Source organism: Passer domesticus, chromosome 2 (assembly GCF_036417665.1).
Source record: "Passer domesticus isolate bPasDom1 chromosome 2, bPasDom1.hap1, whole genome shotgun sequence".
Classification (NCBI taxonomy): Eukaryota; Metazoa; Chordata; class Aves; order Passeriformes; family Passeridae; genus Passer; species Passer domesticus.
Window position 1 is genome coordinate 47,485,031 of NC_087475.1, and position 144,179 is coordinate 47,629,209.

The following is a 144,179-nucleotide window of genomic DNA, read 5'->3' on the forward strand; positions in this document are numbered from 1 at the left end:
AAATTTAAAGCAAACTTGGACTTTATTCTGAAAATATATTTTATTTGGTGGAAAGTAGAAATTCTTATGTAAAAACTCCAGAATTTTTTCATATAATTTACATACTCATAACAGTCCACGTAAGATTTTTTTTCATTTATTAAGACTTATAATTTTGAACTACTAAACAAATTAGAGTACTAAATTATCTAAAAAGGCAAAATAAAATTTTATCAGAAAGACATGGCAAATAGTTTTCTCTGCTGATGTTTTTTTATGATGGCACATAGTTTGCAATGATATATGTCCTGAGTAAGTCTCTAGAGAGGTACCCTTGATTCTCTCGCTCACCAGTGAGTAGCAGCTCCATCTCTTTGGCCTGCCTTCAGGCCATTAACAACTCTGCAGCTCACTGGCCAAACTTCAGAATTAGGCAACCCTCTATCATGACAGATATCCCTTGCCCAGAGATAGCTTCTGCCATGGCGTCAGCTTCCAGATCCTAATGCTCATCCATCCCCATGGTACAGATACCTGATTAGTATAATGGCATTCCACTTCTGCTATCAACATTAGTTCTTGTGGTTTAATACCAAATTGACTGTGCAGGGAGTAAATGGACTTGAACACCAATGCACACTCCCTTACAGATATGTTTAATGTTGGCAAGTGATATATGACCTCCTTTTCCCATAGGGGAAAAAAAATGCAGTCTCAGGGAAAGCTCATGTTGACCAGTGCAGAAGTCCTGTCTGTGCCGTGTGTGATACAGGTCTCTCCCTGAGTTATTCCAGATCCTGTCAATTAAAGGGTTGGGCAGAGAATATCTATATCTGATGAGTCCATTTTGATTTTTGAAGCACCTGAACAGGTTGTCACCATTGCAGGTGCTCTCAGTCAGCTCTTCTTGAAGTCTTTGCATCTCTCACAGAGACTGGAGTGTCTATTGCCTTTAAATTACAATCTCACTCCAGTCTCAACCCTTATGATTGAATTTCAGCAACTCCCATCCTATGTCATTTGCCACAGGCCCCCATTAAATATGGGTAGAAGCTGAGACAATTGGGTTTGTTCAGTCTGAAGAAGAAAATTCTTCAGGGGACTTAACTGCTGTCTACACTGCCAAATGAGAGAGCATGGAGAAAATGGAGCCAAAACTCCTCCCTGGTGTGGAGAGCAGGGAGTGGAGGAAAGAATAAACAGATGGATTTTGTAGGTAACAAACAGAAAGGGAAAAAGATAGGACAACACATATGAAAGGTAAAGAGACAAAAATGAAGACAACAACACAATTTAGAAGCAATCAAAAAATCATAGTATTTTTTGCACCTTTTGTTTGCAAATCCAGTCTTTAAGGGCTGTTTGCATTTTCTTGTAGAGGAGTGAAGTTACATGTTTACATTTAACAATCTGCAGTGGGGTGCAGTGTTTTCACTTTTAAGATGATTTGGCTCTGTTGTTATCTTTAACCTGTGCGTTAACTGAAACTTATGCTTTTGAAAGAAGTGACTAAATTCTCTACAGGTGTCAAACATTGATGTGGTTATCTGAAGATTAGTTTATAAACATGAAGGCTTAAGGACCTGGTTCAGTTTTTGTGTGATCATAGTCTTAAGAAACAAATGCAATGTGTTGGGTAATTTTAAGTAAACATAAGTGGCATAGTTAATGTTTTTTAAAATTATAACACATTAAATATGGTAACAAATCAATTTAAGAAATTAAATGAGTGTAAAAAACATATTTATATAGAAACTAAACTGAGTTCTGCATTGAAAAATAGGAAAAGAGGTAGAAATATGTCTTACTTTCTTACCAGCTCTAATAAATTAATAAATTGCTGGATTCAAGTTTTGATTAAACCTAATTACAAGGAGTAAAAAAGCAATGATATAAAATTATATTTTAATTTAAATGAATAAAATTAAATGTAATTTAAATGAAGGTTCATGATGTAACTCTATCCACAGAGTCAGATGATTCAGACTCCTACTAGGTGTTATATTTTTCTCACTAGGAAAATACAGAATCAGTGTGTTAGAAATAATAATGTGCTTTCGTAAGGCTCAAAAAATTAATTGAAAAAAAAAAAATAAGAAAAAGTTTTTGGAAATACTGCAGCCTTTAAGGGAGTTATTCTATGTTTCTTTTTTGTTTGTTTCTCATTGAAATTCAACTTTCTATGTTAATCATGATTTTGAATGTAAAATGTTCAGGTACAGGAAGATGCTATTTAGAACTGCTGTTCATAACATACTTTGAGTTTCACAGAGGCTAATGGTGTCTTTCTCAGATGGCATGTAAGATTTATTTCAGAGAAATGTGTTTGGATCTGCGGGACTAAACATGGACTTTAGCTGTCCCTCACATGAAGTTACCATGAGCCCTCAATACAACTGGCATGTATGTGTACATATCAATAGTATAAGACGTAAATAGGTGTTAACATATGGCAAAACCAATATTTCTGAATAATCTGAAGACTAGGAAGATGTTGTGAATTTAGTTAAATTACATGGTCACTTCTGAGCAGGAATTATGTATTTGTATAGCTGTTTGCAGACTGCATGCCAATATTGTATTTTCTTTGTTCTTCTCTGATTATTTTCGGGTTTTGAAAGATTTGTGTTGAATTTCTTTGTAGCAAATCACAGGAGTAGCCTTATTAGGAGTTCTTAGTCAGTGTTTTATCTCTGGACATTTATGGATCTTCTGCAGACTGAGAACAAACAGCAAAAGAAAACAAATTATCTCATCCTTTTCCAGTAAGAAGCATGTTCTGGAGAAGTTATTGATAGAGAAGAAAATAATTATTACATTATTTGAGATGACTTATTGTAAGAAATAATGTTTAAATTAAATATCTACTATCTGCATAGTACTTCCCAGTTTTGAGGGATACCTGCCTTATCCAGACTTGTGAATGACCCATTAAATTATGGAAATATTTGTGCAAAAAGGTGATGTGAACATAAAGAATACAATCAGTTTTAAGAATTTTCAGACAAATTAATGGTTTATATAGTTATTAAGTAGCTTCTGTGATAGGAAATGTCTTCATAACTGACTGGAGGAAAATGAAAAGGAATAGGCCAAGAAGGATGGTGTTTAAGTCCCCTTGTTAACATCTGGCAGAAACTTTCAGTGAAGTAAAATTTGATTTTGTTCCATGGTTAACATCAGTGGTCACATGCTCTGTTTTATCATACTAGCAACTACTAGAAGAAGGTTTCTGTGCGAGAAAGAAGTTAACTGCTGAGAGCAATGATTTTCACTGCTCCAGCTGCTGTTAGTAATATGTTAAGAGTCTCACACCTATCACTTCTCTCCATATTGGCCTCAGAGTCAAGATTTACTATGAAAAGTCTGGAAATAGCTTCTGATCTTTAGAGGAAAATTTTAGAGTAGCATTAATCTCACTCTAGCCTTTACACTTTTATTAGTTTAGCTTACTAGGTCAAAGGACAAAAAATTGTCAAAAATAAGGATTTTTTTCTATTGCTTATTTTCTTTTTCTTTGCATTAGGAACTCTCTAGCTCTATGAGTAGGGTCACCAACTTTTTGAACATTGTTAGATCATTCAACCCCTTCCAGGTTTAAACTAGATTCTTCAGTTGCCCTGAAATATTAATCTTATTCATATAAATTCATGTAAATTAAGCATATTTCATTGTGGTTTTTTATATATCTCAATGTGACTCTGTCTGTTTAAAATAAAATTTCATTTCAATGTCTGTATAGCAAAATATTATAAACAGGAAGAGATAACTTTGTTTTATCTTCTGTATGGCTACTTTTTAAATTATAATTGAATGTGCAAGCTAATTAAATAATTATTTTCACATTCATTTGAAATTCTGCTGTATTACAGATCTATACTTAGTTCAAAGATGTGTGAATGTCTGTTTGAATGCCTGTATACAGTTTCCTAAAGTTAGTAAATGCACCACTTCTTACTGATCCCTATTTTTTGAATGTCTTGCCAGAGGTCTGAGATTACAATCCTAACTATAAGAGGAGATCTGACAGCCGTCAGGTGGGGTTAATTTGCATAACTCAATTGAACCCTATGGAGCTGATTTATGTTGACCGAGTATATGGTTTCACATTTGTAATTACATGTCTAATATTAATTTCTACTTAACATAAATTAGGCTTTTCTGAACACAAAATTATGGATTCTAATTTTGCTGTGTATTGGGTTTTCATGACCAGGTTTTGCTAGTGGGGCAAATTGTGGGAGTTTGCCAGAGTAGCTTCTGTAAAAGAAGCTTTCACCATGTCTGGCAGCCAATGCCAGGTGCTTTAAGACAGACCCAAAGCTTGCCAAGGCCAAGCCCATCAAAGATGGTAATAATGCCTCTGTGATAACATATTTAAGAAGGGGAAAAAAAGGATTATGGCACAGAAATGATAGAGGTCAGAGAAGAGAAGAATGAGAATATTTGCAAGCACAGTGCCAGGGAGAAAGGAAAGGAAAGAGGGGCTCCAGGTGCTGAGATTCCACTGCAGCCTGTGAAAAAAGATCATGATGAGGCAGCTGTTCCCATGCAGCCCATGAAGGACCATGACGGATGACTGCAAGTAGGCTGTGACTCTGTGGGAAGCCTACATTTTAGCAGGTTCCTGTCAAGATCAAGAGGCCTATGAAAAGAGAAGCCCACACTAGAGCAGGTGTCTTAGCATGACTTATGACTCCATGAGGGACCAATGCTGGAGCAGTTCATGAAGTACTGCAGTCTGTGGAAAGGCCTCACACTGGAGAAGTACATGAAGTACTAGACCCCACAATGGAATAGGGACTCCTCCCCTTGAGAAGGAGGCAGCAAAAGAAACATGGTCTGACTATAATGCCCATTCCCCATCTCCTGTGCCCCTCAGGAGGGTGGCCAGTAGAGCCAGTGAAGGACTGGGAAGTGTGGGAAGGATATTTTTATGATCTGTTTTATTTCTCATTACTCTTATTTGTTTGATTATTAATTAAATTAAATTCCAAATGTTGAGTTTGTTTTACCCATGACAGTAATGAGTGAGTGATCTCTCCCTGTCCTCATCTGAACTGTCAAGCCTTTCATTACATCTTTTCTCCCCTTTTCAGCTGCAGAGGGGAGTGATTGTGCAGGTTTGATGGACATATGGCACCCAGCCAGGGTCAACCCACTACACTTATTGATCTAAAACTAGAATAATGTGAATTACTTCAGTCCTTATGTAACTGAACAAAATCTACTCATATGCATTGAGCAGAATAACAAGACACATGAAATCATCCTCGGGAAATGATTATTAGTGTAATTTCTTTTTGTTTGTTTAAATAAAAGCTACCGACAGGATTGTATATTCTGCAGTGTGGGTTTATTCAGCTTTTAGCAAGCCAGCTGCGTGGAGTCAAGAGCTCCTTCAGAGAGCCCAAAGGGAAGAAAAAAGCAGCAACCTCTCAGTGAACATGAGTGCCCTTCGGCTAAAGTGTATATAAATTCTGTTAGCTGATATCTTTCCTTTTTAAAAAAATTAATTGAACATGGACATAAAACAAATATGAATTTATATATCTGGTATCTGGGAAATTTTCCTAAACATCTAAGTCTGCATATTTAGTTCATGATAGAAGAAGCATGCACTCTCCTTTTTGATGATAATGCCACAGGAAACAGAACCAAGCTGAGAACCAATATAAATGCACTGTTGGAGTCTTGTTCAACATTATGCGTTATTTTCTTAACTCAGAGTTGGAGGGTATGGAAATAAAAGCTTTCAGCAGAACAGCCCATATGGTGAATTCATAACGTGTGATCAGGACAAAACAATTACTATGACTAGTCCATGAGTGTACATTTCAGTGATTTTAGTTAGAGACAAGGATATTTTCATACCCTCAGATGCATGTCATGACTTTTGTCTTGCTGTCCCAATATCTCCCCTTCTATTTCTATCTAAGGGCAGCTGCAGAATCACTGAGTCACAGTTATGAAGAAGGGAGGACTAGTAAGGAGAGTAGAAAACTTCATGCTTTGCATATTCTTTCATTAACACTACCAGAGCTATTGCTCTTTGATGAAACTCATGAAGTGACACAATTATAGTCACAGGCTTCTATTAATATATGAAATATTTCCTGCAAAAGTCAGAAATAATTCCTTCAAGGTCTTTATTTGTGGTTCTCTGATGCTCTTGAACTTTTTATCTGCAGAGATGCTGCAAAACAACCCAAGGGTCTTGACCATTAATTGAGAATGTTAGGTGCCCGTTGCAGCCTGAGTTTCTCTTTTTAAGGAAACAAGGTAGGATACATGATAGTTTACATTCAGTCCTAACCAAGTTGTGAAGGTTAAAAATGGATAAGGCAGGAATAAATTTGAAAATGGATAAGGCTGGATTCAGAAGTGACAAAAACACTTGCATTCTGGAAATAAGGTTTAGACAGAAAACAGAATCTGCGTTATAGATAATGTTGTTGAAGGAGAGTTGTTGTTCAGGCCAGCCCATCATGAATAGTAATGAGATATAGACTGCTGAGACAGACAGTTGCTACTTATTGCCAGTGATATATAGAGAGATTACGTATCAAGTAAAACCCTGCAAGCTGTGTGTGTTGCTATATAAGTTCCAAGCCTGTACAGTATGCAAAGTCAGGGGTTTCTGACACTGCAAAATTCATTAAGCAGTCTGTGCAGAGTTGTAGCCACAGAGGGGCTCAGAAGATCATCATTACCAGGAAGCCACTTTGTAGGGAATAAAAACTGAAAAGACCCCCAACTCCAACAACCAAAAACCCCCACTTGTAGTAGAATATAAACAGTGTTTTCCTTGATGCACTGCTGTACTGACCAGATTTTAAGTAATGTATGGTGTGTGACTTCTAATAAAGTCATAGTCAGTTATAAATGTGCAGCAATTTTTCAATGAGCTCTTGATCATTTGTCTCAGATAATGCATTTTTAAAGGTACTTAGTGTGGGTAGAAAGGATTGTAAATGAACACTTCCCAATATAAATCTTGACTTACTATACAACAGCAATAAGAACTCAAGATGTCTGTACAAGATGGATATTAATAGCATGTTCCCAGTGCATATACTTAGCCCTGAAATAAAACATGAATTCATGTGTCTACTGATTGCTATATCTTTGTCTTCTATTTTCATGTTTCTTATTTTGTTCCATTTTTTTAAATTTTTTTCTCCTCTGATGACTCTTGCTATCACAAATTCCATATGCATATGATCTCATAATCTTTTTCTGTTTTTGAGAAAACTACTGTCCCCATCCCACACAAGAAATGAGTTTGCAAAGAAAGCAAACAAAATCAGGAAATACCTTTGTTCCTACTGATTATCTTTTTATGCATGGATCCCCATACCATTTATTTTGGAATGAGTGTGTTCTGAAGACCTGTAGAAAAACAGGGGGAAAATTGTTTACAGGGAAGTCAATGAGTTTTTCCATCTTAACTTCCTACTTGATATGTGTGCAATTTCAGAGCTAGATGAGGTTGCTCTGGGTGTTGTACACCAGCATTTTGAGTAGCCTGAGAAATGAAGATTCCACAGAAATTTAGTTCCACAATCATTTTGTGAAATGATATCTCCACTGGGCCAACATACTTATAACTTCTGTGGGAGTTATGTGTTGGAATTTTTTCTTTACAATCTACATGGTGTTGTGACCTGCACCTGAAGGCAAGGGTAACTGAAGTTCTTGCTAATAGATCACTTGGGGAAAAATAGAGTGAAACAACACTGACAGACCTGTGTTTTCATATATTTATATATGACACTTTTATTTCAGAACAATTTGATTGAAATGGAAAGCAGGTATGTAACTGTTTTAGTTATTAACTATAGAAATATAGCAACACAGAAGTATAAAAATATTGCTTAAGAAAATACATAGGGCAAAGAAAAAAAGAGAAAGAAAGGATAAAAGTAGATAGTGGAGAGGAAGATCACCACCCATGGATGCAGTGACGAGACTCAAATGTGACAATTTTGATGCCCATTGACTGAAGCAACGGGTACAATCTTTATCCATTGTGGGTAGGGGAATCCCATGAAACACAAAATTCAATGGTTTGACCGACATTCGGGTTTGTGTGGAAATGCTCAGGTACCTCCCCGAGCAGATAAATGTTTACACTGCCTTTTACAACCCTGTAGATTGTGCTAAATACTACAGTGGAAGGCCCCAGAAATGAGACTGGGTGTGCTTCAGGGGTCTCTGATGGTTTATAGCCCTTTTCAGTGACATGACTGCTATTTGGCTCTGCTTCTCTCACTTCAGTTGAGCCAGCAGTGCCTATCAGAGTCGAAATGGCATGATAGAAGCATCATGCCACCTCTGCAGGATCAGCATCTTATTGATATTTTTCCTTATCTGACCAGAAAACAGTTTGTTTAAGATATTAATCCCAGGCTATCAGGTACACAATAATTCTGGGATCAATAATTTTGTATATAAAAAATGAGTTCACCATGCTCATCCTCTGGTAGTGGGTGCTGACCCCCTTTGTTTCATGTGGATCAGAAATTTTTACCACCACACAGCCAAACCTCTCCTCCTCCCCTTCAGTTTGGGTGTGCAAACCTGGCCTCAGCAAAGTAGCTGCTGCTTTTGCAAATAGCCATTTTTTTTACATCATTAGCCTTTGATATTTCAGCCTCTCACATACAGTACGTAGTTGTGATTTTTAATATGACATAACTATATTTCACAGTTAAAATTTTTCACTCACTTTGATTGTATAAATTAGTTTCAAATTTAATTACTTTATACTAAAAACTTTTGAACACTGCAGAGATTTAACCTTTGCAATTTTGAAGATTTACTTAATTTGCCTCTATTCATGCCTATTTACTCTTTGCTCAGTAATAACCTTGAAAACAAAGAGGATAATGATATGAGAAATTTCTTGCATTTCATGACAAATTGTATGCAGTATACTCTAATTATTCTTTCAGCATGCCACCTACAAGGGAGTCAACACTCTGGAAAAGGTATGAGGCTCTCCCATTCCTCAGTTCCTTCAAAGATACTCCTTTTGTCAATTCTGCTAGAGCATACACGATCTGGAATGTTCTCCCGATCATACTGCTGGAGGAATTCCGTCACTTACAGAATCAATAGTCTGGGAAAATATTTTGGGTGTACTCTCTGGTTACTTTCTTCAGAAACTGGTCAAAGAAATCCTACAGTAGCAACAAATAGGTGCTCCGCCTCACCATAACACACATACAAATTGCAGATATAGTAGCACAACCTGTCTCCTGTGGGATAGCTTTACAAAATACAGTGTGTCAATTTAGCTCTACATCTATTAAAAAGATATCACTTTATCTTAGTTTAAGAAACTGTTGATCACATCTTCCTCATCCACAGAAAGAACGCTGAGGTCCAATGCATTTTCCTAGGTCCTGGTAATCTTCTTAGATGATGATTGGCCAGGACTGCACAGCTTGTTAATTTCTTCTCTGTATTCTCCTTCCACAGCAGTCATTCTTTATGTAACCTGTGAGGGGATGTGCAAAACTGGTTACTCTTTTCAATCAGAGATGTCTGGTTGTCCATTACAGATTGAAGTAATCTCTCACTTCACATTCCTTTTCACTTATGATAACTTTCATGACATACTAAATCTAGTTTAAGTTATTGTCAAACTGGGTTAGAGATAAACAGTGCATTGGTGGGTGAGGGATGAACTCTTCATCATTTCCTCCCTTTTAATTTTAACTGGCCAGATGGGATTACAAGACCCTCAACACTACTTGAGTTACAATACCTCCCACTGCTTCTGTAAAGTGTTTGTAATTCAACATGTGTTGCAAAATATCTTTGGGTCTCTTCCTGTACAATCAATGTCCTAGATACTAAGGAACCAGGCTCAAAAGTGACTCGAGAAATCTAAAAAAAAGTTTTACGTGGGCATTCAACCTAAATACAGATTCAGAATTAACCATATTTCACACAGCCCTAATTTCATATTTTAAAATAATTGCTTGATATTCATTTTTCCATTTCCTCTGCAAATTATCAGCTAACAATTTTGTGGTTTTTTTCTCTTCATCTTTGAATATACTCTAGCTGATGCAGTGTCTGTTTTCAAAAATCTGCCAAACTTCAAAAAATGCTGATGTTATTAAAAAACCCTGCATAGAAAATATTCCTTGTGCAAACATAAACCATAAAAGAAATACTAGATACATTCTTACTTGCTTGTCTCCATTCTGGAACTAATGTTGCCTTTTGTATTACAGCTTCCATTCTGTACAATTAAGCATGGCATGTCAGCTCTTTGTTCTTTGGTTGGGTTTTTGTTGTTTTTGTTGGCTTTTAAGTTTCATTTTCTAAAATCTGGTCATAAATTAAACTCCGTACATCATTCTTTCTGAGTCTCTTTTATTTAGAATAGGACATTTCTCTTTCCTGCACTATTTTCATTTGAAGTTGATACTACAATACTTAATACATGATCACAAAGATTATCCAGACAATGGAGAGTAATTTTTTTGAAAATTAAATCTGAAACTACATATTATGGACTTAAGTGCTTATTTTAATTAATTCTTTTATTTAGTAGTTTGCATTAAGCATTTCATCCCTCAAAATAAAATTTATTAAGAATTGAAATATCAAAAATATATCTCTCAGATTTCTTTCTATAATTTCCTATATTTATGTAATATATAAATTGATTATATTGTATTATAGTTGCAAAAAGCTGAAAAAGCTGCTAAACCTCTTAATATTTGGAGCAGGATTTGTTACAAGATAAAATTTCAGCAGTGGAGCAGTTGCACCATTTAACATTTTCAGGAAGACAAAACATATTTGCAGAAAGGGATTAGTAACAACACAAGTAGAATCAGGAAACCAGAAATGACTGAAGAGTGTCAGATTCCACAAGCCGAAGATACAAAAGGTAGTAGGACAGAGGTAAATTGTAGATGAACAGAAATGAGAATGGGAACATTTAACAAATCTCTAACCTGCTCAAGATTGCAGCTAAGAAATTAGTAAAAGGAAAAGTAAAGATTGGTGAAATGGCAGAATAACAGCAAACAAGCAAACATAGGTGGTACTGTTCTTCTTTCCTTGCAGCACTGGACCAAAGAAATACAAAAAATACAGTAATACTTGTTATTGTAAAAGACAATAAAAGCCCTTCTGCAATATAGGAGCTATATCTGGGGTTGATAAGATGCATTCATAGAACTTAGAATTACATAACTCTTTGCTTCTCAGAATCTCCTGGATGAGAATACGAGGTACTTTGAAGGAAAATAGAGAAACTCAAAAGCACAGCTTATTCTAGCAAATTTTCTTCTGATATTTCCATTGGTACTATAGTCTTGTTCTAGTATTGTCTCTTGTTCTCACAGTAGTAAATGCAATTCGTGATGAGGAATAGCAGGGAAAACACTGTAGTTTTAATAAACTACAAACACAGAGAACAGCTTTCCTTCCATCTCATTTTGTCAATAATACAAGTATCTGGTATAAATTTTTATTTTCCAATACATGCTGTAGAACTGAAGTTTTGAACACTGTCAGAGCAAATTTAGTTTAATTCCTTTCTGTTTAGGATTGCACGACAATTTTTTTTAAAGCATCAACAAAAAAGATCTACATTATACTTGATAAATTTGGGCATCCAATAGGTAGATATATACATGCTAAATAGGTGATTTAAGTGTGAACTTATTTCTCCATACTTATAAAATTTATCCTTACCATTGCTACTTCATATGCATATTTTTGACAATTATAATTTGAAATTACAGTGAGTTTACAAGAATGAATAATATATGAAGGCATAAATACCTTGTAAAGAATCCACTTTGAAAGAACTTAAAAAATTAATAAGTATGTGCTGCACATTTCCTGATAGAAAAGAACTGAAAAAAGAAAAGCAACACCTGAAAACAAAACTATTTTCTCTCAAGAACTTTTATTCTTGGTTGTAAATGCTACAATAAAATATATAAAATGTAAATGTATCTTACATAAAATAAGATACAGGTCTCTCAAGATGGACTTTTTCCTGAGATTCAGATTCTAGTGAATTGTGTCTACACACAATTAATTGTGTCTACAATATAGCTGTTAGTAACATTTTGTGAACTCTGCACTTTTGTCTTTGGATTACAAATTGAACTTTTATTTAATCTTACTTTTAAATGGGATTGGTCATGACCTTCAAAATGTCAATTGATGTTTGCACTGCAGTTTTAACAAAGGCCATTTGAGGACTAAGTTGAACACATTTATCATTATTGTAGGTGGTGATGGAAGTGAATTGCACTGAGTACAAACACAGAGAAATCACTTAAAGATGAGAAAATATAAATGGAAAAGAAAAAGAAGTCTCTGACCAAGAATATATTTTGATGTCTATACATGATCATGTAGTTATGATCCTACACATCATGGTCCTACATACAAATTCTGAGACAGCATGCCTTTTCAAACATATACTTACACTATCCTGCTGCCTCATAGCTACCCATATTACTCTTATTTTAAGGACCACAGTTCAAGATAAAACATAGACATAAATATATTGAGCTTGAAATTATATTCTTTGAAACGCATTACATGTCAGGATGATTTTCACAGAAAAATGACAATTTATCAGATATTGAGTGCCCTGGTACAGATCGAGAGAATGCTGAAATACTTTGTTTCAGCTGAGATCCTCATATGTGTTTGATAATTTTGCACAGGTCTAAGGCTGAATTACTTAGTATAAATTAGCCTAAATTAGCATAAGAATTTAAGTTAGATTTAGAAGTAATGCTATAAGGAAAGCACATGAAAAGGAAATAATGATGAGAACACTTAAGAGGTGCTGAATGTTCCCCAGCTGACATTTAGATGTATTTAAACACAGAATGATCAGATTGGACTGGTTAACACTAGTTTGACTTCATATTATCAGAATGAAGAGCATTTTCTTGAAATGTTTATATTCAGATAGCTTCACATTAGTGATTTTATGATAACAATACGTCTGGCATAGAACAGTGAGATTTGGTATTCACATCTCAGAACACAAAGCTGATCAGATCTAGGTTTTGCAAATAATACTTATATGTAATTTCACCAAGGTTTTTTTACTGAACGTCAATATTAAACAAACTTTTAATAGTTTACTTTTTTTTTTAATTGTTAAGCAGCTCACAAACTGATTTCTTTTCACATTCCAGTTTTTGAAATAAGTTCATCTGTTATTGTTCAAACTTCTGGTTATCTTCTCACCCCTGCATGACCAAATTCCTTCCTTGTCTCACCTTCATCTCTTCTAGCACTCAATTTTCTGTTGTCAGATTTGTTGTTATTGTTCACTGAGATTTAACAGGGAACTTAATGTCTCCAGTAGTTTATCTTTTGCAACTGTTTTTTTCTAATAAAATCATCAGAATTTATATATTATAATTCTCTTCTACATGGCTGATGACTTGAAACAGAATAACACTGTGTATAACATTACTGAGCAGACACCAAAAAGATAACATGGCCTACAAATTCAGTAACAGAAGGGGTTGAGTGGGAAGATGTAACTAGAAATATTGTGAGTATTGTGTCTGAAATGAGCTGTAGACAAGATGTCTAATCAAGAGAGAAATCAACAGAGCACTAACCTGAATTCAGAGTTCTTACTACAAAAATGGTCTTTGCATCCATGCTTGGTTAAAACACTTTAAAGGTGTCATGTAACTACAGTCTTGATCCTGTTCTAGAAAATCTAATTCTAATCTTATGTCAGTTCTCATTAATATCTTCCTCAAATATCCTTTAGATCAGAGCAGACAATAGAAAAAAATGGGAATTAATTAGGTATTTTTTCTTGGCAGTAGGAATAGAAGGCTAAAAATCCAAATTACACCTGAACCTCTTTTAAGTCTAGAGTTGCTGAATTTTTTTTTTCCTCAGCAATTTAGGGAAAGTAGAGGGTAATAAAAGGACACAGTGAAGATTTCATGACAATTTTACATGGGAAGAGCCAGAGGAAGAAGATCTGACGTTGACTTCTGGAAGCCGGTAAACTTGGTGAATTTTGAATTTGTACCATTCAGCCATGAGAGAGAGTGTAATAAACAGTTAGTTTGCATTGGGAGTAGGAATCTCTAACAGTATGAAATTCACTTCACCCTGCACTCTTCACACTTTTAACTGTGTCTGAATCTGAGGTATAAGTAGCCTTCAAGACCAGTTCTTTATTAACTTATGAAAAATATATTGTAAAGGAACAGAGCATCTTCAGGGGTGGCAGAAGAAGGTGTCTACAGCAGTAATTCTGGTAATTATTCAAGTTGACTGCTGATTTTGTCTGCCTTTCAACATCAAATAGATAAATCTATTTGATGTTGAAAGGCAGAACTATTAGTCCTAACCCATGCTGGGAACAACAGAATAGGGAAGTGTAGGTGGGAAATTTATGGGTGAAATTCAGGTTGCTAGGGTTCTGACCAGAAGGGAGTCCAAGTCGCTTATGTAATACTGCTGGCTGCACATGCAAAACCTGAAGAAACTGTAAGGGATGGATGTATTTCCCATTAACTAGAAGACAACCAATCTGAATAGAAATATCATGCAGGATTATTTTCTGTAAAAATGGAAGGGAAAAAAACAACAGGCATGGAAGATTACTTGGACTTGATGTAGACAAAATATTTTTACATGGAGAAAGGAGGCATATATACAGATAAACAACTCTATTACTCCAGGTACAGAACCCTGCCTGTGTCCCTGGGGCTTTTGGGCCAACAACACCTGACCCTTCAGTGAAAGATGTGGGTGCTGTCCCTGAGCATACAGGGGGATGACAGTCAGACTTACCAGAAGAATTAATTAAGGAATTGAAAAAAAGTATTATTTTATGGGGATTTTTCATAACAGAGAAAGATCAAAAGAAATAAAAGAATGACTGGTATAATAATTTTTTTTTTTCAGTATGTTCATTATTAGCCTGGAAAAAGCTAAGGGTTGCATCTATGAGCTTGGAAAATATTTTAAGTTATTTAAATATAATAGTGATGGCTAGAAGTTCTTAGAGGACCTTACAAAACTGTGCCTGGGGTTGAAAAAAGAGTTTCTGTGCCAAAAAGTAAGGTAAATTCTAGGTAAGTAGGTTGACATTAGGAACATGGTTCAGTGGTGCACTTGGTAAAGTTAGGTTTACATTTGGAATTGATTATATTAAAAATCTTTTCAAAACAAAATGATTCTCTAATTACATGATACTATGATCAGAAAAAAATAAGGATTGGGAAGTTTTTGGTCCAGAGGCAGTGATGTTCCACAAGCAAGTAAACTTGTGGCAGAAAATATAGAAAAGGTCAAGGTACTCAATGCCTCCTTTACCTTGGTCTTCACAGAATCATATAATCCCATTTTGAAAACTGAAACTGCATTTGGCAACTACCATCTGGCTGGGATTTCTCCGGACTCCCAAACCCATTGTAAAATAGTGGAGAGAGATCCTGTAATAACACCAGGCAGCTCTTTTAGTACCCTGAAATGAATCCTATCAGGCCCCGTAGACATACATATATCATTCACAATGCAGCTGGAGAAGCAGTTATTGAAAAAAATCTGGGGCAGCTGGGAGTTTATCACCCTCCAGGAATGGTCTTCCAGTATAGGACTCAGAAGACCCCTGATTACTTTTAAAAAGTCATGTTGATTTGAAGAGGTTTCTGAAGACTGAAAGAAGGCAAGTGTCATTACTATCTCCAGGGGGAGAAAGAATGAAGAACTCAAGTACTTCACTTGCAGAATTTCACCTTGGTTCCAAGGATAAGAAGGACAAGAACAAAATGGGAATTAACAGCAAGAATTTATGGGCTAGAAATCATGCTTAGCCTATGACATAGTATCGTAGGTTAAGAATAAAGTGAGTTTTTTGGAAGTTGTGGTCAAACCAATTAGTGCTTAGATTTGAATACTGGCACCTGGTTTGGCCACTGAAGGTATGGACTGCCTCTGAGAACACAGGGAGTTAAAAGCAAGAACTCCCAGAGGAACTCTCTCTTGGTCCCAGTCTGTGAAGGATCTCAGAGCTCCCCTGCCCAGCCAGGGCTGGGTGGAGAGGGGAAGCCATTGGCCGGGTGAGATAGGCCGGAGCCTTGGGCAGAGGAGGGGGGTGAAGGCCTCGCAAGATGGAAGGGAGGAGGAGCCCTGAGAAGCATCGGGGCCCCCGCCCTCCTACCTCCCGGGAGATAGAGAGAGAGAGAGAGAGAGCCAGTGCCTGTGCTGCCTTGAAATTCGATATCATGGACTGGCAGCATGGCCGGCCAGAAGGAGAAGTGGAGGATGCAGCGTGAGAAGCTGCTTGGCCGTTGTGGGAGTTCTGGGCAGACAGAGGTGAAGATTTTAACACCTTTCTAGAATAATGGAAACCTTACAAATACTGATCCTCCTGAATCAGAATGAGGAAAGAGAGATGAAGCAGGAGAAAATGAGCAAGTGTGATGAAAGTTGATACATGTGAGAAACGTCAGAAGAAGTGAGAAGAATCCTAGGTGGGAGGAGATGATGGAGTGGCCTTGAGCTGGACTCTTTTCTTGTATGGCCATAGAAAGACCCATGTCTTTCCTGTAACACAGAGTCTGCATTTAGGGGGAGGCAATGCCTTGAAGCCAAGAAGATTGCAGTGAAGCAGTGGTGTGAACAGAGACGGCTGAGGAGGGAGTGGGATGCCCTCTCTCTTCAATGAAGAGGAAGATCTCTGTTCATGAGGCCCCTTGGCGCCAGGGGGTGAAATCTGGGGGGACTGGTGCCCCGAAGTTGAGAGACTGCTGCTTTTGGAACTGAGTAGAGCATCCTTAAATGGAGAAGCCTAAAAGCAGTCCTGGTCAATGTGCAGTGGTGAGAGCACAGGACATGCAGGGAAGAAGTCACGAGGGCCGATGTTCTCTGGGCGGTGCCACGAGTGACATGGAAACACAAGCGGTTTCAATTGTGTTTCTGGGAGAAGCCTGTTGTGCAAGGGGGGACTCCTCTCTCCCTAATAAACTTGAGAGTTGATTATTTGAGGGGTGATGATGGACTAAAAGTTGATTATCTGAGAGATGTTGATGGGGTGGAAATCTACGATGTCATTTCATGCTGTAGAGGAAATGGTGGGGGGAGGAGGAGGAATGTATTTGGAGGGTTTTCATTCTTAGTTCTTTGTCTGTTCCTTTTCAGATGTTGTAGTTGATAAAGTTTGTTTCCCCTATTCCTAAGTTGGAGCCTGCTTTGTTCTGTTCCTGATCACATCTCACAGGAACCACTAGAGAAAGTGTATTTTCATGGGGGCACTGGCATTGTGCCAGCATCAAACCATGACACATTGCTTTCTATGATGAGTTGATTGGTTCTGTATGTGATGGGAAAGCACTGAATGCTATTGATATTTTATTAAGACTTGTAATAAAGTAATACTAAAGTTATCTGATGAAGGAAGTACAGATTTGATAAGTAGAGAGTGAGGGAGATTGAAAATTTAATTGACTAATCCTGGGTTATGTGGGTTGGACTATACAGTCTCCAGAGGAATCCTGACTTCAACAATTCTGTTAAATAATGACTAAGATACTGTCAAGATAATGTCAATTCTGTTGACATAATGACTAAGATTATGAAGATATTATGGTGTTTTCTGTTGACACAAGGCAATATAGAGTGAGGTAACCTCAAAAAGAGATCTAGGCTGCTCTGTGACATAAAAACTGAGGTGTGAGTGAGATGGGAACAGCAGGTTGTTAATGATTTCTCTATCCCACTCATTTACACATGGTCTGTAAATACACACGTGGCAGTACAGCTGTTAGCACCAGGGTCAGTTAGCACCAAAATGAGATCATTCACTCCGGCTTGTTGATTTCTCCAAATACTGAGAGATGTGCAACTGTTTAAATGCCATCTTGGCCCTTTGGCATGATCGCAGCTGTGCATGGAGGTGTGTGGGCTGTGTGAATGCATGGAGACTTATTCTAACTATTCATTGCTTCTCAAGTTTAATAGCTGGCATGAGGTACCAATGATGACTTAAAAAAAGATTTTGTTTAGATTTTCTATTTTTTTTTTTAGTTTATACTCAGGTGAGGTCTAAATATGATCAAAGACTAGGACAGGGTCCATATGAGCTGCTACCTTAGGGAAGTATCTTCCTTTATTTCATTTCCAATGAACTTGACAAGCACTTGTCTAATGGTCGTGTCCTCATGTGTAATTCACACATATTGCAAAAACACTTCTGAGGCAGTAACTTCAATAGAATTGCTTTGAATATGTTTGAAGTTCAGTATGATTAGGCTGGAAAATTACAGCATCATCAGTCTTGGGACTGCAAAATTACTGCTGTTAATATACTAATTCAAACTAGGAATGAAAAAGGTCATTTCCGACTTTGTGGAGCAGCATCCATAGAACTAACATATTAGGAGAACTTGAAAAAAAAAACCAAAACAAACAAAATCCTTCAGTCAAAGGATTATTTATTTATATATATTTATTTGATGCATCTAGGAATCTGGAAATGGATTATAGCCTTCAATTGTGGGATAATTAGGCATATATTGTACAGGACTTCTAATTATTTGTGTTACTTGTTGTTTGTCACATGATGGCAGAAATAGTGTAATATTTTCAATAATATTTTTTTCCCCCCAAACAATGAAAACACTGTCTTTAGCCATTTATGCTGAGCTTTTGTAACAGACACGTACCCAGAGGGACAACCTGACTCTTATAAAACTAGAAAAATTAAAGAAAAAAGCAACAGGATTCTTGTCTTAGTGTCATTGTCTCTGACATGAAAGTGCATATCCAGGTGATGATTGTAAGCTTATGATCATGGTCAAAGGAAAAATAAAATATTAACTATAATAAATCAGAGACAGTATTACATGATAATAAAAATAAATATTTTTGGCTCAAAAATCAGTCCTGGATTTCTTATATATATTGCTCTTGTTTTACCTGTGAGATTTACAAAACATATGCTGAATGCAGAGGAGACATACAAAATATCCTTTCATTACAAAACTTTTCTCCCATTTTAAGCCTGTCATGATGAAAATTAACTAAGCAAAACATCTCAAATTTAGCTATGAAACTTATACATTTTGAAGAGTGACTGCCAGAGCCTTGGGAATGGTCAGACTGGGAAGTTTCCGAAGTTTCCTTAACACTTGAGAAAACTAAGGGTTTCTCTAACTTTAGAAGATCAGGGGGCCATTTTTTCATTTTTTCATTTTTTTTATTTTTTCATTTTTTATTTTTTCAGCTGCCTAATAGAACATCATAGTGGTGACAAGCAGACTTTTCTCCAAGGTGGACAGCAGAAGGATGAGAGACAAAGAACATAAATCTAAAATTCCTGGGAAATTTGGTCTGGATAGAAAATGTGTCTCACTATGGAAGTGATCAAGTGTTAGAGGAAGTTTTTAGAGAAAGTGTGTAATTTGTGTCATTGGAGATTGTTAAATGTCAATTGAAGGTCTCAATGCTATTGGAGAATATTAAGGAAGGCTTTGGTACTATTACAAGAATAAAGTGATATTTAATGAGTATTGCATCGTGTGAAAGTACTGAATGAATACATGGATAAAACTATAGAATTTTATTCTTATATTCTTATTTTCCTCCTGGTGTTTATTTTTTTTTTAATCGGGTAATTATCTGGGGGTTATTGGTTTTACATGCTACAAAAAAAAAAAATCCACACTGTTCCTTTAAAGCAACATCTTGTGTTAGTGCTTCATTAAATACTACAACTCATATTTAGATTTTTCAAAAAATATTTCAGAGAGAAAGGAGTTTTTATGGATAAAGTTCAGGTTTACCTTACCTATGTTTAACTTGGCAGATTAATTACTTTAAAAAACAAATTACTTGGAATTTATACTTAAAATACCAGAGAACAAAAAAACCCCCAAACAAACAAAAAAAAAAGTAAAAACATTTTTAAGGGTATGTAAGAAAATGAAAAATATAGAAAAGAAAAACTGGTTTTTTTCCCTTATGAAAGTTTCAGGTGGTCATGGCAACAAGAATATAAAACAAAAAACAAACAGAAGAATAAAACTCTATGCAGCTAGGGAAGTTGAAACACATTCAGGATTTAATATCAAGAGAGTATGTAAAAATTAGTCCACACTTACTGGAAAATCTGGCAAAGTATCCTAAAACACTTAATTTCCTGTTATAAAAGCCCTTGTATCTCACTCATGAATAAACAAATGGCATCAGCATTTCTAGGACGGGAATATTTGTGAGTATTTAAACTCAATAGCAATTGAACCTTGCCTTATTTTGGTCAATTAATGGTAGTGATGAGACAACTTTTATGGAAGCAGTTGCTTGCAACAGCAACAGTAGAGTTCAATGTAATACTAGACTGAGTATGTTACCCCACTAAGTCACATTTTATACTCTAATTTGAAATGGGAAATGCAATATATCTCTGGGAATATGGAAGAAGGAAAGAAGTCTTTGCTATTTCTACCATGAATGAGAAGTCTTCCTAAGTTTCATCAACTGTATCAGTTAATTACTAATAACTGATAAAGAACAGACTATATTTTTATATCTTAATGCTTAAACTTGTCCTGTGCAGCTCACAATGAGAATTGAAAAAACAAAAATGTTTTAGGTTGCGTTTTTGGTTGTATCTATAATCCCACTCTCTGACTATATGCAAATAATACAAAAAAGTTATTCATATTTTGAGCTATTTTATCAAGGAATTGAAGATTGTAGGAATCCATAGAAAATGTGTTATTAAAAGCAAAAAAAATTGGAAACTCTGAATTTTACCATGTGTGAAAATAACACTATGTGGAACACTGTGTGGAATACCAGACACTGATGACAGTCAGTCTATATTAACCATCCCCCAGTTCCAAAATGTGTTTACAACCTGTAAGTAAATGTTAATTATTTCAGTAACATGGCACATGGCACCGGCAATTTCTAGCCTTAAGAAATATGTCTAAGTCAAGATACGAAGGCAGAAAGAGGGTTTACACGTCAATAAACTTCACCTGTCTTATGTAAAACACATTATCTGTAGTACTCCAGAATATCTTCCCTTTTCTGTCTAGCTTGTGCAGTATGCTGAAACAGACACATAAATGAATACAGTCACACACACACAAGGAAAAATGTTTCAAGAAAAACTAGAAATGCTTTTCAAACCCATTCCCTGCCATTATGTGGTTACTCAGGTTAATATAATCTGTCAGAAAGAAGAGGTGCTACCATTAGGCTGTCATAGCCATGGAACCATCAGACTAGTATGTGGCTGGTGCTCTGCTCCATGGTACTTTAGTCAGTGTGTTTGACTAAAGCATTCTTACTGAGTACTTTAATTGCTCTGTAGGTGTTTATCTAAAGCACAGAACCCATCTGTTACAAGACTTTCAACGGTTTCTTGGAAGGGAGACTTTTATTTCTTTTATTAATGTGTACTTATAATATTAATCTATCAATATTGATTTATCTTTCAAATAGGCTTTATTCTACACAATTTAGAGGCAGGTAATTCTCACATTAACTATCAGTTAGGATGTAACTATAGCTAGACTTAGGAAGTTTGCTAGGCTTTTTCCTGTTTGGTAGATTTTAGGTTGTTTGTTTGAGGTTTTTTATTTGTATGTGATTTTTTGTGTTTGATTGTGCCTTTCTTGTTTGTTTTTCTTTTTCTTTTCTGAATCTCTCAATGTAACATAAGTCCATTTTACAAGTTATTTACAAGAGACTTGGAAAATAATTTATCCCTCTTACATTCTCAGCAGCCTTTCATCTACTTGAATACTATTGTCATGACTATTTCTCTGTTATAAAATAAGCAGATAGAATGCTCAAATATTCCTTCCTATTGTTTTAGCATACCATTATCTTGTTTTAGTATGCTATTATCTCACACTCTCTGAAAAAGATAATATTCTTATCCAGTAATTCTATATACAACGTTCTGGAAATTTTAGAAAATTCTGTGGCCTCCATTTATTCCCCTAATTACTTGTTTCCTTCTTCTATACAAGCCACTTTAATTTCAGTTCTTCCTATTGCTGCCAATCTTTATAGCCAAAATTAGTAAAACAGAAATTAAGTGAATAAATAAAGAGGAGGGAAGACTGGTGCTTGGCAGTTCAATATTCAGTCTGGCAGAGTTCTTCACTGCTTCTTTACTGTTTATTTTGGCTTATAAATTCTGCACTTCAAACAAAATCTACACATTACTTGACAGGATACAGTAGTGCAGCAGTCATGGAGCTGTCTCAGATTTGTGTGACAACAACAGTGTTAAGTCACTCATAGATTGGTAGACCTTGTTTTTCGTGGCATAACATAGACTAGACTTAGTAGAAAAGAGTTGTATCAGTTCCTGTGAGACTCCTCTATGTATAGGGAAATATTCAGCTGTAGGAAAGATGACAAAGATCAATGCATTATGTCTGAAACTTCAAGAGGAACAGTGTTCTTATTTCTCAAGTTCATATCAAGCGCTGAAAAAATTAATCCTGAAAAAAAAGGATTCTGAAGTTAAAATATTTTGAAAATGTATTTTTAAGACAGTTGTGCCAAATTCAATTACTTTACTGGTATTTATATATATTTCCTAGACAATATGAATATAAAAGTCATTCTGCAGTTCTGTTTTAGTGTTTTTATTGTATATGGAAAGATATGTAAGTGGTCTGATATGTCCAGTTTGTGTTTTTCTGTGGATCTTAAAGACCATCCTATTTTCAAGTGAAGGAGACACCACGAGTGATGGAAATGGACTGCTGAGAGGAAATTAACACTCTTTTCTTCCTCTTCTATCAAATCATTATTTCAACCTGCCAACTTACATTTTCTTTTAGCTCTCAGGATATATGCAATACATGTAATTTAATTGCAGTAGTAATGGAATTGCAGCAGCAATGCAAGTAAATTTCTTTGCTCACAGGAAACTGCGGTCAATGCATAGTGCACTCATCATGTTTTGTCCAAACTGCCATAATTTGTATTGTCCAAACTGCCAGATATGAATTTATTTAGTATTTAAAAAATAAGACAATTTTAAATACATATTAAATTGACAATTAATGACTAGATCCACTAGTCCTGTGTCCAGGTTGCAGACAGCAACTTAGAGGCTGCCTCCTTCTTTTTCACAACCATTCATTCATTCATGTTACGACACTGCCACCTTTGATGATGTATTTGGTTCATGTGCCAAGTCCTGTGTGGTGGGGGCTGCAGGGGTAGGTAGCCCTGGGGAGAAAGAGGCAGGGACTGGTACCAGCCTGCTTTGCAAAGTGTGAGGAGGAGGGAGATGCAGACAAGATCCTATTATGGACTGACCACAGCCACCCATTCTCTGCTGGAGTTAAGGGTTGGGGAGATGAAAGAGTCAGGAAGCAAAGAAAGAAGGAGGGAGTTTTTAGTTTTTACTTTGGTTTTCACTATCCAACTCTACATTTAACTGGCAATAAATTATGCTATTTTTCCCCAAGCTTTGTCTGTTTTGCCAGTGATGGTAAGTTTGAACTATGAATTATTGTGTCCCAAAAGCTTTTGCTTCTTATTCCCCACCACTACTTCCCTCGAAGAAGGGGACTAGAAAATCAGCTGGGCTGGGGTCTGTCAGCCAGTCAAGTTCAACTCACCGCACTGTACTAGTTAATAATGTTTAAAATTAAATCAGTAAAATAAATTAATGTGTATGTTTTTGGAAATAGAATTATTATTTTTAATTATTTTAGTATGCAATTGTGGAATTATAATTATGCTAAATTAAATAATGCAGTATTGTTCTGGGAAAATCTTACTGCATCCTCTTATCTCTTTCCATATTTACATTCTCCTCTAGCTTCTGGTTATTATTTATTTATAAAACCTTCATGATTTTCTGTCTGTATATTCTGAAGGCCTCTATGTTGGGGGAAAGAGGTGTCATTTATATTTTATAGCCTCTTTCCATTTGCTTCACAGAACGTATAGATTTTTTGCTTGTATATTTTCACTATTTATTTTTTCATTAAATTTAGCAATTCCAGATATTGATTACCTTGGAAATGTCTTAAATATTTACCAATTGTTGTGGTACACTTCTGCTCTTATCTTTTTTGTCTCAATGTTCATAGTTTTCAGATTCACAAGATTCACTTTTGTAAAGCTGGCCTTTTCTTTTCACCAAAAACTGAGATCTACCAGAGTGCTCTTCTATATTGGATAAAGATCTTTCAGAGGAAAACAATTTTTTCTCGGTAACTTGTAAATTCTACAGATATTTTATATTTGAAGTTTGAGCATCATAGTATATTACAGATTTAAGCACAGCAGGTTTATTTTCAGATGAAAGTCAGTAAGCTACTGCTTCATGTGCTGGTTAACCTCCTCCTAATATGTTTTGGGGACTTACTGTAGTACATTTTGGTGGTGGAGTCCAAACAATAAAACCTTTCTTGACAAAATACACTCTCACTCCTCTTGTCCCAATTCAGTTTTAATTGCTAATGCTATGAATAACATTCCTGATTTTAATATTTCAGTCATGAGAGTGTTCCTAACACAGAGATGTATTTAGACACTAAAATGTTATTTCCATTTATTTTGATTTAATCCTTGATTTTGTACAGGCACTCAAATAATTGTTGAAATACAAGTTCAAGATCATTAAAATATCTCACTTCTTATTAATGAGAGAAAAAAATATTTTAGATCAAAATAATTGTTCTAATACTATTTAAAATAAAATTTAAAATATTTTTTCTAATACTATCCAAAATAAAATTAAAAACTGAATTAGAGAATGGAAAGAATTTTTTCATATGCTCAACCTAAAGTTTTCCTTTTAGCTTTTCTTTTCACCATTCTAAGGATTGCTTGACAACTGACTTCAAGAGTCAGCTACATCTTTCCTTAGTGATCAAAGAGGTGATGGACATTTCCATGATTGTATTATTTTAGTGAGCGCAAACTGAGATGTTCTTCAGCTTAAGAATATTCCACAGCCATAACCAAGAACAGTAATAGAATCTTTCATACCAACTGTGATCACAGGATTCAACTTCTGCAATCTATATCTGTGTCTCCTGAATTCCCTGATGCAACTATTTTGTATGCCTCTGACTGCTGCTTGTATTAATGTGCTAGTCGAATATATATGAGCAACCATTTCAAGCTAATCAAGAAGGGCTATCAAAACTATGCAATACCAGATTTTAAAAATGATGTTGACATGTGAGACATGAATGTTTTATTAACACAGATATTAGTTAAGTCTGATTAAATGGTAAAATTCAGGGAAATACTGGGCAAATCCTCCAAAGATTATTGCAATATATATTTATCATATTCTTTGACATCTTTGACAAGAATTATTTTATTAAGATTTTTATGTCTGAAAATTAGATTTCTCAGTTTAAACCAAGCTTTCATGATAGAATGAAGAGTAGTATTATATGCTTCAGAGGAAGGTGAGCCAGACTTCCATAGATAGCCATTGCACATGTTTATATATTGTCAGATGAATCCTAAACAGACTTCAGACAAGTTGACCAGAGAATTCAAGCTCTACAGCCTGAATGCATGTTTTCCTTAACAGATCTTATTTCAAATTGTATTGCATCAATATTTATGTATCCAAAGAGAATAGAAATAGAATTCATTTCATTTAACTTTGAGGAGGAATTTCTAACACACAACCCAAGATGGATATGTAGCACTCAGGATTATTAAATATCTAAATTTATGAAGTGATCACAGACTTCAGAGACACCAACCTTAGATTAGGTGCCTAAATCTTAGTGGGCTAAATTTAGGAAGAGATTTCCCATGGTTATTTATCACTATTCACCTTAAAAGAGAACATAATTGAAATATTTTTATAAAGATAAATAAGAATACAGAAAAATATATTTAACTCCTTCCTCTTGTCTTCCTTGCAACTGCTGTTCATTTTAGGAATCAAAAAATAGAATTTAATTTCATATTTATGGAATATTTTTCAAATAAAAAGTCATAAATATTAAAATTCTGAAAAATTAATAAAATTATGACATTGTCTTTCATGTTCTTTCATATTAGCTGTTCCTCAATGACTTCTCTCAAAGTCTGTTTGTAGCAAAATTTGGAAGTAATAAAATGTTAATCAAAATCTTATTGTTGTTGCTGTTATTATTAGTGTCAAATGTTAGGGCATGTTATTACATTTCATATGAAATATTCAGTTCAATGTATGTGATTGACAAGATTAAGTGCAACATAGCTGCAGTCAGTGAAAAAATTAGTCATTCCAATAGATATTTTGATGTTAATTTTCTATGACTTTACTTATGTTTGCAAAAGTTACCATCATCATATATGTAAATTAATATATTTTATGGATTTAAATTATCACATATTATTTATTGAGACAGCTGTCAAGATTAACCCATTTAGAATGTCACCTTGAAGGTGCTGTTGGTTTTGGCTTGACATAGCTGTTGTGACAGCAAGGAAAACATGCGAGGAGCTCTTTTCTTTTGCTTTTATCTGATTCTATCTTGTTGTTTTTTGTTGTATTTTGATGCCTGAGCAAAAAAGAAAGACCGAGATAAATCCATAAGTAGGATTTTCAGAAGTAAATACAAATGTCAGGTAGTGTTTTTATTTTGGAGCATCTTTTTTGGCATACACTGTAGGGGTTTAATTTTTTTTTCTTTTGTTTTAGTGGGGTGTTTTTTAAATTTTGAAAATCAGCAAATCAATAAAGTGTCTCAATGGGTGGTACTGCATTCTAAGGTAAACAAAATACCAAGATGTTTGAATGTGTTAGGAACCTTCTTGGTTCTGAAGGTCTTCAAACAATTTTTACAGGTGTGTATAGGCAATGAATAAAGAATTCAAACATCTGAGACCTAAAATTGCACATCTTCCCAAACTGCCACAAATTCAATCTTTCTAAAGAAATACTAACCTTAAAATCACATTTACTTTAACATTTTTAGCCTCCAAACAATGTAGTAGTGCTCTCTAGAAGAAAATTTTTAGATTGCCTCAGCAGTGTCCCAGCCTAAAAATTTTCTTCAGAATTGCTAGTCAAAAACTTTTCAAGTTAGTTACTTCACATACGTCATAGTAAAGAAAGCTAAGAAAAATACAAACAGTTTGAATACATTTATTTTAAATAACAAATTAAGCTTGTGGAGAACAGGGAAAAATTAATGAAGAAAAATATAAGAAATGGAAAGCATTTTTTAAGAATTTAAAATTTTTGCATTTAGTGTAGGTACGCATCTGTACATTCGTATTTTCATAATGATTCTGACTAATACATAGATGTTTTACATTTATTTTACACTTGAACATAGTTTTTTCAGGAACAGAAGTGTTTTAAAATATGCCAGTTTATATTGATTGTGCTTTCTTATATTTCATCATTTTATGCTTTATGAGGTCACATAAATATAAAAAAATAGCATTTAATGATTTTTCAACAAATGAAATTAAGAGCAACATTTTATTAGACTAAGAATTACTCTCCCAATTTTTGACATGAAAACCAAAAATCTGACAAATAATATAGAATTTTTATAATTTGATTTTTAAAATAGTACTTTTCCAGTCTTTTTGATATAATTGAATCAAAATTTTCCAGGAAATATATATATGTATATATATATATATTCTATTTTTATATATGTACAAACCATTACATGTATATATGAACTATGAATATATATCCACTATATATTTTATATGTACATAATTTTGGGGGCTGTTGGGGAGTTTTTGGGGTTTTTTTTGTGATTTATACACCGGTTTTACACAACAAGAAACATATTGCAAAGGATTTGAACAACAGCACTAATAATAACAATAATAATGAAGGGAAAGACACTGAAACGCTTTCCTTCCACCATCATTATTGTCCTTGTTGTGTAAATGAATGAAACAAATAAATAAAAGAAGCTGTGCATGTTTCCACTATGCTGGGTGCCAATCCATATTCTGAGATAAATAAATGAAAACAGCAGCTTTCCTAAATATACAAAACTGGGTCTCTAAACTTCAACAGCAGCAATTTTACAATGAAGTCCTAAATAAGCTGATGTGTATTGTCATACTTAACTCTACAGTGATTTACACTTTGTTTCTGAAAAGAGATCTTTCCTTATCTCCTCCAACAATGAAATCAGATGGCAAATCTGGAACGGATTTCCCCTCAATGTCACGTGGCTTTGTGATTTCCTGGCTGATCTCTGCCATGGTCTTGTAGCCGCTTCCAATTTAGTCATGGTTATTGAAACAAGTATAGTGCTAGTTCAAGAATGAAGCTTAAGGACTGGAATTTCACACACTTCCGTTTGAATTGCTGTTGGCTTAGGGACAAAATTTGTGTATCACAGGTCCTAGAACTATGTACATGTCTTTAAGGACGTTTTAAAGCTGATCCACTTTCAAATGCTAGCATTCTACTGTATGTAGAAATAAAGCACAGCTCATAAATGTTAGGTATTGCTATGAATTTCCCCTATGCAAATGACTGTAAGTGGAATCTAGGCAAAAAAATGGTATGATGTTTAAGGTAGAAGTGGTCCCTTATGCTTTATGCAACTTTTCTATGTTATCATCACAGAAACAGATGTGTCGTGTCAATGTGGTCCATATACATGTACACAATTAAATATCAGGATTAATTTGTTTTGGCTTTATACATTGTCATTGGCAAAATATCTACCTGCTATTTTTGATAAGTTGTTCTTGTTTAGAAAAGGGTTTTGTGGTTTGTTGTTGTTATTGTTGTTTTTTAGGGGTTTTTTTGTTGCTTTTATGTGGTTGGTTTTAGTTTTGGTTTCTTCCAGTGAAAGTTCTTAACATTCAGTACAAGAAGACTACACACAGAATAAATAACCTTTTCTCATACATATGCTCTGGATTTTTATTGGAACTTGGTAAATATTGGATATCTCAAATCATCAGTGAGGAAAAAAAGAAATTTGAAAAGTAAAAAGTTCAGGGGAAGAAGAAAAAAGTAATGTCTGGCTTAAAAATAAGCAAAACACACTGTCTATACTTGGCCATCAAAGGTCTCAGATCTGAGATTCCTTCTCTTTTAGTTGAAAGAAAAGGGGAAACATTCACTTTCATAATTTAAAATGCTTTGGGAAATGCAGACCAAAGAGTCATTGATAGGAAGCAAGAAAGCAGGGACTTTAACTTGCCTCATGTATATTATAAATAAATCAAATAAACGTTGCATGACTTCAGAGCTCTCAGAATCTATCCTTGGTCTGTGCAACTGTCTAATAAATCCTAACATGCTACAAGAGGCTTCATGCTCTGAAATTTAAAAAATAAACAAAATTTAGAGAAATTACTTGTTTGTTTCTTGTTTCTTTAAGCCTTAGGGAACATGCTAGTTCATCATGTCCTAAGTATCTACAGTCTACCTCACTAAAATGATTCTGAAATTTGTTTAGATATGTATCCAAGAGAATTTAAAGCTATACTATAGTATAAAGCTATACAAAAATATTTTCTGCCTATCCGTGGTTCCCATTTCCTTCAAATTCGTATTCATATGGTTCTCATTCACCTTCCCAAATAAAGTTCCTCTGCATATTAAACAGATAAAAAATCCAAAGCAACCAAACAAAAAACTTGGCAAATAAACTGGAAGAAGACATTCTTTAATCTCTTTATCAACAAGAAAATTCCATGAGGTGATATCTGTAACTATTCTCAGACCACAGGGCTCATGCACATTCTTCTGGTTTATCTGAGTGAAAATCAAATTCTAGGCTACCGAAAATTATGGGTTTCCTTTCTTGTCAAGTACAGTACTGCAGTTTCTTTTTTTTATTCAACTGTGTCATGACTCCCTTTCACATTTCAATTTTCTGCTCCCCGAAAGGCTGCTCATGCCCTTTTAATATCTCATGCTCTTTGTAGATAAATTCAGACATATTTTAGCTTTTTTCCCTCATATTCCCTATATTTTCAATATTTACCTTGATCCTGTGGCCTTGGCAAGTTTCTCTTTCCTCCAGTGAGCTATATGTCAATTATTGATTTTATCCATGTTTTCTGGCCATGCTGAGTAACCAAACCAATTAAAAACACCAAAATGCTATGGTTTTTTTTTAATAAAAAATGATGTGACATGTAACTACTCTAATTGAGTCAATATTTTTATGTTTGTTTTTTTCTGGAGAATTCCAGGATTACTAGAAACAGTGGTTTTCAGTGCTTCACCTTGCATAAACCACAAACTCCATAATTTTTACTGAAAAGAAGTCCTTAATATTTTTCACTTTAAAAGCAAAAACAAACCACAATTGAATTCTTGCTCTCATAAAAGTTATTTAAAATAAAGAATTCAGTAGTGGATTATATAACTAATCTTTTTTTATTTTAAATTGCTCTAATTAGATTTTTATTAACAATAATGTAAATTAAAATCTGAATGAGTGCCTACCTGCATTTTTACATTAATCACATAATGGAAAGTACAAAATTTATTAGTATTGCACCCCGAGAGCAACATTCAGTTAATTAATAGGTTGAAAGCCTTATTTCTGTATAAGCAGATTCATTCATTCAAAGATTACTTAATTTCTTCAAAGACGATTGTTACAGAAATCATCTTTTACTTTGTCAATAGAAATATTAAATTTTAATAGATTCTGACTTGACTGCCTTATCTTGGGAACCAGAAGTTATTAAGAGGATTTTTATAGGATAAGACTATCCCTGGGACAATCCTTTCTCAGTGGGAAAGCTATCACAATACCACATTTGCATTCTGAGAGAAAGGTAAAATAGAGAATCAGTATTTTTTATTAGGCCAACTCTCATATTTGTGGAAAAAAGTAAAAAATAAAAATCTTGCAAGTGTTTTGGGTTTTTTTCAAATTTGTACCCTACCTTCAGCTGTATAATAACTGCTGACCTTACATTTTATTACTGTACATATTCTAGGGTCTCCAGGAAGAAACTGGTGTAGTTTAAATGTGGTGCTCAGTGTCTGCAAATCTTCAAGTACAGCCACCGCTGTCCATCGACTACATACAGAACCTATGCACCTTCTTCAGAGGATTGCTTCAACATATGCTGAAGCTATAGAGGCAATTTTGACGGCTAAGCTGGTTAAAATAATTCCAGTATTATAGCTTACGGTTTTATGCATGTAGAAGAACAATTTCTACAGCAATTTTAGGCTGGTGCAGTGATTTTAAAGCTTGGGAAAAGATAAAATCTAATCAGTATGGCTGTGTGATTAAAATAATGTAACGCCTGGGACCATGATTGATGAGAAATTAGGTTTGGACTATGTCTGGAGTTGACCAAATGATTGTAAGAACAGCTACACAGAGGGTGCTGTACAGAGCCTTTTGGTGAGCAGAAATCAGTTGAAAAATAAATGTGTTTAAAAATTATTTTGTCCAACTGTTATAAAATACATGCTTCTTGTGCCTCTTGCACACCCTAGAAAAAAACATATAAGCTTGTGTAAGGCTGGGTGTATTTTTTTGGTGATACAAAAATTCTTTGGAAACTTAAGGTAGCTGACAGCAGAAAAAGCATGTACCATTCATGCAAACTGTAAACCAGTTAGGGTTTCAGATTAGGACTAATTTTTGCTTTACCTCAGAAGGAATAAATAGATAACATTCACAATAGGATTTCTTTTTTTCTCAAGAAGACTAGAATGCTTGTTGGAAGATTTTTGTCTCCATGCATTTGCAGACACACCTTTTGCTTTTTCTCAGGTAAGAAAGGATGGTAGAGAGCAGGACGGTTTTGCTGAGGGTCAAGAATGTCATAGTACCATTTGTGGAATAGAGCATATAATTGGTGTTCTAATTGTGCAGCCTCAACCCTGAACTGATTGAGTTACAGTGTTGCCAGAACCTAGGAAGACACACAGCATTAATTTGAACAGACCTCCAAGGGTCTCATAACTTTTCACCCAAAAAATATTGAAGAAACAAAAAAATCAATTTTTTCTTATTTTCAAGTAACACAGACAAACACCTCTTAAAGTTAATTAAAATGTTTAATGCACTGAAAGAAAAAAAAATACCACTTACACACTGATACAAGAAAGGCAGACAAGGAGGTATGTAATTTTTTTGTGCTGTCACATTTGACATAACACTTTAACTTCTCATTAATGCTGACATTTAAATAATTTATTTTTTCTGTAAATCTTCCTCAGAAAATGCTAACAAATACATGAGTATTGAAAGGCTGTTATATACATTTAATACTAATATCTGGACTTCGGAAGATAAATGAGATAAGACAAGAAAAAGCTGACAGTGTGGAGCCCTTTTTTCCCCTACACGATATTTTAAAACACAAAAATCCCACAACTTCTAAATAGTTGTGGTGCTTTTGACTGGAGGAAAATTAATTTTCTTCACAGTGGCTTATAAGGCGCTGTGTTTTGGATTTGTGCTGAACACAGGGATGATAATATAGAGGAGTTTTCATTATTGTTCATCAGGGCTGCACAGAGCCAAGGCCTTTTCTGCTTTTCACACTGCCACACTGATGAGTAAATTGAGGTGTCATGGAAGGTTGGGAGGAGGCACAGCTGGGACAGGTGACCCCAGCTGACTAAAGGGACATTCCAGACCACATGGCATCATGCTCAGTATACAAAGTGGGGAAGAAGGAGGAAGAGAGGGACCTGTGGAGTGATGGCATTTGTCTTCCCAAGCCACCATCATATGTGATGATGTATGGAGCCCAGCTCTCCTGGAGATGGCTGAACACCTGCCTGCTCATGTGAGGCAGTGAATTAATTCCTTTTTTTGGCTTTGCTTGTGCTATTTTCCCTATCAAACTGCCTTTATTTCAGCCAACAGTTTTCTAGCTTGTACCCTGTCAATTATCTTCCTGATCTTCTAGTGGAGCACTGAGAGAGCAACTGCCTGGGTCTTTGCTGCTGGCTGGGGTTAAACCATGACAATAGCAGGTTTTTATAACTTTGTGCCTTTCATTAAAACTTTTCCTAATGAAACAGTGCACACTTTGTTTAAAGATTTGTTTTAATCCTAAAATACAGAAGAGATTTATTTAGTTAAGGCATTAAAATATAAATATCTTTGCTATAAATTGAACACCACAAGATAGAGAACATAGGGTTTCTTAAGAAATTGAATGTGTACAGTTCATTACATTTAATTTATTGGTAGAATAATTTTTATTAATACAGAAAATAAATTACTGATAACGGGGCAGACTTATATTACATTCTTTCCTAGATGAATTATACATAGTATGCTTTGTCTTTGTTTTCTTTCTGGTGGTATCTGAAAAACTATACAAGAATTAAAGTGTCTTCATCAGAAAATGTCTAAAAATTTTTCTCTTGTTTAATTATTATTTCTTTTTTTACTACTTCTGGCTGCAAATTTATAGCTGTCAGGACTTCTCTGACAATTAGAATGATGGAAAGTCCAATATTTGGTGAGACAAAGCAGTGTGTATTTAAATAATAGGACAAGTTGATAAGTTTAATGAAATGATGTGTGACATTATTCAGTAAAGTTTTCAGTTAGAGCAAAGGTCTTCCATGTAATATTGTGAGATTTAAAATTTTCTTCTCTTATCTCTAAAGGAATTAATACTTTGTTTGTCTTTGTTACAATTTTACATATAAAATCACTGAAAAATATAGATCTAAATATGAGAATTTGAATATAAAAGTTTATGGAATTACACTGACTATTCAGAACTTTGTCTTCCATTTCTTATATAAATTGCTTAATGCTAGAGTACTTTCTGGTGTCTGTTAATACATCAGTAGAATTTGCCTGTTTCACAGTGACACTATCATATTCCTCTATAATACAGATATGAAATGACAGATATTTTAAAATAAAAATAGAGTTTTTCTATAACAGTTAAACTCTGTTATTTCTAGTTCAAGCATTAACAGTAGTGATAAAAATTATACATTTCTGTAATAAATGTGTTGATGATACTTGAACTAAAAAACAAAATCTGCTCTCATTGACTTGCAGGAAGGTTTAAGTTGAATCAAATTTAGTGAGTGGAGTAGTATTGACAAAATTTGTTTTAGAAATTCCCTCTCTACCCTGAACTGGTGCTTAAAATATATCCAGAGGTAAATTCCATTATCTATTTAAAACTAATAGCATAAGTATGAATTTCAATCTTCCAAAAACTAAATTCTCAGAAAAGCTTTCATAGATTTTCTAATAAAAAATTGTAATACTACAGCTGACATGAATTTAGTTCTGTTGGCAGTATACCGTATAGAGCAATATGAATGCTATTTTAAGAGCAATCTCTTAGCAAGGATCACAATCTGTTGAATCTTTATGAACTAATTTCTTTTTTAACATACATTGAAACCAGCAATAAATAAATTGTTTTTCTAGTTCTGAATTTCATTTACTGTTGTATATATAACTCATGATTTCTGATTGCATCTCCTAAGCTCCTATAATACACATTAACTATGAAATAATTATGATGCTTCACTCAGAAGCATCAAAATGTGTTCTCTCTCAAACACTGGAAGTTTTCACTTGTCCTTCAAACACTTCATAATTGGCTAGTCTTTTTCATTGAAGTTTCATTGAAGTTTCTTCTTTCTAGATGAAAATACAACAAACATTTTGAAGACAAGGACATTCCTACTTACTATCAATACATTCTGGAAACTATTTTTTTTTTAATAATAAAAATGGTTAATATCCTATTTCCATTTCACTTATAACTACTTAATGTTACTGGTAAAATATTTATTCTGGTTATTTATTTTTCATGTTTCAGTTTTTGGGATATTATATCTTCTTTTTCATTTCTCTCTTCAATGGAATTTTTCCCTCTTAATTTTTTAAATTAAATCTACAAAGTCTGAGAAGACTACGACAAAGGCAGTGGAACTAGATAAGTACATCTTTCCCAGATGGTCCTTAACGCCTAAGATAAATTTGACCTGTCCTTTGAAATCTTTCCAATTTTTAAATTAATTTTATTTTTTTTTAGGAATACTGATCACAGCACTTTATTAGTGGTCTCACCAATAACATCTTCGAAACTTACATCATCAATGTACTCTTATCTAAAACTTGGTTTTAAATATTTTAATTTTGGGGGTTTTTTTTTGCTATACACAAAAAATAATTTGTGCTTTTGATGGTATCATCATAGAAGATAATTATGTGTGTTCTACATCTCTAGGGGGGAAACATGAACCTAATATTCCAGGAAATATTTTTAACCAAAGGAAGGAAGAAGCCAATGAACAAGTAAGAGATACCCTAAGGAAGATTTATGGAAGATATCTAAATGGATCAAATAATAAAAGAAAACCAAAAAAGCTACTGACAGAAAAGACTGATTTTCTTATATTATGCTTTCCTCTAGAAGGCTCATATTTAGGAATTTTCAATTTAGTTCTTTTCTTATTTCATCTGGAAAGAATATTTCTGGTAGCTAAGCTGAGTGAAACCATTTTGTTTTTCATTGACTAAACATTAAGGTGAGCTTCTCTGGATTGCTACTGTGACTGAAATAAATTATCCTACACAATACAAAACACAAGCCTCTGTTGTCATTCAAGGAATGGACTCTGTACCCAGGCGTCACCTATAAACCACATGTACATGTTAAGTTCTGCTTGTACCTTTGGGGCTTACTATGAAAAACAAATAACAATGCATAATGAGAATTGTCAATTCTTTGACCTTAAGCTCAATGAATTCAGTGGAAAAACTACAGGACTCGGGAAGTACTAGAGGAACTATAGTGTGCAGATTTGTAGAGGAAAGGTTAAAAAATGAATTCTGACTTTCTTTGATAAACCAAATTAATTATTTTGATGCTTTATGAAGGAGTCGGATTTTTTATTGTCATTCTGACAAGTTTGAGCCTTGTGTTTTTTTGCTTAATATGTTTTTTTCATGTTTTGTTTACCTGTAATTACTTCATAGGTTGCTTCTCTTCTCTGTCCTATTTCCAGATAACATTTTGGGAAATTTTGTGGCTGAGTTAGGTTGGAAAAGCTATTAAGATGTAGTTTCAGATTGTCACTGTGGATGATCAGAACACATTTATTAAAATTTTGGGGAAAAAAATTTCAACTCAGAATTAGATGGAAAGTAATAATATCTTTTTCTAAATCTTTCTCTTTGAAATACAAGTAAATATTAATTATTTTTTAAATGTATTAGTAGCAATTAGGTCTACTTTTTTCATGGTAGTATTTTCTACAAAGCTGTGTGCTAACACTTTTACATCCATACAAAAATGGCCTATAAAAATTAAGGATTTAAAGGCAGTTTTTAAGAGGAGGGGAAAGCCTACTGTCATTAAAAAAATGACATAAGACACTGAGAAATTCCTGAAATTACTTTCTGACTTTTGTGTAGCATATTATTTTAATATGCTAATCTCAGTTGGGAGTTTTTCAATTTATAGATACCAGTTTTTTAATTACATCTAAGTAGTCAATCAATGAAAAAAAGGAAGTTCTTTTAGTCTCAATAAAAAGATCCTTTGTCAACTTTTTATTCTCCTTTAATTATTCTTCAGTACATTTGAGTTTTCAAAGGGATCTAATCACTGTAGTTTCTACAGAGGGGAATTATATCAGTCAGTGAGAATTTCTAGGTAGTGTAAACAAGAAAACCTAAGTAGAGGTAAAACAGTCCACATAATTTTAGTAAAAAACCTTGTGACAAGGTGCCACACAAGAAAGTACTACTAAAAATGAATAATTGTGTATAAAGATTAAATATTTAATCATCTGTCCAAAGGTATATAGAATACCTAAAGGAAAAATAGGTTATAATTTTTATATTCCAGTATACCAAAATATTAATATGGATATATGTTAGTTTCATGTAGTTAAATGCTTCCAATAATGATTTAGAAATTAAGTTAATGATGAGGAAAATATTCCAGAAAAAATTTTTTGATTGATCAATTCTAGACAGATTGAAAAAAGTGAGAATGTTTCTACTTAATAGAAGTCATAATCAATAAAGAAGGTGTATTACCCTACAACAGTTGAACTTCTCAACAATCAAATACTACCAATATTTGAATTCCCACATTTGTATGTATAGTCCTGGGCCTCAGCATTTGGATTTGAACTACTGCAATTATGGTGGTAATGGTACTTCCTGATATTTGGAAAGTAGAATACTAAGGAGAAATATTAACTAGAACATATGAAATTAAATTTTATCATCAGTCAAACAGCAAAAACTGACCACTCAGACCAAGCTGGAGCTGACTTCAGATTAAAGCTCTAATCCTATCAACATCAATTTTTGTTAATGTAACATACCATTTTTAAAATTACAGTTTAGAATAAATTTGGAAAAATTCACTTAAATGCAGAGTATTTCCTTCAGTTCAATTCACCAAAGTTTAACCCTAAAACTTTCATAAAATTCTATATTTCTGCTCAACAAAAAAAAAAAGCAGAAATTAAGTGGATGATCCTGTATTGCCAAAATCAAAGCAAATTATGTCTGAATAGACTCAGAATAGAATAGGAAAGATCAGCTGTGACTTACGTCCCCCCATAGTGGAAAGGGATAACAAGGTATACAAATTCCGTCTCAGGAAATCTCAAGTGAGCATTCTTATTGATATCCTACCCTTCCTTGCTGTATCATAACACATGATTTTCCAAGTCTACACTTGGTTACAATGTTTAAATATTTAATTCTGGAGATTTTTCAAGGAACTCCTTTACCCTTATGTTAATAATTTTCCATTATTATTGTAACAAAGCAACCTTACAAGTGATTTGTCAAAATGCCTGGCAACAAAACATATCTAATGTATTGTTGCTGTGCTATATACTGAACATAACATTCCTCAATTAACTACAAGTTTATCTTGGTAAGACGATGTATTTCTCATTCATTACTTATCCCAAATCTTCCTCTATACCTTAGTGAGAAAAAGAAATCTGTTTGAAACAGCAGCATTCAAAGTGGGTTTTATAATATGGTGGGGGGACAGTTCACTAATGAATACCAAACTACCAATTTTATTTAGATTTGGATTACAGGAAGGAAGAGGAATATTCTGAGACAAGATGCAGATTTAAATGAGAAACAAAGCTTTCTTCCAGGAAAAACACAAAGTGTCTTCTCATGCACTTTGAAATGTTCACCATTCAGAAAAGCAATGTATTTATAGGAGAATTCCAAAGCATAAGTCCCTTTTATCCAGTTTTAAAAGTGTCTTAAACACAACTTGAAAAACACCAAGAGCAAGGCATTATTTCGTGGAGAGTAAAGGTTATTGCTTCCCTGGAACCAAATGACAGGTTCATACAGGGTCAATACCCTGAAAAATTCACTTACTGCAGGATACTTCTTTACACCCTAAGCCACTATAAAGGAGCTAATTGTTCTTCCATGTCAGTGAAAGGAATGAATTAGAAAAAATAATGATTTTTTATGTAATGTACATAAAGAGATTTTGCAGCTTCAAACATTTGAGATATGTCAGTAAAAGATGCTTCCAGAGACAGAAAATTTCAAGCAGGTGACAGAGAATGCTGCCAGTTCTAGCTGTTCATCACAACAGAGGAAAAAAAGACCACCATAAAGAGGACAAGCTGGGTAAAAAAAGCCTGTAAATTGTACTTAGAGCCAGGGTGTTTTTGTTTTTATTGTTCTAACTGTGCTGACCAATAGATTTTATTTAATTATTCTGAAAAAAATTGTACAGGAAGAATTTCTATGTGTCCTAGTTACTCTGAACTAAATTAGAAAAAGGAAAATTTGTTTGTATCAGCACACTTCTGACTTTAATTTAACATTCTGGTATGAATCACATTTCTACTAAAATGAGCTGGGAATTATTTTCTTTGTTATTGATTTTAGATTCTGCGGCTTAATGTTCTATGCTTATCCTGCCTGATTAAACAAATCAGCATTTTTTAAGACCAGCAAATATATATACTTGTATAGAACTTTGTATCTCTTTTGGGGTACTGTGGTAGGGTAATATAGTATTTTGATTCTTGAATGTGTAATTTTCTTTGAAGTGGTGTTTAGAGATAATGATACGTTAATGTTAAACTGCATTGCAGGCTATCTGAAGTAGTTAATTCTTGAAAAAAATATGTTTTTTATTAATGTGGCTATGACTTATTTTGAGGGAAAAACCCCACGCAACAGTATAGTTTTATGTGCACGTTAAAAAAAAAAAAAGTCAAATAACAAAAACCTGTAACAAATAACAAAAACAACATAAAGCTCCCTGAAACCCTCTAGAATGTCAATGACCATGCAGTCAGGAAGCAAGGTGAGAATGCCAGAATACTGTGCTGAAGATAACTCCTGTAGGACAAGTTTAATTTAGAAGTTGCCATTTTAAAGGTGCTATAACCAGTAACATTCCCTGAAGGTTTCCTCAGCTGTTGCAAGCATGTCTTGATGATATGGTGATTTCATTTCAGCATTTCATAAATACAGTGTTTGTTAAACTCTCTTAAAAGGCAGCAGGAGCTTTTCTGTACTGCCTGTATTATGGATAACTTCCTATATTAGCTCCAAAAGCAGAAGGGCAGGAAGTTTTCATTAAGCACAGAGCAATGACATTCAAACAACTTCCAATAACTCTGGCATTGGATCCTTCTCTAAGCATCAGAAATGGAGTGATACTTATAGGCAGGTCAATGAGCACAAGTACAGGGAACTCTCACTTATTTCACTTGGGGAGGTCTCTGGCATCCATAGAGTTAAAGACTGTAATTTTTATTCATATTCAGGTTCCTTAATAGAAAACTGTTCAGACTTAGTATATTGCCTTCTAAGTATATAAACATCAATTGCCAATTTTATTTTCCAATAGTACCAAGTATTTTAAAGACCATAAAGTGTTTCTTCTCAATAGTTATCACATTTTCATAAGTGCCTAGTTTCATTCACCAGCTAAAAAAAATGTTCTTATCTTAGTTTCTTACTACTGTATCTGTCAATTCAATAGAAGTATCATAATATTGTGATATTAAAGAACATAAGAAATAGAAAAAGGAAAATCTGAAGCACTGTTCCTAATTTTGCAGAAACCATAGTACAGACAAAAAAAAACCCAGAAAAACATTATGAGTCATTAACATATTGCTAGAAATCTTACTTTTTAAACTTCTGTATATCAAACTAAAATTTAGCTCCATTTTCCAAGGTTCAGAGTCAAACCTGTTCAAAGACTCTGTGCCTGTAATCCCTATTCTTATTTTATGCTATCAAGGCATACAGGAAGTGTGCATGACCTGGAATGTCTATTTTTGGCTCAACAATACATTCAGACCAGTACGTTTAGAGTTTTTCCAGTGTTTAAGCAACTGCAGATCCAGCCTTCCCCTTTCTGCTTAAACTGTTTTAAGATTAAATCCTTGCACTTTAAAATATATGAAAACTTGTGACAGAAAAGTATCTAACAAATTGAGATCTGTTTTAGTAGAAGTGGAGGAAGCATATTTTGAAAATTTACTTCAAAGTAACAGAGGAAATTTGATTTATAACACTTCCAATACTATGTCAAATATTAACACTCAGTCCTTTTTGGTCAATGCATTCTGCACTGTGAAAAATTATCCATACAAACTAGCTTCTAGAAAGAATTGTAAGAAATGCTCCCTCTTGATCCTTCCAGAATATTCTTCCTTCCAGAAGAAAAGGCTAGCATTTATGGAATACTTATCTGAATTTCAGAATAAATAGTATTTCTCCTTATTTTTGTTTCACAGAGTATTTTTTTTCCAATATGAGTTTCATTTATATCTTATATTCATTTGGTTCCAACAGCTCTGCACAAAATACAACCTCCATACATCCACTGCACTTTGTCCTCAGACACCTAAATACTCTAAATTAATTTCAAACTGATATCTGAGATAATCTGAATGTTAATGCCAATAAATTTCTAATAACAACTTTTACAGCTATAAAAAATATCAACCATTTCCATTTTTATAGAACTGTAAATAATAAAAAATCATTATTAGTATTTAAAATACACAGGTGAAAAATGCATTTTTTTTCACATTGAGCGTTGATTTTAAAAAATTCTGGTTTTTTTAAGTAATTAGACTCCATAATATGAGTTGGACTCCAGTTGCCTTTGGTAGCTAACTTAAAGATTTTCATTTCCAAGTTTATTTAGTAAGCTTTACTAAAACTGGAGAAACAGCTGAAACAGTATTTACTTAATATAATACAGCCATGATACATGTTCTGGTGTTGTGACCTGCCACTTGATTATTCTTATTATTTTCAACATTCTTTGTTTATTTTTTGGTTTTCATATACTATGCTTATTATGAGGAACTTCCAACTTTTATATTCTCTGGTGCAAGCCAGCCATAAAGAAATATTATAAAAGTAGATAAATGTAGTGGCTTGCAAGACACTGAACTTTTTGTAATATAAAAATATTTGGGGTTTTACAGTGTTTTAAAATTCATGCTATTTCCTACGACAAGATGGAAAATTAAATATGAACTTTGAAAAAACACCCTTAAATTGTCTTAAAAAACCCACATATTTTACAGAAGAATGGGAAAGGAAAAGCACTAAGAGTGAGATTTTTTTGTTTAACTTCAGCATAAGTAAGTAAATATCTAGGCATAACTCACATTTTAGTAGTTGTCATAATCAGTGCAGCTATACCCTGGGGGTAATTAACATTATTTATCTGATTTAAAACAGAATGAATCACTAGCTGGAAATGTCTCTTATTAACTCGAAAAAGAGCTTTGATATGACTCCTTGACTACACTTTTTGGAGTCCCAGTGTCTCTGAATCTTCACTTTGAATTATCAGATCTGTAAAAAAATATAAATCAGAACTTCAATTTTCATATTGCAGTTGTATGGAACACAACATAGCTTCTGATTTCAGATTAAGTAGACTTTAATTGCACTTTATATTTACTTATTTAATTGTTTATTCTGAGAGAAGCTGGAACCATGAGAAGGAAAAAGAAAAAAATCCTCTTGGACTCTGTGTTTTTTTTAATTCACATTTTTTACCTTACAGAGTTTATAATGTTTTCTGTGAGCATGGGTTTTATGAGAATTTTCTACTATTGGTCTCTGCTCCATGACAGCAAGGCACAGATTCCAAGCTATTACCCGCCAGTGTACCTCTAGTATACATACTTTGTGGCACAGCCTGTAACACTGTCAGATTAATTATGCACATTTAACTTACAAGGATATTAAACTGCTTTTAATTGCACCCCAGGCAGATTTTTAACCTTGTCCAGTATGCAGCTGTATCCTTTGTTCTTTAGCTCCCTTTAAGAACTTCTGTAGTTCTTTCAACTAAAAGGAAGAAAAGGAAATGGAAGAAGACAGAGAGATAGAAGCAAGTCTTCTTTCCTATAGAATTCCTGTCTGTTGGAGAGACAAGGTTCCTGGAATAGATCAGACTCTTATCTAACTTTTCAGCTCCTATACAATGTATGTGATTGAATTATGGATGCTTTCTTCATGCATACATAGTGTGGAAGAGCTTAGAAAATATACATCATTTGACAAACTCTTTAGCTAGAGTCAGTTAAAACTTTAATATATCTAAAGGCAGGAAAATGTTCAAGATTGTTGATTTAATGTAAGACAACTAAAGAATTAAAAAGTACAAAACCCGTGAAAACAATTCTATAAATGTGAATTTGTTGTATTAGAATATTAATTTTTAATTTTTTATTTTATTTCATCCATTGTAAGCATAACTTCAAATACCCTGAGAAAATAATAACTGTAAAAATTAAAGAAAAAAACCCTGACATGACTGTGGTGTAAGACATATTATCTCTCATAATCTAGAGTTTTAATACCCATTGACACACATAAATGTCATAAAAACTATTGTAGCAATATTTGTGTTCACTCAGACTATAGCTTCTCAGTCAATACTTTTTCAGAAGGCTTAACAAATTTTAAATGGCTTTTTCATACTCTGCAAATTCTGACAAGCAAGCCAGATGTTTTGCTATCACAAAATATAGGAATATAAATTCATGTTTGGCTTCATTTTTCCATCCAGTAAATAACATCACTGTTTCCACTGAGCAAATGGGGTGTCAGTCAGAAGAAGTGACTCATTTAATGGAATGTGAGCTCACACATAGTATAGAGTCTAAAATGCTGCTGTATACTCCAACCAGTTTAGTACCTAGCATTTAAAGTGGCAACATTTTATTGAAGTAGTGTAACAGCAACTTTGTTAACTACCCACAACTGTCACAAATATTTTCAATCAACATTTTACTTCATGAAGCAAAGCTGGTGTAAAACTTTCATTACAGAAAGCAAGCCCATGCAAAACAAGATTGTGTCATGTTTCATTTGTGAATGCAAAACTCATCTCAGTTTTCTGGCAACATCTGAAGCACAGGAAAGATTCTGGTAAGGTGTAACTGTCTCTTCTTGTGAATTTATTTATTTTCTTCTAAGTTCTTGAAGATAAAAACACAGTGCCCATAAAGACTGCTGTTATTTTCTTGCTTATCATATGCTCTTGGCAAATACATTTTACTTTATTATATGATTTTCTTTCCAAAGCTTTCTGTCATAAGGAAGGAATACATCTAAATAAAGGTGAAAGGGGCACACAGAACTGCCAAAATATCTAGTAATTTAGGAGAAGTGTATCCAGCCACTTCCATTTCTGACTGTATTATCTGCTAGTTATTAACTATTTTTTCTCAGTTGTTCTTTTGGAGACAAAAGACAAAAAAAAAGGAAAGGCTGCAAATTTCCTGCCAATCAAAGAAATCCTTATATAAATCCCACTAGCATTTTGAGGTGGCTTTTTCTGGTTTGTTTCTTTAGAGATGGACCAGTGACAATCTCTGGAGATCCTCTTAGAGAAACACAATATGGAAAAATAAGGAAAGGCACCCAGAGAAACAATGTATTGCTAATCATTTCCAGAAGGACAGGAATCTTGTCTAAGTAAAAAATTTATGACACATGCTCTCTTATAAGGGATGGAGGAAGCAAAGATGATTAAGAAAAGCTTGTCAGTTTGGTTTTTTTTTTATTTTTATTTTTATTTTTATTTTTATTTTTATTTTTATTTTTATTTTTATTTTTATTTCTGACTTTTCCTGAGTTCTGTGGTATTCCACAGAGTCTAGTATTTACAGTTTTCAGTGTGTATATCTTTACTGTTATTTATGCGCACAAGTCATATAAAGTGAAGGATTTCACTGTACATTCAGATTTTTTGCCTAGTAGCTTAAAAATGAAAATTGTTCTGTTCAAATTTCCTTTCAGTGTATTTCTTTATAGTTGAGCAAATTCCCCATGAATTAAAATTAGGCATGATGACGTTACTAGAATTATAGTGTTTACTAAGAAAATACAATAATAATCTTTATTAGAACATGAGAAGAACTAAGAAAAGGTAGGATATGTGAAGAGAAATATTTTGTAAAAAACCCTTACTTAATGGCAGAATTTATCAACAAGAAGATATTTTGTCTACTTTAAGATTTGAGGAGTAGTAAAAGGTATACGGTCCTTGAAAAACATTTCTAAATCCTGATTGAATTTATCCACTGGTAGAGCACCCTGTAGGAACCATTACAGAGATGCAAATAAGCCTTATCTGCGTCTTCTTAATTTTTCCTCTATCCTTCCTGGTTGTTGCTCCAAACTTAAATGCTCTGGAGAGAAACTAGAAATTTCTAATAATAAAACAAGTTAGAAAAAAATAGTATGTGACTGTTTGCATAATCTTACTTAACATGGGTTGGATCTTTTAAATGAAAAAAAATTAAATAATTGGAAATTCTTTTTAAAAATCAGCCGATGCTTAAACAACTTTTATGTAACACTGGGTTTTGAGTTAGGGTTTGGTTTGCTCGGTTTTTTTTTGTTGTCGTTGTTTTTGTTTGTTTGTTTGGTTGGTTGGTTTGTTGGTTTTGTTTTTTTGGGTTTTTTTGTTTGGTTTTTTTAATATTCTGAGGTAGATTTCAAAATATTCACAGATATCCATAGCTAGCAAAATGTTGCTACCTTTTGAAGTATTTTGGTTTTCAGTGTCTCCTACAAATATATACATATCATATGATATTTATCTTTATTCTTCAACTTAATTTTGTAGGGTCTAGGAGAATAAACAGAAAAGATATCCATTGGGAAATTATGCAAACAAAAGTTACATAGAAATATCTGCTAGTAAATTTTAATGGCTTTTATTTCTAATTTCTCACAGAATAAATTGGTTTGGTTTTTTGTTTTGTTTTGTTTTTTAAACCCAGCAACAAACAATGAGCTCTACATATGTAAATGGATTCAAACAGTGTCACACTAGAATTTTAATGAAGAAAAATTTTATTTGCAGGGGAGGAGGGCAGGGATATTAGTGAATCCAGTAGGGTTGGAATAAGAGTAGAGTTTTGTGCTTCCCATTTCCTTCAAGTTTTTCTGAAATATGGCTATATGAAAGGGACCTTCTTTCCATCTCCTTTTGGAAAGTTGAAAATTATATTTCATTGTCAAAAATATTATCAAGAATATCTCATTTATATAAGAGGAGTATTTAAACTTCCAGTGTACTAGCATTATAATACATATGTAAAATCCCCAGAAATATCCCCTGTGGTTTTTCTATATTTATTTATTTCCTCTAGATTATTTATTTTTGTTGATTAATCCTAATGATATAACCAGCCAATGGACATAAGGACACCAGAAGGTAATACCTCTGTGCAGTCTTTTGTAGTTCAATCAAGAATGAACATCTGTTAGTCCAAAAATGCATGTGCCATAAATATTATCCAACTTGGAGACAATCTCAAGAGATGCAGAAGAGATATCCTCTGATTTATCCTCTAACTTAATCCTCATAAATATATTAAATTGCAGGAATCTGATATCTTGAGTTATTTCATACCAAAATGAATGGCAATGCCATAGATTTCCTTTAACTGTGGAGCTTTCTGTTTTAAATTGTTAGGTATTCTGAAAAACTAAAGATTCTCTGTTATCCCTATAAAAAATTCTTCAAATCTAACAGATAAAAGCAGAGCTTCAAGACATGAAGAAAATAGAGCTAAGTTACTGATCCATATTCTGGACCAAAATATATATAAAATATGGTCTAAAACTCCAATATACTTGGTGGGAAAATAACATCATTACAAAATTTATGGAGGAAAACCAAATCAAATCATCCCTTTACTACTGGATCAGATGTCCATAGAAATCTAAATAATAAAAGTTTAAATAGTCATGGAAGCCAGAGACATGTGGGATACTCATCTTCATTTAAGGCTAAGGAATCACAGTAACTGTGGACTGGGACAATGACTTTCATTAATTTGCATAAGGTGAGCCATCTGAAAATGAGATAACAATGTTACCCATTCCTAAAATATAACTCAAGATTGACAGTACAAGAAAAAGCATCTTATGGGTAGTTTCCATTCACAGAATTTTTCCTGGCCTCCCTTTCTCCCTGTATTTCAGCAGCACATCTGCTCACACATTGAGCTACCTCATGAGGCAAAGTCACCAGGGGAATGGGAATACATATCTGGATGTGAGGGGAAGAGGAACAGAGCCCCATCTTCCAACTATACAGCCAGGCTTTTACACAGGTCTGAAAGAGGCGATGCAACTTACATACGCCCACACTTAGTAAAAGTTGTAAAGATTAGACCTGGGTGGGGTTTTTTATTCCTTTTGTTTTGTGGGTAGGATTTTTTTTTTTGTATTATTATTTGCTATGGGAGCACCTAATACACAGTAAAGGCAATGAATCAAAACATACAAGAGGAGAAGGATCCTTCTTTCTGCAGAAAAGTCAGTAATTTTGTTATTCACCTGCAAATATTTGACTGCAGTTCAGGTTCACTTCCCAGTTTGATCCCCAGATCTGTAAAGATCTAAGCTCCAACCCATAAAGTAATGTTCATATATGTACATATGCCCTTCTGAGCCCATACATGGGAGTCTGCTCATGTGGAGAGGATGGGTGCGATAAACTGGGAGAGCATGAAAGAGAAAGAATAATATCCAAGCCTATAAATAGAAAAGTGGGACATTGAGCAGGAGTACAGTGACCAGCAGCCTACAAGAATAGCAGGTAGATAAGATGATTTTTCCTTAAGGTAGTAATTAGGAGTGGAAGAGCCAGCTGTGAGAGAGAGCGACTCAGAGCAATAAGACTTTTTTAGAGCACTGTCCATCAAGTCTTTCAGTACCTTATCCCTGCTCTTTATAAAATTATTTATGAGTACTTACATACATACACACAAAAGAAAAGCTGGTCGATTTTCATAAAAAAGGATTTAATCCTAAAATAATTTGTGCATAAATAATATCATACAATGTCGTTAATTTCTATACTTTCCCACAAGCTATCAGGCAGGTTAGCAGGCCAAAAAACAGTTGTTCAGGAAGCTGTTGTGATAGTTTTCTATCATGTTCTGTCAAATAACCTTGTTCTTCACTGCAAAAGTCTTATTTATGTATTCCAGGTCTTACACAAATAAACATGACAGCTCTGCTGAACTGTACAGTGCATTTTAGGGAAAGAGAAGTATTTGGAAAAAAATTAGTCAGTCAAAAAATTTCAGGTTGTTTATTTTCAATTATTTTCAAAATTATTTGGTTCCAAAACTCATAAAATGAAAGACTAATAATTATATTTTTATTAAATTAATTATATATACACATAGATGTATGCAGATGGATAGATGTAGATAGTTATACATATAAATGATATAGATACGGATATAGATACAGATATAGATACAGACTGTAATAACTGTATAATAACTGCAAAATAACTGTATCTCCTTCATAAATTGGAAGACTGAAATACAAATGTCTCTAAACCAATATTTTTTCATAAAATTATAAATAGTCAGACATGCTGACATGAATTTTGTATGAAAAAATTAAAAACTGCACAATATTTAAAGTTGATGAATATCACTGCCTAGCAAAATCATTCATGTTTGATTAACACATCTATTAGTGATGTTAGTTTAACACTAAATAATGTTTTCAGTAGACAATAGTATATATTAATTATTTCAAAGACTGCATTTCTTTTAATTGATCAAAGTATTGAATCTTCCACTGAAGTTAATGGCAGCTAATTTAATTTACATCATTTGGAAGGAAAGAATTCTTAAATCTTACTTTTTCTCTTTTCTTTTTAAAAGATCAGATTTTTCCATGCTTACTTGTGGCTGAAGCACATACTCTTTTCTGGATTTTGTAACCTGCATATAGCTAACCAGCAGTGGGTCATGCATTAAAGCTGCCCAGTTATGCAGTGTTTGTGAGAGGATTTTTTTTTTTTTCTTATTAACCAAGCCTTCCTCTCTACTTCTCCAAAGCAGAAGTCTCCAAATGAAATAGACAGTCTTCCTGAAGCAGATTCTTTCTGTTGTTATTGGTTTTATTTCACCAGGATTTTCTGACTGAATAAAAATATTAAAACCATATCAATACCATATTAAGCATATTCACTATTGTAAATCTAAACAATATAAATATTAGTTTCTGTTTCCATTGGTCTCTTGTTCAGGTATTTTTTTAAAATGTGTGTTAAAATTAAATCTGAAAATTAAAAATGCATACTTTTTTAATCTTTTTTTATTAATTTTTAGAATAATCTGACAATGAATCTCTGCAGGGTTGAGTATCTATTAGTGGGAGTTGACAGACCTGAAATAGATCACTGAGAATTTTATACTGAGTTGACCAATTAAAACAGGAAGCTTTTCTTGGGGGTTCATTTCTGTGTGCTTTATTTTTTTTCTGTGCTTATTTGTTCATAGCTGATTGATGTTTCTGTGAGAGAAGTATAATGGGACAGATCTTTTGAAAGCACTTTTATTACACAGGCAAATCTGTGGGAATGATTATACAGTCATAAAAAAATAGCAAAATATCTTCCCCATGTCAAAGGACACTTTCTGCAAGTGCCATTCAGAAGAACCTGTCATGACTTCAAGATCTGTTTCCTCAGTTGTCAGGGAGATGGCACAACACATCATAATGTGACAGTCCCCTTGCGGGGGCCAAAATGTGTTAAGAGATTTTACTCCCTAGGATAGCAAAACAGGCTGTTTTAAATGCTATTAGGGCCATAACTCTGACACAAGACCTAATTTTCCCTGCCTTGACCAGAATTCTTGAGCAGAGCAGTCCAATTCAATCTATTGAAAAGGCCAGTTCAAGCAAAGAAAAAAATTCAAAAGACATTTTAGGTTTTGGCACCCAGTCCTGAAGACAGCTGGAGTCAAATGGTTTTTTAACGACCAAGTATCACTCGGTGCACTGTAAATTCTATATAGAAATAAAATCAGAATTAAACTTTTGGTAACTAAGAAGGTCATGAGGAAAGATTTGTCTTAAAATGTCATCTCAGAATCCCAAATAGCATAATGTCAGTAAAATTCAGGTGTATACATCACATCAAGTCCATAACTCTTCCTGCAAATAGCTTGGGAAACCTCATTATAACTTTAACTTCTTCAGGTGATAAAGGTCATGTTGTAAGTGGTATTCTCTACAGCTTTTTGAAACCAGCAAAATGTCTTGTGGAGAAAAGCTGTATTAAAAACTGTATTAAAACTGCTGATCTATTTTTTCTGTAAGATCATCAAGGATTTCAACACAAAGATACAAAGAATAAATTGAAGAAAAGGGAAAAAATAGTCTGAAGTATAACAATACTGAATAAATGATATTAAAATATAGTACTAAAAGAATCATTTAATAGAAACATTATACTAGGATGAAGTGTCCAAATAAATTAATATCTTTAGTTGAAATATATATTCTGATGATGTTGCAAGATTCTCACCTCAAATAGGTACTTAAATTTAAATAACATGTTTTATTTTCTGATGAACTGCTTGTTAATTTATAGCACTTTTTCTGCAGATTACTCTGGAGAGACAATTATCCTGAATCAATATTTCCTTATGTTATGTTGCTTTTTTTGATTTATAATTCTTTTGTATGTTTTATAGTTCTTTATATGCTGCATCTCATCATGGCTATAATGGACTTCCAGTCTAAGAAATAACAAGTCTGAGTGTTAATTAACAGATTTTCCCATTTTGTGCTATTTTTCAATGTTACCTATGGCTACACAGAATTTTTCTCTTTCTTTAAAGCCACACAGGGAGCCCAGAGTCATGTCCTGGCTTGGGAGAGCCAGAGGCACCACACTTCTGGCTGTGACTGTGGGGTACTGGTGTAACTCCACCATAAATGCACACAATTTTATTTTGCTCGACCCCAGAAGCTTTTTCCCTCTGGACGCAGAGGAACATTGGATGATTGTAACACCAAAGAAAAGGGTCAGGAATTGAAAGAAATTTGTCTATTAGTGAGTTTTCCTTCTGTTACTTGAGTCTGTTTGTGTTGGCATTGTTTGTTGAAGTCTGTTAAGAGTGATATATATTCTTGCATTGTTGCAATTGAGTTAGCAACAACAACTTTGTATCTTCATTACACTACTGAGATTCTTAGAACGCAAAGAGCTTTTTTTCCCCAGAAAACCCTTCTAACTAACATTTGGATCTTCATATATGTACTGCAGTCAGTGTAAGAACACACTTCGAATTCAACGGGCAGTATGGGGTGAGGTTGGGTACAGAAGTAGACACCTGCACTTGAGCATTTAAATAACCTGTAATACAAGGACAAGACTGAACATAAATGCCCAGTGGCATTTGAGATGCCTTAACATACATATATTGTTTGAACTTCATCTGACCTGACAGAAAGCATGATTGTTTCCAACACCTCATGTCATATATTCCATATATGTATGTATATATATGTTTATATTTCCCACTGTTTCGGCAACTGAACCAAAACCAAAACCATTGGCTGTAACAGGAGCTTAGATATGCAGTTTACATGTAGACATCTACATGTACATATCACATGGACTACATAATTTCAGTAATTTCTAAGATTTAACATGACACTAATGTTTGCCTTATTTTAGAATTACATCAGCTGTGAATGATACAAATATGTGCACTAAACCTTTATAGGTTTCGCTTACTCTTTTACTTCCTTCATCCAGATTTATTTTGGGTGAATATTTTCACCTGAACACATCTTTGAAGATAATGGGTCCCAAGTTATCTCATAGATATTTAAATGTGAAAGTTTGTGATTAGCTCTAAACCTTGCCAGAAAGCAGGAGTCTGAAAAATTTGTGATTGCTCTAGGATCCTGATGGATCTCTAAAAGCAGCAGGAATGGTGCAGGAAGTTTACAAGATCTACCGTCCCCTAAGGTCTAGTTTTTCAAACAGAGTGAAAGAAAATGAATCAGCTGATGTCATAAGTTTTAAAACATATATTAAGTAAGTAACCTTTTGGGAAGTCAAATAATCAAATTTGTAGACCCGGGCATCACATATAGGCTTTGGCTAACTTAGAAATGTAATGGTAAAGCACAAGTAGATTTACATAAACTTGACATTTTGCTCTGAAAATTCTGAAATACTTTAATGGAACTTAACATAAATTCCTAAAATGATATATTTTATCTAGCATGTTTAAGTTTTGTCTAAGATGAAGTTTTTTTAAGGCAAAATGTTTGTAATGCAGCTAACTATATGTAGAAGTGAGAACTACAACCAAAAGGTGGCAGTACTGTATGCACTAAACATTGGGTCTGAAAGATTATTACAGAATTACAGAATATACTGATCATGAGGATCATCAAGGATAACTCCTGACCCTGCACAGGACTATCCCCAAAAGTCACATCATGTGCCCAAGGCCATCGTCCAAACACTTCTTGACTTCTGTCATCTTAGTGTTGTGACCACTTCACTGGGGAGCCTGTTTCTGTGTCCAGCAACCCTGTGGGTGAAGAATCTTTTTGTAATATTCAGTCTTAACATCCCCTAATGCAATTTCAGGCCATTCTTTAGAGTCCTCTCACCAGCCACCACAGAGAAGTGTCTGTTCCTGCTCTTCCCCTCATGAACAAGTTGGAGGTGCAATGAAGCCACCTCTTAAGTCTCCTCTTTTCCAGGCTGAAGAAACCAAGTGACCTCAGCTGGTCTTCATAAGGCTTCCCCCCCAGACCTTTCCCCATCTTTGTTACCTCCTTTGGACACTCTCTAATGACTTGATATCTTTCTTATGTTGTGGTGCCCAAACCTGCACACAGCACCTGAGGTGAGACCACCCCAGTGCAGAGAAGAGCATGACAATCTCTTCCCTTGCCCAGCTGGAGATGCTGTGCCTGATGCCCCCCAGGAAACAGCTGACCCTTCTGGCTGCCAGGGCACTGCTGACTCAAGTTCAACTTAGCATTGACCAGAACCCTGAGGTCCCTTGTCGTGGCAATGCTTTCCAGCCTTTCATTCCTTGGTCAGTACACACAACCAGGGTTGCCCCCGCCCAGGTGCAGAATTCAGCAGTTGCCCTTGCTGAACTTCATCCGGTTGGTGATTTCCCAGTTCTCTGATCTGTCAAGGTCTCTCTGCAGGGCCTCGCTGTCTTTGAGGAAGTCAACAGCTCCTCCCAGTTTTGTATTGTCTGCAAACTTGCTTAGTTCCCCCTTTCCAGTCCTGTGTCCAAGTCATTTATGAAGATGTTGAAGAGCACAGGACTGAGGATGGAGCCCTGCTGAACCCCACTGGTGAGAGGTCACCACTCTGATGTCACCCCATTCACCTTCACCATTTGTGCCCAACCCATGAGCCAGTTTTTCACCTGTTACGTGATGTGTTTATCCAGCTGAATACTGGATATTTTTTGTCCAGAAGGATCCTGTGAGACAGTATCAAATGCTTTGCTGAAATCTAATCACTGTTTGCAGGCTTTATATACACATTTCTACATGTACTGTGATCTAAATATGCTTATGTGTTTATACTGTCTTACTGTTGTTTATGATTATGAATGAAGAATAAGAAGCAGAAAATCCATTTTTTGTGGTATTTTAATGACTTTATACTTTCATTAAATCTTTTAAAGTCACAGACCAAAGGCAAAAATAGGATAGATACATATATATAATGAGAAAGTGGAGTAAATGGATAAAAGTTAAATAAAAAATTTCTTCAGAGAAGTTCAATGAAGGTTAGTGGCTGAAATACTCTTTATTTCAGAAGATTTATTCATAATTTTGAATGGGAAACATTGTCCTAAGAAAATTGTTTAGACTTGGGATAGCCACTCCATACTCTCGTTCTGTATGTTTACAGAACATACATTTATTCTTTTGCAATAAAAGGAAAATATTCATTTCTTGCAAGACTCTTGACCTAAAATAAATTAATATAATTAACTACAGTTAATGCATATAATCATTCTGGATCAAAATCAAAGATTTGTTTTACATTGCCTTTTATTACACAGAAGTAAATTATTTATTTAAAACTGCTAATTTCAAGAACCAGAAATATCAACATAATTGTAAAGTATGAACTTAAAATGAGTAACAAGCACTAAAAATGGACAGGCTGGACAGCACAGATTCCTAATATTCCAGAATAAAATTCACATGTCATATCTCTTGAATCGGAGTTAAACATATTTGTCTTACACAAATTTGTCTCTTAAAAAAATAATTAATCATTCTTAAAGTTTTTCAGTCTAATGCAAGATGAGTTAAATGAAAAAAAATTAAGAATTTGAAAGAATATCATTTAACATTTGGTTTTGTATAATTTCTTTAATATTTCCCTTATTTTTTTTAAACCTATCAGAAGTAAGGATCTCTTGCTCTCTTTGTATCTTTTATCTTCCTTACTGTATACTAAAAGTGTTTTTCTTCTTTCTCAGTATTTATTCCACACTGCTAATTAATGTCTCTCTAGCTGACTCTGGGTCTTGGTAGCCTCACCATTTATGCTGCATGAATGCAATTTTACTGCTTGGAAGTCAGTCAGCATTTTACCTCTGAAGTATGTTCTTAGTTCTGTGAACAGCCTACATGAGGGCAGCTCCCATTGTGAAATTTAGGAGAGTTGTAGCTGGGACTTGTCCCCATCCAAACTTCTGAGCTGATGTGCACAGTTCTAGCAGGCTTTAAACCCCAAACTCCTCCATGTGTTGTCATGCTGCTCTTTTGAAGTCAGAGAAACACTAAAGTGTTTTCTTACAATCACAACGATGGTTACACAATTATATTATTTTAGATCCTGTGAAATAGAAAAGCAAACATAGTTTTTGGAGCCACAGAGGACTCAAGGACATTCAAGGCTAAGTGTTGTAGGTGTAGCCCAGCTGCTCAAGAAGGGGTTAAACTTGAGCAGTCTGACCACAATCCCCAGTCAGTGTGTACAGGCTGGCCTCCAAGTCAATGATCACCTCCAAGTGGAAGTCAGACTTAGAAAATACTCAGAAAAACAATGGTGTTTTTAATTCCCCTTTTCTCCCCCTCCACAAAGGTAAAATATTTTTCTATGACATTTTTAAATCAGTCAAGTTGTGATGGATGTACTCCACACCATATTAAAACTACTTTTGCTAATACCTCTGATACTGATTCTTTAAGCCAACCAAATCATTCATTTGTGACACAAGTGAAAGCATATGGGAAACAATGAGCAATGTCAAGGACTCTGTACAGAACTCCAGAGGACAATTAGTAAAGGTTAATGATTTAGGAGACCCAGAATCAAAGGAGAGAGGTTCGAACCAAGTTATCCCCTAAGAATATAATTATGTCTAAGCTAGAAATCCGATATTTCTTACCACATCAGTAAAAATAAGGCTGACAGACACTGACCTTCTATGTTCTCAAAGAAAGATTGATTACTTTTGAAGGAAAAAAAAAAAGACATTCCTTATGTTCCTTCTTCTGGTTATATCAGAGAAGCAGAAAGCAACTTCAGTTCTCCCACATCTCTGCAAGTAGAGACAGAAAGAAGAGAGCTGTTTGAAGTATTTTTTTGGCTTTCCTTGATTTAAAGTTTTGAGTAGCATAGGAGGATACTGAAAGTTTCTGGCTTTTAAAGAATAGGTGGAATTTACCTTGACCTACAGTAGGAGAGAACTCCCAGGAAAAAGGAACTGAGAGAAGACAAAAACCACAGGTGAAGCCAAGAAAGCAGACACGAAAGATGGATTCACAAAAGCTAATTTTATCCTATACAAGATGACTTCATAGAGCTGTCTCCATAGGACTTGCTGAGAGTCAGATGAAATGCAAAAAAAATCTAAAATTATTCTTTTGTTCTGAATTACCTAATGGACTTTCCTATCTTTTGCAAATGACTATACAGTGATATGAGGGAAATTAGTGCTTTTGGGCTGAAGTTTACAATTTCGGTGAAATGAAGTTTGCCAATCAGAAGAGAAAGAAAAAAAAATTACTTAGAAGTCAGTAATTAAATCTGAACTAAAAAGATTTTCTTGTTCCTAAAAGAAAAAAAAAAAACAAAAAACAGAAAATTAATTTCTAGAATTTTAAAGACATCAAGAGTGATGAGAATTCCTGAGCATATTATTTGTTCAGAATACATACTTTTTCTCTCTTAAAAATGCAAAAATTAAGTAACAAATAGCGATAAATGGAGTAATGATTTAAAATTTTTGAAAATATTTATTCTATGTTGCTCGTGGCATTTATGCCTTCTGTCACTGTAGTACTCTTATCAGCATTTCTCTGAGACTTCATAACCCTTATGCTAACACTATGAATTTCCTTCTAAGAGGAAAATACTATTTCAGAAGCAGGTGCAGAATGCATACAGGAATTGAGTTTATAGAGCAAATCTATATCTTTAAAAACTCAATACTTTAAAACTGATTGATACTTGTCAAGCTAGCACAGGCAGCAGAGGAGCAGGTTTACTTACCCTAGGAATCTGTCGCTGTGCAATCACAAGTATGGTTATGTGTTTGAATTTTTATATATATATTTGTGCATACATATATATTTATTGCTCTGCCTTGATGATTTTCATTAAGTCTCCTCCTTAGTATTTGTAGGTGCTATTAATTTTAAAAAGCAGTATAGAAGGAACACATAGAGACTCCCTGTTTTTCATTCTCCCTTAATCCACCCACATAAATGAACAAACAACTCTTCCTACTGAACACTCCCTCCTAGCACCTGGGATTGTTAGGAAACCGTTACCTTCCTTCTGCTTTTGTTTGTAGTGAGCTTAAAAAAGTGATCTCCAGATTTCAGTGTTAACATATTTGGCTGAGGAAATAATTGTTACAAAATGGAAAAGTAAGCAAAAATCAAGCAAATAATGGATGCAAATTTGCATAATAGTTTTGATTGAAAATTTTCTAGAAACCATACTGAATGTTTAAATTAACTCATTAATGAACTGGTCTTTTAAACCTACTAAAGTAGTAGTAATTTTTGTAATTACTATTCACTGCTGAAGAAAGCCTTAGAGTAGTGAGGGTGTTGTTAGAAAAAAAATTAAAATATAAAAAGGGCAAGAAATAAATACCAATCTTACAGAATTGTAAACCTGGAAAATTCTGAATGTCTTTTTTCATCCCAGACTTTTTAAATAAGGTTTCTTATTTGTTATTAATAACAATGTTATTAATATTGAGTTTTGAAACAGTTCTCTAAAGAAAAAAAAAATTAAATTTGAAATGTTATGTATAGATTTCAAAGTAAAAACCTGTAGTCTGTAAACTTACACAAAATATCAATCAGAACATTTCATCTTAATTAGAATAAATTAAAATCTAGGTGAAAATATTTAGGAGAAATTGTGATCCTGCTACAAGGTATGGCTAATTTTGACCCTTCCCTGTTTATGGTAGTGTAATTCAAATTCTCTCCTTGTGCCACTCTGTCTTTATAATTTTCACTTGGATATCTTTGTTCATTTGAGAAGTATATACTCTGCCTTTAGCCTCTGGTGTTTTTTTGTTTCCTGGGTTTAGGTATCTCAGTGCTTGTCATTCTGGTTATTCTAATTCCCTGAGGATTTTAATTCCCTTTCATTTTATTCATATGCACTGATTTCAAGTATATGCACATACCCAGAGCACAGATATTCCTTCTTTTGCAGTAGTGCACCCCAGCCTTCCCTTCATAGCCCTAACTGTAATACAGAAACACAGAAACATAGAAATCTTCTGTCATGAAGAAAAAGCCCTGTTGCATCAAGTGGGAGACAACTAGTGATAGAGTCAAGTCCACTGAAGTTTATTGCAAATTGAGAATCTACAGAGAGCAGACATAAATTCCAGAGCAACAAATATTTACCAAAAGGTGAAGAATGAAATATAAAACCCCAAGTGAGGAGGCAAGCACAAAGAATGAATCAGAATACTCACAAGATTTATTTTTTTAAAATTCTTTTATTTATTAAAGGATTAGTTTTTGTCTTCATGCTGCATTAGTTTTAATCGGCTAATCTGTAACGCACAAAAAACCAGACTGCAGTCTAGGGCTGACAAGCCAATATACAAGATATGGCATTGAACTTCAACTACCATTCCAAGCAGTAAAATGAACAGTTGGACTGTGTGTATTTGACTAATGCCCTGGGTCATTAGTGATGTAGAAACAAATGGATAGCAAATGGTTTTATCATATTTTTCATTGTTTTCAGTTTGGAGACTGAAAAAAATTCATCCAGCATGATATCACAAGATCAGTCCAACATAAAACTGAGATGAGGGGCAGTTCAGGGGGAGCAAAGAGAAGAGAAAATTTGATGCATCCTAAGCCCTTACTCTTGCAGTCTGAATTAAAGGTTTTTAACAGCTGTTGCATTGCAAGTATGGGGCCATTCAGTGATACACCCTCGGCTACACCAGTCATATAAGACTTTGCCAGCACCATACCTTTCAAAATTGCTTTTTCAAAACTGACAATCTTTTTCCATTAGTTATTCACTAGAAAAAAATTATACTTCCTGACGTATTTTCTGCTTCCAATAGACCTAATTTTATCCACTTGGAAGTAGAATCTTCTGACGTAAGTGGTCAGCTAAAAAGTGTCCAGCTACAAGTTTCAAGGATTTTGATAACATCTGTTTTTTCTACAGTAACATATTTAAAACAATGGCATTTTTCTGACAGAAATTAAGTTATTCCTCAGTGTTCTGTCTCAGGGTGTTATGGAAAGGAGAAACAATATGTTAACTATTAAGGATTATCAATATACACTATATCACAGAGTGGAAGATATGAGGGGCAACTGGAGACAGATTAAAGAGAATCAGAAACAAATCAAGACTACATATTCACAGCATCCTGCTGTGATAATAATGAAAGAGGATGAGTCTCATCCAAACCCCCTGAAAATTAGAAGCCATAAAACAGATAAAAAGCTAATATATACTGAGGAGAAGTCATCCATATTTTATTACTTTTAACATTTTTTAAAGATTCAAAACTAGTAGATGTTGTAGCAGAAGTGAGTTAGATGAGGAAGTAGGGATTTAAATGAAGAAACAACAATATCCTTAAAAATAATGGTCAAAAGATAATGAAAAAAGAAATGGGAATACACATGGAGGGAAGGAGATATTTGTGATTCAGCATCTTTTGAATGAACTGCATTTATAGAAGAGACATTATTTTCTTCATCATTTGATACTGAGATTTTTAAAGATGCTAACATGATTGCAAATGTATTTGTGACAGGGCCAATAATTCCATCTATGAAACCTAGAAAAAATCTGAGTAGGAATAATAAGACTGCCTGACGCATTTACTTTTTTTGACACAGAGAGGAAAAACCTTATTTTAAGAACTTGAGAATCCTTTTGTATTCCTCTCCATCTTCATAGATGCCTCTTGTTCCTGATAAGATTGCCATGAAGTTGGCTAAGCAGAGTCTTCAGTTTCAATTATGCACACAACCTTGAAGATGTTAGAAGAGATTTTATCACCTGCAAAGATGGGCATCAATTATGTATGCGTGAGCCAGATTTTCTAGGAAGTTAGAATGACAGAATGTGATGGAAAATACTGTGAATATTTTTTCATCCTCTCTCCACTGAGAGTTTTCTAACAAATATAATTTGATCATTGGTTTTGATCACTGATGTAGCTGTGGCACTGGCAAAAACAAATCTCATTTATGTGCTTCTGGGAAAAAAATATATATCAAGCTTCTAAATACATTGCTCATATTATAAACAAAATGAACCCATGTTATCATTTCGCTTAGATTTCAAAATAGTGTAACAGAGGTAATGGAATTACTTGTGCATAGAAAGGAAAAAAGTAAAGAGAAAAGCAGGCCCCTTTTTAAAAACCTTTTCCTCCTCAGAAAGTTATTTATCAAAGATAAAATTAACCCACTCTACTAATGTGATAAAATTTAAGTCACAAATTTGAGTGAAAACAGTTTGCTGAGAGTATGTAAAAACTAAGAGGTCTGAATTAGATTTTTCAAAAGCAAGATGACATTACGTTTTAATTAACAGTTTCAAGGATTTTGTTTCTATGTTAGGCTTCCCTCATTAATTTAAGAGAAATTTCATCAGCCCTAGAATACAAGATTTCCTTTAGAAGTACACTAACATTACATATTTAAGACCAATGAAGATTTAGTGGGTGAACTATTCTTTAAAACGTACAGTGTTGGTCTGCCAGAAGTATTCCTGAATTTGGATTGTACTCAAGTAAGAGGAAAGAAAGAAACAGCTGGCAGAAATGATGGACAAAAAGGAAAAAGAAAGTAGCATTTTAATTTTCATGTAAAACAATTTTCATTATAGAATTGGGAAAATTAATGAAATATTTTATTTCAAAATGAGAAAAACGTTTGGATTAACCCCAAAAGAGTCTTTTTTTTTAGTTGAATCACCAGACTCCTATTGTTACACTTGTTCTAATTCTGGATAGGTGTTTTACAGTCCTAAATTTTCACCCATGTTGTAGTATCAGAAGAAGTCTAAGGCATGGAGTTCCATTGTGTAAATTTACTTCATCAAACAAATGCATATTTCAGAAACTCATTCTCAGTCAGGATGGAAAAAAAATCTTAAAATATTTGGCATTATCATAAAAGACCATAGAATTTGGAAGATAGACCACTAGTTTCAAAAAGAAAAAATTAAGAGACAAAACCCAAAATATGTTCTAAACTTATCTAACACTAGTTGCAGTGAAAGCACCATTAAAATTCTTCTGTATTAGTGACTTATAGTAACATGACAAGAATTGAACCTTTCACCTTATTAGCCAATATGTGGTCCACAAAAAAAAGTGAAGACATTTTCAAGTAGCTGAAGCTGGTGAAAGAAATTATTCAACAGGGCAGATATCATCTTTTGGCAGACAGCTTAGCAAAACACAGTTGAAGTTTCTAACAGCTTGTGTTCCTTAATTTATTCTCTTTCTTCTCTCTTTGATCACTGCTTTGGCAGCATCTATTATATTACTGAAAAGCCCATTTTCATTAAATGGCTGTGTTGATTTGGAGTGACAATGTATTTGAGTTACTTTAGTAAATGAGCATTTCTCCTCAGCAATGTTCTGAGTAGTGTCAAGAAAAGAGTACTTTCAAAAAACTCTGAAATTACATGGCTGAAGTTGTGAGATAACTGCATTACTACAACTGATGTCTTTTCTCTATTGGTCAAAATAAACCCTCCATAACAACCACAATGACAGCAGATGCCTGTTTTAACCCTAGAAAATACTGGGAGTGAAGGCATGGGGAAGGAGTGGAATACTAGGAATATTTTGTGTCACTTTAATGAAAAGGAGATTGAATCTTTTTCTACCATGCAATTATGTCAGGGGAGAGGTGAAGTTCTGTGTTTGGTGTGCGTATTACTTGTTCTATTCTCAAATAAACATTTAACTCTTTGATTGCAAGACATCATCAACAACAAATAAATAACAAAAAGGAATTCTCTAGAGACGTTATGATCAGAATAATGCTTCACAGATTTTTCTGTGAAGAGGAATGATCATGGATGATGGAGAAAGTTCCTGATGGTATTTATTTAACTCAATTACCACAATTTGGGTAGTAACTTCTCTTTAGACAAGTAATTTTCCTATATCATCCACTGTGCTGAAAGGAACAAAAATAATTTCTAGTCCCTGAATGGCAAGCAGACACAAGATATTTGATTGTCTGCAGAAAATCGCAGTAGGCTGGTCCATTATGGGATTATTTGCGCATTGAGTCCATGTGAGTTACTGTCATTCCTGTTGTGGTATTCTGGGGAACAGATGGGAATAGGTAATTTAAAGTCAGCAGTGGTGACCTGCTCCTATTCAGGAATTTCACAGAAGTCTCTACCTAAGTAGCAATTAGAAGTGCATAATTTCACAGCTACTTGGTTTAGAGTGGGACAGAAAGAAAACAAATATTTCATTTTTTTACCAATCCTTCCAAAAAGCAACAACTGTTGCCAGCCCAATTTGAAAAGGATAGATAAAATTATTCTAAACATTCAGAGAAAGCCTTAGTTATGAAGACTTCAGATACACTAATAGAATTCTTACACATTTCCAGTTTAGTATTCGTATGCTGGGATGGTTTTGCCAAAATATTTATAAGAAGAGAGAGAATATAAAATAAAAAAAAATTGTAATTTGGAGACAGAATTGTAATATGGGTGACAGAAGGTATGTGATGAGTCCCTGAGCTAACAAACTTTTATTTAGTCAAACAAATTTATTATAGAAAATAAAAGCGGTTAGAACTTTCATTCTGCTTGGTTACCACCCTCACTTTCCCACAGTTTTAAGTTTATAGACTCATAGAATCATTTAGGTTGAAAAATACTTTAGAGAACATAAACTAGTTCACTACATGTTGGCTTCCCTTCCCTGCAGGAACACCTTTGCTGCTCTGGGAAGGTCAGGCATAAAGTCCTGTTTTTTCCTGCTATGCAGCTGCTGGTAGTTACCAGTCCTGTGCACCACTAGTTAAGGTCAGGCAGAAAGGGAGAAATCCTTTCCATTTGCTTTTGAAATGCGAAATAGTGATCCACATGTTGTCAAACTGATCCCTTGATTATTTTGTTTTCTGGCTTTGCAAAGTCTGTTAGCTGTAGATACAAGTTCCTGCTAAAACAAAAGGATTAGAAAATTTGAACAAAATTTCATCTTCACCTGTAATACATATTAATCTATTGATTAATTCCTTACATTAGGAAACATGGATTTTTCATTTGGCTTTTTCAAGTCCAGAAGAGACAACCTGAAGATTGCTTTCTGTATAGACTCTGAAAATATGTATAATTTCTAATTCTGACCATTACATAATTTAATCTCTAGAGATTGCTGGTCTGAGAATAAACTTGGGTTCAGCTTAGATCACAAGTTGCCATGAATTTCTGGAAAACATACAGAAACATATTTCTGTGTGGGAGTCTTTCAGGTTTAGAAAGAGCTGCGCAAGATTTTTAAAAGTTCATCACTACATTATTATTTTATCAAGTTGCCTAAATTCATACAGATGCTCAGGCTTTAACATAAACCGACAAAAGAAAAATCATTCCTCTTACTACTTTTTTTTTAATAAATGGTTTCACTACTGAATTCAAAACTGCATCGGCTCAGAGACCAAACCAAAATTCTCATGGAGTATCTTTCTTTGCAGCTGCACTAATAGAATGGCAGGAAACATTTCAGACAGTTCTGCATCTGTTACAAAGGATACAATACTCTAATGCAAGAGACTACAATCCATTGGATTTTATATCTAATTCCAACAAGTGCATCAAACCTCCTAAATATAACAGAAGAATCAAACCTCTTAAATATAACAGAAGAAATAATATTAGAGTGCTGAATATTGTGTCAACAGTCAGATGGATTTCATCTTACTATCTACACATTTTTGAAGCTTAAAATGTTGGGGTTTTTTATGGTAATGATGGAAGATTTTACATAATAGTAAATTAATTAATTGCGTAATCAGGTTTCACATGAAATAAAATCTTTTAAAAAGTATAAATATTTAAGTAGTTTTAATATTTGGATTCATGAATTCTTTTATTTCTACTATTTTTTGTTTTGCTGTTCTTTGTTGTTGTTGTTTCTTTTTTTTTTTTATACTTCTAGTTTTACCACACATTTTGCTATAAAGGTTGCTAAAGACTTTGAGGAGAGGATGTTACTGCAGCTATTTTAATGAAATATTTAATCCATATTCCTACATATAGTCTGATAAGAATTTCCTAACTGAGGTGTGTGATGTAACTGTTTAATTTTTTTGGTGTTTATTTCATGTCCTTTTTATTTGTATTCTGTTCAAAGCATATGGCAGAATACCAAAAAAGGCAAACAGCTGTTTAATTTATTGTTGGATAATACTTCCTGAATTAAATGAAACTGCAGAGAAGGTAAAAGGGATTGCTATTTGTTTGTAGCCAAATTATCAAAAGTAGTTAGGAGAAATCCAGAAAGTTAGATAAGATGAAGGTAATGTGGAATCACACAAAGAAAGTCTGAGGAAAAAAAAAAGGTAGAAAACAAATAAAAAACCAAAAAAGGGTAAATGGGTAAAAAGGGTAAAAAGGTAAAAGAAATCTTCCTGGGAATTGACTTTGTTGCAGTTCAGTAAGACCCTGAGTGTCTCTGAACACAGACCTAAACAAAAAACACAACCTTACCCAGAAAGGACAAGGAAAAATAGCAGATTCATTACCAATTCCTTTTATTTCAAGCTTTTCAAAAAATAAAATTCTATTCTGTTTCAAACAATGTCTTATCTCAATATGTTAGTTAATAATATATCTAAGTAAGGTTTTTAATGATGACAACCTGTGAAGGGGAAAATGTTACAAGAATCTAGTGAAAGGCATATTTTATTCCTACTATTGCCCAGATACTGATTTTTTTGTTTTGTTTGGGGTTTTTTTGGTTAGTTTTTTGGGGGTTTTTGTTTGTAAAATTTCTCTACTGGTTGTGGTCTTACTCAATATAAGCAGATATCTGATGAAAAAAAAGTTGAAATTTTACTTCACATACCTACCACATTTACTTCATTTAAATTCCTCTGCTGGTTAAGTATAGAAACACAAGTAATCTTTCTTTGTAGCATTAACTGCTTTGAACAAGCAGTTCCAGTGCCAGCATGATATGCAGCAGAGCACTCTAGCACAGTGGACTGGGGAGCTCTGAACTGGAGCAACTTCAGTGGCAGCCAAGAAAGCCACTGGGAGCCCACAGCTTGTGCAACAGCAGCTGGCAGACCTAGGAGGGCCAGAAGCAATGGTGGCCATTGCTGCCAAAACTCAGAATGCTGCACACTCAGGATCTCAGCTGCAGGATGTGTCCTGCTTTCATGCCAGTATGGACATGCAGCAGTGGGCACACCTGTGGTTTGACTGTCCTGGTACAGGAAATCCTCTGCTTTGTAGCAGATGTCAAGGAGGAAATGACTAAGGGGAGGAGCATGAGGGAGCCTGAAAGGTAGATTACTGGAATCACACTCTGCCTTCACTAGGACAGGCCAGACAGGCAGACAGGATACATGGTATGGAGGATTCCCTATCTTTTCTTGCCTGGCTGAATGTGTTGACTCAAGAAGTTGGGGGCATTGGTGATAAATTCTTGCACAGCACAGCAGACACATCACTGAACAGTGCCATGACTTCACAGGTACATAGTTTTTCAAGGGAAACTGAACAATAGCATAAAAGTTCATCTTGGTTGGGAGTGTTGCTGGGTTAATTTGTCCTATAACCTGCATCAAAATTTCTTTCATAAAGAAGATAGCTTGCAGACACAGCTGGAGAATGAGTCAAGGACCCGCTATTTGTGAAAAGACAAGAGCTGGTGGGTTATGTGATGGATAAAGGACATGTTTGGCTTAGAAATAATGAAAACATAGTTTTCAAATTATGGGGACATAAGGAACTGTGTTCAGTTTTGGGCATCTCGTTACAAGGAAAACATTGAGGTGCTGGAGTGTGTCTGAAAAAGCTATTGAAGGGTCTGGAAACACAAGTGTTGTGTGGACCGGCAGAGGGGTTGTTTATCCAGAGAAAAGGAAGCTCTGAGAAAACCTTATTCCATTCTACAACAACTGGGAAGGAGGTGCAGAATCACAGAGTCAGAACCACAGAATATTCTGGAATGGTCTCACAAGAATCATCGAGTTCAGCTCTTTAGTGAATGGCCCACAATGGTATTGAACCCACAACCTTGGCATTATTAGCATTAAGCTTTCACCAACGTGGTGATATGGGGGTTGTTCTCTTCTCCTAGGTAGCAAGTTACATGATAAGTTTAAATAAGAGGCCTGAAATTGTGGCAGGGGAAATTTCAATTGGATATGAGGAAAAGTTGCTACCGCAAAAGGATTGCCAAATTTTGGAACAGGGTTTCCGGGGAAGTGACTGAGTCCCCATTCCTGAGGTTATTCAAAAGACCTGCAGCTGTGGTGCTTAGCAACACTGTTTAGTGGTGGACTTGGCAGTGCCGATTTAATGGCTGGGCTTGATAATATTCAATGCCTTTTCCAACCTTAGCAGTTTTATAGTTTTATGAATAATAAAAACTTATCTACGTGATGGAAAAATATTAATTGCATTTTTAAAAGAAAGCTAATGATATCTCAGTTCCTGTCTTGATTTCAGTATTTTTGCTCTCATTACAAATTGCTTTGCATTTCTCAAAATACTGAGATGATGTCAAATACTCCTATTAATATGGGCAAAAGGGAGCATATTTAAGAGAAATGATGGGTAAACATTTAATGAGGACACTTTGAATAATTCCTAGCTGTCTATAAATAGTTGACAAAACTGATTATAAATTTAGGCGTCGTGCCTGGTGTATGAAGTGAGAAAAAATCAATCTGAATAGCTTTAAAGCTTGTCTTTGAAGTGCTAAGGGTGGTATCCATTAGGTCACTTAGGTTTTGGGTGGGGGGGTTGTTGGTTGGAGGTTTTTTTTAATTTTTACTGCATTATGCTTTAATGGACTTATCGATAAGATAGTTTTTAGGGAATTCTGAAATTCCTGTATTTACTATAATTTGATAATATGGTGTCTGTTTTCCTTTTTATTCAATTACATGATGGTAATTTGAATAATACAAACTATCACACTAAAGTGTGATAATGAGCTCTTCAGGGAATTAAACTTAAATCAGCCTGGTAACTGAAACTAGTAAAGCATACAGCAGCTCACATATCTGCTGACATGTTGTTCTGACATCCTATGATACTTTTACGCTCCCTAGCTCTCCTGACGGAACTGTTGGTATTGCTGATTTTGCCTAAAGAGTTGAAGGTCAGGATCTTTCAATACATCCAGAGCTGTTACCTCTGTGCTGGGGTAAATTAGACATCATCAGAACATTGATGAATGTGATAGAGGACCTGTAGAATATTTCTTCTCTTGGTGCAAGCAGTGATGTACCAGGACCACTTCAGCATGTTAAATAGCAGAGTAGTCTTTCTGTGCTTTCTTCTGGCTACATTTTAGTTTAGTTTTTGCTATTCTGTGATTCTTAGGACAGATAAATCCTTTATTTCCCTCAACTCATGGACACCAAATTTCAAGAAAACACTGACATTTCACAAGCCTGAGCTACCTTTTAGTACAGTGAAATATCTTCCTTTTTCCAGAATTCAATTGTATCACCCTATTTTCCATGAATAATGTTTTAAAGTTCTGTCACATTGCCAATGCCCCTCAGTTTTGTAGCATTTGCAACTTTTGTCAAGTTCTGCAAGCACAGTCTGCAAGACTGGTCTTTCTGGTATGCCTTTTCTCTTGCTATGTTTCTTTTTTTCTGTGTTATCTCTTGGATGGTCCTTACATATATTGTTCTTGTGTGTGCTTAGCCTTGCTTTGATTTCTGAGGCTCATGTAGACAGGTTATATTTATGCCTATTTAACCTCAGGGTTTGCCATATATATTTCACAGCATAATTTGCTATCAATGTTAGCTTTAAATGTCTGCCAAGCAAATAAAAATAAATGTGAAGAACAGATGATAAAATGTCACAGTTTGTGCAATCACTTGTTTTCAGGCACATTTCACATAAAATAGTAATTGTGGAAGCTTCAAATACTGTCTCAAAAACATTAGGTATAACCATGTTTCTGCCTTCTGGGCAAAACTGTTCTAAGCATTTCAGTTCCAGCACGATTTAATAGCCTTTATTTTTTCACAAATCTTGAAATGCCATTGTCATTGATACTGTAAAAAACTCTTGGGATCACCAAATGGCTGGTGATCCAGTGCTTCCAGAACTTTTAGTTTTTGCCAAGAATTCTGGGTCTTTTTTCCCAGGTAGTTTTAACCATCTTCAGCATAGTCTTTCTTGAGCTACTTATGTTTGACTCCTCACAGCTGAGGCACACAGTCAGGAACAGACCTCAAATGGATGAACAGTTGCTGAAATACATTTTGTGACAAGATTAATTATTTCTAGAAGTGCCAATTCCTTAAAGTTAATCTGAATGCTTAGCTTGGATAAAAAAAATGACATTATAGATATTTGGAGCAACAAGATATGTTCCAAGACCTTTTGAGAACCCTTGAGGCTGACGTACACCATTCACATTGACATTCTGTCTTTATAGCCAGGAAATTGGTAAGAATGTCAACTGTGCTGCACATCGCCAGTATCTACACAATAGATGACATTTCAGGGAGATTGTGTATTTTTAGCTTTTTAATTATTTGGAATTTTCAGATTTTTTTTGGGGGGTGGGAAGGGACAATCAAAACATGTTTGCATTTAATCTAGACAAGATTCACACTTTAAACAAATACATATTCACATTAAAACCTTGATTTTCATTAAATTCTTATAATATCAGTAAATCAATTTCCAGAGTTTCTCATTTTAATAATAAATAATAGCTTTGAAATAGTATTTAAAGTAAGAATATTCTCCAATCTATAACAGGTAAGCTTTTGGATTTTTCTGAAAGAATTGCTGTAGGTATGTTTTATCATACTAGTCCAACAGTGCATGCCAGACAGTTTTCTTAGGCTAAAAATATAAAATAAATAAATAAATTTTATTTTTCATTTCACATGAAATAGAGAAGAAAATTCATATATATATATATATATATACTTCTCTATTGTCCATTTGAGGCAAAGAAGAAAATTTCAGCAATTCAATTTAATTTGTGTCACTGTGACAGCAAAGTCATATAGCCTTAAATTAATGCACAAGACAGAGAAAGATTCTATTTCAGTTTGTGCAAAAGTTCTGCAACAAAGACACAATGGGCAGTTAGAAACCCTGGGCATTGCCACAGTTTTTATCTTTATTTCATCAAAATGACAACACAGTCACAGTCCTTTTAGTTACAGCTTGCACTACGTTTGTTGTGAAAGTTCTTGAGTGTTTTGGCAAACTGAGAATGCTCAGCATGAATTTCATCTAAGAAAAAAATCACAGCGTGACTTGGAATTAAGTACTGAACCCTTTTGGGAAGAAGAAAGGGTACTAATATTCTCAGTTTTCAAAAAATACAACCAAAATATATTTTCATTTTTCTGCTTTCTATACAAAAGCAAACTATAAAATAAAGGAAATAAGAACTAAAAGAAGTTTTTTAGAGATTATCAGTCTCTAGAGATTGATATCAATCTCATCAACCTCATCTCACCCATTTGAAACGTGTGAAGGCACAGCTAGAGATGCTGTGAAATCAAGGAAAATTAGTGCTTCTTGTGGTAAAATGTGATTGTACTGCACAGTGTCATAGAATTGTTCAGGTAAGAAAGAATCTCTGGAATTCTTCTAGTTCAATGTTCCTGTTAAGAGTAAGATCAATTATAGTAGGCTACTTAGGGCTGTGTCCAAGTTGAATTATTGATGTCTCCAAGAAGGAAGTATCCACAACCTTTCTGGGAAACTTGGTTCAGTGTTTGACAATTCTACAGTAAAAAAAGCTTTTACTTGTGCTTACACATGATTTCTTGTATATAAATCTGTGTCTTAAACAAGTGTCTGGCACAGTTGTCCATTCACAGAATACCACTGAGTGTTTGGTTTCCTTCTTCACATCCCCAGCGGGGTATACCCCATCAGGTATTTAGACACATTGGTAAGATTTCCCCAAACCTTCCCTTCTCTAAGCTGATCTGTTCCTGCTCTTTCAGCCTCTCCTCACATGTCTGAGGAAGCACTCCAGAGGTGGCCTCTCCAGTGTTGAGTTAAGGGGAATAATTAACTCCCAAAATTTCCTGACATTGTTCTTCCTAATGGAGCCCGGGAAGTTGCTGGCCTCTTTTCTGCAATAAACAATTGCAGGCTAATTTAAAATTTTGTGACCATCAAGCTCTTCTCTTCTCCAGGTACTTCCCAGTACTCATGTACAGACTTATTTCTTTCCAGGTATGCTGAATTTCCTTTTGATTCAATATTATTATTGGCCCTTTTCTCCTTCCTATCCAAGCAGTTCTTGCTTAATTTTTTCTTGATGCTTTGTTCTTTTTTCTTTTCTTTCTTATTTCATAATTTCTTTAGATGCATCTAATATCCTGTTGTTCCCAAGAAATTTAGAAAGCACACACTACGCTCATGCTTTTAGAAAATACACAGTTATGCTATTATTTGCTTGTCTGTATGCATATGGAAACACATACCTTTATAGGTATGGCATAAAGTTATGTGTTTACATGTGCATACAGACACATAAATATATTCATAATTATATTTATGATTAAATGTATTTAAATATCAATTATCAGAAATAAATAGCATATTAAATAATAGATGTAATGTAGTTAATATAATAAATGTTCTTAATATATTTATTGAATATTAAATATGTTTTCAACAGAGCTCTCTATTTAACAGCAAAATGGGCAAGGTAACTCCAGCTGTATTCAAAAATTAATAATTAGAATTTTCCCTAAAATTTATGATTTAAGTGTTTATGGAAAGTTTCATTCCCTGTGTCTGATTTCACTCCCTTTATTTTATATTAAAATTGGTTTTAATTTTAACTTCATTCATTCTCACTGTAAGTTATTGTAACTTACTGGTTTATTACTGGTTGTAATAAATCTTCATCAATGAAGCTGAGAAGCTACAAATCCATCTCCACTCTGTCATAGAGTAAATAGTTAAAATTATTATATGTTAATATTCATATTATATGATTTTTTTTTTGTAACAGCACTTGGTTAATTTTAAGAGGTCAGCTTATACAAAAAGTTTGTTAATAGAATGCTGAACACTTTGCTATGATATTTTTGTTTTATAAAATATCTGCATTGTGAATAAGCTCCTGTCTTTCAAGGATGTCAGTGAAAATAAGCATCCTAATTCCAATTAGGCATCCTAATTCCAATTTTATGACATCTTCATTTTTGAACTGTGTTGTCCTAGCCATCATTTTAAGAAAACATTTTGCAGGTTTTATCTGTATATTTTTAGACTTCATAACTAAGTAAATCAACTATAAAAATTATACATTATAGGTTTTCTTTTCTGTTAGTATATAAGCAGAAAATAGTTCCAATGTAGCACTCTCTTTTTCTTGAAACCCTTTCGAAATAGCAGAAAATTATTCCTCTCTGTCTGTGGTTTATTGTTCTCGTCAGATATTTCCTACTAAAATTACCCAGAGCGGGCTCCATTTTCTGTATATTCAATTGTTTTTATATCATGCCTGTTCCCTCAACTTGCTCAAGGATTCAGCACACAATACAAAAGTAAAGCAATACAAAGCAGAAAATTATGCTACTGTTAGAGTGACATCTTCTATCAACACTGCCTTGCTTACCTCTACAGTTTTGCTGTTCTGGCATCAGAGCAGGAGCAATTCTTTTCTCTGTGTGGCCATGCTGAGGGCCACTGTGAAGTTTCTTCGGTATCTAACATCAGTGTGTAATGTTAATGTCAGCAAAACAATTATTGAAAGTCTGTTCCTGAAAACTTATATTGCTGTGGAAATGTAATTTAACTAAAGTCTAATGAGAATCACTGACTTACCTCAATTCCTTTGTTACACTTGCCTCCGGAGTTACCAGTTATCTTGAGTCTGACAAAATATGACTGTTTTCCTTAGTTAATTAAAATCTTAGATTCTGTTTTATCTTCATAGAATTGTTGGATTTCATTTGGCCCTTCTACCTAGTTACTTTCAACCAGACTGGCTTATGCTCAAATGCCTGTCACTTTCTAATAGTCCTTTTTGGAAACAGTAGTTTATTCTATTAAACATATTTCCACTCTGTCATTTACCTCCAACAGAAATACAGTCAAGAGCCAGCTCATGAATGTATACACAATTTATTACAAATAGGAATATAAATGTAGAGGGGGTAGTAAGGGGCAGGAAAGATAATAATATAATTTGAGGAAAAAAATGAACACAAATAGTTTAAAGGAAAATAATTTACATGCATAATATAAATGGGAATAATTCCAATTGACAGAAAAATAAAATTATCATTATGTAATAGGGGCATTTTTTAAGAGAATCACGAGCCTTGAAATTTGCAAGATGAAAGTAAACTTCATTTGCAAAGATCTCACCTCTGAACTGACATGAATGAACCTAAAAGAAATACCTCAGCAGAGACAGAGAAAACCTATGACATCTACCCAAGGCATTTATAAACATACTTCTTATATGAGCTTGCAAACAAGGACAGGACGAGCGTTGTTACCCCAAAACCTTCTCATTTCCAGGCTAAACAATCCCAAGTCTCTTAGCCTTCCATCGTAGGAATGCCTCATGGGAATCTCATGAGATTCAACAAGGCCATGTACAAGGTTCTGCACCTAGGTCAGGGCAATTTGGGTATTGGGGCAGGCTGGGGGGCAGAGGGATTGACAGCAGTCCTGCAGGACTTCAGGATTTGGGGATGCTAGTGGATGAAAAACTGGATATGAGCTGTCAATGTGTGCTTGTAGCATAGGAAGTAAATTGTAACCTGAGCTGCATCTAAAGCATCGTGGCCAGCAGGGCAAGGGAAGGGATTCTGCCCCTTTACTCTGCTCTGGTGAGATCCTATCTGGAGCACTGCATCCAGCTCTGGGGCCCTCAATACAGGAAAGACATGCAGTTGGAATGGATGCTGAGGAGGGCCACAAATATAAAGAGATGGTTAGAACTCTCTTGCATGAGAAAATCTGAGATTGTTCAACCAGGAGAACAGAAGGTGGGGAGATCATATTGTTGCCTTTCAGTATATAAAGGGGGCTTACAAGAAAGATGGGAGCAAACTTTAAATAGGGCCTTTTGCTGTAGGAAAAGAGGTAATGGTTTTGAACTTAAAGAAGATAGATTTAGATATATGTAATAACTTTTTTTGAGAGGGTGTTGAAATATTGGAAAAGGTGGCCCAGAGAGCTTGTAGATTCCCAATCCCCATTCCAGGCCTCTGAGCAACCTTCAACCTGTAGTTGAAGATGTCTGTTCATTGCAGGGCAATTGGACTATACTATCCTAAAAGACTGCTTCCAAATAATACTATTCTATGATTCTATAAACGCTCTTAGCAATATAGGTGTTGCACAGATTTCTGTTGTGCTGATAAATTCTAAGGTAAACCAGAAATAAAAAGCTTGAGCACAATTTCCTGAGAATAAGAATTCATACCTTTTCCAGCCCCACCAAAGAAGCCTTATTTTACCACAGATCATAAAAATGGAAGGCAGGAGGGAGACCGTTCTGCAAGTTATCTCCATCTGCTTCCCAGCCAGTCTCTCAAGCTGCATGCCAAAATTAGCATGTCACCTCCCAGCAAGTCATAGAAGTATTACTAATTAAAATATTATCAACATGTCAGATTTGATTTTAATCAAGTAATTACTAGTGGTGTGCACTAAAGTAGATCTGAAAAACACTGGAAAATGCATTTTAATTCCTTTTCTTCATTTGTTTAATACACACTATAAAACTGTTCTGAGTAAATCAACTCTGTCGACTAATTCAATTTTCTTTCCACTGTGTGAAGACCTCACTAAGCACTATACCTGGCAGCTTAAGAAAGTGAGCAATGAGCTAGGAAGTACATGGAATTAAGAGCCTAAACCACTTCCATCTTAATACTTTATTTTTGACAGATTCATTAAAAATTACCCATTACTTTGAAAGTAGCTCCTCTCTGGATGTCATCCACAGATACCACAAGTTTTAGATAAAAATCTCAACTTATTAATTTATGAAAATCCTGCAATTCTTGCCTTCCTAAGTGGCTTCTTTCATCATTTAACTGCTTTAAAATACAAAGGATAAACCAAAATGTTTCATGAGAAATGTAAGAATATATATAATAACCCAGTATATTATATATACTGGGTTAGCTACCTAACCTTTTGTTTTTTAGATAGTCTAAATGAGTTGGTTCCAATGGTAAAATTTATCACAGAAAATTTTAGCTGATTAAAATTCATGCATCCAATTTTAGTACTCAGATGCCTAAGATCTGGCTAAAGAATTAAGGCTTGAGGTGGGCTCATCACCAGGTTTTAGATCTAAATTTAGCATTCAAATGTAATTGGCTAGGCATGAGTCCAATGACATGATTCAGTTTCTAGACCACAGGCATATACCATTAGGTGGAATGCTCTTGAGAAGGCTGTAAGATGCTAATTCTGACAACAGAAATTTATACTTTCCTGGAGCAGTATCTAGAAAGTAAATGAGATACAGCAGAACTTGTTAAATAAAACTAAATGTTCTTCTTACACTTCTGAAAACTACTACTAAGTTACTTCTGCTGCAGCAGTAACTTAGACTCTTTGACATGGGCTTCACCAATTAAACTTATGGTTAGTGACATTGAGGTATTTGAGTCAACACTTCCTCCTGTTTGACTGGTGTGAACCTGGAACTGCTAGAGGTCTTAGTCCTGCAGGAATAGCAATGACAGGCAGCTGCATTCTTTTCTTAGTTCACATGTATACACTTGCAAACAAATACCTAGGTAAAGGTTTAATAGCATTTAAGAAGCCTTAGGTAAATTTAAGATGTCTCCATGAATGTAGCATACATGTCACACCATACATAAGTAGCTAAAATGGTAGCTAAAGAACATCTGGGAGTAATATTTCAAGTTATCTAAAGCAGCATCAGACTGCTCTCTTTAGGATGCTGAACCAATTTCCAAGTACAGAACACAACTGCTGTATTAGGCATCTAATTTTACATGCAAATTTGCCTCTCTACAAGCTGGAGTCCATCTTGATATTTAATAACATTTGCCATAGTTCCAATAAAATTCTCCAGTTTTCAGTCTGTTATTTATCTAGTTTTTCTATATTTTCTAAATAAATTAAGGCCTTTTTTTTTTCCCATTCAAGTCCTCTATGATTTTAAGAGCAATTTCTCTCAACCTCCTTAGGTACCTCTGCTTACTCAGATTTTACATTAGTGTAAGCAAATTTGCTTCAGTTTTATTATAGTATCTCTGAAAGTAGAACAATATAATTTCCTTTGTATAAAAATCTAGTTCTTAGCAGTAGTTCCCTGTGGAAATGCAGTTTTTGGAGGAAGCTATTATGCTGCAGATAAACTTATATGACTATAAAGTGACTTTTCTTGTCAGTCTATTTAGCCCCCAAAACAGGATGTCAGTTTTGATGCATCTTGTTCTGCCCTGAACTGATGAGACTAACATGATACATGATAACATATATGTGTTTACAGAAATCTGTAGGTAAACTAGACTTCAGTCCTTGAAGAGCAGACCATTTAAAGGAATTTATTAAAATATTATAGAATCACTGTGAGACAAGGTGAAAGAATCCAAGTACAGTTTTTGTGGCCATGTTGAAAACAGATGAGGCTTAAATCAGCAACGTACACAGTAAGACAAAAGGGAATGAAAATAAATGAATTTCATAATAATTTAATTTAAATATATGCACTTTATAAGTTTTATGGTACTGTCCAATGATTTATTTTAAAAGTTGTTGTCCAAACTGAAATTCACATAGGTAAGGCTTCCAAAATTACCAAGCTAAAGAACTACTACATTCACTAGCATCCTTTAAGAGTTTATTATATGTTTTCAGATCCCTTCTTTATTTTTCATGCTGGAGATACTCAGTCATCTTCTGAATAAACTTTCATAGAAGACATTTAAATTCTGCTTAAGAAAAACTATTTCAAATGGGAACAAAATCCCACCCATATATTAAATTAATTCCTGAAAGATATTCCTGAGGTCTTCAGGTTAATGAGTATTAACAGATGGAAAATCTTTACAGTGAGGGTGATGAGGCACTGGAACAGGTTGTCCCAAAAAACGCTGAATGCTCCATCCCAGGAAGTGTTCAAGGCCAGGTTGGATGGAACTTGGAACAACCTGGTCTAGAAGAAGTTGTCCCTGTGTCAAGTCACAAGGTCATTTGAAGTAGAGGAACATTAATGTCCTTTCCAATCCAAAGCATTCTGTAACTGTAATTCTATGAAATGTACAAATTCAATATGCTAACCAGTGGTATAGTGAGGGATCTGGGTTCAGCCATGATTCAATACAGAAATTATTCAAGCATATTTTTTTTAAGTCCTAAAAAAGTGATGCATTCCTGTGGAATAAAAAAAAAAGTAATTGAGAAACCTAAACTACTTTCTCTTTCACTGAACTAATGTTAGAACATATGTGACTGAAACTAGCCCCATATTGCAATCTTGAAACATATAGAAAATAAATCCTGAGTAACAATGGGAGGTAATGCACTGGGATTAGGAAATGGGAACTCTGAGCCAGATGAAGCGACAGCTTGACTAGAAACAAGGCTTTTGAGGTAATCTAACAATTCTTTATTTACTAATGTAGCTAGAAGAAACGTTAGAAGTCAGTATTTGTAAAATAACAAAGCTGAAGATCATAACATCCTTGTGACTGAATTTAAGGAAAAAGACAAGAAGCTGGAAAGGTTTTTGAGAACTAAAGAAAACTATGACCTTTTGCCTTGGATTAGAATGTGGGTGTTAGAAGAAGGTGCTACTATCCTGTTACAATTAGCTGATATCTTTTACACAGATTTTTAAACAAATTTTTAAAATGTGCTGCGTGAGACATATGAGTGAACCACATTTTAATGCCTTCAGGGAAATAATAGATTGAAAACTAACACTTTGACACAAATTTACAGTGGATTTCCCACTACTCTTTAAGAAATTAGCAAAATGAACCTTAAAATAACATTGACAAAATCACATTATGACCCACACTTTTGCTTTTCTTCATTCAATGAAAATATTTTGAAAGACAAGGTTATTTTCTTTATTTCCATTTTTTTTCAATCTCTTCATACTTCATTTTTAGTATGTTTACTGTCTTTCACTTCCAGTACCCCTGGAAATATATCTGCAATGTCTCACAGAAACAGACTCAAGTGTGTTCTGCTTGTCCAAACTGGCTCAACATGGCAGAGCTTTAATTCAAAGCCTCCTCAGCTGCCAGCATAATGATACACTTGAGGAACTGGGCTGATTATCTCAATCACACTGACATCCAGTGTAGCAACACACTTTTTGGACTGAAGCTGGATTGCACCATGGGATTTTGGAACATGAGCGTTTGTGTTTGGATGGTCTGCAAAAGTATATTTTTATGTATGCACACAGACATATCAAAATAAAGATATCACTCCCCAGAGTCCTTTCATCTTTGAAAGGAGGATGACAGAAACTGACCACATCTTTCCAGAAAAGAGCCATATTCATGTCTTTCATGCAATACCTTTATTAGTATTCCCAGAACATATTTTCTCTTTTATGCAATAACAGCACAATTTTCAGTGTCTTGAAATGCTTGAAGAACTTTCAGATTACTTTCTGAAAATTATTTTATTTTTTGTTATTGTTTCTTAAATTTTACTAAAGTTCATTACCTTATGTTTACATTATCCTAAGTGAATGGAATAATTAATTCATATCTAATTTTCTGGAGGCCGGATGCCTCATCTCCTGTGTGTAACTATTTGGCTCTAAGAAGAAATATCACCTCTCTTAGGCTCCTCCTGACATGTATAGGCCTACATTCATACCTATACCCTTGGTCCTTGGGGCATTTCATTACTAAAGTATAGCTTGGAAGTCAATAAGTCAATACTATAAAGAAATTTCTTCTCCTTTTTTTTTATTATTTTTTCCCAAGCAAATGCTTTTGCATATATACATCAATATTATGGACCACAAATTAAATTAATTTGCTTAGAAAATTCTTAACTGTAGTCTAGCCATGCAAAGTGTTTAAAAGTTTTTTTTTTTCTTTAAGAAAATTATAAATCAGTAAATAACACTAGAAATAAAACAGACATCTTTGAGGTATAACAGTGAATAATCTTCCAGTTTGGAAGCATATTACTATTAACTATTGGATATTCTTTCCAACCAGTTATGCATTTCTCCTGCCTGGATTTTCTCTTCATCATATATCTTTTAATTTAGATGTCAAACGAGTGAGAAATTAATATTTTACTTTGACACATATCATAATCAACAATTTTGAACAGATGCTTTTTTTACAAGCTCCTCAACAGAGAAACAACAGTTTAGTTCTTAGTGAAATGACATCTCCCCAGTACTTGGCATTTATTTGGGTCCCCTGCAGCCACAGCAACTGTGTAGTTTAAAAAAAATTGGTTCAGTTCAGGCAGAAATTATTTTTCCTGTCTTTTTTGAGTGGGATTAAAATATCAGTACTTCAGAGCATTTGAATTGCATTCTACACAAAATATTTTTTAGAATATGAAAAAATACTTCTGTTTAATATTTAAAACAAAAATGATATCTTAATGAAAGTTTAAAACATATTTTTTTTGCTTCTGAAATGAAAAATGTCATCAAAATTTTCATTTTTACAATGCATATACATTGGGGAGAGGGAAAGATATTATAGTTAATTTCAACACTAATTAATCGTTTTCAAACACCATATTAATTATAATTGCCATTAACTCAGAAAAGCCTAATTTTGAAAATTACAATAGGATGGGTGAATGCATCAAAGAGTTTAATAAAACTAATATAGATAACATTTGCTGCCTATCAAAGAGAAACGACATTATTATTTTGATGGAGTTTATTAATAACTACCGGCATTTCAGATATACTGTGAACTTGAACACAGGTAACCCATTTGTTCTTTATTAGATTCTTTCTTGCTTTAGCTTGGGAGTTAACATCAATCTTACTACATTTCTGTTGCTATCAGCTATAATCCTCAGAAAAGTTATAAATTCAGCATTTAAGTGCTTTCCACAGTAATTAAGCACTTGGGTTTCTCTGGTTTCTGTCAGTTTTTGTATGTAGATGCATTGTGATATTTCCTACCTGCTTAGAAAAAAACCTTCATTCATGTTCGGTCAAATCTATTAATTCATTTATTCAGGTCATAACAGAGAACCTTTAGTCCTTTCTGTGCTTTTTTCTTTTTTATATACAAATTCTTACTCTTTTCTTTCTATGATGTTCATATTCTCTCTTTTCCAAATATATTTCTATATATTATTTTACTTTTATTTGCTTTTTTGTTTACTTTTATTTGCTCAGTTGCTTTATTTTCTAGACATCTTAGGAGGCATTTTGTGTGTGTGTGTGTGTGTGTATGTGTGTTAGTGAGTAGTATTTTGCTGAATCAATATTTAGCAACATCTGTTATGTATTGAGTCTTTTCATTACAACTGTTTCCTGACAGTATTTTAAAATGGTTTCAGTCAATTTTATTTGTGACCAAATAATGAAAATATCAATGCTTTTCATGAAGTTAATACACAACATATTTACTACTATATTTTCTGGCTACATGTAGTTCATATAGAAATATAATATCATTTCTTTCTTAGAGAGAAGGAGATGAATCTACACCATTGCTCTTTGGTCTTAACTCTTTCAACTTCATCTAGAACTTTCAGTCTCTTTGGTATTTGTTTGTTTGGCATTTCAGTACCAAAATTTGTAGTAACAGCCTCCTCCAGATTCATGTGTATACTAATGCACAACTTTATCTGATATTCTAAAGATTTAGATCCTTCCTGAGTGTTACCTATATTGCTGTCATTCTACCTATAGTGCTGTCATTCTAGTAACATTTGAAATATATGAGAGATTCCTTAGCTCTTTATTTTCCCCATGAAAACTCTTGGCTCTCAGTAATCTGTACCCCCACACAGTTCAATATTGTTATGAACTTTTTGTTTGTTTGGGGGTTTTTGTGTGTGTTTTTTTTGTTAGTTTCTTTTTTTGTTTGTTTATTTTTTTGTTTGGTGGGGGGTTTTTGGTGTGGTGGGTTTTTTTTTTTTTGTTTTTTTTTTTTTTTTTTTTTGTTTGGTTTGGTTTTAAACTGGTTTTAAAGATTTACATTCTTAAATACTAGCTCTTTAGAATTACTTCTGTGGCATTATCTTGTTCTTCGCCAGAAACTGCCCAACAAATAAATCATTATTTTTGAAATAAAAGTGCACAATGAAAATCAAGTTGTGTGCTTGTACTGCTAGTAATTTCCTGTGTTCTGGTGTTAGCATGTGGATCCACATTATAGAGGTCCAATACTCATAACAAAAATACATCATTCTATGTCACATTTTATAGATTCAAACCGAGAAAAATTACCTTACTAAATTATTAAAAAAGCTACAGCCATAAGCTATCAACAAAATGATCAATAAGACTGCAGATTCACCACAGATAATTTCCACACTGAATTTGCATTTTGCTTTTCATGATGCTAAATTGTAAACCACTGTTTATGGGAAGAGAATAAAAAAAAAAAAAAACAAGAAAGAAAAAGAGAAATGTCATAGAACAGTAGAACTACTGGAAGAATTATTGATTTAGTGTTTTGCAATAAGAATTATGTGCCAAATAGCAAAATTGCAAGTTAAATTGTAAAATATTGTACTGGGTCTGGCTATGATAGAGTTAATTTTCCTTATAACATCTCATAAGTTGTTGTGTTTTAGATTTTTTTATCCAAAACACTACTTATAACACACTAACATTCTAGTTTTTGCTGAAAAGTGGGTACAGATCAAGACCTACTTTGTTGCTCAACTTGTCCCCTCAGTGCACGATTTAGGAGGTACAGAATAACCAGGGAAGAGTCATAACGATGCAAATAACTTAAACAAACCAGAGATGTTCTGGACCATGTAACATTTAGGTGGGAATGACCAGGTGCCTCCTCTGAGGAGCAAAGGGGCAGGCTTGACTCTCTCTCAATGGACAGGATCTGTTGCATCTCTGCATCATGTGCAGTACTCTGGTGCAAAGCCTCAGGAATCAGTGTGGGAATACTTTAGGGGTCTTTATGGATAATGACACACCCTCAGCTGCCCCTCACATGAATGTCCCATGGGTGTAAAATCCTCTTTCATGGGGTGGGGGGGTACACAACTGAACCAGTTTGTGTAAGAGAGAATGGGTGTTCTCTCCCTCTGACCAGAGGTTATGCACACCCCCAAAACTCACCTCCTTCCCCCTTTGGTTGTAGGCGAATCTGTGCAAACCTGGCCTCAGCAGATGGGCCTGCGAGCTGTGGCCTCCCTCCGAACCAAGCCAGGGACAGCTGCTGGGTTTGATTTTCTTGCAGCCTTGCTTATTTCTGCCTAGACCTGAGATAAATGGACAGTGGTATCACCTTTGTCTTATCCCAAATTCCCTTAGACAACTTAACTGGCAGTCTGAATTTCCTGTTCAGGAGGTGTACTCAGGGAGAGGTGAGCTTAGGTGGTTGCAGCTTCTTTATACAGTTTTGCCTTAATGAGCAAAAAGTCCTTCGTAACAATGTTTTAGCCATTGACTATAACATTTTAGTCTCTCACATCTTTAAAGATCATGCAGTTCCAACTCCCCTGGCAGGGACATTTTCGGTTGCTCAAAGCCCTGTCCAACTTGACCTTGAACTCTTTCAATGATGGGACATCCACAGCTTCTCTGAGAAACTTGTTCAAGTGTTTCATCACTCACAATGTAAAAAAAAAATTCCTTATCCAATCTAAATCTACCACCTCTCAGTTGAATACCATTGTCCCTTGTCCTGTCACTACAGACCCTGGCAAAAAGTCTCTTCTCATCTTTCCTGTAAGTCCACTTTATATATTCAAACACCACAATCAGGTCTTCCCAGAACTTTCTTTTCTGCAGGCTGAACAGCCCCAACTCTCCTGGTCTTTTCTCATAGGACAGGTTCTCCGTCCATCAAATAGTTTTTGTGGTCCATCTCTGAACTTGCTGTAACATGTCCTTTTTTCTCCAGACCTGAACAAGGGGCTTCAGACCTGCATGCAGTACTCCAGACAAGGGTCTTACAAAAGCAGATCAGAAGGGGCATATCAGTTCCCTTGACCTGCTGGCCATGCTTCTTATGCAGGCCAGAATACACATGGCTTTCTGGGCTGTGAGTATATATTGCTCCTTCACCTTCATAAGTTTCATGTGTGCTGCCTCCTCAAGCCTGTCCAGGTCCCTCAGGACAGCATGCTGTCCCTCAAGAGAATCATCTGTGTCACTCAGCTTGATGTCCTCTGCAAACCTGCTGAGGATTCACTCAATCCCACTCCCTACATCATCAACAAACATATTGAACAATACTGGTTGCAATATAGAGCTTTGAGGACATAATTTATTAACATTCTTCTTTTGGACTCAGAGTCATTCACTAGAGGCTGTTGGATATGGCTGCCCAGCCAAATTTTCATCCATCAAATATTCCACTCATCAAATCCACATCTGTTTAATATATAGACAAGTATATTGTGTGGTGATGTTTAAGCTACTCTCTTCCACTTCAGTTATGTTAAATCCCACTGTAGTCAGTGAAGATTTTGTTTGTACAATCAGTGAAGCTTGGGAAAATTTTCAGCTGATCAAACACACAGGAATATTTTCAGATTAAGCTGGATAGTCTTCTAGATTTCATTAACTACTGTGGGAATTTTGGACACCCAGCTTGCAGACAAACACCCACTTTCAGAAACTGAATTACACATATGTGTAATTGAAGTGTATGTCTGACTCTTAGGTAGTATGTCTTTGTCTAATGAAGTTTGTTTTACTTACAGAATGTTTTCTGTTAATCCTAATGATATTTTTCTCTCCAAAATATTTCTGCAGGTTTAAAATGAATATAGATACAGTAGAACCTGTAAAAAAATCACTTTAATTGACTATATAACTTTGCTGAGTTAACCATTGCTTAAATTGTTAGATTATTTTTTTCAAGATATCTACTTTGCTTTACATGTGCTAGGTGAACATCTTTACAGAAGTTTTTGGTATTAAAACATAAAAGATTTATTTTTTCTCTACCTAGCTGAGGATGGGGGATTTACATTACTAACATGCATGGCCAAAAATGTCTTCGAGCCAAATGTTGCACTTTTTCATGATAGGGCAGCAGATATTCTCCTCCTCCCCAAACTCAACAAATGTTTCTGAGGACTAAACCGTTAAACGACTGAAAAAATGTTTACAGAATGTCTTCTTATATTTTTATATAAAGACAGATCCTTCCTCCTGTACTCTCCTTTTCTGTCTCCATCTCTCCTCTCTTCTTGTTCTCTTTTCCTTTCTTTCATCCAAAAGACAGAAATCTCATACATTGAGTAATTGTATATTTAAGGAAATCAATCAAAAGCTGAGAAAGAACTACACTTGTCTGTGGCATTCTACCATTATGAAGAGTTGGAATGTGCCAGCTGTACAGCTTGTCCACAGCTGTTGTCTCTCAAATCTTTTTATAATATCCATTTTCTCTCCAACATTTACAAAGTTTATAACTGTAGTGAGAGCTGATCAAAATTATTCTAGTGTGGAACACTACTAGTGTAATAGCTCTTAATTTTAAGCTATGCATAAGGGATTCTATGCCAGAAATAATTCTTCATATAATGCTTAAGACAGCACAGATGTCTGTGTTTGAACTAAGAAGGCATAATTAAGGAGAAAATGCTGACAAAAATAGAGTATACATACCACCAAATAGATCAGAGGGGAAAAAAAAACTGTTCAGAGAAAGCTGAAATGATAGTATTTGGGGAGGTTAATGTGTAGTTTGACTGTAAACCAAAAGACCAATACAGAGGATGGAAAACAAACAAACAAATGAAACCAGACATTAACTCAAAATATCCTACCCCCACCAAAAAACTCCATTTGAATACCATTTGCTGATGCAAACTGAAACTTCTCCGGATAATTGTTTTAGTGTGTGAATACTTGTACTACTAGTTCACAGTAAACTGCAATAAGAAAGCAAGTTCAGAAGGCAAGTTAAACACAAATGGTTGTATGTTTAGATGTGTATATGTGTATCAGAGCTTAAACTCCAGAGCTGAAACCCTAACACTGTGAAATTCTGGACACGTGGAGAAAACAACATATGCTCTCACCTGTACAAAGAGCATCTGTTTACTTGCTTACTTAAATCTTTTTCATATCCCATGAGACCTATTGCAGAGTCACAGCTGATTTGGCAGTTGCTGAATAGTTGACTTTTGTGCCAAAAATGAATGCAGTCTGATGTGCTCCTGAAGTCTGGGGTAGCCAAACAGCTTGCATTTCTCTATTAAGATAAATAAATTAAAAAATAAAACAATCCATGCACATGTCCCTGACTCTGAAATCTTAGGTGGTATATGTTCATTTCATTTCCCCTAATTTTGGATCAGCCTCAGTGGCATATTTATACTAGAGATGCAGTTGGATTGGCTCAAAATCAAGGTGGGAAGCATAGAGATAGGAAATACCTGGTGCTCAAACATTTCTATAATGTTTGAGCAAAAACTTTCCCTTTTGCCTATCTTTCCTTCAGAAGTATGGATATATACCATTTGAGACTTCTGTTAATAAACATATATAAATCTATATGAACACATAGGTAGATATACAGGTGCAGAAAGGCATATGCAATTACATAAACCTACAGCTGTTTTCTTAAAGAGCCAGAGCTGAACAAAGGTGATGCAGGGTCTAGTTTTTGTTTTCTAGTGAAATCTTCCTTCTAGGAGAGATGAGGAACAGGAATTTCTCTCCTACTTGAAAAAAAATTAACTGGGACTCTGGCTGCACAGCTAAGGAACCTTTTTGGAAAAGAGGATGCAATAATAAAAAGTAATATAGAGTGTAGGGATGACATAACATAAAGGGTCACTAAGGGGAAATGCAGCTCCTGAATTTCAGACAGCACTCTTTGGCTTTCCAGAGTTACAGGATTCTTCCTTGCAAAGGTCTCTGTGGAAGGGTTTTAGCATGACCAGATGAGAACAAGCTGATTCAAATGAATCTTTATATCCAGCTGATCCACGGTCCTGAGTGACCAAGAAACTGCAGCATCTATAATTATTATCTTAAAAGGACCACGTCTCTGAACCACCATTACTGTTTGGAAACGTCTATTCTCTTTGACCATTTATGAATCCTCAGAAACAGTTTATGCTCATTACTTACATTGTATTATCAATACAGAGTTTGCTCGATTCTGCATCAGAAACTATGTGAGATAGTTATGGTCAGATTTTTCATGGTAATTAACACATTTAAGTAATTTTTAACCATCAATTTACCTATGAAGCTTTCTAAGCCGCAGTATGAAATACCAAAAATGTCAATATAGGTCACTACAATTTCAAAAAATAAATAATCAAAGTTATGAATTATTATAAATAATTATGAAAATAAATTACCTTTAAAAATTATGCTATTTTTTGTGTATGGAGAATAACAATATTCTATATGTGATCAACAATAACTATTTTAAAAGAGATATTTTGTCCAGGAAAAAGAAAGAAAAAATAAAAACATATAAGCAGTCCTCACAATTTAACTCTATTCACTTGACAATCAAATGTATATACTTATGGCCCAGTCATATGCTTGGTTTAGCTTTTTAATGACATGAAAAAACAAGTCAGAGAAAAAAGTATTTTTCTCATGATGAACGAAGAAGTATTTCATCTATGCATGGCAGATCAAAGGTTCATGTCTATCTGGTAAAATCCTCAGTGCAAAACTCAAAACCAATTAGACAGTAATAAGAGATCAGATTTATAGAGGTTAGTCTTCTGAATATTCAGGCTGTGATTTTATCAAACAAGTTGAGGTTTCCAGTGGCCTGTTGGAACTCCATTACAGTACAGATGAGAAAGTTTAGATGCTTTATGTGTTTTTTTCTAGTGGATATGTATAATCAAGTAAAGAAAAAATATTTAGTTGTGACATGAGGTCTATTCATATAAATTGAGAATAAAAAGTGGCAGAAGCTTAGCTTCTCACCTCCATAGCTTCACTGTCTTGGATTTTACATCAACATGGCAACCCAGGGAATAAAGCTAATTTCCGAGCTGAATTATAAAATAGCTTTTGATAGATTTAGTCTAGGAGTCTTGGTGCATGACAAGTTGGTTATGAGCTGGCAACACTCCCCTTTTGCCAGAAGGGTCAATAGTATCCTGTGGTTCATTGGGAAGATTGCGTCCAGCAGGTCAGGGTAGGACCTTCTGCCCTTCTGCTCAGCTCTGGTAAGACCACATCTGGAGCACTGTGTTCAGTTCTCACCTCCATAGTTCAAGAAAGACAGGGAAGCTACTGGAGACATCCAGCAGAGGCCACAAAGATGATGATGAGTCTGGAGCATATCTCTTATGAGGAGAGGCTGGGTCTGTTTAGTCTACAGAAGAGAGGACTGAGAGAGGATCTCATCAACACATAAATACCTAAAAGCAGGTGTCACAAGGATGTGTTGTCCAGCAACAGCACAAGGAGTAATGGCCATAAACTGAAACACAAGAAGTTATGCCTCAACATCTCTATAAAACTGCATTTTCAAAATATTTTTACTCCAAGGTATAAGTAATGTATAACATTAGATTTATTTCAAAGTTGTTCTGCTTCTTTCCATTCAGCTGATACTTGAAAGAAGTGGCCAGCTTTGGGAAAATAGATATTATTATTATTATTATCAAGTTACTATGTACTGACATGTAGAAAAATTTATTACTTTGATCTTCTATACATTGAAAGATGATGGAGACAAAAAAGTGCATTCAAGAAGGCATGTATAGATCAGCAATGCTTAGCTGATGAACTACAAATGAGTGTTTCATATTTGGGAGATAAAAAATTGATTAGAATAAAATGTGGCAAAATGAAATATTTCAACTTGATCCTGTAACTTTTGAATATAGTGACTACAGCATTCACTTACAATAGTCTTACAACACTTATTCTCATTTATTTCAATTATAAAATCCTATGCATTCAGTTTTTGCTACAGAATTAAGGTATAGTCATATGATCTGTAAACTTTAAAATATCATTACCTAAAATGGAATTTATCCTTTACTCTTTCTTAGCTCGTAAAATATCTGTTTCGCCGGAAAAAAAAATAGCTCAGTGAAGTTTATTTAGTTCCATGAAAGAAGAGGAATCCACCCCATTCAAATCTGCAAAGGCTGCTTAAGGGCTATACCAATCTACTTTAACCAAAGTTTCAGTAATGTCCCAAGATTCATTGGTCTAATTGTTCTAATGCTTCAAGATATGATTTGAGTCTTACAGTGATATATTTGTTTATCTGAGAATAGTCAAATGATACAGTCTTTGTAACAGCATACCAAAAAATACAAAAATTAAATTGAGTATTGACCTATATAAGCTTATCTCCCAGGTATAAGTTTCCTGTAAAGAAGAGAATTGGGAACAGCATGTGCTCAGTCTACTCTCACTTATCAAGGGTTTTACTTGCAATGAGTGACTAGCCATAGAGTCTTCTGCACGCTTAGGTCCTGTCAAACTATAAAGGACAATTATTTGTATCTGCAACATTTTTTATTTATGAGACAATGATTTGTGCTGTTCTTTTCTGCAAGTTGCAAAATTTCAAGGAGCTGTGGGTCTATACAAAATTCCTATCTCCAAGTCTCTTTGGAATTAGTAAAAAACATCACAGTAGAAGAGAGCAGGGAAGAAAAAAGGCAAAGGTAAATTTTAGGAAAGCTAGATTTAATGGGAAAAAAAAAAAAGAAAGAAAAAACTCATTCTTATTCTTTGTAAATTGGTAGGAACATAGTTGATTATTAGGTATGGTAGAGAAATAATATTTGTTCTAATTAGCTCTTTTTGGTAAACAAAAAGACCAAAAAATGTAAAGCTTCTTTCTATCATTATAGTATAAAATTAGTAAATAAGCATTAGATGAGCTTTTGCATTTTAACCTTAAAACTTGTCATTCTGTAAACACCAGAACTTAAACTAGGCTTTATAAAAATTTGAGTTATATACTTTCTGCAGTATCCAGCAATTAAGTTGGTTTGCCTTGCTGCTTGAGAGATTTTTGTGAAACTTGTCAGAAATTGCACAGTTTCAGAAGTTATTCATGGGAGGAGGGGATGTGTAACTCTAGCATAGAGTTACAAGCACCCATACAAAGTTCTAGATCACTCTTAATTCCCATTTAATTGAATAAATAGATGAAAGAAGAATAAAAATCAAAATTAAAAAATCCCCCACAACACACAACAGATTACAGTGATTTATCTGTACTTATTATCTTAGAACCATGCAAAGGTACTAAGCTATCATGCTGCACACTGAGTACTATAACAGCAAGTCTTTCAAAGAAGTAAAGTCAGAATGAAGAAAAACAATTTTTTACTCCTAACTGAATTATTGATCCATTGCCTCCAATCCTAGTCATTTAATCTCCTCAGAGGTGAAGAAAAAATAGAAATATGTCTAGTAGTGCACAGAAGAAAGAGGAAACATCAATGACTTTATGTTTTTGTACAGAAACATGCTCTGTATTAGGTATGTGCCTCGAGTTCTTCTCCAACCCCAAGAGAGCTTGAAATAATTCACAAATGAAAAGCTGACAGAGTGTACAGGTGGAGAGGATTAGCTGAGTGAACTGAACTTCCACTCCTCATGCAGCAGTTGGTAATGGAGTCTGTTAGAACTGATGAAGAATGTTTCGGTAAGCATCTATGTGCTGAAATATGCATAATATTGATCACAGTGACCACATCAGCTGAATTTTCTCAGATGTAGGGTGAAAGAGCTCATGAAAAAGAAAGGTTGCCATTGAATAATCAACTGTTAGGGTACTCATTAGACAGGAGCTCTTCTGCTCAAGTCTTAGACTGATAATTTAGAACTGAGTTTGAGCTTGAAATAATAAATATCTAAGCCTGTGTTAGTCTGCAAATATTTCCTTCATAACAAATAAAGATAAATTTGTAAAAAGAAAAGTGCTTTATGTTGATATGAAACAGATAACTAAAAACTTTAGATTAATCATACTCTGGAAATATCTTTCTATTAGCCATGGACTTTGAGAGATATATTAAAAAAAATAAGAGGTTGAATTTATGTTTCTCATAAATTCTTCAGTGTGATTTATCTTTTCTTTTGGCCAGTCTTTTTCAAATGTACCTATTTTGAGGGCCATGTAAGCCCTCACTATCTAAATGTTGGACTGCAAAGTGGTACTGGTTACCTGATGTTCTTTACTAGCTCAGTTTTGAAAGAACACCTAAGACTGAAACAGACAAGAATAAAACAGCTCTTTAGAGAAGAGCTCCAGGGAAAACTGGCAACTGTATATTTATGTAGCTCGATGATTTTTAAATAGCACTGTTATTTTTATTTGTTTTTAATAAGCATGTAAAAGTGTTTTTAATGCTGTACTTAATTCTTTTAGAAATGTTTTTACCTATGAAATACTGCTATATGTGCTCAGAAAAGCTGTATTTTTAGTAATTGAAGTGAAAATCCACATTGTATTGGTTTGGTTCTGCAGTAATTTATGACCAAGGACTGATATGGCATGAAGGGCTAGAAGGCCCAACCACAGAAGGATAAGACATATACATATATATATATCTTCATATAAGACAGTGAAGTTTGTTGATGTGGTGAGAAATACTTAAATATTTTCTTTTGAGAATCATGGAATTAAAGTACTCAAGGCCTCCTTCTGGTAAACAGAGTTGATGCCAGGGAGTGGAATTAGCAACAATCTAATGATGTTGTCCACAAGGTGTTCCTTGCTGAAAGGGTATATAAGTAAATGGCTCATTACATATCTTTGCAGACTCCTTGAAAAGTCATTTATGGAGGTAGGAGTCTGCCCAAAGCCTGTATAAAGTTCAAGAAAGGCAAGTGCAAGGTCCTCCACCCAGGTCAGGGCCACAAAAATGATCACAGTGCTGTAATATTCCCTTCTGTGAAGAAAGGCAAAGGATTGCTCAGCCTGGAGAAGAGAAGGTTTTGGGAAGACCTTATGGTGGCTTCCTGATATTTAAAGAGAGTTCATGAGAAAGATGAGGACGGGCTTTTAAATAGGACCTGTTGAAATATGACAGTGGTAGTGGTTTTAAACTGAAAGAGGGTATTTTTGTTGGAAATAAAGAATATTTTCTTTTACAGTGAGGGTGGTGAAACATTCTAACACCAGGTTGTCCAGACAAGTTTTGGATGCCCCATCATGGAAAGAGTTCAACACCAAGCTGGACACGACATTAAGGAACCTGATCTAGTGAAATGTGTCACTGACCATGGCAAGAGGTTTATATATGAATATTGAAGGTCCTTTCCAACCCAAACCATTCAATGATTTCTCATTAAATCTCTTCATATTTAAGCAAAAATATGCATTTAATTTTCCTCAAGGAGTAAAACAAAATTCACCAACAGAATCCAGTTAGTCTGGGTATACACTGAAACACTGACGTACTTCAAAATAGGATGTAATCAGATGTAATTGAATGCAATCAAAGTTTTGCCCATTTTATACTCAGCTAAGACCTTCTTGTACTAGAATTTATATTCCATTTTTCGTGTTGTTATATACTTCTCAACATATATAGGAGTAAAGTGTACATGCTTTAATGATTTAGAAAAACTTTTAACTATGTCTTTAATTTTGTTTTTATCCTTCTAATTAGATTAAAATAGGCATAGAGATAAACTAGTAACATTTCTCTGCAGTAATTGTATGGTGAGATATGGAAGGAAAATTTTTATCAGAGATGCTGTGTGCTGCCAGTGCAGACCATCTCCAGAAATTAAAGACTGTTATTAATGATAATTAATGACAATTCTGATCATATGCTAATCCTTGAAAGAACTAAATTACTCACTTTCACTATGGGAAATTTTTACTGCTCCTGTGCCATTAATACATAGGATAACACAAGACAGCCTAAATGTTTGCCCTCTACGGAGTCTGTAAGTAATTGACGACAATCTTTTTTTTTTAAATTTAGGCATACCTAGTATGAAAGAGTCAACATTTGGCCAGCATGTCATCTTCTGGAAGACTAATAGCCACACAATATATTTAAACTCCTAGAAAAATACTCTTTATCAATAGAAAATGTCCTTTACAATGTATATTGTTCAAAGCTATATTTTAAAATTAATCATGGTTAAAAAAAGTTAAGAACATGTTGGTACATTGTATTTATATATGAAATAAAACTTTAAACTGACCTCCAATAATTTAATTTTCCTTGAATTAGTTAAATTTAGTATTTCTGAATTTAATTTTCAAAGATGCAATCTTTGTTGTTTTATCAGCATGTGTAACTTAAAGGTCAAAGTGGAATTCATTCTAGGTTCTGTCACAGACTTAACTTTTCCACTAAGTAAAATGAGCTTTGACTTTAGTTTCTCATGAATAAGCAGGTTCATTGCCAAGAAAATTTAAACAGAAAATTATTTGAAATGAGATTTTTTTATTAAAGTGTGAGTTGTTATAATGCACCCTCATATAATGTGTTTGATTCAAAATTAATGAAAGACCCCATAGAGAAGAAAAAGAAAAGACAGGCTCTAGGGCTTAAAATTAATTTAATGTTTGTTTAATGAAATTAAAATTTTACCTTTCTAATAATGTTTCCTCCTTTTAAAAATTACTGTAATTACTGGAATTAATATTATATTAGATTAAGGAAATTAATTTCAAGGAATACATTCAGTATTTTCAGTTTAATAAGGTTTGGTACATGTAACAGCTTTTAAGAAAGATGTTACCCCATGTATTTTCAGGAGCTGATTGCAAGAAATACTGGGTAATTTTATAGGTTATCTTTGTATTTTATGGGGATTTATAATCTGTTCTAGCTTCTCTACAATGAAAGGAAATGAAAAAATAAGAGTTGTCTTATTCAAAGTAAAATGGTGTAAGTCTCAAATCAGGTCTGCTTGATGAATTTCTAGTATAAAAGACATATTTACTTGATTACAAACAGCTGAAATGGCCATATGGTTGAACCATCAGCCAGGGAACAAAGTAATTGTCCCATGGATAACAATAATGTGAACACTCTCTTGAAATATTCAGCACCATTTCCAAGTTTGAGGCATTTTGTCATGTGGTAATTTCTCAGTGGATTTTTTCTGGCTTCTGTTTTATTAGTGAACAGCACTGTGTTATTCCTTTTATGTAAAGTTTCTTCTATCACATGTATTCAAATTCAAAATAAAGGATAGTGCAAGAAAACGGTGAACTATTTTTATTTATTAAATATAAAGAGTAGTGCAATTTTTAGTTTCATACTGATTGTGTTTTAGTCTTACTGTTAGTATTTGCAGCATTGTTCTTATGGTTCTCTGCATTCCACATTCATTGGAAATAAATAATCACCTCTACTTAGAATTAAAAGAAATAAAAGAAATCAAAAGAGAAAACTATTCCTGGTATTCTTGGTAAAATAAGAACCAATAATTTGGGTCTTATCATTTTCATCAAGATGAAAATAATCACCTTGAATACTCCTGTCAATATATGTAGCAAATACATTTAATGCAGACTTCTATAATTTTCCTTTTAAAAAAGAAAAAAGAACTTTATAATTTGCTTGGTTTTCTATTGCCGTGTAGCTGTTTATTGTCTACAGAGAAAAAGATTGTTAAGAAATATCTTACCCCTTAATTTCCTTTCTTTCTCTATTCTCTGGACAAAATATGGTTCTCAGTAATTACACCATAATTGTTCTTAAATAGCTTGACAGACCTCATATTTAGCTTTCAATTTGAATCCAAGTAATATTTGATGGCAAAAAGAGTGTAAACTAAAAAATCTTTAAAAAAGAGAAATAAATTATGATGCTAAGGTCTTCTGAAGGTAAGGTAAAGCATGAACATTTAATCTAAGGAGATTCAAACACAACCAAAAAAAAAAAGAAAAATTAAAACAGGCTTCCATTGGAGGAAAAAAAGTTCCAAAACACCAAAAGAAACTATACAAAATTTGGATATTAATTTGAGTGAACTAAAAACTTGTAAAAAAACACAGTTCTGGTAAGTGTTGATGGGACAGTAGATAGTAAAATAGATATGAGTTTGATATGTCTTTGCATTAGAAAATAGGCTTGTATGTTTTGGCATATATATGCAATTTTATCAAGAAAAGAAATGTCTAAAACAGTTACATTATATAAGTTCCGTATAAACCATTGTAAATATTATACCTACTAGAAAATATTAATAATTTGAGAAAAATAACAAATAAGGTCTTTTTTTTTTTTTTTTTTTTTTTTTTTTAGAAGAATAGTTTGCAAATACAGTAGATTTCTAATCAGATATTTGGTTAAAAAAGACAAAACAAGTTGTCTCTATTTCCTATCAATATACATATGAGAGGAAGAAAGCACTCTAAATTCCACTACTGATACTAGCTTTAAAGAACACCAAAGTAGACACTATATATTTAACATATGACCTTTACCTACTTGTTTAAGATTGTAGTGGCTGTAGACTTAGCAGGACATTCTGAATAAAGCTTACCACAGACCATGTGATGTTTGAAGACCATGTAAAACTAGAGATGCAAGTAGGACCAAACAGCACTGTATTCATTCTCCACAGTCTTTACTTTCAGCGTCTTCCTAGGTGCTTTCTTTTCTGACTGTATGAAAGCTTATTTGCTGCCATTTTACTCAGCCAGTGTGCAGTTATTAAAAGTTACTCTCAGTTTGCAAGACAGAGCACTGTGACCATAACCTTTCCTTTCATGGAAGCCTTTTAATTCTCATTCAGTTCTCCTCTTTTAACTGAGGTTGGACCTACATCAAGAAGGAATAATATCTTTATGCCCTTAAACATAACCTCTTCATTTTCCCCTACTGCCTGTAGCATTCTATCCTTATCCCAGGTGTACAACAAGGTCAAAATCATGGTCCCTCCTCCGCTGTTAGTCACAGATGGCCTCGATGTGGGATTCCTATGGCATTTCTGATCCAGATTAGATAGTCTTTCAAGTTGTGTGACTGAACTACACATAAAATTTTCCATGAAAAAGACGGTGTCAGTACTTCCTGTCCCCTCTGAAATTTTCAGAAGCTCAATGTCCCTTCTTCATTGTGAGTTGTCTAAAATTTCAAGTCATCTTTTTGTGTCAATAAGATTTGGCTTAAGGATTTTTTATGCCTTGGTAGTGTTTGTTTGTTTCCCATCTTCTGGAAAGGTTTGAATTTGAACTCAATAATAATTTAAATGAGAAAGGGAAAAGATAGACTTCTGTCTTGGGATCTGTATCTGTAAATCTAAATAAGTATGTCACTCTAGTTATATTTTTATGTTAGTATGTTTCCATTCCCTGTTTATTAGCTATCTTGTACATGACTAAAACACAAGCCTCTGTTTCGAAGTGCAATTCATAAATATCAAATGAGAAGACTTAGTCTGTAGTTAGATTTCATATATTGAGAATTCAGGTGGGTAGCTGACTAAATTGATTTTTTTTTTTTAATTGATGATAAGAAAACCATATGGTTCATCACAGATTAATTAATATTTGAAGGGACTGTATGACCCTCAATTGTGTGTCCAAGATTCTTCAAGTTCAATCACTCATTCACTTATCTTTTTCCATTTTTGTCATAAAGCATTTTTTGGTTAAAATAAAAACATTAAAAATAAAATAAAAATATTTTGAATTTTCCATATAGATTAAAATTTAGCATTTTTGAGTGAAGCCGCACTTCAGTCTACTTTTCCACTGCACTTCTTGACCCTAGTAGAGAGCATAATTCAATACATATAACAAAGCCATTAGATTTAGGCTATTCCAGATAAAAATGTAAAAACATAATAAAAAGATAAAGTATTTCCAAAGGAGAAGCTGCTATGATTTCTCTCTTCCCAATAATGAAATTACTCATTCAAACATACATTTATATAATTGAAGTTAGGTTAAGAAGTGATGGATCAAAAGAGAATATTTGTGTCACTTAAAAGTCATGAACAAATTAGGCATATATGCGATAACTCTGTGATAAAGTATTAAAAGAGATGACCAAGTTACTTCCACTTGTAAACATTAAATTTCAATGTTGTGTCCATTCATTCTGTTTGGATGAACTATTTCAAGATTATGTTTTAAAAATACCTGTGGGGCCCAGACAGACTGAGAAAAACCAACCACCGAAATATTTCTCCTCAGTTGTACTTCGTGCTAAGTAAAGAAATAGAATAATGCTATTTAATATAACACATATGCAAATGACAAATAAGAATAGATAAAAATGTTCCTTAATGTTTCTCTTATCCTGATAAAATGATTTTTAAATAGTGACATAAAAAAATGAAGTTTAAAATCTAATGAATTCAAGCTAAAGGGCTATGCTGACTTCAGAGTTTATCATCCATGAAAGACAGAAAAACAGAAACGCTTACTTAAAGCAGATTTTAGAGATGTCTTGTCCATTATCATTCTCAAAACAGGATTATCATCACGACAAAGCCAGATCAGTCAGATTTGAAGCATGAGAAATCCACAGACATGGTTTTTAATGCATCCCCTCTGGAAAATATTTTATGGTGGTGAACTTTGTGCCAGCTGGAAAGGTTTTTCCTGATGTTTAATCTCCCCCTCAAAACAACACTGCTACACCATCTGCAACTACAGAAGCATTTGAATCTGCTTTCCTTGAAACTCCTCTTCAAAAAATTTTAATATCAGATCATCAGGCTCCTCTCTACCAGACTAAATGAACCCAGTTCTTTCAGTCTGACCTCCTTCGTAGGTCATGCTCTAGCTCTCTCCCCATCTTGGTAGTTGTCCACTGGGCCCTGCTCAACTGCTCAACATTTTTTTTTTTGAAGCATTTTTGCCATGGGGTCAAGTAAAATAGAACTGGGTCTGGTAATTCAAACGTAACCTCTCCAGGGCCAAGATGAGAGAACAATAACAAAGGGATAATAATTTAACTCAGCTTCTTGGTTCTCCTCCTCCTAATGTAGCCCACTATACACTGAACCTACAATGAAAGGCACACTTTGGTTTACCACAATCTTGGTGGCTGCAGTAACACTGAAGTCCTTTTCAGTTAAACTATTTTTCAGCCATTTTATCTTGTTCTCAAGCATATGGTCACTCTCTCCAAGGTGCAGAACTTTGTACTTCTCTGTGATGAAGGTGAGCATGCAAATTTAATTGGTAATAATGTTGAAAATGTTGTATGTGAATCCTGCTGTAACAAAACTTTGAAAATATTTCATCATATTGGATCTTCATCTATTGTGTAATTTAAGCGTGTAGATAGTGTATATTATATTTTCCTACATGTGTGTGCATAAGCCTAGAACTCACTAAGCTGATGGAATTTTAGGCGAACACTAAGATTCCCAGCTAGGTCAGTGCTAAAGCAATATTTACAGGAGCAAAATGTATGAATCCAGTTTACTAGTTCTGTGCCCAAAATGTTACATTCCCATGCTGTATGCAGGAGGCAGCTGTAAATTTTAGTCATTCTAGATCATAAACAAAACATAATATATTCTATGTCTCATTCAGGCAGATAAGATTAGTCTGATCATATTTGATAGCAGTTTTGTGGAATTATTTAATAGTTCTCCAATGCAAGGTTCACTGTGCCTTTCTGTCGTGCTTGTGCTGGTCTTACTAAGCTTTCATCTCCTTTACTACTGGGTCTTAGAACTCTTAGAAGTCTTAGTGGTTTCTGCCCTTCACCACACAATTTATTTTCTTATCTCTAACTACAGTCATAGCAATGTGGCAGTGGTATCTTCAGAACTCTGGATTCCTCAATTCTACAGACCAGATGTAGCACTAAGGCCTTACAAGCAATAGGACAGTAATAAACTATTACAAACTTTTGATGGTAAAGTCCTTGATAATGTCTAAATTAAATTGAAATGTATCTTTCCATTTACTTTATAACCTGAAGATAAGGAGACAAATATATTACAGTTACAAGCAGATTCAAACTGCCAATATTTCAATGTAGCATTTTTGACAGATATGGAGTAATCCACTCTAACACATAATATGTGTATTGCCATATACAATGTGTTAATCAAATATGTATTTCTGGTGCAAGTTGGAACAGCCTGAAGAAAATCTGATTAATTAGTTATGGCAGTTTGCTCAGTTTCACTGAGAAGCTATACACTGTAAAATTTTAACTGAATTCAGGAATATTCTTTAGTTGTTTGTCCTATGAACTTCTCAGATTGTTTACAGCTTCCCTCTAGCAATAAAAAATGGTTTTCTATGGCACTGACCTTTAAGACAAAGAAGACTTTTTAAAGTACTAGCAAGAAAACAGCTGACATAAGCTGTGTGAACTTTAAGGGAATTAATCAGAAAAGATCTTAGTGAAGATGTGGAGACAGACAGACTCTTCTCTCATCATTGTGCTGTAATCAGTATTATGTAAAGGTAGACAATTGTATTCCTTCTCAGAGTTGCAAGGCTTAAAGGACCTAGCAAGTAAGTTCTACTTTCAGAGAGAATTCAGAGTCTTGGAGGAGGCAGGACTCTTCCTTGACCTTTGACATTCAAATATTCAGTGTTAGGATAATTTTTGTCCACGTTTTACCAAGGCTAATTTTACAGGCAGTAGATAGATTGGTAATCACCAAGGAAAGTCATATGGTTTTAGGTCAGAGCTCAAATTTCTATTAATCACCTTAAAGAGCCTTTATTTCTCCTGCTGATTAAGAGGATGATTAGCACAAAAGTAGAACTCAGAGAACCTTTGTGCTCTCCAAATCTAAAGTCTGTTTGAGCTGGGGTGCTGTAGGGTGTCTGAGATATTCTTGCAGGCATATGAAAGAGAACATAAAGAAAATTAATGTTTGGTTTTTTTCTGAAAGGACAGGTGGATCTGAGGTAGGATACTCGAAAACTCAAATGTTTAGAGGTGCTTCTGTGTGGGCTATTGAATTAAAACCTCCAGAATCTAAGACAGTAGAATTCATGGCAAACATCCACCATCAAAGATAAAGGATATTCATTCCTAAGTTCTGAAAGCAATTTTTAATAAAAATACCTATCCCGTTCATCACACTCTGTTAATTGAACCTGTTTCTGACACTTATAAAGTGCTGGTAGTGTGCTCGACCTGAAGGTGTCTTTCAAAGGTATTTTGTAATTTTTATAGCATCGCTCCATTTATTTAAACTAGTAGAACCAAAGCCCATAGTGGAATAGCAAAGTCAAACACTTTTGATCAGACATATCCATGCTATAACATGTTGAATTAGATTTACAGAAAATTTGTTAAATGACTGAGATGTCAATGATATTTAGTAAATTGGAAATGGAATTAGTTTAAATTCAAAATTAGAATTAAACCACAAATATGTTATTGCATTCAAGAATGTATTCATTTTATATCATGTTTATACATGGCCTAAATAATTTATTTTCTGGTTCTGTGGCAATTAATCACTATTAGAAATATTCAAATTGCTTCACTTGATTTTTTTTTTAATTTTTTTTAAATTTCATCTTATTTTCCAAAGTTCTTATTCCTTCATAGGCAATTTAAAAAATCATCAAAATTGTTTGCCATGGTTTCTCTTCTTAATGAGCTGTCATGATACACAGCTTAGCAAAGAATGTAATTGTGTGTCTGTACAGAATTAATAAAAATAGATTCTATTCCAGCCACATAGTTTTGTTTTATCATTAATATCCTTTATTTCAGTATTTAGAGTTTCTGAGTACCCTGGGATGTTTTCCAGCAGAATACATTAATGCATTATGTTACGCACAGGACAATGGATTGCTTTTGACTTGCTTTTGATGTATGAAGTATCTTCTTGGATGGGAGAAAGATTGTTCATCATGAAGCATAATTAATTTAGCAAAATGAACATTTCATCCTTAGTGTCTCCATCTCCTTATATTTTGCTCTACTAATGCTTAGTTTTACATGTTGCTGTTCCTATACAGTTGCCACAACTTGATTGAGAGACAGTTATATAAATAATGCTCATAATTAAGTTATTCTATTTTCTTTGATTTCACTAAAATTTTATCTAGTATTTTAATTAATATCTATATGTTAGATTTTTTTGTCTATTCAGTATTTTCTTCAAAATGCGCTGTTTTAATTAATTAAATCAATTCCCTAATTAATCAAATCAAGTCCCTAATTAATCAAGGTCTTATTCTAAAATCAAACTAATATTCTTCCACTCCAGGCTGCAACATCTACTTCTACAATTCAAAACCGGTGTATGGCCAAGTTTTCCACAATGTCTACTCTACAAAGGGGAAATATTAACAATGCACTTGTATTTACTGCAAGTATATAACTGTAAGTTTGATGGATTTCTTGATAAGAAATTTTACAGAAAATGGGAACACAGACAAGTTGCTGGCCTGGATTTATTAAATCATTCTGTGTGGTAAAACACAGGTTATCACATTAGCTATTTGGGAGAAGGTGAAAATTGGAGTAAGAATTATGTGATGCAAGTAGCTTTTGAGATGGAGAGAATGCTTCAGACTCAGGCTATTAGAGATATTCAAGTAAGATGAGCTCCAAGAGTGATTCTGTTTAATAATTTCATGTATAATTTTTTCAAGGGAAAAGAATGTGTGAAGGAAATTTATTTGTGGTTGTTGTGCTTTGATACTGGCCCAGTGCCAGGCACCCATGAAAGCAAATTGCTCACACTCCCCTGCCACAGCTGGGCAGAGGAGAGGAAAAAAAAATGAACAAAGGGTTCATGAGTTGAGATAAGGACCAGGACAAAATACTTCAAGGGAAAAAGAGGCTCAGCTTAAAGCTGCAAAGTGAATTTATTACTAACAGAATCAGAGAATGATAATAAGAAGTAAAGTAAGCCCTTAAAACACCTTTTATCCCCCCCCCCCCCCAGACCCCTGCCTCCTCCCCACTGACATAGGGAGAGACAGCATGGAGTTTTGGTCAGTTTGCCACTGAGGTTTTCTTCCACTGCTCTGGGAGGGGAGTCCTTCCACTGCGAGACTGTGGAGTCCCTTCCCAAGGGAGAGAGTTCTCCATTAACTTCCCCAGCATGGCTCCAATCTCCTAAGAAGCAGTCTGCCCAAAACTGCTGCTATATAAGCCCTTTCCTATGGGCAGACAGTCCTCCCAAAACTGCTGTGGTGTGTGGCCACAGAGTACAGTCCTCCAAGGACAGGATGCTGCAGCCTGGAAGCAGGGGCCCCCTCTCTCCACCAGGTCTCCCACAGGATCACAGGCTCCTCCAGGCATCTACCCGCTCCAGCACGGGTATCTCCCCCATGAGCTGTGGGTGGATCTCTCCATCCCCCATGTACCCATGGTCTGTAGGGGCAGAGCTGCTTCACCCTGATCTCACCATGGCTTGCAGAGAAATCTCAGTGCCTGGAGCACTCCTGCCTCTCCTTCTCCATTGTCCTTGGTGTCTCTGTGTTGTTTTTCCTCACATGTTCTCACCTCCTCCACCTCTATGGAGTGCCCCACTTTGTTTTGATTTTCTTCTTAAATCTGTCATCACAGAGGCATTACCAGCCTTTCTAATTGGCCCAGCTTTGGCCAGCAGCATGTCCATCTGTGAGACATCAGCCATTGGCTCTGCTTGACGTGGTGGAAGCTTCCAGCAGCTTCTCACAGAAGCCACCTCTGGGGCCCCTATGCTACCAAAAGCTAGGCTGTGCAAAACCAAGACTTTTACATGAAGTTGAAGAAAATCTAATGTATCAATGAAAATCAGACAACTGGCTAGAAAGTGTGAATTCACCCTGAAGAACAGGCTAATGAACATGAAGTAAAAATAAATGCTGCAAAGCTTGAGGGAGAGTAATTGGAGCTTAATAACAACAACAACAAAAATCTGATGTGATATAAACACAAAAATCTGCTATTTGAGGCCTCTTTGTGGGAAGTGACTGTCTGTACAGCAATGTTCAAAAGTACTATAGGCACATTTACATATTTTAATTTCAAGCCTGACAATAAGTTTTCTCAGCAATCATGTGTTTTATGAGAAAAAGACATAAGAAATTATAAAAGAGACTCTAAATGTACATCATGTGTTTTAGGGGCTTGCTGAGTTCAATAGCCCAGTGGAGGCAAGGCTGGTGCAGCTCCATGTCCCCAGTTGGTTTTTTTCCTGGGTGTTTTTCTTCTTTTTTAAAAAAATTTCCTGCTACCAGTTTCCTTGAGAATGTATCTTAGCCTTAATTATACTACTGGTCAATATCACTGTTGCATTTGGGAAGTGGGGATGCTCTTCTAGTATCTCAACCTATAAACTAATTTTAAGCATTTCCTTGGGTTTTTAGGTCATTCTGATAATGAAAATTCTCATTTTGTGTTGTGCTTTATTTTTCATCATATTTCAAATTCCAGATGTCTTTATACAATTCTAGGACATAAAAAAACCCCCCACACTTCATTATATTTCTTCTTAATGAGCATTAGCTTACTCATCTTCATAAATAAAGTACTCTGCATTGCCAGTAAAGCAGTATTTCCACATGAAAGATAGTTCTATTCATTGCACTGAACATACCTTTCCCTAAAGAATAAAAGAGAAGAAAGATTCCTATGGTTCTTTCTTCTCCGTTTTCATTCTTGCCTGTGTTTACTTTAATCATTTAGAAGCTAAGAAACTCAAGATTAATTCCCTTAGAAACCGAGATTAAATGATGGACAAAGCATGCAGAAAAGTTCTGAATAAATTTCATTCAAATGAAAAGACTAGAATGGTTGCCTGCAGATTGCTCCTTAATATAATTTCAGCATAATCAAAAAGCAAGGTTACATGCAAACAATTACTGCCAGCAGTGGTGGGACTGGCTCTCAGCAAGATGGCTTCAAATAGATGTTAATTTTTTTTGTACTATATGAAAAAATGTAGCCAAAGTGCATCAAAGGCTAATGGATGTTTCTAAAACTGGTGGTATTGGCTTCAACCCACATCCAATCACACACACACATGCTCAGCTTAAGCATACACATGTGAATACCTGGGCATGCTATGTAAGCATATGAGCATGGACACATATGCACAAGGCTTCCATTAAAAAGAGAAAAAAACCCCAAACAACTATTGACCAAAGAAGTAATGAAAACAGAACACTGTGTGCACAAATTATAGTGGGAGGTGAGATGCGAGTTTCCATTTATATATATTGAAACAAACTTTTATTTTCCCAAATACTATTTTGGTCCTTTTGTTGAAATGGGGATGTTTTAAAAACTGAAGTGTCTAAAGTAGAGAAGCAAAACTGTTAACATGCTGCTGATTTTCACACAAGGCTTAATAGGTCATATATATCACATAAAAGAAGATGAAAAAAAGTTAGTGACAGTTTTCATTTGTATTTCTTTAATTTAAGGAGATCCTTGTAGTTTTTGCATGAGATAGCAGTTTTGAGAATAATCAATTTTCACTACTTGCTTTTCATGGAGTTGTTGAAAAACTTTATTTCTAAAGTTGAGCTCAGACAATGCCCTTCTGTGTGCTCTGGGTGACACATTTATTTTGAAAATATGGATCATTATATGTTATGACATGTTATTTCCCAATAACGAGGCTCTACTCTGCAACTGTTACTACTGTCTCAATCAGACAATGGAAGAATAAAATTTTTGAGGACTTTGTCTTGCTTTAACTTTGTAGTAGAAAAGTTCAGCCATATAGCTGCTTGGAATGGATAATTTACACCAACCCCTTCAGTACAAGGAACTGCATTGTTACCCATTAATGTGGCACCAAACATTAAAAAATAAGTGCAGAATTGCAAAAACTACATTAAATTTAAGCCACAGAGTTATCTTGCTATAGAAAGGAAATGCTGGAGCCACAGGAATGTCAGTGGAAATATTCACAGCCTAAGATGTATTTTTATAATGGGAAAATAAAATAGAAAATTAAATCCTGAAGTGCAGTTTTTTCAAGAAAAGTTGCATTAGTTTTTATACAAATGTCTTTATTTACCATGAATAATGACTAAACCATCCTTTCCAGGAAGAACATGATTACTGACACATATTTTTATTGTGACTACAACGCCATAAAGCAGATTTACTCAACAGAGACAGGTAAAAAAAAAAAAAGAGAAAAACACAACGAAAATTTGTATTTCTGAGAGGGAAAAAAGGAAAGCAAGGGGCAGTTTTCTCCAATAAGAAAGACAGCAATTTGGGATTTCTATGCTGAGTTTGATACAAAGAATTAAGGAAGCTTTTGAAATCTTTTTTTTTTTTTTTTGTTCATTTTTTTGCTGATTTGTACAAGGGTTTTTGCAATCCAAAGGACTTATTTTCTCTGTATAAACTATTGCTGTTGATTTTAATTACTACTGAAATTTTCACCAATGATTTAGTATAAGTTGTTGATATTACATAAAACATATGGTCATCTAGTAATGAAAAGGTTATATAGAAAAGTAATAAAAATGTACAACAACACTTTAAAATGTTTTATAAACAGCAGCAATGGTTTCATTTTAGTTTCTATGACTTTTGATGTCTTTGCTAAAAGACTACTACTAAAGGTGTTCACTTTTTTTTTTTTAGTTCAGGAAAACTAAAAGAGGATTTGAGCCTAACTACTCATGACTGGTGCCTTATTCAAATTAACGTATGTTTAAGGGAGCTGAAACCAAGGTAAAACCAACTGAAACCATCTTAGTTTACCATCCTAACCTGATTTGAAGAGGAAGTGGAGAATGACTTAAATGTTTGTTTCATGAATGTTTCTTCTGTACAGCCATTTCCTTCACTTCTGCTGCTGTTAAATGTCCGCACCTTAAAGACATGGTCAGACAGACCCTGGAGAGGAAAGAGAGGAACAGGGAAGGTGCTGTAGCTGTCCCCAGTAGTGTTTGCGTGATAACGCCAACTAGAATGACTGGGGCTAATGGAGGAGAAAGAATTATTGTCAGTCTTTCTTTGGACAAACACTAGCAAGAGCTGGTCAAGAACTAGCATATCCAAGTTAAAGAATGCCAGTTAACAAATCTATTAAAAGGCTAAAGAGACAGCATGTGTCTTCAGGATTGCTTTGAAAGGAACAAGCACTTTGTAATGGAAAGGGTCCAGAGTGGACAGTTCAGATGGAAGTCCAGTACTGAGGTTCTGTTGACATTACAGAACACACTGAGATGCCCATGAACCCATATCTTGGCCTGTCAGCCTGTCCCAATCCCCATGGCTCTAGTGGCCATGCTGGGACTGAGTCCCCAGGGATCTGCCATCCTGTGCTGCAATAGATGGCAAGACTAACTTTTCAGTTAGAAACCAAGAGTTTCTAACTTTCCCCCATCTATCTGAATTAATCTTCAACTTTCAGTCACCATGCAACCAACATGCTAACAAGCATGGCATATAAGGGTACATAGGTTTAAAAATAAACTACCATGTATTTTTTTATTGCATTTTTAAGAATACAGTTGCAAAATGACCCAAGCCTTCCATTTTGCGCATACTTTATTACATAGAGAGCACTGTATTGTATAAGAAAATAATAAACTTCTACAATTTCCTGCTTTGTGTAGATGCCTGTTTATTTGTACCTAGCTTCAGAACTCATGGAAGGAGCAAAGAAGTTTCATGCAGCTTGAATTCTTGTCTGATGAGAATGCTTGTCAGATAGGTGGGAAGTGAAATCAAAACAGATTCAGCAAGCTGTACTCTTTGTGTCAAGATCTGAATACATAGGATATATATATATATATATATATATGAGCTATGGAAAAACAGCATTATGCTGTAAATACAGTGCAATAATATTTTTCTGTTTTATACTTTTTAATGAAACCTGAAGAATATAACTTACAATGAATTAAACCCTGGAAGCATTCTAAAAAAACAAGTATTCTTTCCTTTTTTTTTTTTTTTTTACACCTGCATTAACTCACAGTTCTTTTACAGAGTGAAGAACCAAAAAGAGCCTGTATACATATAATATAATAAAAAGCATGCTGCTCTGTTAAAACTGGAACTTACAGAGTGATAATGGAGATAGCTGCTGAATCATTAATATAGTGAAAGCAGAGAATGAGACAATACTTTTATAATGAAATTTATTTCAGGAGCAGCATGGTCACTTAGATGTTGTTGATATGCTTTAAATCCTTCTCTGTATTTAAATGTTAAAAAAACAAAGAAGCAGCAAATGTTGCATGGGAGTGTTAAAGAGGAAAAGGTAAACGTAGTTTACGTTCAAAATATATGTTTAGCCTGAAGTGTTAGTAAAACTTCTACTCTGTCACACTATTGATTACAAAGTCACACTATTAATTAAATTAATATTAAGTTAGAATCCTCCTCAATAACCACTCAGTTATCACTCTAATATCATTAAAAAACTAATAAAAAGACATACTATATTCAATTGTTAATTGTAAGTAATTTTTAAATTGTTAGAAAAATGTGAAAATTATATTTTTTAAGGTGAGAAAAATTAGTGTTTAAAGAGAAAAGTGTTTTTATGCTATTCGTCCCATGTGTCTTCTAAGTTTTGCTATACTTAAAATCAGACTGAATATCTTCCCTACTCAGGTCAGTTTAAAGACTGCAGTTCTGATATTCTTTCTGTGACTTAGTTTATTGATCACAGCATGGCAGTCCAATTTGAGAACTGATAGCTATAATTCTTATTTTAAAATCAACTTCATGATTTTGGTCTAATCAGCATATTATCTGATCAAATAAGAAAACAGCTGCAGATTAAAACTTCTAAATGAAGGTGTAGTTGTGTGAAAGAGGCATTTCTGCAATTATTACTCTCAACAGAGAATTAGGCAACACGCTTAAGGGTGCCTATGGGCACCTGTATACAAAGCACCTTAAGTTACCTTCTCAGTTGCCAAAATTTCACACACCTGGAGTTATTTTTCTTGCTCCAAGGTCTGGCTTCCAGTAGCTGGGTCAAAACTGTGCTGGTCTCCATTTGGTATTGTTCCTGGATATCGTAGGGAATGCATGGAAATCAATGCCCATCTCTGGGTAACTGAAAGGCTCATTTGATTTGATTAACACCTCTGACAACACTGAACATTTTGATGTGGGGTGAAATTTTAGATCATTATATAATTGTGTTGTACTGGCATGGCAGAGACACACATGAGGCTCTTGGGAACTTAATGGGACAGAAGGGAGATGTATGCTATTCCAAGGTAAAAACTGGAGATAGGCTAGGATAACCTGGGACATTTCAGACACTTCTAATCAGCACCATTTGGGCAACAGAATTTAATTCTGGTTCACTGTTATATATAATGACAGTTTCCACATCTAAAGAGCTTTTCAGTTTGCTATACAGATGAATCTATTTTTATCTAGGAAGACTTAAAAATAGCTGCTGCAAGTTATTACAAAGGACCTATGGAGGACCAATGCCTTTCTGGAGCAATAATTGGAAGCCAGGCAGGTTACTAAAAGCTTTAGCAGCTATAAGATTCAGTACTTATATTTGGATAACTAAATTTGGTCCCTGCCTCACACACTGATATTAAAATGTATATATCCTGAACTTCAAATCATTTGTAATCATTTGAGAGTTCCTAAGGCATAATAAACATTTTCATAGGACAATATAGGGGACATATAGAGAGCCAGACCTTTTAAGAAGACTCCTGTTACATCCATGCAGAATAGCCTAAGACGTCTCAAAGAACACTGGGTGTTTAAGTGCAGGCAAAGGAATCAAGTCATAGATGTTTATATCTGAAATATTATTATTCACTTGTTCTAAGCACATAGAGCCATCTAAAGGAAATCTAAAATAAATTAGTTTAATTATGCCTTTGTGAGCCTCACTCTCTTTATTTACTTAAAGGAAAACAAACTTCATTATCTTACATCTGCAAATGTAAATATGGGTGAGATTAATCTTGTTATCAAGGTGAATAAGACATCATTTGCAGAAATTAGGCCAGGTTACAATTTGTTTCCACTCCTGTGGTTACTAGCTGCACTAGAAACTCCATGTCAGTAAATGCTGAGACAAAGTACTGGTACGTAAAACACTTCAGGGAAGGAATAAGGTTGACTATGGTCTTGCTGTGTTCTTACAAGAAATGCAGTTTTATTTTTCATCTGAGTTGTATCAATTTAAGACACTAATGAAAAGACAGACCTTGAAGAGTTTAAGAAAAGAATGATATGCATGCTCTTCTCAGAAAGGTAACAGGAGCAGACATATTTGTGAGAAAAAATAAGAAGTAACCACAGAAAAATCATGTTGACTGCTAATTTTGAGAGAGGACAGGGAAGTTATAAGATAATAAATGCATAGGGATACAGGGAAATCAATACTCAGTGATAAGGAGCAAAGACTGGATACTGTCATGTCTGAGACATGACAAAATTTTGTAGAGCTGTATTTGACAAGACCAACTCAGTAACTAAATCCATGTAGAGAAAACATGGAATATATTTTAATGTACTGTATGGATGGCTTATATTTTTTCTCTAGCTTTTCTTTGTTATAAAACCTTCCGGCAAATTATTTGTGAAATGGACTTCCCAATCTTGAATGATGTTCTGCAAAAATGTACAATTTCAATTCTCATTTTACATTGTTTTTTATAAATTTAGTTCTCCTGGTGAATTTGCCTGAGCTGAGCATATATAATATTCTTTAATATAATTTCTCTAAAAAATATTATACAAAATATTTACTAAGTTAAATGATTAATTGTCTCCAATTACTTCAACTGCACTTATGCTCTCTTTCTTTAGAAAATTTATTATAAATCATTACAAAGTGGTACCTGAATTTCTTTTCATATGTAGCTTTTAATTTTAATAAATTATGTTTCTTTTAATTTTTTTAAAGGATCTCTTGTTCTTTTTTTATTTTTAATGAATTTTTGCAATTTGTTATGATATATTGTGAAAAATATTTTGAGATATTTGAGAATGTTATAAAGATATGTTTTAAGTAAGACATTTCAACAAAAGTGGAGGTTTGACTAGTCCTTAAGAGAATTATAATGGGAAAATCATTGGAAATAGAAAATACTGATGGTTTTAAACCATCAACGATCCTGGACTGAGAGGAAGAAAAACTTAATTGTTTTTCACAATTGCTGGTCCTTTGTTTTTGTTTTACTCTTCTGTTAAATTCACACAGAAAATAAAGCAAATCAAGTATGAATGATATAAACTATATAACTATATAATAAACTATATAAACTATATAATAAACTGTATATAAACTAATTCACTTAGAAAACTAAAGCATATAGAAAGACAACAGTCCAAAAATATGCATGTATCATTCAAAGACATCTTTCTTTCATCTTTCCATTCTAGAATGATGTACTGTTACCAAAGTCATTATGTGAGATTTTTATGCAATATCTCAAAGATTTTATTTTAAAGCTTTCTATTTCAGTTTCCATCCAGTCATGTCAAGTCGTTGCATGAATGAGGCACTGAGTTCATGGTGGGCACACTGCTACTGCAGTGCCATGCTACAGAGCACAAGGGCTTGGAGAAGTTTGGATCACCATTCTGTTAACGTGGATGTAGTATCAGATTTACATAATGCCCTGACTTCTACCTTGGTGACAATTTGGTTAACAAAGGACAGGACCACATCTGTCTGAAGACGCATCCTAACACATAGCTTAGTAATACTGCCCAAACATCAGTGAAAAACCATTTCTATCTAAGCAGGGATGTCGATAAAGGAAATTTTTTCATCAGGTATAATGACTAAAATTTACTTCAAATATCATACCAGAAGCAACATGCATGGAAAATCTCTTATTTATTTTACTATCAGGTTCTTGGAAATCCTGGCCATACTGTGCTGCAAGCTATAAACATGCACATGCTTCTGTAGTCCTTGCCTACATCTCTTCATCCAGATCATGGAATAGGGACAGGGAACTCTCCATATTTTACTCAGAAACAGCTGCACACCAGTTCCTATCCCAGTGGAGGCTACAGCAGAATCAACCTAACAATGCCAAACTCATCTATTGCCTGTGATTCTTTTTATTCTTGGCATTGTTTTTTGTTTCAAATTATTTACTGAGTAGCCCAAAGGGGATTAGCAATTGGGCACTAGGTATATGGTTTCCTAGGTTTCTAGTGACTGAGGGGTCTATCTTTTTGACGGCACGGTAAATTGCATAAGGGCGTTTTAATAATAGGAGCCTGAAATGTAAGATACACAAAAGTCTTCCTTTCTTTCTCAGTAAATATATATTCAGAAAACAAACCCTAAGGAGACCAAAGCAGCAAACATTTCTTCACCACATACTTAAAATATGCTCCCTTGTATCAGATTATATCTATAAAGAAATAATAAATGTTCTGATATATTTGTCGCTCATAGTAAGTAACTGATAAACGCCCTTAGGGATCAACAGCTTTGAAGTGGTTGTATAGTTTCAGTCACTTGGTGAGAGGGGAGAAAAAAAGCCACAGAAATGCTGTTTCTTTTCGACGATTTGCTTTCTTCTATTGATTCTGAGTAGGTATTTTTGCTCAGTGTAACAGGGTATCAGGAATTAATTACTTAAAAGATATTTCAATATATTTCATACTACTACTGTCTGGTGTGAATAAAGATCTTTCTTTACTGCAGTGCATGATAAATGAAAGCTCTATAAACCATTTTGAGTTTGTTTTCAAGTCATATAGTAACAGGACATTTTTGCAGTCTACCGGGAGACAAACAATCTGCTCATATTGCCTATAAATGAACAGAGTGATCTTTAGGAACTCCTGGGTTACCATGGATACCATGTATTCTAAGTCACATTGTTTCTGAATTAAAGAGCAGTTTTCAAAATTGTTAAACATAACAGAAGTATAGATTTTGTCCTTTGGTTTGTTATATTTTTCTCTTTTTTTTTCTGCCATAAAAGGCATAGTAATACTAAAGGTAGGAAAAAAATTGCTACTCACCAGCAGTCATTTACAACTTGGATCTTCATCAGCTGAGCTGTCTTCTTTAGTTGCTGAGTGATAATGATTTCATTTTATGCAATTTTACTTTGGACTACTAAAGGTTGCTATGGAAACCTCAACTCTTTTCCCCTCTTCACATTCTTTGAACAGGTAGTAAGTCTCGCTATGTGGGGGAAGTGGCACTGAAACATTTCTTGAAAATCAGCTCCAAATTGCTTTTGCCATTCATAAGTCAATGTGAAACTAAGATTTTTCCGACAGTCTGCTAAAAGAACAAAATATTTAAAAAAAAAAAGTTTGAATCTTTAATATCTGCCAAACTTCAGGTTTTTTACTCACTGAAATGTCATTTTTGCTTGATTGTAATGGTGAATATAAATCATTCCAGCATTAATCAACATAATAATGTGTGCAGGATTTATTCCCACATAGTTGCTCTTGTTTTTAGGTTTTTTCTTAATTTCTCAACACAGGAACTGAAAAAGCTTTTTTGCTTTCTTTTGATTCTTCTGTGTAAATCACATTAAATGAATTGGTAAAACACAAACAATGGATACAGTTAGATAGTTTCAGCACCTCCAATTTACTTCTGACATTGTCATTTGTTTTTGATCCAGAATTCACAATGTCTAATCAAAACATCTAAATGGGTTTCTAATTTGTCTCAATCTAAAATTCAGTTCATAATTTAGAATACCGAAGCATTTACTTTCAGGCTAGTCTGTAATTCAGCAATCAAATATTTTAATTCTTCTTATATTATAATCTAGTTCTGTGCCCCATCTATAAGCAAGCAAGCCAGCTAATGGTCTTGGACTCCTATTTGTCTATATTTCTTTTTACTCATGTAGGAAAAAAAATCTATAATTTTGCTTCTTGTCTTCGTTCTTCTGGGTCTTACTCTTTACTTGGGTTTACCTGCTTTGATTGTAAAACTTCCAATACCAAAATTAAATAACACAGAAACAACAGAAATAAATCTTTGATAGTCATTTCTATACAAATTTTGACTGACAGAATTCAATTTAGTATTTTTAAAATATTTTAATTAGGCATTAATAAATACTTCACCTTACTTTTTAATTTCCATTCTAAATGGAAATGAAGAGTGGAAGAGACCAGAGTCTCCTTTGCCAGGATCAGATGTCACATTGTTCATCTCCCAGATTTGCTTCAGCAATATCCAAATATAAATAATTTTGTTCTGCTACATCAAAAACTTCTCCTTCTTCACCAACATCAACAAACACTATATTCAAGTATATCTCTTATGTTTTCTATTCATTCTGTCTAGTAAGCCAATTTTTTTTTTTTTAAATATTGGAATTACGGTATTTTGCAGGGGCATTTAGATTTGGAGAAGTTTTATGAGACATGAAAATTCCAGACACATTTATCTCCACTTATTTTTTTCAATTTTATTGAAAGTACAATTTGAAAATCAATATCAATCATTATCTTAAAATGATAATGATTGATACTACTTATTGATACTACTTATTTAAGTAGTTTCCATTTTTCCCTTTTTAACTTGCCAGAAAACCATATCCTGATACGTAGGCAAATATGCTGTTTCTCTAATGTTCATTCAATTTTCTCTTTCATTAACTTTTTCTTTTTTTGATGGTTTGCTTTTGAAAAGATATCTAAACATCATAATTTAAAGCTTTGTAACCAAAAGAATAGTCCTCTTTGTTTTGTATTGTTTTCTATACCCCAAATAAATTGTGATATGGCATCTACTCTTAGAAGTTTAAAAAAGTTCATACATGGTATTTCATGTTCTCTACAATGATTAATGTTTTGATAAGCACACCACAGCACATCAACAAAATTCACATGACACATTAACAGCCTTGTAAGGGCTCGGCTGTATCAAGTTTCCTGACCTTTGATTATTAGCTATAAAATGTTATAAGCCACTTTATTGAAAGGAAGTTCTAAGGCTTTAGTTGTGCTTTTAAAACAGATAAGAGCACATTCAGTCATGAATTTAAGAAGCACCATTATATGAAGAATAACATAAGTATTATGCAGTCTTTAATACAATGATACTAACACCGTAGGCAATAAAAATTGGTGGACTTTACAGTGGCAACATTATGGTTACAGTTGTACTTGATGATCTTACAGGACCTTTCCACCTGAAATTTTCTATAATTCTATATAAAAAAAAAAATTTATTTTACTGAATTTTGTATATTATCAAGTGTCCCATCAGTCCCCCTACCCCACCAATTCTTGTGTGTTTACATAGTCATATGCAAATAAATTTGATTTTAAAAGTAGGTCTAAGAAATCTGAAGAGATAAAAGACTCTGAGATGTTTGAATTTTGGTCTAAAAAGACTAGTTACTTACATTTAACCCTTGTCACACTTCAAAATAATTTCCACATATTGGAATGCTCTCTGAAAATATATCATATAGCCTAAATTAATTCACTTAGAATTGAAGCTGAGGAAGAAGACAACTGTGAGATGTGGAGAAAATCATAATAAGATCAGATGTTCATTAAAGTCAGGATTTATGTGACAGATTCCTTGACAGTCATAAGGTTTTTGTAACCAACAATTTTATGTCTGTTTTTTTTTTCAATAATAGTGAAATAATTTGATACTATAAGTTGATACTATCTGTGTTCAATAGATTCTAGTCAATACCAATACGTACAGCAACAGGTAATCAATATTGTCTGCAATATTTTCTTCCTGTAGGCCTGAATATTGGTAGTAACTTTGAATACCAGAAGATAGGAGTTTATGATGCAGCTGTTGTCTACATTTTCCATATCAGTTTTCTAGCTAAGCCATTCACCTGTGCTGGCCTATGCTGAGTAGGAAAACTCTGTCACCAAGTGTAGGGCACTGGTAGGAAAAATTTCACAGCTCCTTCTGCTGCTGGCATGAGGAATGAAATCTTCTAGAGAAGGAAAAAAAGACAAAGAATGCTATCTAATTAGCATCTAATATAGTATCTCACAGTTGGGAGTGACAGACCTGGAGGTCTTAGGCTGCCTTTGTGTTTTAAATTGGAATGTAACTACCAGTACAAAGGGTGCAGGATCAAGATGACATCACTGCCAAAGTGTGGATCAGCGCCCAGTGACAAAGAGTCCCTTTTTTCCTATACATGGTAGTTTTGAACATGTTTGCTTACAGTCATTCTTAATTTAAAGTAGCTGGGCTGAACATGTGAAGATTCCAAAAAACTTCTTCTTTTGGTCCTAGAAAATAATAATAATAAAAAAACCAACAAAACCAGCCAAAACAAACTAAAAAAAGGCCAAAAAGGAAATTCAGGTGTTCCACTACATGAAGAACTTTTACTAAGATGATTCTTTCTCCCTGTATTAAATTTCTGCATTTGAATTTTACTGTCTGGTTGTCTGACTCCTGACCATCATGAAAGAAAAAGTGCAGGTCTATCTGAAAAAGCCTGTATGATCTTCAGTTAGCATTTCAGAAAAGCATCCCATTATGTAGGTCAGATACAGTTATTTTTATATCTGTTGACAAGTCTTTCATTTTTCATCACTATTACACCTTTTGTTATAAGAATATTGATCCAAGAAACCACTTCCATACTCCCTTCACTTGTTATTTTCCTACACATTCTGTTTGAGGTCACCAACATCAGATAAAAAAATGGCTGTGCTCATTCAATACCACTATAGAAAAAAAAAAAAAAACAAACCCAAAACTTTTAAAGTAATTGTCTATCCTAGCTATTAATCTTTACTTGAGTGTAAAGACTGTCATTGTGGGTGTAAATTCTTAATGTCTGCCTTTAAAAGTCTCGAAGAGCTTTACAGATGTCATTATATATAGATGGCTAGTATAGAAATTCATGGGATAGTTGACATTATGGATGGCAATTTGTTGAGTATATTGGTCTTTAATGAGAATTTGATTAAGGAACACACTGAACTCTTGCTGCAAGTTCTTTCTGAACTGTTTACCTCCTGTGGCAATGTTTCAGTAAAGAGGGCAAGCTGATGGAAGATCTCTTGCAGTTCAGTGGTAATCAATACAGGGAGAAAACAGCTTGAGAGAAATTTGAAATAATTTACTGAGGGTTGAAGGAATTAGATGATCTGAAATCATAGAAACAGATGGAAGAGGGCAAAAGCATAATGGAATGAAAAACCTTTAAATTCTCATTATAATGAAATGAAAGATCCATATGATTCTAGACAAATACTAGTCAGTTGCTTTTGTTCAATCTGACTTGACACATTATAAATGACATTTATTCAACCCTCTGCTGTCTTTTCAACCACAAAATTCATATAGATTTTGGTGCATTTATTGATATTCTTTCTCTTTCAATATTGTAATTACAGCCATTAACTTACTCGTGGGAAATGGTGAAATGCTGCTCCACAAATACGTGCAAGTGGAGATCTGCTTTAAGTTGGACTACAGACTATCCAGGATGCATGGGTACTTTGCTTTGTTGCTCATACATGTGAGCAGATCTTCCCCTTAAGATCTTCATATGAATCCATGTTACAACCTCACCATGTTATGAAGACCTAACCTTAGACACAATGCTTTATGTGTATCAAATGGAATTTTTATCTTTTCACATTCTTCCCAGCTAAAATTTTGGAAAAAAATGCATAATTTGTCTCTAACATTTTTCATTTTCTCCCCAAATGGTCTCAAACTGATAAACTGCTTAAAGTACAGAATTCACAATATCTTTGATAGGCAGTTATTTTGAAATCTTAAAATATGAATTTAGCTAAGCCATTTTATATAAACTAGATGAAAAAAATGAAAATAATATTGTCATTGTGAAGTGCAGTTTTATGTAGAAACCCAAAATTTATCACAATCTTTTCCTAATACTTTTGAAAAAAAAAAAAAACAAACTGGTTTTCCCAGGCAAAGAATAACATAATTTTAAAAACTGCATAAGTTTTACTGCTAATGGTTTTCTGACAATGTTACTATTCCTTTCTTCTCTTCTTCCTTTAATATTATCTTCCTTTCTTTTCTCCTTTCTTTCCTTTCACCTGAGTCGTGCTCCGCTTTTCAGGAGTATTTCTTAGTAAACTGTCAGAAGGCTCTAAATATTTTGAGGGGTTTGGGGGGTTTCTAAACGACATATAGATTACATATCAAGTTATCACCATAAAGATCTTTTATGCTTCACTTGTATTATTTAAACACATACAATATTAAAGCTATTTTTCGTCTGCTAACTCCTTGATGCTGAAGTTGGAAAAAAAAGGATGCACTACCTTCTAGCATTAAAAAATCCTAAAATAAATATATATATTTTGTAATTGTCTTCTCCAAGATTCTCTGTTCAGGAATTCTCTGTCAGTGGATATATAAATAATAAGTGAAGCTCCACAGTCTTTCTCCATAACCTCTACTACAGTATCTTGTGGCTCTTAAAAATTTGACTCTTTCTGTTGTAAGGATCTGAAGTCTTGCACTAATATGATACAACTGTGTAATCATGACACAGACTTCCGATAAAATTGGTAAGCGGTGAGAAAAAGCGGTAAAAATACCTGTTCAGGCATAAGAAACATAAAAGTTCAGAGGGATGTGTAAGTTAGGAGGAAATGTGCATCAAACACAGTATCATCAGCCAGTCAAAATTAGCCCACTGCATTCAACATTGCTGTGGCCTCATTTGGAGTACTGCGTGCAGTTCTGGCCCTCATAATTTGAGAAGGGTCTGGAGGTCTTTGCATGCATTCAGAGGAGGGAAACAAAACTGGTGAAAATGCTGGAGGAGGTGTCTTGTTAGGAGTCTGATGAGGAGTTAGGGTTTGTTTAGTTTGAAGTGAGGGAGGCTGAGAGCTGACCTTACCATCTTCTACAACTTCCTGAGGAGGTGAAGGGAGAGATGTTAGCCTCTTCTCCCTGAAATCCAATGACAAGATGCAGAAGAAATGTTGGTTCAAAGCTGTGCCAGGGCAAGTTCAGACTGAATATAGGGAAGCATTAGGAGAAGGTGGTCAAACATTGCAGACTTCCTTGAGGAAGTGGTCAATGCCCAAAGCCACTGTTCAAGAGACGTTTCGATAACACCATTAACAACATTTGATCAGCCCTGAATAGTTCAGGCAGTTGGACTAGAGGATCATTGTAGGCCCCTTCAAATTAAATTAATCTATTATATTTCCTTCTATGCAGAAACTTTAGGAGTCAGGAGGAAAAAGATCACTTTAAAAAGGTATGAAATCCTGATGGGAAAAACACAGAGTTATCATTCCATTATTAGCAAAATCACTGGGTGGTCAGTAATCAGCTGATGTATATAAATACATATTAATATATAAACCTGCTGTGTGTAATGCCATTTGAGATTAAACCTGGTCAAAAGTCTCCTAACTACAGATTTACTATGCCATTCTTCATGTTTTAAATGTATAATAAAGATTATTGAATGAAAAATGCACATAATAATCAAGTTGATTTTAAATCAGGCAAATTGAATTGGCATTATGCCAACCTAGCACTTCATTGCGTTATGCTTTTGAGTTCTATTTACTGTACTTTAAATAAGATTAGCTTGCTAGTGGTTGGATAGATATTGCATATAAAAATCATTTGTGGGAGGGCAAGCAGCAAGTACTACTTTGTGGTACATAAAGTAGGGCAATTTATAAGAACTAAAGTCAGATAAAAACATTGGCAAAACCACAGTGATTTAAGCCTGGTTTCCTAGGCTTACTATGCCACTTTCATTTCTTCCTCCTATCCCATATATTTTGAATTCCAGTTTCAAATATGCCTTACACTGGATATGAGATCACAAAGAGAAATAAGTTTCTAAATGTTTTGTATATTCTTGGTGACCATGTAGGCAAGACTACTATATGTATAAGTATAGTAGAGGCTTATAAAATTCAGATTTTACTAAATACAAATAATTTTATATATAAACTGTGAAAACAAAATAAGAATAAAAATCAGTTGGGAAAAAGCTTTCTTTCCTTAATTAATTTAAAATTTTGGAAACTTTCAAATGTTATTAAACTACCTTTATCTTTAAAATTTGGGGAGAGGGACTTTTTTGGTGTTTTGACCTTTAAGGGATTTATAAATCTCCATGGAGTCCCACATGGTCACTTGCCAAGCAATTTACAGATGCCCTTTTTTGTGAGCTGTGGCTCAGATGAGCCCTTATCAAGTAAAAGTTTTTCTTAGAATATGAGAGTTATATTTCTTATAGGGACATTCTTAGAATACAATGTGTGTGTGTGTCCCATAAGAGCTCTCAGTTACTTATTGGAGTTGCAAAGATGAAACTCTTTAGAAAAAGGAGCACCTGCAGTCTGGTTTTGCAGAGAATCTTTGTTTTAAAAGCCAAATGAAGCAAACAATGTCTTAAGGACCCATAATTCTTTGGCAACTTACCCACCTAGTATGATATCAAACAAGTTTTTCTGAATTTTCAGCTTCACTTTTGTGACTTCTCTTTTTAAAATATTAATAGTTTTTTTTCCACCATATGAAAAACAGTGGGTCTAAAGTCTGCCTTCAGTTTCAATAAGATAATTTAGCAAAAAATTTCATCTGGTTGAAAAAATACTAAGAGCTATCAAGAGCCTTTGTTCCTGAGAACAAAAATCACCCATGTGAGACCCTTTCAGACATTTTTGGAGTTTTCTACTTTAACTGCTTCAGTTAAATGACTGAACCTACTAAGTCTCTAGGTTTCTTTTTCTTTTTTTTAAATATATTAACCTTAATAGACTCTATCTAGATTCATGCTTTTGTAGGCAAGAAAAGCAAATAATTAAGAAAAAAAGGAAATGGAAATGACAAAATCAGCTGGCTATGTGCAGAAATTCTTAAAAGAAATTTTTTTTACAATAAATTAATATATAAAGTGAAATTAATCCAATTAAACAGATGGAGAAAAAGCTAGGGTGGTGAAAGAGAAAAACAGCTCGTAAATATCCTTTTAAAAATCTTCACCTGAAAATCTACAAGCATCTAATGAAAAAAATAGTAATAAATACAACAATAACAAAAATGTCATCTTAACCCACTGAAAAGTATTTCCGTCATTATTCGATTGTGGTACTCTAGCTTGCAAAAATACACATTCCCATTTCTTCTTAGCATTCTTGCATTAAGTCAGTAGTGGTAGAGAAGAAATAAATATCAAAGCAAAATAGTTTTGAAAAAACTTCTGTCAGATGTTATTATTCTAAACCTATTTGTCACTCCTGTATGTACTTTATTAACCTTGCCTCTGTTTTTTTCCTCTACAACTGCCTTATGTCTAGACAACGTGCTTGATATAATCTATTATGCAGGAAGAATTTTTTCACCTTTCACATAGATATCTAGAGCATGGTTTAATATTTCATGCAAAAAAAAAAATATCCAAAATATCTGCAAAGGAAAGCATTTGAAAGTAGAGAAAAATAATTCCAAATGTTTCTGGAATGTGGTAAAGGTCATCTGGGTTTTTTGCACATAGTTGCATGAAAGTGAATCCTAACTCCCATCATGTTTTTGTATTCTGTTTCTAGCTTCCTCACATTGCCTTTTATTCCCATAGCTGAATTTTGCCTAGTGGAAGCCTTTAAAATATTGTTCTCCTGTTCAAGTAGAAGCCTTTAAAATATTGTTCTTCAGTTCAAGATCACACCTATTGCTCCAGAGAAAAAGAAAACACATCTGTTTTAATAGCGATATTTAGAGTATTGAAATTCCACTGTTCTTCTCCTTAACCTCCCTTTGTCCGTCCTGCAAAGATCCCTCAGGAATTTTTAAGTTTTGTTGTGGAAATGGATAGTTATAAAAAAAAAAAAAAAATTCTAGTAAGTTTATGTCTATATTCTACTGTAAGCTTACAAGTATAATGCAGGAGATCCCTTTTCTGTCCTTCAAAAATGAGCCCCAAAGGCAACATTCTGGATCTATTCCTCGTTCTCTGAATAGTTTAATGTAATTTTCCAAGTCATTCTAAATCTTGCCTTTAAACCACTCTACTCTTCAAAATATTTTTGCTTCATATGGGTGAAACAGGACATGACATAAAAAAACATTTTATGTTTCTACATTTCTTGTCATTAATGTGTCACATCAATAAAAAGAACACTCCTGAGGAACTCATTTTTGTTCTGGAAAGGACTGTTACATACTGTCTTTGTCTGCTGTATGCAACCCTAGCAAATAAATTTTCAAAGCATAAGAAATATAACCCTTTGACAACCTTAAAAATTTAAAAATCAAAAATAAAGAAGTTAAGAAAAAATTGAACATGCAATATATCCTAAATTTAAAAATAAACAAACAAACAAAATGGTGGAGAAAAGGAAACTAGGAGATTTGTCTTAATAAATTACTGTCTTTTTAATATAAAGTAAATATTCTGCTTCAGGAAGGACTTGTCTGTATGATACTACTCATTTATGAGACTCCATTCTTTAACTGTACTGATTATGTTAATAGCTTCTGTTAATATTTTAGGCTTTATTCCATCACTTCAGCTAAACTAGCAAAATATAAGGGCATATTTTCAGTCTCCAAAGAAGAGTCTCCAAAATAAAATTATCTGTCACAGCCCTCTATGATTTATGGATAGGAAATCTCACAAAAATTTATATTCATCTGTTCCAAAAAGCTGAATACATTATCTATCACATATTTCTCAGCATCTATGTCCATACAGCCAACTGGCTCTTACCACTAGGTAGACAGAAGCAAATCTTATTCATTTTGCATTCCTCATTGCAGGATCATATCCCAAACTACTTAGCTAGTCTTTTGGCTTTCAGTAATCTTAAGAATGTCACAGAATACCGGCTGGAAATGGGATTTAGGATTAAACACTCAGAAGTTCCTACCTGGCAGTACTTTCAAGCCACTATACTAACAAATAGCAGTGCTACCCAGTAGGCTGCTGTTGTTGCAAATAAGCAGCAGCTTGTATTCAGCAGCTTGCTGCCAGCCAGCTCCAGTTGGCTGAAGAGCTTGTGCAGCTGTTTTCACAACAGCATCAGCAGTTATCCCACCCAGCTGCACTCAGGAGAAAATGGTAGCAACTTAAATCAGCTGCTGCTGAAGGGTCTTGGATATGCTTTGTTAAAGCACCATTGATAGGTCCATAAAATAATTATCAACATGTCTTCTGCAATCTTCCCTAGATGATGCAGCCTAGAAAATAGGTCAAAAAAGAAATAGCTAGGACTAAAAGAGGGAAAATTTTCCCTACTAAATGTAGTTATTAGATCCTATCAATGTATTTATTGGGAGTAACTTGGCCTGTTTGAAAGACTTGCAGTCATATCAGCACAGGTTGTTAGCAGTAGTGGTTTTGGCTGGGATAGCATTAGGCTTTTTAATTATTGCATTTACGGTGTTTGCTTTGAATTGTTGATAAGAATAGTTTTGGTATTACAGAGATGTTTATTATTACTCTGCAGTGCTCACAGAGTCAAGGCCTTTTCTATTTCTCACTGTCCCTTGTCAGCAAGTAGGCTGAGGGTGACAAGAAGCCTGGAGGCAACACAGATGGGACAGCTGACCCCAACTGGCTGAAGGGATGTTGCATAACATCCAGAATCATCATCAGCAATAAGAGCTAGGAGAAGAAGGAGGAAGGAAGGACATTTGAAGGGATGGTGTTTGTTGTCCCAAGTCAACAGTACAGGTGATGGAGCCTTGCTCTCTAGAGATGGCTGATCACCTTCCTGCCTATAGGAAGCAGTGAATGAATTTCTTTGCTTTTGTTTACATTCATTGCTTTGACTTTACATATTGAATTGTCTTTCTTCTAACCCAATATCTTTCTCACTTATACTCTTCTGATTCTCTTTCTCATCCTTCTGTTAGAGGGAGTAGTGAGAAGCTGTGTGTGGCTGAGCTGATGGCCAGCATGGCTAAACTATAACACCAGCCCTTTACCCAAGAGAGATTATGGTAGTAGCTTGTTATTCAAAGAAGACGTTCATAATAAATAGAAACTGTGAATGAAGCATGGCTTGTATCTTGATCTCTCCCCACAAACAGAATATTTTGGAACTTACTTGTAAACTATCTGTGCAAATGTGGAACATACATTCAAGAACTCAAAAACAGCTCAGCTCTGCAAGCTCTGTACTGACCTTGCTAGAGACCTCCAATACTTCTGCAGACACAAAGCAGGTAAAGCTCATCTTGAATAAACCTGGCTCCTCCTCAGAAGACAATATATTTTCAGCACACTTGCTCCAAGATTTACCAAGAAGAAAAAGCAGAAATTATAGAAAAAGGAACTATAGATATTCCAAGAGATAAAAGGCTATGATATTAAATTACTATATATTTAGTATCAGTAGAAAGTGTCAGTATTAACAACAGTCTTAAAGTATATTAATGGATTCTAGCTTAATTTTGTTGTCATGTATTTGGATTTTTGATGTCATACTGAACTATTCAATTAAAAGATTATGGATGTGAGTCCACATAAATCAAACGCATGAAAGTCAAAGTCGTCCTTAGCTCAATATTTCTGAGTGACAGTACCAATGAACTAAATTATCTAGAAATGTAAGAAAGCAAGATCATAGGATAGATTGTGCAATATCTTTAATTTATCTCACCTAGTTTTACCCAATTCCATGAATGGAAGAGGGAAGTTTAGTTTTAAATAATTTCTCCCTTGTATTTTTGCATATAAAGTACACATAAAAAATAGTTGTCCAAGTGCACACTGATGGAATAGGAACACTTCAAAAGTCTTACTTATTTAAAGGTAGAGGGCAGCAGTGTATTACTACTGCTTTCTTTCCCAGACTCTTCAAGGTCAAGGACTGAGAGTGATAGATAAAGGAGTCTCCATGACTCTGATTTTATTTACTCTGTTTTCCTGGCAGCAGAAGTATAGGCTATCCATTGTTTTCCTGATAAGAGATGTCCTTAAAAGCTGAGAGTAGATATGTTTTGATATCGATGACCTGACGACTTCAATGTCAACAGCACATGACTGTTTATCTTCCTTTTTCTGCTATACTTTCAGTCGCAACACATCCACATAGTCTGCCATTCTCTGCCCATATATTTTTTATTATTTCTTTAGCATATTTCTGCAATATAAATTGTGAGATAATTAAGTTTACTAGGACTTGTGATGCCCTCCTGGCTGTGTGATCTATGCAGCTGAGTTCTTAGATTGCATTAAAACTTACACAAGACCAGACATGGAGTTAAATTACGAATTTGTGGACTCTTCAATAGTATTACCCATTTCTTTGATTTTCACCCATGTCAGTCAAATCAAAAAGAAAAACTGAATACTGTCCAGAGAACAGCATGGCCATGACTTTCCCAATAAGAAGGTGGCCAGCCTTTTCAGCAGGACTACCTCCATGGACTGTATGGATGCCAGCCGTAGAATGAATTTTGTCCTGATGTCTGAAGAATACTTACTGCTCATAGCTGTGTACAAACTTGATGCAACCCTCAATAAATATGAGGACTTGTAGAACACTGACAATGGAATTCAATACATTTTCATTTGCTTTTGTTTTGCCCTACACATCTACTTAGGAATAATCCATGACAAGCAAACCTGGGACTTTGATAAGCTGCTTAAGTATGATAGAGAAGTTTCACTGAAACATATGTTGGTGTTATCACGCACTGTTAAATGAACTGCTTAGCATTTAAATCTTTGTTTAATTATTTACAGTTAAAGACATTTGACTGTAGATGCTGAGTGTTGAAAAGAAAAACAATACTGACTTACTAGTTGTTATTGTTAGCTCTCTGTGCTTAGTGAGAAATTCTTCATATAGTGAGCAGGAACACTTGTGTAAAACATTTTGATCAAGGTCTTGGAGATGTCATACAGGGCATGATACTGACAGTGAAAAGTTCACAAAACTTATAATAACTTTGAATCTGTTTTGATTAATTTTTCTTTACAGTCAGTTGTCACCCATTCATAGATGTTACAATATGAGGAAAAGATTCAACAGGACTTTGAAAGTTCTGTAAAGGACAGTGTGAAGCAGTATTAGAAGAAAAATATTAAGAACCATTAAAAATACCCTTTTTCTACCTTTCTACCCCCCACTTCATTTCAAAACTTGCAACCTGAATACAGAGGAACTTTCGTGGCAAAAGATAGCGTGACAGGGAATTGGGTAATAAAGTGTTCAGGCATGTCAAAAGACTGTCTTTGAGGTCTAAACACAGTAATATTGCTTCTAATACACTTTATAGTACTAAAAAGAAATCAGCACTAATGATTATTTCAAGTCACAAATAGCTGCTAGTCAAGGTATTATATAGAATTATCCATACATGCTGTCTCTTTTATTTTCTTGCTTTATATAACATTTTAAAATTTTCCTTTCTAAATCATGTACTGACACTTGAGGCATGCTGTCATGTAAGAAAACATATTGTACTATATCATTTTTAGTTACACATTTTTCAACAACATGAGATCCTATCTTTCAGATGGTATAAATCATTCTAGTTCTACCATCTGCAAAGCTGACCCAGTGTGTGAATATTTATTTTTTTATGTTAGAACTGCTGTCCTGTCAAGCAAATAAAAGGCATTAGATATTATATTCTAACATTGTAAATAAAAATGATTATATTACTTGAGAAGCATTTTTCTGAAGTCCTTTGGACAACTGGAAAATAACATTTACTTCCTAGCATTGACTTTTTGGAAATTAGATATTTATTCTTCATTGTAATATTTCACAAAATGCCTATCCTTTAGGCATAGATTATGTGGCCAAAACCTCACTATAGAGAATAAAAATTCTCATCTGCAAGATTTGGAAGAATATCATCCTGGAGTTCCTGGGAAAAGATATAGTAAATTGTTCTATCTGAAATAATACATATAGGTTATAAATAATTTTAAGCATATATGATATACATTTCAAATTTCTTTTAATAAAAAAGAAGAAAATGTGGTTCTGTTACCATGACCCATTCTGATATATATATATATATATTGAGAGAGAGAGAGAAAGTGAGAGAGATTGAGAAATATATATGTGCATATTCCCTTGGGGATAGGGCAAGGAGGCAGAGGAGTTGGGTTTGAAGGACTGAAATTTGGCCCAGGAAAATGAGGAAGGTGCAAGAAAGGAATTTTTAGTACTGCCTTTATCTCTCACTATCCAAATATTTTAAATTTCAGGAGGAAAATTCATTTTACTTGCTTCAACTATGCTTTGTTCATGGTGACAACTGATAAGTAACCTCCCTGTCTGTGTCTTGACCCACGAACTTTTTCATCTTATTTTCTTCTCCTGTCACCCTGGGGAGAGAGAGTGAGACAGTGACTGGCTGTGTATCTGGCAGCCAGACTCTATAAGACGCACAAAGAAATAGTTATGCAGAGTAAGCTATAAATATATTGTATTTTAAAGTACTTTGTATAAGGAGTAAAGAAATTTATGCTGTAGTATAAATATCTGAATTAAAATAAAATGTTAGTTCATCTTCTAAGATAAATAACATATAAATATAACATAAACTTGATTATAATGATCAAATTGAAAATGAGAATATAACATTTTACATATGAATTTCTGATTAGGGGACAAATAGAGGCAACATTTAGGAGGTGTTAAAATACTTTCCTATAAACTTTAAGTAAAACTTTTTTATTTGATTGCAAACATTCTTTTTTTTTTCCTTTTTCACTTTTCTTTCCCTTGTCTTCAATACATTATTTATACTTTCATGGCAGTCATTTGAGAAAGAGAATTAATGCAATTTTAATGCAATTCTACTTCAGCACTCTTTGCCTTTTAATAGTAATTTAGATTTAAGTGATCCTTTAAAAAATAAATGAAATCCTTTAAAGATCTATTTCTCTTCAATATACTTGAAGAGTTCTCATTAATGTTGACAGTGGGAGTTACAGTGAAATGTGCTATATTTAAGTGTCCAGAAGCTAATATCTTCAAGTTTTTATATATGCAGCTGTTAAGCGAGTTGTCCAAGGACTAATCTTGCACATCTGTTTTGGTGGCTTAGCTATTTTATAATTGCTGCAGTTCATCTATATTTTCATTATATAATATTCATATAATTTCACCAGGACACATAGGAATGGGAGTTACCATGAGCTGTGCAATATCCTAGACAGGGGTTAGGGCAATCCCCAATAACAGTTTGGACAGGAGGATGAATGGATTGAGAGGAGCCCTAAAGAGAATGAAGTGGGAATTCTAGTTGATATAAAAAATTGACATAATTCAGCAATATATGTTTTCAGCCCAAAAGTTTGATTACATTTCTGGTTGTATAAAAAAGCATCACAGACAATAAGTCTAGGGAGATGATTCTGCTTTTCTACTTTCCTCTGGTGACACCCCACTGGGAGTACTGCATCCAGGTCTGGGTTCACAGCATAAGAGAGAAATGGACCTGATAGAGCAGCAGAGCAGAGAATCACAGAGCCACAGAATGGGTCAGGCTGAAAGTGATCACAGCGGGTCATCTGGCCCAACCTCTGGCTCAGGAGGGTGATCCTAAAGCACATGGCAGAGGATTGCACCCAGACTGTTCTGGAGTATCTCCAGTTAGACTGACTGCAACTTCTGTGGGCAATTTGTTCCAGTGTGCAGTCACTCACAAAGTAAAGAAGGGTGGAACTTCCTGTGCATCTGTTTCTGCCCATTGCTTCTTGTCCTGCTGCTTGGCACCAGGAAGATCCTGGTTCCTTCTTGTAGGCACCCTCCATTCAGATACTGAGAGACAATGAGGAGGTCCCGTCTCAGTCATCTCTTCTCAGGCTGAACAGGCTCATCTTCTTCAGCCTTCCTTGTAAGGGAGATGCTCCAGTCCCTCAATTGCCATTGTTGCCCTCCACTGAACCTGCTCCAGGAGCTCCATGTCTCTCTTGTACTGAGGAGCCCAGAACTGGACTGAAAACTCCAGAAGTGGCCTTTCCAGGCCGGGATAGAGGGGCAAGATCACCTCCCTCAATGTGCTGGCAATGTGTTTCCTGATGCAACATTGATGACAAAAAGCTGGAATATCTCTCGTAGGAAGAAAAGCTGAGAGAGATGGGGTTATCCAGTCTGGAGAAGACAAGGTTCTGGGATGATCTTATTTTGCCTGTTCAATACTCTAGTGGAGCTTATAAGAAAGAAGGGACAGGCTTTTTAATAGGGCATGTACTGACAGGACAAGGATGATCGGTTTTAAAGTGAAAAAAGGTGGATTTAGATTAAATATAAGGAAGAAACTTTTCTTATGCTCAAATTCATGAGACACCAGAGCATGTTTCTCAGAGGTGAATGCCCCAGTGTTGGAAGGTTCCAAGATCAAGCTGAATGGGGCTTTGAGCAACCTGATCTAGTAAAAGTTGTCCTTACCCATGACAGTTGGACAAATTATCTTTAAACCTCCCTTTCATCACAAACCATTCTATGGGTCTAGGACTTTATGGTTGTAATTTCAAGAAAACATCTCAAAACAAGTCTCAATTTATTATATGTATCACAATTATTGTTTTTGAAATTTATTATTGTTTGGATATAATTAATTAGTAATGTGAATATGTATTTCCGGTGGTTAGGAAACAGTCTTCCTAAATTGGAGATCTGAACTCCTGATGGCCAACAAAAGGAATAGAAAAACTCCCTTTAGGAAAGCTGCACAGTTACCTTGATTAGTCACTCCAAATCACAGCTGAAACAATTATTTTTGGCTTTTGGCATTTGTAGATGGATAAGCAGTTACAGATTCTTTAGTATAGCTAATTCATTAAAAACTGCAAGACAATAGTTTTTATGTGAATGGATAGTGAATAGATGAATAGCATCTGATAATTGACCAAAAGGTTATTTAATGAAATACCCTCCATGTATAATTTAATTTTCAAAAATGAGCCTTTTTTTTTTTTTTCTGGATAAGAACATGTTAAAAAAAATCCTTCTTGATGTTTTTTATGAACTCAAACTCAGCTACCTATTTTTTTACTTTTTTTCATTAGGACTGCATAGTAAAATAACAGGCTAAGATTCTTGCCATTTGTATGTGTCATCAGCCATAAAATTAAACTGTAAGAAAGTAGAGTGCCTGCTGGGAAGGAAGAGCTGTGAACTTTTCCACTGAATAACCAAAACCCTTTCTTTGTCGAGTGAAAGATATCTCCAATGAAGATACTTCTGTGCCCTCTGGTGAGAGCTGTTAGTATTTAACAATGTGGCAAATGCCACATGAGAAAAAACTAAACCAAGATTTTTACATATTGTGTATAAGAACATTGCACTTTAACCTTATGTTTTATCATCTTACTGGATTAAGATAAAAGAGGTCTGGTTTGGCTGTTGTGGTGTTCAGGAGTGGATGTCTTATGGTGACACAACATTGAAGTTTTCCTGGTTTTCAACAAAATTTTCCTTAGCACAGTTATTGAATAGGTGGCAAAATGTTATGCAACAGCAGCAGGTACACTGAAGAAGTACTGTAATGACATGGCAGAAATAAAAACAAAACTTTTAAAGAATAAAATTAAAAAGTGAGAAATGCTTTTATCTCTAAAAAAATAATTGCAAATAATTATATTGTAAACAAATAACTTGAAGTCACCCCTCATCATCCTCTTTTCTACATTAGACAAATCCAACATCCTCAGCCACTTCTCACAGGATGTGCCTTCCAGCCCTTTTTACCAGCTTTGTTATTCTCCACTGTACCCATTCAAGGACCTTCAGGTCATACCTAAACTGTGGAGCCCAGAACTGCACACAGTACTCTGGGTGAAGCTGTGCCAATGCTGAATACAGTGGAATAATTACCACTTTCTATTGGCTGAAGATGCTGTGTTTGATGCAGGAAGGTGTTTGCCTTCCTGGTTGCAAGGGAACGCTGCTGATGAGCCTGCATCAATCTTCTATGGAGCTGTGTTCCAGTCATTCCTGTCCCAATTATATGTACGTCTGTCACAAGTGTGGAATCCAGCACCTGGATTTGCTAAATTTGCCATTAATAATTGCTCAATGCTTTAATTTGTCTGGATCCCTTGATTAGTCCTATCATCTCTCAAGGGTGTCAACAGAACTTGCCAGTTTGGTACTGTCAGAAAATTTTCTAATGGTACATTCACCTCCTGCATCCATGTAATTCAAAAACCTATTGAACAGAACTGGCCACAGGATTGAGCGCTATGGAAGACTTTTGGTGATTGATTGCTCATTTTCCTCAAGAATCTCAGTCCAGAACCTACCAGTATTAATCAAACCCCAAAAGCCACATGCTATAAGTATTAACATACTAATTATTATATATTCCTTAAGATCTGCTAGAAGAGAGTATTTTCATCCTATTAAAGTTTTAATTAAGGATTTTATTAGGTAATTACTTATAGGTGTTGATTTCTTGGTCAATTACATACTGTATTTTTTCCCCCACAGCTATTGAGGGTTTTTTGGATGTTTTTTTGTTTTGGTTTGGTTTTGGGTTTCTTTTGTTTGGGGTTTTTTTGGGGGGTGAGGGGGTTGGTTTGTTTTTGTTTTTTTGTTCTCTATTTCGGCTTTTTTTTTTGTTTTGTTTTCTTAACCCGATGTATATGAAGGAGTTGAACACCCTCTCTCTAGGTTAAACTTTTACATATCAGTGAGCTCATAGTGCCTCACTCTTATTGATGTTTATAGCATCCCTTAGTTTCTGCTGAAGTCAGCCTTTCCTTTTATCTTTTCTAAGATTGAAGTAGTTAGTACCTTCAAGGACCACACCTTCATTCTCTCTGCTCTTACTGTCTCCTGTTCAGGTCAATTACTTCTTAGTTTCTTTTTTTTTTTTTTTTTCTTCCTCACTTTGTCTCTTTTTTTTTCTTTTTTCCTTTTTTTTTCCTTTTTTTTCTTTTTTTTTTCTTTTTTTTCTTTTTTTTTTTCTTTTTTCTTTTTTTTTTACATCTATGTTCCCTAGAGACCTGGAGAGCTACTCATACTGAATTTTTGAGCTCTGCTTCTTCTAAATTTAGTGAACTTTATCTGTAAGCTTCAAGGATTTCTTTTTATTTGAAACAGATTGTATAGATATAGGCTTCACCAGAAGTTCATTTCATGCAGCTTGTGTCTGTCTAAGAGGCATGGGGAAATGAAGGCAACAATAATCACCTTTGTACTCTAGGTACTAAACAGCAGGTGAGCTGTGTCAGCCAGGAGTCTGTAAGCCGGCAATGATTCTTGCCTATTTCTCTCACCTTCATCCATTAGTGTTCATTTTATTTTCCTTAATGCTCAATATGTTATTATCCCTTTCCTAGAAGCCAGCCAATGTGAAACAGCAGCTCAAGAAGTCTTTATCAAATGTTTTTTCTGAGCAATCAGAGACTGCACACAGGACCAGGTGCCCCAGCATTAGACCTTCTACCCAGTCATGCTACTTTCTACCCTGGGGTGAGAAAGAGGAAGCTGGTGAACAGGGCAAGGGAGTACAGAGATGAGGTCAGCAATTACATGTGGGTTGAACTGTGTTTATGTGTCTCGTATAGGCTTTTTCTGCATCCTTTGGGGACTCTATAAAAAGACTTTTAAGAAACTATTCTCTAAAATTCTTGGGCTAAAAATGTCCAGACACTAGGAAAACATAAGAAAATAGCTTGAATAATCAAAGTACTGAAATAGCAGGACTGAAGTTTCTGAAAACAAAAAATTCTGGATATGGAGTCAAAATATAACATGATGCTGCTGTGTATTACTGCCAAGAGATTGTCACCAGATGTCCTGATCCATGGGGCCTTCTCAGATGTGTGTGAGCGTACAGGCTCCTCACTATGCAGTGTCTCTGTGTTTGAAGGTGTGGTTGAATTACCAGTCTTGCTAATATAGTGCTAATTCTTTAGTAGACAATCTATTAGCCTTGAATATTTATTGCTGTAATTAATTTCTCAGTACAGAACTTCCTTTTCCCTATTCCACTCTTCCTCCTAGGTTCAGGTTGATTCCTGGGATAGCACAATACTTTACTCTCATTTCATTGTCAGAAATTTTACAGTTCTCTCTATTTTACACTTCCAGAAATAGATGTTAGTAAAGTAAGAAGCAAAGATTCATTTTATTTAGACATTTGATTTGTCTTCAGTCAAAAGGAGTATGTAACAGTAAACAATACAATGTATGTATTTTCCTGTTGCACTTTCTTACAACATTTTCTGGGGCTTCTTTAGGATTAATGTTCTCTGAGATATATCCAGTGCACTGCAGGTCTTAGCTAGAGGTAATATGACAAGATGTGAATGAGCACATAATCCAAATGAAGCACCAAAATTATTGTAATCCAGGACCTGGGGGTTATATAATTAGTAAATAGAACCATTGAGTCCTATTTCTAAGCAGGAAAAATCAATTCAGGTACAAAAGTGTACGGAGAGTTTGTCTAAATTGGAAGGACTTATTATCTACAGGTGCATAACCTGGATAAATATATTTTTAAATCTTCAGTGTAGGAGCCACCATTAAACTTAATTCCTCAGACATATATCAAGAATATTTGGGCAGGGGTATGGACTCTAATGGGTCAGATCAACTGTGCCAGAAAGTGCCTATATCTATTAAATGATAATAGGACCCAGGCCGACTGCTCTCAAACATAGCTACTAAGACATTCAGTTTATCAGGCAAGCAAGGTGAATCTCATCTACAGAGTAATAAAAATAATTATTTGTGCACTCCATTTTACATGGATTTTAAATACAAATTTAATTAAACTATTTTTGAATGTCTAAAATAACTTATATTTTCTTGTTGAAAATATTTGCCTCAGTAACAAATTAGAACGTAAATAAATGGTAAACAAATTTGTATGTACGTTCGTCCCTGTTATGTATGTGTGTATTTAGATCCTACTTTTTAGGTCAATAAAGAGAAATGGAGCAGTTGGTTTTCAGCTCTTGTATTTTGGTAATAAAGTTAAATAAAAATGTGGCTTGGGGAAAGCTGCACTTCATTAGGTTAACTGGCAATGTAAGACTTTTATAAGATGCAACATAATTTATTTATATTTTATTACTTTCCAGATTGCAATTAAGAATTATATCTCTGCCCACAATAACTGATGAACTCTTAAAATGATCATCTAAATAGTGTCTCCTTTCAAAAACAAGAACCCACTTTGCAGTTGTAATAGCAAATTAAACATAGCTGTGGTGTAGTTTTGATATGTTTTAGGTGATCTTTCCAGTTGTTTGTTTGGTTTTTATTTACAGAGTGGGCAGTAGCCCGAAAATGTAATTAGTAATGTGCAATAAAGGAAATCAAAACCTTACCTGTACAGTCATTCTTATTTTTTATAAAGCTGACTGGTATATGGTAAGGATTAGTCTAACCTCTACAATAAAATTATCACCATGCAAGTTCCAACATTCAGTTTGGTCCAGAATCTGACATATTGTTGTCCATAGATGTTCATATTTCTCACATGTACACATCTCCTAGAGTGGACTATTTTCACCACAGCATGTTTTCCTGGGTCCCATACTGATCCCCTGACTTTCTGTCTCTTAATTACTACTTTTGTGGATTGTTCTTTTAGGAGTATTTAAATAAAGTGAAGCTGCCACAGCCTGACTGAGTAATGTCTTGAACATGTAGCAAGGGCAGGAAAATGAAAAATTTGATAAAATACTGTGGAGGACTGTGAAAAAATGGAAGCAGTGCCTTCTGGGAACTGTTCATGCAATAAAATATCCACAGAATCTTACAAACTGGACATTGTCCTCGAAAGAACAAATTAGAATGAGTCAAAACTGGAAGATGTAAAAATCTAAATATTAAGAAGGGTATATATTAATGGAATTCAATTTTCAAAACACGTCACCTGTCCTACCTTATCAAGCACGGTCTTTAAAGTCTTCAAGATAGCATTAACTGGTAAGGACAGAAAACTAATCCGCTTTCTTGGAATTCTAAAATTGCTTCTGTGAAATTCTTATTTTCTAATAATTATCTTTTTATCTTTCCTATCAACATTAATGCTTTTCAAGGAAAAAAATAGTAATGCAGCACTTTTAAAATTTATAATTATGTTAAAGGTTCTCTGTAAATCAAAAGCTTGGGCATTGGGGTAAGGCAGACTTAGATTCTGCTGAGCAAACAACATGCTCATCAAACAGGATAGATCAACAGCAGAATTTGTTGAAGATATTTTTTCTGATAGGTAATGAGGCCAGAGAAAATTATGATTCATGAGCTCATAAGCATACTCAAACTCAAAGATAACAAAGAAACTCAGGAATTAAGTGAGAAAGATTGTTCTGAATGGAGAGCTAGGAGTATTCTTTATTTTTTTGATTTTTCACCTGATGGCAGGTTCTTTCTATAAAGCTTTGGCTGGTCTTAGCATGTTGTGATTGGCTATCAGGAAAATTTATATTTTAACCATGTACAGTGCTTCAAAAGGTCGTATTGTATATAGTATTATGGAATAAGTATGTAGCTTTCAGAGATACAAAGTTAAATATTAGAAAAACATACCATATACGTGTTGAGAAATATTGTAGATTATGAAGCTTTTGTGTCATTTATAAAATTAAATATATTATTCAAAATTTGTGTTGTTTTCATTTGCTCTAACCAGTCATCTATTTCATTTATGATTTGAGGATTGCTACTTTTGTAAGGGTTGTTTAAATCAGTGGGAAGACACACTGATTGAAGACTTTTTATATGAATACATATACAGATCTTACTCAAAAATTTAGAATTGCAGAATGTGGCAATTGAGCAATAGCTATGCTGAGGCCTTTAATTAGCCATACAAGTCGTACAAAAACTCAGTTTGTCAGGACAACTTTTTCTCATCATCTTTTGAGCCATAAGTGCATTTCCAGGAAGTATAAGACAACACACTTTTATGGGTACTTTTTACCAAATAATTAATCTGTTAAATGGCTCCATTCTTTAGATAAATTCTGCGTTTCTACATTTATGAAAGTCTTGCCAAGTGGGAGCTTGCAGTGTAATTTACATATTATTGGAGATAGTTTTTTTATTATAAGCACAAAGAGTCACAAGAGCTTTAAATAGACATTTCACTTGTAATTAAGAGTTCTAATAATGAAATGCCATGCTTGGAAAGGTTTATTTAAATAACAAAAATCTTCAGGGTGAAGTGAGTATTACAAGAAATTGAATTGTTTCTACAAATGTCTGAATTCTTCTCACAGCCATTACTATCTTTTTGGTGGTATTTTGACCACTGGTCAAGCACCTTTGGGTATTTATGAGGCCATATCCATTCAAAGTCATAATATGAATAGTACTGACTCCTGTGCCTGAAGTTCTTAATGGAATAATGGAAAGTTAGAAAAGAAATTTGAGTGTCCTCGTTTCTCTTTGTCTTACCAAATTGTTCCATTTGACTGCAGGAAACTGCAAGAAGTTCTTTTAAAAATGGATGGTCAGGAATGAAATTAAGTCAAATGAGACAAACACTGTAGCTAAGAACCACTTATTGGTAATGAAAAAAAAAAATAGAAAGGAGTAACCCTACTAATGAGACAGAAAAGAAGGAAGGAAAATGGAAGAGGAATGGGAGAGACAGGGGAGAGAGAGAGAGGGGAGGCAGAGAGATAAATAGAGTGTTACCACTGGATGTCAGGGAGTGCCAGGAGGCAGGGGGTGTGCACACTGCCTGCTTGGGGACAGAACCCACGGGGCAACCAGACACGATGTGAGGAGGCGCTTGGGCAGGAGGTCCAGAGCTCCGGATGGGGTCACAGAGAGGATGGGCTGTAGGCTGGCTCAGAGTGGACAGCGTTGGATGTAGGGGGCTCAGGCAGGGGTGCAGAGATGAAGCAGGCAGGGCAGTGGTCAAGGACACAGGGAAGCAGAACAGGCATGAGGGTGAGCAAGACCCAGCCAGGGCAGGAGAGTGCAGGCTGGGGCCAGGGCAAAAGGAGCAAAAAGCAGGCTATGGCCAGGATAAGAAGCAGACTTCAAAACTCGCAACTCAAAAACAATCTTTAAAAAGCCCCAAAAAGCAATAACACCCAAAAACCCCCAAGCCAAAAGGCCCCCAAAATCAAAAGCAAAGACTCCAAAGTCCCCCAAAACACAAAAGCATAAGTTCCACATGCCAGCGAGTTTCAAAAAGCCCCAGGGCTTATGACACAGTTGTTTTCTATGCCCCTGGCTCTTCCCAAAGTCTGCCTGCTGACAGGAGATCTTTGGTCCAGTCCAATGTTCCTCTAGGAGTCATGCACATCACTGGTTTTATCCTAACTTGCCATTATGAAATCTTTCTCTCACCTATAATATGTGTTTGAGATTCATGAGCTTCATGTGTGTTTGGGATCTAGTTTTAGCTTTACTGAGTGCCTAACAGTTAGGTTACTATGGCAAGAGCAGCTACTATTCTCTTTCTTCATGTCTTCTCTTTTCTTGATATATTTAGAACGAGTTCTGCTTGAGCAAGTAATTAGAACTGTTTAAAATGTACCTCTGATTCAATTCAGAGGTTGAAAGGTCCTCTCAAGCAAGAGAAGAGGCTTGTTCTTGCACTTAGCAATTTTAACTCATCTGCTGTACAGGTTTAAGTGGAGAGTCTCTGAATAACTGACCTTTTTATCATTAGAGGGTCCTTGACTAGAGGCTATTGAAGGTCATTTCTACAAACCCAGTAGAGCTTGAAAGCCAAACTTCATAATAAGTAACAGAATCAAATGGGTTTAGTGGATAAATCTCACTTATATAATACGTGTGCACAATGTAAATACATACATCTGATACTTGCTTCAAACTTCTTTTAAAATTCACATATATATATGTACTGTACATTATGTATACACATCTAAATTTATAAAAAAATTAATCTTAGCCATTGCACCTGGCCCAAAAATTTTATTTATATTCTTTTAGATGGCATAGATTTTATGGGTATTTACATGAAAGAAAATTAATTTCTTTGATTTTTATCTCCTTTATAAAAACATAATCCCATTTTTTAGCACAATTAATACTGATTTTCTCAATTTTTGTTTTATTGCATTGGCATTCTTATTTATCTTTTCTTTATTCATATCAATTTTATAAATAAATTTATAAATCTAGGAGAAAAACAAATAAAAACCACCAGGAGGCAATCTCTTATTGATTAAAGTAGAAATTAGAGCTCAACATAAGCCACTTATTTTGGAATACAGACCACATAAAAAACATAAATGTGTTATATTTTTCACCTCCTTTTCCTACAGTGTATTTCCAATTTTTTTAATATAAGACTTCTAATTTTAATAATTCTATATGATTTTACACATCACAATGGTAAAAAATATTAGTGCACTTTCCCATGGATAGTCATCACTATATAAAGACAAAAAGAGGTAGAACTGTAGACAATATAGTCTCAGAAAGAATGTGGAGATTGCTATTATCTCAATAACTATTGATAAGTAGTATCTCAAACAAAAAAACCCCAACAGAATAGTCACAGAATTAAAATATCTGATGAACTATTATGTAATTCTTTATAAATATTTCCTTTATCTACTTTACATGTTTCACATTCCTTTACCATTGCTTTTAAACAGCAAAAATTAATAAGCATATAAGAGAAAAAATATCTCAGTAAAACAATCAGAAATACATATGATTTTGAAAATATAACCCATTATTAAATTATCTCACATGCTTTGTAAATGGTCTTATTTCTTGAAGAGGTAGCAGCATCTTTTAAATTCTCTGCTTTAGCAGAGAATTTTAAAGTCATATTTAAAGATATTGTAAATATCTCTGAACTCTGTTTTATTAATTTCATGATGATAACATGATGCTAACATCTTGAATTATTCTGCTGTTAATAGCCTGCAGGTTGTCACAGTTTTCACAATATGGAATGGCTTTAGAGGTGCCCCTGTTATGTTCATGACTTTTCCATGAAGTGTGATGATTACCCTAGACTTGTGAAGCTTTCTTATCTCAAAACACCACTACATTTATTCTGGATTAATACCTCTCTTTAAAATTAAGAATCACAGAAGAGTTGAGGCTGGAAAGGACTTCTGAAGGTCATCTTTACCAACCAGACTGCACAAGTAAGGCCACTAAATACCAGTTGTCAAGCACGTTATTCAGACAGGTATTGAATAACTCTAAGAACTATGGCTCTGCAACCTTCCTTGGCAACATATTCCAGTGCTCAGTCACCTTCAAAGGAAAAAAAAAACAAAACAACAAAACAAAACAAACCAAAAGTGTTTCCCTTCAGAGGGAATATTATGCACTTCAGTGTGTGCCCATCCATCTGGACCCGTCACTGGGCCCTACTGAGAGGGCTTGACTCCATCCTTTTTGCATCCTTCCTTCAGGAATCTGTATACATGAGTAACAAGTCCTCCAAACCTCTTCTCTAAGCTGCAATCCCAGCACTCTCAGCCTTCTCACATATATGAAGTCTAGTAAATAAAGACTTAGACAGAAAAAGGATTCTATAGCTCACACTGTAACCAAATCGTGGATCATTGGAGCCACATTTTTCTTGTATTGCCTCTACATACGCGGATCGCCCTTTATCTGACATCCAGGGCCAGATCATATTCCAGCTGGGATTTGGCTTTCATAACTTCATCCTTGGATGCTTAGACAGTGATTCCATATTCCTCCCAGGTTATCTAACTTTTTTATCACACTGTTTGCTCTCTTTTTATTTCTGAGTTTGGCCAGATGGCCTTTGTTCATCCTCCTGGCATTTTTATCTGACTAGTTATTAATTTGGGATGGAGGTCTGCTGAGCTTGTATGAAGAGATACTTGAATATTAACCAGCTTTCTCAGGCCTCTCCCCTGTAGGAACTTACCTGATAGGTCTCTGCTGAACAATTCTTTGAAAAGTCTGCTGTCCCATTGCCCAAGTTTGTGGAACTTGATTTTCACTCTCCTCCCTGACCTCAGGATCCTGCACACCTTCATCCTATGGGCCATAGCCAGGGCTGCCTTTAATCTCCACAGTTCCAACAATTTCCTCAGTCCCCTCATTGGTGACTATCAGATCCAGAAATGCACCTCTCCTCGTTTACTCTATCACTTGTAGGAAGAATTTATCACCAATACACTCCAGGAACCTTCTAAATTATTTATGCCTTGGTGTGTTGACCCTTCACAATCATCCTGGTCATTGAAGCCCCCAGTGAGGATCAAGACTTTCAAATGTGAGACTGCTTCTATTCTTGTTATCTACATGTTCTACCTTTTTGGGTGGCCTACAGCAGACACCCACTATAAAATCATCTTTGAATGTCATTTCCTTAATTCTAAGCCAGAAGTTCTCCATCAACTCCAATTCCACACTCAGGAAAAATCTGCAGCCAAAACTCTCTAGGAAATAAACTAAAAAATTATGTTGCCCCCTTGCTAGCTTTGTTGGTTTGGTTTGGTTTGGTTTGGTTTGGTTTGGTTTGGTTTGGTTGGTTTGGTTTGGTTTTTTCCCCTCATTTTACCATACAGGTCATTTCCAATTCTCACTAGATATCTCTTGAAATCATTATGTTATTTCAGTTGTGCTGAAGGAAAAAGAGATTTTGAAAGGAAGAATTCCCAATAAGTTTCCTAAAGACTAGCAAACCTTTCTCTTTAGGTAGATAGAAAAGAAAATAATTGTGAAGGGCTTCTATGGTAACTGCTGTTGTTAATCATGCTATGAGTACTTGGAGTTAATCAGACCACATATACATGCTGCTTTTCTTTCTTGACTCGTGTTCAGGGATATCAAAGAAGTGACTCTCCTTATGCTGATGGATAGTCTGAAAAGAAAATGAAACACGAGGAAAAATCACAGAGATCTGGAAGAATACTGAGACTGTTTCAAAATGGAAATGTTATGAACTACAGGAATTATGACAGAAAAGAATGGAAAATTCTCCATGATTTCATTAATCTTTCTGAATATTAAATAGAACATTTATTTAAATTTTTAGTTTTCTCCAATTATTAGTGTTGCAAAATTTTATCTGATGAAAAGAACTTGACTGACAATCTTGATAATCAAATTCACTAACAAAGATTACACAAAGCTGAGACTGTTCTAGTTCCAGCCTTTCTTACTTCCAAAGAGTTTAAAATATGATCTGAGGAAACACTGCAGAAGGCGAGAAGTGAATTTGTGCTTTCATCCTGTGAAATGTTGTTTCTGTGCTGTAATACTGTGCATTACTCTTGATCATACTTTTTTATCATGCACAGTTCTTTCCCAGAAAGTGGGATGCTTGTTTTGCATAAGCCATCTAACAATCTGGACAATCTCCTAACCAAGGATGCATCTGAACTAATGACCTATAAATTCAAATAAATGGTGCTCATTTGTCATTTAAGCCTACATTATTCGTGCTGAAGGTCCTTTGTATTATTACCACTATTTTATTAAATGATTTCTGTGAGTAGTGAATAAGCTAATTAAGTACCTGAGTGCACTGAAGTGTTAAGAAAATATAAAAAAACCCTATCTCTGCTGTGACTTATAAACCTTTTCTGGTTAAATTTTTAAACAACAAGAAGAAAAACATTTGGTATATTTTAAAAGAGAATCTTGAATTTCAAAAGCGAAACTGTATTAAAAATTAAAACTATATGTTCTTATACTCAAAAATCAGAAAAATAAAAAATATGGTAACACCAGCTCTCAGTAATCTCTGACCCAAGATATCAGTGTAAAGGAGTGTCGGAAGGCATATCCTTGATCATGGATATTTGGGTTAGAGAACACATAGGAAAACAATATTCACAAGTCCCATGTGCTCTCATGAGATGCATCCACAAGTGCTGAGAGACCTGGTGGATCCTAAAGCAAGGTCCCTCCTGATCATCCTTGAAAGGCTGTGGAAACTGGGAGAGATGCCTGAGGACTGGACACAGGGAATTACCAGCCAGTCAGCCTCACCTTGATCCCTGGGAAGGTGATGGGGCGCCTCATTCTTGGGGCTATGTCTATACACGTGACCCTAACCCTAACCCAAATCACCCCCACCCTCCCAAATAGGCCTCCATTAATTCCTGGAATGTGGACTTTAAATTCAGCAACCTGAAGGAATTTGAGACAAGATAAAAATACTACTATTGTCCAAATATCTCAGGCCTAGAGGGGAGGTAAAGAAGCTTGGGAGAGAAGAATACATCACTGCAAGGAGTCCACAGGGAAGGCCAGCTCAGAAACTGTGCTGAAGGTCAGCTCTGTCTGGGTTTGGCAGGGGATGTCATAGCTCACCAACTGAAGTTAGGAGGCCCACTGACTCAAGAGAAAGACTGAGCATGTGACTAATTAAAAGTGAGGGAAGCATTTAGAACTGTGTAGCCAATAAGCATTGATTCCTTTTTTTGCTGAAGTGTATAAATAGTGAAAATTTTAAATGCCCTCAAGACCCCTACCAGTAAGAATCCCAGGATGAGGAAAGATCCAATGGGACACATTTGGATGCATGCAAGATGGTATTTTACTAATTAAAGTGTCTCTCACTCTTTCTCTCCCCCTCCTCTGCCCTTTCCCTATTTCTTTCTATCTCTCTCTCTCAAGCTAATTTTTGCTGTTAAATAAAATCCATACTATTGACTATAGCATATAGTCTAATTTGCACCTTAATATGGGAAGAGGCATCTCTCAATAACTGGATCTTAGCAGTATCCTGGGGTTCATTAGGAAAGCATAGTCATCAGGTCGAGGGAGGTGATCCTGCTGCTTTATTCAGCCCTGGTGAGGCCATAGCTGCTCGAGCAGGGAGGTGGGACCAGATAACCAACTAGGGTCCCTTCCAAATTTACCCATTTTGTGATTCTGAGTATGTGAGGATCTGCATACTTTTGACCCCTTTACATGGATTTTTTTCCACGTTATGGATCATGACATCTTCCAATAATCTCAAAAAAATATAGCTGTATTGATTGTAATAGTGACTGAATAGTAATTAATTCAGATTATCTACCCCAAATGAGTGTTCAAAGGAAATAATGGGTCCTCAAGTACAGAAAATTTATCAGCTTTCATACCAAGTAGCTTGTTAAATTCTTTGGAGGATATCTCTGGGCACCTAATCTCAGAAGAAAATTTCACACTGTATCCTAAATGCTAGGAGATGGCTGTCTTTGCCTTTGAATCACTGCCTTCTTCATTAAATGAAAAATGAAAAAAAAAAAAAAAAAAGACAAATCCCAGTATTTCAACATTATTGGTGCTAACTTTCTGGTATCTTTCTACTGTGTGTATGGGGTTCTCTTTGAATACATTGCTGATGAATATAATTTCACTTTTAAATTGTATAATAATATTTTAATATATTTTGGAGTTCAAAGCCCAAAAGAATTAAAGTTGATCTGGTTGACATTTAGGTGTGTTATTATATCAAACTCTTCAATCCCTGCCTCTGCATCAGTTTTATAAACTAATTACCAATATAAAAATTGCCTGAGAATAAGAAAGCATTACTACATAAAAATAGCCAGAACTTCAATAATTTTTGAACTGTTTCAACTAGGAGATTTTAATGGTGGGCTAGTGTACTCATGTACAGTCATTTTCATTCTCTAAAAGTAAATAACATTCTTTTACTCTGAGAAGTGTAAAGAAACTATATGAAACTAGCTCCTTTCTCACACTTTCTCATATCCTCAAGGCGTTCTTAGGCAGAAGTTGACACAAAATTTCTTCTCTGGGCTTCTTTCAGGACCGTGTGTGTTGTCCTTTCCCCAGCTGCATTCAGACTGTCTTGTCTTATTTCTCAGTGCCACTTTCACTCACAAAATGTACAAACACAGTCATACATTGTTATTCAACAGTGTTCAAGGGGAAAGAAATTAATAATCAACACCTCCTTAATTAGTGAATTGCTTTACCTATTTAGTCTCAGAAGTTGTATACTTTCCTCTTGGTTTGGGGGCCATCTATTGTTTCTTTCAATTAATCTGAACAAAAGACAATTACAAGCCTTAGGATTTTAATGAATTTTGCTTCCAAAGTACATATTGGTGCACTTATAAATGGAGAATAGAAGCTAAATAAACAACGATCTTGTTTCCTACATTCTTCCTTTATGACGTTCATGGCTCTAATAGTAAGGAAGAGATATATTTTTAGACTTGTAAACAGTCAGCTGTATATTAGCTGTCAAATTCCTGATCACCTGCTGCCAGCTTTTCTGTGTTATGATTGAAGTTTATTTACATTTTAAGAAATTAGAAAACAAGAAAAGTTTTAATACCAAATGAATCAAAATAGGGTTCTTTAACTTTACTTACAATTAAAAAATGGCCTTTAATTTGGTTGGCACATAATGCAACTTAAAATCTAGAGTCAGCAATGAACTATACATTATCAAAGCTTCAGCACAGAGTTTTCTAATAGTTTATGATCCCATTAGAGGATGCACAAATGGAACATCCAATTTAGTAATGGCTTATTAACTATTTTCACTGTTAATAATATTAGGTAAAAAGGGCCTTAGAGTGCAAAATCTTTTAATCATATTGGACAGCTACAAAAGGAAAGAATCCTTCATTCTGACATTAGTGTTTTTTAGTAGGGATGTGGCTATTCTACAAGCAATGATCTGTGCCAGGCCTGTGACAGTATCAGTAATTACCTCCACCCAGTTGTGATGAGAATGAAGCTGTCATTTGTCTCTATTATGGCTGAACATTGAAGCTGCCTTACATTTTATCCAGCAAATAAAATTCTTTAACTATAATAGTGAAAGACTAAAAAAAACCAACAAAAAACCAAAAATAAAAGCTCTACCTACTTTTCGTAAAAAAATTCTGTCATGATGAATTCTCTCTTTGTTAGAACAATCATAGATACACAAAATAAACAGATAGTGGTACATGACTATTCTCTAGTACTGTTTTGGTTGATTTTTTTTATAATCTCTCTTCAATATGAAGACATATATGAATAGAATCTATTTCAAACTATTTTACATACATTTTTTTCCCATTCTTCTTTGTGATAGTAAAGCTATTGATACAAACTGCTTTCTGGATACAGAACAATTATAGTTTTATTTTCTATTATTTGAAAAATTTTCTTATCATATTACCATGATGGAGCCACAGAGGTGATATTTTATTTCCAGTCACAAGATTAGGAAATCTTTCTTGAAAAAAAGATAAGAAATATCAAATTTTGTTGATCATTACTATCAAAGAGATGTTGTAGTACCATCTTTGGATATATGTTGCCACTTTAAGTACTGAGTGGGAGTTAGTTCTATGTCTGTTGATTTCAGTAGCCATTGGATAAATCTCCTAGTGAGAAACTGCTTTACAAAGGATAACTGAGTACTAACTTAAGCAGTTGCAATTACATCAGACACAAACATATTTCAAGGGACATTTAACATGAATCTCTAGTGGAATTGTTCATTTTCCTGACTTTCACTGACTGCCTTATGATAGCTGGTATGGATTGCTAGGTAGATCATACCAGAATGTCTGCAAAGTAGCTTGGAAAATTAGATCTTATATACACCCTATACTTTTTGTTAATATGGGCAAGACCACACACACAGACCAAAAAAAACCCCCAAAAAACCAAAAAAAAAACACCAAAAAACCCCAAACCAAAACAACAGAAAAAAACACGACAAAACCCTGTTATTTTTCTCTTTCTTATTGTTTTATTTTTTTACAGTTAACCTTTTATTATCTGGCGGAATGATGTAGAAGCTGTCTAGCTGAGAAAGGAAAGCATACTGTTTTGCCTAAGCACTGCACAGCCACTCACTCATTCTCCCTTGGTGGGATAGGGATAGAATCAGAAAGCTAAAACTGGGGTTGAGATAAACTGTTTCATACATAAAGCAAAAGATGCATGTGCAAGCAAAAGAAAACAAGGAATCTATTCACAGCTTCCCATGGACAGGCAGGTATTCAGACACCTCTAGGAAAACACAGCTCCATTAAACAAAACAGTGCTTGGGAACACAAACACGGTTACTCTGAACTTCCACACTTTCCTTCTCTTTTCCAGCTGATACAGTGAGCATCACATTATACGGCATGGAATATCCTTTTGGTGGCTCAGCTCTCCTGCGTCCCCTCCCAAAATCTTGTGCACCTCCAGCCTACATGTTGATGGGGTGGGATGAGAAGCAGAAGAGTCTTTGACTCCATGCTGCTCAGCAATAGCAAAAGCATCCCTGTATTTCCTACATTATTTTAATCAGAAATATAAAAAAAAAAAACAGTTTCACAGTAGCTTCTATAAGAAAAAGACAAAGCACAAAAAAACCCAAACAAACAAAGAAGCAGAAAACCCGAAGAACATACTACTATTAAAATGCACAAGACAAGTAATAAAAAATAAATGAGTCAGTTGCATTAATAACTCCAATAAGAAAACTGGTCAATTAGCCCTCAGATTCTTAAAAGATGGCTGTACTTTCATGAACTCATACTGAGAGCAAAACTACAGGCCTTTATCTTTGTAAAGAGTACAAATTAATGCTGGCATTGTTTTGTAAAGAGTACAAGTTAATGCTGGCATTGTCTGAATCAAGGAAAATAAATGGAAAATGGAAAAGAGAAAAAATAATTAAGAAAAAATAACCAACTTAAATTACTTTAAAGCTGAAGAGGGACTCCTATCCTCCCCCTGTTCCCCGCCTTCCCTATTGCACAAGATCATGAAAGAAGTAATTTATCTGAACTTGCCTCATAAGGTCACCTTCAGAGCAACAAAAGTTGTTCCTTCTGGTGATCTATTCCAGAATGAGAGCAGGAGGAAAGGAATCACTCCCTTAGCAGCCATGTTTCTCTTCATTTGCACTGAATGATAATAAGTAACTCAAATGTACATGTCCAGCTTGTTAATGTTCCAATCCAACAGAGAGGAATTCCTCCAGTAAGGATCTAGTTTTCAAAGATAAATATCAGCTCTTCTGAACAACAGGTGTGCACATGAATATATCTTTAATTTACAGTAAATTCTCTTGTTTTAAATAATTAGCATATGTAAAAATATCTCGTGACTCTGTATCTCATCTTACATGAGATTTTGGAAGATGCAAAAGCAACTTATATGAAATTTTCCTTTAGAAAAATTCCTGAAAACTTTCATGTACTTCATTATTTAAAAGTGTCTCAAGCTTCTGAATTATGAAAATTATTTTTCAGCACTACTGTCTCATATACAAAAGTAAACAATTTATTTGCAGATAAAGTTGTGAGACCTTATGGTATGCCTCTGGAACACACCGACATCAGAGCACTTTCTTCAGTCTGTGACTTTATATGCTTGCAGTACCATCAGCAGAAGTGACAGGCAGCTTTTTCTTTTGGATAACATAGTCACATTATATTATGGACCAACACATTCTAATGAGAGTTAAACTTACCATTGACTCTGTCTTCTTTATGTCCATTTCCTCTGTGCTGATCTGACCTGACTACTTCTTCCCTTTCTGAGATAGAACATAAAGCTAAGATCTGGTTCAACTAAATTTAGGCACAGAGAAAATTATAATAGATAAGAGGTGATGACCTTCCTCTGACAACTTAATTTTTCTTGACTGATCCTAAAATAGGAAAACGTTAGTTGTTGAAATTAAGTCCTCAATTTCAATTGTGTTAAGTTTGGTTTTATGTATGTAGAGGCACATATGATTTTAATATATGGGCCTGTAAAATAGAATAAATCACCTAACTTTTCATGTGTCCATGTTTTGTTTAATTTGTTTTGGTTTTATTGTCCTGCCATGGTTTAATCCCAGCTGGCAAAAAAGCACCACAGTCACATCCTCCCTCCTATACCCACAGTGTAGAAGAACTGGAAAGAAAAAAATAAACCTTGTGAACAGTTTAATTGTTTAAAAAAAATATGCTCAACACAGAAGAGAAGGAATAGATACTATAAAAGCTCTATGTATGTTTTAAATTTAAAAAAGGGATTTTCCAGGACCCTGCCATTAAGAACTGGTTGTGAAATGTAAGAAGGAACATGACCTACTGATTCATATTCACTTAAACTATGCATATTCCATTTTAGCTAGATTTTATACATGGATTTAAAAAAAAAGTCACTCAAAATTATGTATAAAAGTATTTCCTCAACATTAAAAAGTGGGTATGATTTTCTTTTTTTTTTTTTTTGTTTCATCTGAGATATATGCTAAATCATCATTTAAATGTATTCAAGCACAGAAATGTTTCTTGCTAATTTTTTTGGTTTCTAACAATGTCATTAGAAAAACTGAAATTTCGACACCATCATCATTTCCGAAAAGGAAGTAACCAACCAAGTAAAGTTCAGAGGTTGTCAGCATCAGCAAACAGTATTCATATCAGGTCATTCCTTAAGAG

At 34.5% G+C, this 144,179-nt stretch overlaps 2 long non-coding RNA genes across 3 annotated transcripts; one reads left to right on the top strand and one right to left on the bottom strand.

Annotated features, from left to right (window-relative positions):
* Positions 1 to 7,302: 7,302 nt before the first annotated feature.
* LOC135293870 (uncharacterized) lies at positions 7,303 to 118,900 on the bottom strand. 2 transcript variants are annotated; one of them, XR_010355980.1, is made up of 8 exons: positions 118,617 to 118,900; positions 114,777 to 114,829; positions 111,759 to 111,863; positions 108,940 to 109,207; positions 104,895 to 104,974; positions 80,261 to 80,403; positions 54,720 to 54,838; positions 7,303 to 9,484 (listed from the first exon to the last, which is right to left on the bottom strand). It is a non-coding gene; the product is annotated as an uncharacterized LOC135293870 (long non-coding RNA). The 2 variants fall into 2 exon arrangements; XR_010355979.1 differs by lacking the exons at positions 7,303 to 9,484; positions 54,720 to 54,838; positions 80,261 to 80,403 and adding an exon at positions 101,639 to 102,840.
* LOC135293871 (uncharacterized) lies at positions 16,085 to 19,535 on the top strand. Its single transcript, XR_010355981.1, has 2 exons — positions 16,085 to 16,845; positions 19,250 to 19,535. It is a non-coding gene; the product is annotated as an uncharacterized LOC135293871 (long non-coding RNA).
* Positions 118,901 to 144,179: the final 25,279 nt, after the last annotated feature.